Source organism: Platalea leucorodia, assembly GCF_965183815.1.
Source record: "Platalea leucorodia genome assembly, chromosome: 4".
NCBI classification, from domain to species: Eukaryota; Metazoa; Chordata; class Aves; order Pelecaniformes; family Threskiornithidae; genus Platalea; species Platalea leucorodia.
Window position 1 is genome coordinate 35,302,295 of NC_138826.1, and position 144,179 is coordinate 35,446,473.

The following is a 144,179-nucleotide window of genomic DNA, read 5'->3' on the forward strand; positions in this document are numbered from 1 at the left end:
TAGTTGGGAATGTATTTTGTAAGAAGGGCATATTTGATCACAGCTGGCCCTGGTCTGTCAAGCCTCTCAAAGAGTGGAGAAGGCTGTCTACACAAGTGGGTGTTGCATAAAGACAGAAAATAAAAAGGTAAAGAACAATTAACAGAAGATTTTTAGTGACATTAAGTTCACAAATAATTTAGAAATTGACAACATGATTTCAAAATAACCCATATGAGAAATATATTGCAGATACAGATATAAAACACATGTAGAGAACTATTTGTAAGGGTGTCCAGAGCCACAACAAGAAATGTGAGGGTGGAAAGCCAATCGGGACAGTTCTACAACAAAAACTGCAGATAGTAGGAGGGTGGTCCACTTACTAGAACAGAAGTGGAACAAGAAAGATGATAAATCTGGAGTCATAACCACATTAAAAAAAAAAAATACTGCATGTGCTTAAGTGTTACCTTGCTTCTTTCTGGTGTTTTATTTTATTAAGGGATTTGAAGGTAGCAATTCACTACCTCTGGGAGTAAAAGTAAAAACCCTGGAAAAAATGTAAACGTTAACAAATCTAAAAAAACCAAAAACAACAACAAAAAAGCAAAACAAAAAAAACCTTCCTTCTCCAGCCTGAGAAACCAGCACAGCTCACTGTTCCATTTCTGTTTCTAGAACAGAAGCTACCAACTTCTCAAAGTGTTTGGGATAGTATTATTTTTTCCCCTTACGCTTGAAGTTAAGCATGCTGGTAATATTTTTCCTCCCACCTTCCCATTCCCATCGAGTTTGGAACTCAGCAGGAGCCCGAAGCCCAACTTTCACAGACACAGGACACCAAAAGACACCAATGATTTACAGCATCTTGCCTTGGTGAGAGACAGTGGATACCTGCTCCTTGCTCTGAGCTCTGCCAGTCTGGAGTTCAGCAGAAGCCAGGCGGCAGCTTTCTGCCCTTGTGGCTGACTAACAGTGGGTGCACAGTCATTCTGAGGGAGGCTCAGTCCAAATCGGGGCCTGAGAGCTGTTTCCACTAAAAGATATGACCTGCTGCTCACAAGCCAATGTTTGCTGAAATGCTGAATTTGCCATATCAGAGCTTGCAGACTCCCTCCAGGAGGATCAAATTCGATGTTTGGCCCTCACGCTCAGGGACTGTTTGTCAAAATTTTAACATACCCACAGTGGAGAAGTGCAGTCATGCATCCAAGCACAAGAAAGGTTATATTCAGAGTACAGGAGATCATTATGGAAAAACACAAACAGGAAAAAATTAATGTTGGGAGTGGGTAAATGGTTTATGATCATGAACAGCACTGATCATGAGCTATACAGTTGACTATAGCAGGGCAGCATTCCTCTGAGTAATGCAATGTTAAATTAATGAAACTTTAGGGAACATCAGAAAGAAAAAAACAAAATTATTTTATCCAACATATGTTTTGTATTGCATCCATCTCTGATATCCACATTTTTAAAAACATGCTAAAAAAAAATAGGAGAACGCAGAAGAATGCTGAAAAGTTACTGAAAATAGGCAGGAAAATCTGTTTAGTGCCATATACTCAGATTACCAAAAGAGAGAGAAACATGACTAACTCACAAATATTACCAGGAAATACTTCACAGGAAGACACCAGATAGTAATAGGCTACTAAGACAAAGTCATGACTGGGGGTCCTTCCAAGTTGTTTGGGGTTTTTAGTGGGGTTTTTTTGTTTGTTTGGGTTTTGTTTTTGTTTTTTAATTTATCTTTATTCTCTGCCTAAAATCACAAGTAAGCTTTATTTCTTATCAGCAATAAAGTGTCTGCACAGTCAGTAGTCCCCCAAGTTACATATATACAGATACCTAAGTTTCATAGAAAACTAGTATGTGATTCTTTTCTTCTTTGCTGTTTGTAAAGGCAAGGCATGTTTACATGATCCAAACAAATCATCTGCTGAGAAGAGAGTGATAATGCTGTCTGAGCCACCAGGATCTGAGACTTTTTCGAAAAAGCACCTTTGCATGACAAAAACCTAATGCTACATCAGACAGCTTTTCATTAGCAGAATGCTAATAAATTGATATCCTCAAGTAATTAATTCCAAAGACTCTGGGCAGCAGGAAGTCTCACAGCAAACATGTACATTCAATTTTCATAAAGATGTTTTGCCCCAGTATGAGCTCCAGTTTGGGGAAGACAGTACCAGATGAACTGAGGAACCAAGTTTCTTTCTAATAGGCTGCAAATCTGTTCCATTAGTTCTCAGCTGCACTAAGCACAGCTGACTTTGAAAAACAAGCCAAGCACTAGCAATGATCATTGATGCTTTGTTTCTCTCAAAAAGCTCTATACTTCAACAAAACGTTATTCACTTTAAAATTCAGCTACATTTCTTTCATACTGAAAGTCTGCCTCTGGACAGCACTGGAGGATTCCAAGATCTCATGGACTTTTCAATCTGTAAATCACAAGGCTTTTGCTCAAGTACTAAAAGCAAGACTCACAATAACTTCAGACAGAGACTTGGTAGCAGGCAGCAGAGCAGTGAGAGGGGAATCACAGGACTTGAAATTCACCCTGCTGTGCTTCTCAATAGGAAATACAATGCTATTTTAACAACAATGATTAATCACTAACAAAGGAAGATGGAAGATTCACTACTCAGAACCTTCAAATCAAGCCTAAATGCCTTTTCTGGAAAATATGCTTCCATTAAATGTATTTTGAAAACCCAGCAAGACAACCTACAATACAGCTTCATAGCCTCAATTATTCAAGAGATCATTATCACTAGATCATCTAAATGGATTACTTTTATTGCCAACAGTGCTGAATACTAATTACGGCTCAGGATTTCACTGTGCTATATACTGCACTGACAACTAAAGAGACATTTCTAACATAAGAAACCTAGATTTTCATTTCTATGATTAGTTTCATCAATAAACCAGAACAGAATATATCAGCAAATGCCAATTACAGGGGATCTGCAGCTGCCTTGCATCTGCAGTGCAGCAGTTCATTTGCCTAAGTAAACTCAAGAGTTTTGGTACTTAACTGGCAACAGATTTATTAGCCTAGAGTGCCACATTAGCAAAACCAACCCTGGAAGACAGGTCGGCAAAGACCAGCTAAGAAAACATTAGAAAGCAGTTGGACAGAGTGATCTGTGGACACAAATACGAGCAGCACCTGAGCATTCAAACCCACAAGTTACTGCAACCTACTGTTTGTCAAAATTCTCAGTCAATACATGACAACTGGTTAAATTGTGAGCAGAACTGATGGCGAATAAACAGATTACAACTTAGCACAAAAGATCATAAATCAGTTTGCGTTTTTGCTTTTGTTTTAGGGGGTTCTCTTTTGCACAAAAATACTAGGCTGGCTCCCGTCCCAGTGCTTAGCGGCTACATTAGCACCAGACAATGAATTGCCAGCACATCTAATGCCACCACAGTAAACACATTCTGCAACACAGACATCAAAATCCTGGGATCTTGCACCTGCACTTTCCAGAATGTAACATTCCTCATCCAATGCACTACGTGCCTAATGGAAGCTAAGCAGCCGCTCTAATAGTGGAGCTCATTAAAGAGACATTTACAAAGGACAGAAATACCCAGCTGCTAGAGTGGGACATCACTCGGAAAATAATCATCTCTGCGCTCTCTGCCCTGATCCATAAGGGAAACCTACAAAACGTATTCCAGAAAATAAGCCTGGGAATAAACTTCACTGAATACCAAAACCATTAACTCAGTAGATAGAAAGTGACGTAAACCCAGTAATTTTACTCCCCTCCATTCACTTCTTCAATGTTCCAAACATCAAACTACATTATTTTTCTTTCCCTGGAAGATAAACTTATTTTAGCACTTCTTTCACTCTCTCTTCCCATCCCCTCATCCCCATTACTTCCATTTCAAAGACAAAGACTTGGATGCCGAAAAGCTTGTCTAGTTGTTCCCCCCACCACCTACACCAAAACATTTAATAATAGTTTCTCTGCCTTTGAAACTTGGTTTGCCTACGCTCTAATACAGTCATGCAATAATGTCCATCTTGCAAGGGCTCCTATTTTTTCTTCACGTTTGCCACATCTAGATGATCTCCCTTCTCAGTTGCCCTTTTAATTGACAGCCTACTATATATATACACACCATAAACAGAGGATACAAAAGCTGCCATCAAGCCAGTTCATAAAGACTTTTCCTTACAAAGGAGGATTCCCTCCCACCATAACAGGATAAGGCAGAAAAACTTCACCAATTCTCTGGGCAGTGAATTCAAGAAAAGTAGAATTTGGCTTTAGTTACAGAACTAGCTTTTGCTCCCACTCATGGTTCAGCACATCCACCTTCAGGGACCCAGATGCTGCAACAGAACCTGTCCATACATCCAATTCCTCTGATCATGCTCTTTGACAAAACCCTGTGATAACTGTCCTTAGTATCCTTCATCACCTCCTTTACCGACTTTGATACTTTAGATGATCTTTTTAGGAACCTGTGACTAAACTGATTTCCTATTTTTATTTAAGCACAGAGAAGACAAAGTTTGAGAAATAAGTCTAGAGAATGTCTATTTTAACATCTTGTGATGATACTTGAGGCTATCTTGATTTTTTCAGGCACACCCATTTTTCAGGACTCCTACATCTCAGTCTGAATCCTTGAATTATTACAACCCACTCTTATGAGTGGGAGTTGAAAACATGAAAAAAAACAACTTCTACATATCCAGCTTTGGTCCTTCTGAACACCACCAGTCCTGTAGGCTTAATTAAAAACAAAGAAGAAAAAAAAGCAAAGAAAAAAACACAAGGGATGACAGAGTCACTGGCTTAGCAGCACTCAAATTCTCTGTCAAGACACAGAATTCTTTCTGTTCTGCCTATTTTCCCCAGACACCTCCACCTCCTCTTCCCCATTAAACTAAACCAATATGTTCACACAGTTAAGCATTCCAATAACTTGGTCAATATAAAATATTCATAGTAACTCCAAATCTATCAAATTAGGATAACTATTCCCTTCCAGTTCAAGAGGCATAAAACCTCAGAGGACTGCAAGCACATTGACGCTTTTGCCTCCCCTGGCAACTCTGTAAGATTGTCCTCCTGTGGAAGAATTAAGAACTAAATCATGAGGGCATTTAATGATAGCGCAGTCCAGATTTCATCATGTTTTACCACTTTCACAGGTTGGAGATGTTAAAACAAGAAGGTGTCACAAACCCTACTTAACACCTAAAATTTTGTTAGGCAAAACTGAATGAATACAAATCAGAACATATGGAGCATTTCTTCTGTCTTTCTTGATGCAACCCACAGAAGTGATTAGCTTGGCTTCTGACCAATTTGACATCTTGACAAATTAGTCAGTTCCTCACAGAAAAAGGATCTCAACTATTACATGTTTAGGCAATCCAGGTTAATTTGATTATTACTCAACTCTTCTGCCACTCCCAATTATTCAAATCTCTACAGTAAAGTGAAAACCAAGAGGTCTTTGCCACATCTATAACATAACACACAACTCACATCACATGTAATATATGAAAAAGCCCGCTGGCAACTCAAGTTGCCACCAATCCTTGTATCTTCAAGATGTCAATGACTGTGGGCCTACTAAATCATCATTTTGGACAGGCTGGATCGATGGCATTGGAACAGGCTGCCCAGGGAAGTGGTTGAGTCTCCATCCCTGGAGGTATTTAAAAGACGGGTAGATGTGGTGCTTAAGGACGTGGTTTAGTGGTGGACTTGGCAGTGACAGGTTAACAGTCGGACTCGATGATCTTAAGGGTCTTTTCCAACCTTAACGATTCTATGATTCTCTCAGAAAAACATTCAAATAAAGTGATCTCAAAGCCTTTAGGACTAAAAATCTATTGTTAGCATTCAAACTTTCCGAGATCAGTATTCACGTAAACTTTCACTAGAAATACTATAGAGGCACCCTGGTTCCACTTACTGCTTAGTTTCCTAGACCACAAATGGTCTGCACACAGTTGAAAAAAAAAAAAATCACTAGTGCAATCCATTTCAAAAATTATTTCCCAAGTTCATACCACAGAAACAGAACATGTGTGATGGAAATGAAAAATACATTCTCTGTGCTAGGGCAAAAAAAAAAAATCCAGAACGTACTTAAAATAGGAGCTGAATCAGACTACTTAGAACAACCCTATGTTTAGGGTCACAAATGCCATTTAAACTCACTCACTAACACTGACTTGCATAGTTTGCACCCTCAAGCACAACATGGCTAAGACTGAGCTTTCAGTGTTCATCCCAATGCTGCTTCTATCAACTCCTCCAACGTCCCTACCCTCAGACCTGTATTTAAGTCTTACCTAGGTTCTCACCTCACTTATTACATAATTTTTTTTCCTTTGGACATCACAGAACTCTGCTCCACACACATCCTCTCACAACACTGCTACACAATAATCATTCTACTACGTCACAATGACAGCATCTGTCTTTTCTACATCATTCTGCCTCCTTTCTCCATCAACATAACTTACTGCAGTTTGGTTTCAAAGTCTTCAGACTCAGCTACAAATGCCAAGTCCCGTTTCTGATCCATACTTAACCAAAACCTCTGTCATAGGCTGCTTTAAAAAAAAAAAGAAAGAAGAAAAAAAAAAAAAACCAGTTTCAGCCTGCCACCTCCGAGTTTCATCCCTGGCTATCCTTCATGTTTGACACACATAACGAAGAAACACCAGTAGAGCTACTTGGTTACACACCTCAAAAACCTCTCCTACCTCTTCTCTGTCACAAGATTTCCCAAAGGTTAGGCTGCTGTACACAAACAACACATCATTATAAACCTCATTTCAGCTCCCTGTCCTTCCGGATTTCATAAACTCTGAGGCACAGACAATTTTAGCTCTGTGTTTGCACAGCACCTACCACAGCGAGGTCTTGGTCAAAGAGTGTCCTACAAAGTAAACAGAGTTGCATGGACACAGAAACGGTAATCTCAGCAATTCCAGCACTGAGACTTGGCAGAAGTTTATCATGCAATTCCCAGTCTATTTACCCTAGAACATCTCAGTCTTACCTTCAGACAAACAAAAATCACATACACACAAATCCATTTTTGAAGTTAACCCTCCCAAATCTGTCAGATCACCTTCAGCAAAAACACACCGCTACTAAATCTTTGCACCATTTATTACCTGTAGAACCAAACAGCCAACAGACCTGTGTAACCATCTACTGCTAACAGAAGCAACCTTGATGTCTTTAAGACGAGCGACCAACAGTTTCAGGAGGCTTGAGCTTCACATTAAAAATTGAAGTTATTAGTTAGCTAACAATGTCTTATTGCCTGAGAAAAGGGAGGTTTACTGGAAGTTCTGTCCTCACAGTTGGAAGACAAGATGTTTATGAGAAGCCTGAAGTACTCTGACCATAGAAAGATGCAATAAAGAGTTGTCATCTAAGGAGAAATTAAAATACAGCTCATCAGTGGGGTAGGTAGGGAAAAGGAAATGCTAAACAGGGCTAGGACAACATCAGATGGAGCGTTTTATACGGCATAAGATAAGATTAAAATCAGTGGCAATAATTTTGCCTCACGCATCCAGAAAGAACACAGTCTAATCTTCTCCTACTTATATTTACATGACAGTAAGACATCATCTCCCTGCATAACACTTACCATTGCCGATCTTCTCATGCTGGCTACCTTGATATTGGTTTGATATTTCTAACATTAGAAGGTAAAAAAAAACCCACAGAACACAGCAAGGTGCATGGGGATGTTATAGCACTCATTTCAAAGCACCTCCACAATGCCTTTTAGTTGGAATGGCAATTATATTAACTGCTCTGTGAAAATGTTTAAAGATTTCTTTAATTTATTTTTATACATTACAACCTGTAGAAAAAATGTTGTTGTATCTTTTTCCCCAGGTGTGCGCTTCCCATAATGCACACAAAGTTACAAACCACTGCAAGTTTCACCCAATGTCACAGGCTAACCACCCTTCAAACTGTTAACCCATTTGGCATGACTCTGCTTACAGGACTATTTTCTTCCAGATTGTTAGTAAAATCTTTCATTAGAGTATTTGAGCAAGTATTTTCCATTTTAAGTAACATTAATAAAGTGTTGGGCAACAGTTAAAAGGACTATACAGAAGCAACCAATAGAGAAACAGAAAAATACTTCAAAGCACAACTCAACAGCATATACCGCCCCTAGTCCGTCATTACCGCTCACCGTAACAGCCTTCACCACTACTGCAAGTGCTGTACACCACAGAACCCACAACCCTAGCTCTCTTCCCCCAACCAACAATACCAACAAAACATAGCAGAGGTAAGGTCCTGCATACTTCACAGTACAAGTACTACAGCAGCAATTTTCAAGTTCTGTAGCAAAGTGGATATATTCTTTTTTTTTATGAAATACCCTTAGTTTTTATCACTATAAATACCAATACTAATAGACAATATCTCCCTACCTCACAATTTTTTTTATTACTTTCTACTACTGTTTCTATGCTTTTTTTCAAGCATGTTTTCCCATCAAGACTTCCCTATTAACTCTAAGCTATTGTGAAATTTCAGAAGATCTGGAAGTTTCTGTCCACACATGAATTTCTTACAAGAGGTTTGCAAAACAAGCGACTTGCAAATCCGTACACTTTACTGATGGTGAGCTGGCTGCTTGCCTAATTGGCACGCCTGCAGTTCCAAACCTTGTGCTGCCACTGCCCAGCTGACAGGCCCAATAAAGAAAGGTATTGGATGCGGGCAAAGGCAACAGTGATGCAGTGAAGAAAGCACCTGATATTAATTAGAAGTAGCTTTCAGTGATACGCTCCCATATTTAAGTTAGACACCACTGTCTTCTAAGCTCCGAAGGAAAAAAAAACAAACCAACAACTCCACACTGAAGGAAAAGGTTAATTCTGTAGCTCCATCGGTTCAGACAATAAGCTCACACTGTAGAGAGAGTTTGAATAGCCTGAGGGTGGATAAAGCTGCAGTCAGAGTTTGCACTTTACTAGACATCTGATAAACTAATCCCCATCAAGGCTACCTGCCTGTTTGAGCCCTCATAACTAAGAGAATTCAACAGCAGCCTTAGTTACAAATCAGCTGAAAGGGCAGCCAACCAAGCAGCCCAAATTCAGGGACAACTTGACTGCATTAGCGAAGACACGCTCAGAAACACTTTTCTGTGATCCACAGGTAGTCCAAACCTACCATGGTATCAGGCAACATCTCCCTCCACCACAATATGTTTTTGGGAAGCAGTCTCTAAGACCCGACTTTTCAACTCCCAGAATTATGCTGCTGTGTATCCTCCACAGTATTGAGATTGCCAGCCTACAGTTATCTATCCCAGCTGCCTTGCTATAAAGTAAGGTTTGAGTTCAGGCTCTCTGTCCTGTAAATGCAGTCCCACGTAAGAGCAGTGCATGCCTGCTACGTTACAAATGAGTCTCCCTTACAGCGAAAATCTGACAAGTAACAAGCAGATGCAGATAAGTCCTCGGAAGAGAAGGAAACAAAGCAATCAAGAAAAGCTGCAAAAAAGCTCAGTTCTACAACTGCCCTGAGGAATGCCAAACTGACAGCCTTAGGAAAAAGAACTGCACATGGCCCAAGCTATGATTAATGAAATGGAAATACCAGCTTCATCTCTGCTCTCTGACTTTAAGTAATCAATGCTTTTTGAGATTTTGTTTTTCCGAGTTTAAGGAACCATTAGCTTTGAGTACAACTGTGAATGCAGGTACTGAACTTCAACATTTAGATTTTTTTTCTTTACAAATTTCTTAGTATTTCCTGGTGTTAGAGAATGGACCCACTGTTTCAGGAGCCAGAGGCCTCACAGGAAGGGATGCTGGCTTTTGTGACAAAAGGAAGGCTCCTTCTGTCTGCAATTTACATCAAACTGTGTATGAGTTTCTACATCTAAACCGTTATGGTCCTCTTCTTTCCTTGCCTCCTCTGCTGATTGACCCATACACTCTAGCTCCTGGTTGTGCCTGCCCAGTCTTTCCATAAGAAGCACTGATCAAAGAAAGCTCAAGAGCTGATCAAAAGGTTTTCAGCAAATAAAAAAAAGAAAAATTAAAATGTGTTCTTTTCTATTCTTTCCCTGCTCCAAATACCTCCAACTCAGTCCTAAGATCCCCAAGAGCCATTCTGCATGTCCTTACATTGTCCTCTTCTCAGCTGAGGACATACTTCTTGAAGTGTAGGCATGCTAAACTCCAGACCAAAACCAGACTTCTATAAGAAAGGAAGGAAAGACACAGACATAGAACTAATTCCTCATTTCCACTGAAGCTCTAAACTCTTTCAAATACACCAGTAAACACACCTCAACTCACAAGTTCCAAGTACCCAGAAATGGGTAGACTACCATAACATAAAAGATATCTTAGAAAAAAACATAAAATGGTATTGAATGCTATCCTTTTTCCTCAGCCAACAAACCTAAGAACCTCTGGAGATACAGACTTCATCCATTTCAAAGGTACCAACTGAAGAGCCCTATTAAGTTCTGCCACTACTTAGCTCTTCATTGCTCATTATTTTAGTAGAAAAGTAACATATGGGCAAACTTAAGACTTAACTTGTATTCTGTTTATCACATTTGAAACTAGTCAGTGAGCAGCAATCAACTTTGTCATGTTATTGAAATGTGAGCCACACTCAAATGTATCTGAAAGGTAGAATATTTTTTTAAAAATAATCAAAATTAGATAACAGAAAATCCATTCAATGTCAAAAAAATTTTGACAGAGGAAAAAAATCGCCAAAGTGTACACACACATCTCACTTTACCTGGACAAGACACTACTACAGAACTCAAAAAATTAAGTTGTGTGAGCAAGCCATTTTTCCGAGTGTCAACAGAAAGCCAAGTCCTTCCATTTTAAAATATAACATCTTTACAATGCTTTATGAATGTACTACATTCAGTTTCAAACGAAACCATCTGATGGAATTAGAAAGTAAATTAGTCAATGAATAATTTATCAAATGAGATTTTTCATTTCATATTTTATGTAGTCTTAGGCCTAAGTCGAAATTTTGTAAAAAGCTATTGGTAACAAAAGGAACAGATTAATCTAGACTACAAATTTCTAAAGGAAAAATATGATACAAAGTATCAAAGCATTTGAAACATTTTCTATTTATACAAAGACATTGAAATTTCTTTCAATGAGTCAAAATTGATTCTCTCTTTTAGAAGATCACGCATAAGGAGGTGAGTATCCCATTATACAGAAAAGCTACCCATCAAATTAAGAAGTGGTCATGACATTGTCTAAAAATATTCACGTCACATTCTGACCTATATACAAACGTTAAAATACGACAGTATACAGAGGGATCAGGTATTTTTAGGACAGCCCACCTGGATTAATAGTTAGCAAGCCAGAAGTATTTCATTACCACCCCCCTGCCTTTTTTTTTTTAAAAACAAACAAACAAAAAAAAACCTTTACTCACTGCTTTACTGGTATTAAATACATCACCACCAAGGTTTGACCAACACCTGGGTATACTAAATTTAAATGGACCTGCAGTAGACAATTTGGTTACTATAACTGAAAAGAAAAAAAATCATCAATATACTCCAGTGGAGAAATAAATTTTTTACAACTTAAAACTCATTTAAAATGTTAATTTATTTCCTGAAAAAAATTTAAACTCAACTTGACAGTATTAAATCTATTCAGAACAACCTGCAGAAAGGAAATAACGTGAAGATATGCATCTCGGTGTAGATAGCCATTTAAGATATGCAAACAAACTGCACACTCTTTGGAATAATCTGGTTCAAATAGACATTTATTTGGACAGGGTTGGTAGGGACTGACAGCAGAACAGATACCTCCGAGTCTCAGGTTAAGAAACAGTAAAGGAAAATTGCCACATTCATATGCTCTGAGAGAGGAGCATGAAGTAGTACAGCAGAGCTAATAAAATCATGAGCGTCACGCAAATGGCAAACAAAGGGTGACTGTTGACTTGTACCTCACAACGCAGGAGCCAAAGCACGGCTGAAACAACAGCAAGCAATCCTGAGTACAACGCGCAGTTAAAGCCTGACCCTTCTTTGTCACAGGATGTAGACAAGTTCACAGGAATTCAAAAAGGTTTCCTACAAATTCATTTAGGAAAAATTCAGCAAGGGCTACAAAACCCAAAGACCTCTTCTGAATGAAGTCCCTGAGTTCCAAATCACCATAAGGAAACACTGAGGAAGTACAGCTATGAGCTATCATACATCTAAAATTCTGGCAAAGTGTCACAACAGCAGCTCCTAAGACCGCAGTGACATTCAGTCTTTAACTACATCAGTTTCTGTATTTTTGACTGAAATGTTGGCACTAGACCACTGTTAGCTGCTAATTCTTTAAATATCACTGTGGGTCTATAGCCCAAAAGTCATTAACCTCTCCCCTAAAAACTGCTCACACCATGCCTTGCTTGCATGTATTCACTCCTGCCTTTGATGATGACCAAGGCTGTGAAACTGAAGTCTTCAAGTTTGCTTTAGGAAGAATTAGGATGCAAGAAAAACTACAGATTAATGACAAACTCCAGTCTAAGAATTCACTACTAATTTCCTGTCACTCTTTCTCCAAGATTTTCTATACTAACCGAACAGTTTAAATCACGTGTTTCCTATGATTACCCCAACACATTTCTTTGTTTGATATCAGCTTTTGGGTTGTTTTGTTTTTGAAAGGTAGTAAATTTACATTCTGTGTTTCAGGAAAGAAGAGAAGCCAAGAAGAGCAAAAAATAAGGAAATAAGCTGGAGGACTGCTTCAAAACAAACCATCTTTGCCAACGCTCCTCCAAAATACAGCTTTCTACTCCCTCCTCGCCAGACATGCAGGACTAAAGAGATTTGACTTGGGCCACCTGGTAATGACTCAGCAAGTGCTCTCCCTTTCACAGAGCAATCACACTCCAGATTTTAAACCATCATTTCATTAAAGAGCCCTGCTCCCTTAGCAAAAAAAGTAAAACCCTGGTGAGTCAACCTAACTACTACGTCAGCAGTGTCAACTTGAGTAGTCATACATAGCAGTCAGTTACTTGCAGTGAAGCCTAACTGCAATCATTTCAACATCAGTGCTGATCAGAACATTTAAAAAGATCATCATATTTATGCAGAAATATTATATGCAATATTTTACTGAGGCATCAGAGGTGTATGCATTTTAACATATAGATGCTTAAGTTTCCCTCAAAGCATTTGATTTCACATCTGTTCTTCCAAAACTTGCTTTTGCAAGTAAGTATAGCATCAACAGACATCAAATGATCATGTTATGGGTTATTTTTAGCATATACTTCCTTATTCAAGTGAAAGAACAGATTATTCATGCTGAGTGAATAAATATCATTAATTCAACTGCAGTACAAAATCCCTGCGTTACAGCTGAGCAGGTTAGGACACATTTACTAGTTATAGTGACTGCAACTCTCACAAAGGTATTTAAGCTAGTTTTCAACCACTTCATTCAGGCCATGGTCCAGAGACTTTTCTCCTGGAAATGATGCCAGCTTAAGCTGCTCCTAACCTCAGCCATTTGCCTCTGATCGATCCCATACCACCTCCTCAGCCGCAGTACAACTGCTTGAAGTGCCATATGGTGAATGGATCAGGAAACCGCTCAGGGTTAAAAAAATTAAGCCAGCACTGCCACCAAGAGAAATGTCTGTGGAACCACAGTCTCCAAAACTTCTAAAAATGTTGCCATGGGAGGGTCAAGCTAAAAGCCTTAATGCTTACCCCGCATCTTTTGTGCCCATGGAGCTCTGAACAAAGCACATGAATTAGCTCAAACGCAGTTTCTGTATGTACATGGAGGCAACTTCCCCATGAGCAGATTAAGTTGCTCCATTCCACTTAACTCTGGAAAGTGGTAACAGCTGTTTAAAGTAGAAATAAAATCATTTAAGAAATCAATGAAAATATTTTTAAGAAAACGACTAGAAAGCAAAACACAGCAAAATCCCCGAAGTTCTTCTGGTTCCCCTGCTCTCATTTCATCTTACAACATGAAAGTTAGTGGTACATGGGAATAACATCAACTAATGACAGTAACTTTCTGGATGAGTCAATATAATAAAGCAACATAGCATTAGTTCAGCTTAGAATTCTCCACCAGCTTCAAAGAAGCAGCTGATTACAAGCAGAGGACACCGCAGTCCCCACCTAGTAGGACTAGGAGGGAAACCATCCCTGCAGCAGCACTGAATGTCAGTGCTCAAAGCATGAAAGTGGGCAGTAACAGCACATCTTCTGAGACAACCATCTTGCTGCCAACTTCAGGTAAACTTCTCAGGTGATCAATATTTACTTTCTTCCAGCAAAAGCAGAAGCAGCTTACTGAGTCCTACTGAAAGGGAAGGTCAAGCCTGATCCCAGCAGAAATTCAAGATCACTGACGGAACTAAGCATCTCTACAATACACTGATCGTAGGATCAGAAGAAGGTTGAGCTCATTTTTGGCCAAATTTTAAAATGTACCACTTTTAAAATTCACTCAATTTAACATTAAAGAACAGTTCTGCTGTTCTCAAGCAGGTGTTCAGGTCTTGGCATGTGCACAGAAAGAATGGCTTCCTATAAAATGACTACTCATTCTTCAAAACTCTTTAAGATGGCTATGCCCTGTTTTTTTGAGACACCTCCAAGGATTCACACAAAGTTCTGGAACAAGAAAAATTCGATGTAATGCAAATGTGGAATAATACATTATTTGTATGCATGGCATATAAAAGGCAAAAGTGAATGCTTTCTTGATTAAGAAAACACCTGATACATCTTTCTTAAAGCCTCCTGAAAGATTTTGATATAGGATCAAACCTCCCTTTTTCCATATTTCATTCACTGCTGCATACTTTACAACTATGCAGCAAATTAATAAACTGATTAATCCCTAGCTTGGGACACCTAAATTCTGTTTGCAATCTTGACATTCAAATAAACCTTCCTCAAAATCCATCAGTATATTTACTTGCTGATCTACAACATACTCAGGTTTCTACTTGTACAAAAGCAACAAGGAGGGAAGGGCAGAGTATAAAGCGTTGAATCCTTGCAGTCAGTTTCACAGGAAGACTCCTGTGTTTGATCTTTTTGTCAAATTACTATGAAAGATACACTCATTCCTGAACACTAACTGAACTAACTCTGGAAGACAGATGAGGTGACATTCACAGGCACAGGATGACAAGCTCAATCTTATTAGAAACACAGAAAGGAAATAGGAAGTTTTCTTTACTGCTGAGCCAAGAAAAGATTGCCTAGCTGATACGCATCAAAACTTACAAGACTTGTTGGCTTCAATACGGATACAGAACAGTAGAAACAACTGAAAATGGTCTAAATCCCTGTTGCACTTTGAGCTTCTCCCACTCCTTTCAAACCAGCTTCAAAAGACACACAAAATGCATCCTACAACAACACTCCTTGTCTGGATCCAGCGGTAACAGTGACATGATAAACTCTGGCATGTTTTTAGCATCATCTCCAATAGCTGGAGTAAATAACGTGACAGGCTCCTCACCAACTTCTTCTTCATCTTTAACCCAGATGCTGGTACAGAAATACATAGTATTTTTACATTCCATTAACCACCAACAAGCTATGCAGAACTAGTTTAAAGCATATTTCTGTATCTTCCAGTTTATTTCAGGGTTAACAAGTAAAAGCTGCAGAGCACGTACTTCTAAAATAAGGAATGAAAAAATCTATTTAATTTTTAAACAGATTAGCTCAAATGCATACAAAAAATTAATACATTCAGCTTCTCTTTAAATACTAACTCAGTGAAAGAAAAACAGAGGACAACACAAAACACTGCACTGAAAATCAATACGGAAGTGCGATTCTGTGCCTGTATGACAAAGCCATAGTGCATTCAGAAAGTTTGGGAATGCAGAAGCAGGAAGATTAAAACAATTACGGGTCGTAAAAAGACTGGGTAAGAGCAGCTCCACACACAGCAAAGGCCAATTTAACTTCATCTTTTAGCGAGAAACTCTCAGTATATGGAGTACTTCTCTAAAATATCTTCTTTTATTTTCAAATTATCAGCAATTATTTCAAATTATTTTCATGTTATCTGTAATACAGTACTGATAAGTCTCCATTACATTCTGTGAACTTCCATTTTTCTGTTAAGTGAGGACAAATTCAGTTAAAACAGACACACACAGTCTGCCACTGTTCTCTTCAAATGGTTTTACCAGACATAGTGAATTTTTAACAATTCCTTGTTTGCAAATTACCAAAGATGAGATACTAAAAAAACACAATTTACCAAAACTATTTATGTATTATTTCCCACACTATATCTTACTAATTTTACTGTAAATAAAAATCAAACAACTGCTTCAAACTATCACAAATATTTCAGTTTTTATGAAGGATATCTACCATGGTGATTTATTGCCACAATATATTGCCCTACACACAATCACGAAATGTTACATTTGCCTATCGTAAAACATTAAAGACTACCAAAGTACTCTATTCTTGATTTTGTATTCCAGTCCATGGACATCATGGCAGCAAAACTCACACATCAATAAATACACAATTACAAATCACTGCAACTTACAACTATACTTTTTATTAAGGGTTGCACATTAAGTGTTTAAAAGCTTATTTCCATTTTCTCTTTCATGTGGAGAAAATATACGGCTGAATATATGACTATATGCAATATACAACTGCAGGACCATGAAAATTCACAGAACTCTGAAGCACTTCCAGCAAGCGAAATAGTTTTTAATAATTTGATTTTTATTTTTTAAAATGTACTCCTCTAAATAATCACTTTTTAAGCACAATATAGGGAAACACCTCTGCCATCACCATGTTAAATCTTGGCAGTAGTGATTAAATAGACATTTTGCAACCTGTGGTCCAGAAAGCAATTCTTATGGGACAGCAAAGACCAAGGAGATCATATGGCTTGACTCCACCTCTTTCCTCCTAGCCATTTCTTTATTTGCCCAGAGTTATCACTGCAATCAGAGCAGCACACAGGCTTTACCAGGCAGTTAGCAGCAAGGAAAAATAGAGTTCCCAGCTTCCTCTAATAACACCCGCTGTTACTTTGCCGGAAAAATAGTTATGAATTCTCTCAATGACTAGCGAAACACACACACACACATATATATATATATGTGTGTGTGTATGAAACTTTTTTTTTGCTTGTATTTTTAAATAAATGCTTTTCATTCTTGAACATTCCTGTTGTGACTCAGACCAGGAAAACCATCAAGAAAACTCCTGGATTAAATTGTATACATTGTACACATTGTATCTGTATAGCAGGTGGTTTTAAACATCTGTAAACATTACAGGATGACTAAGAAAGAGGCATGGGTTCCAAATCTTGGCAAGAAGGATCTGCATGTAATGGCAAGAGCATTCATATTCCAGAAGACCAACAGTACTCGCAACCACTGCCAGTTGTTCTCACCATATTCCTCACTTAAAAAAAAAAAGAAAATTTAACTAAATCCATTTTAAGAAACAACAGAGACTACATATAAGCTATGTTGCAATCATCAAAAGTATAAGGAAAGAGTCATTTAACATACTTTCCTGGAGTAGGAGACCTATCAGGAAGAAGATACTGCATAACTGAGTTCTTTTCTTCATTTCCTTACCAGGACAATAATTTCAATTATGAAAATATTTATTAATTTAGTTATGAAAATAAAATCATGAAACAAACGTAGCAGCATATGAAAACTGGAGTGTTCATTTGCCTGCTCACCAGCGGAGAGCAGCTAGTCCCGCCTTCAGGTCTGGAGTTCCTGATTTAATGAGTAGTTCTGTTTACAGCAGAACTAATGAAGCTTGGTTTCCTGCGGATTTGCTCCTACAAGCCCTGTGGCCACTTAACATTAATTACGTCAGTTGCCTCTAAGCTTGCCCATGTCTCCCTAAGATCCTTCACCTCATAAAACTCTCCATTTGTCCCTATATTCCCATATTAAATACTCACGCATGCTCTTGTTAATGCTCAGCTCTTTCTCATGCCCTTACACCCACCTTCACATATGATCAGCTCCATCCCCCATCACCTACCTATCTCTGTACGGTGCTAAGTAAGAGGCAGCATATGCTGTAGCTGGTCTGAAGCTCAGTGCATGCTGGTTGGCCAGCTGGAGACCACCTCTTGGCTTCCAGGAGGAGCACACAAAACGCTGTGACCTCCTTGCCTTTATGGTTTTTTGGGAGGAGGGCTCTCACAGCCCCTCAGATGTCAGCTTTCACAGACCGGGGGAAGGTCGTCTTTCTCAGACCTCTCCCCGCTCTTAAATTGGTTGAAACTGACTGGGGCATTCACATTTATTAAGAAAGAAAAGACACAAAGGCAATGTAAATGATACTTCCTTCCAAAGCCAGGATTAAAAGGTAACGCAGTTCTGGTCATCTGCAAAGCATCTTGAAAATGCCCACTGCCATCCTCCTCCCATCCTGCAGCTGAGGGCACTTTCTGTATTTTTGCAATATTCATCCCACTCAGAGGGACCAGGAATATACAGGATTGACAAAAAGTCCATTTCAACATTTTTATGCTGTACCCTGTGGGCAAGCAATGAAACTGTCAACAAGAATTCCTATTTCACTCCACTGACGAGTAGCAGAAGGGTCTGGAGCTATTCACAGGGATGGCCACCTCAAAACAAAAGCCACGGAAGGATAAGAACAGCACTCACTCCATCTAGGATAGCATACGTGGAACCAGGGCTAACAGAAAAATGCCTTTGTCCTTCACTGGGGGCAGGGGAAGAGGATACTCATGTTAGCAAATATCAACTAATGAGAGGTTAATGTTAATTACAGATGCAAAAGGAGAGCCTAACTCACAGAAAGTACCTGTTACTAACAGAAACCTTATTGCTTCTTCTTCTACCCACTCCCTTCGCAATTTATACTTGTTTTTGCCTTGGGGACAGAGAACAAGTAACATGAAAACCAAATATTGCACTTAGAGGGGGCAGCGATGCTCCAGTAGTTAAGTACTAGTCTGGGCCTCATTAGACCTAGACAGTATTTCCAAAACCTCCCCAGGCTTCCAGCACTCCTAGGCGACTATGAGTATATCTACATAGCATAATGCAGTGCTACGCAGTTAGCTAGAACACCAGAAGGAATATGGCCACGTTAGCACTGCACTGCACCCAGGCTGAAGTGCAGGCTGGAGCATCCATCCTGCTTCTCAGGTAGTTTGGATCAATCCAAATGGCACTCCACTATGACACGTACGCATACCCTTAGTCATCCTGCCTCAGAAACCAGCCGTAACATGACAGTTCTTCCTTAAATTACCAAGAACTGCAATGAAAGAGTATCTGAAGAGAACAACACTCGGATACCAAAGTTAGGAAGAGAAGCAAGTACTTACAAGAGGCTGCATACATTACCTATTTAACGTAACAGATACAACCCCCAAAACGCCTGTTTTAGCACCCTTTCTCTCTTTGTCAGCTCTGCCCCTAGAGTTTACAAATTATGGCTCTGACTTGTAAATGTTAGTAAATATCTCCTTAAACGTTACTCAGTGTTTCCATAATTGTATATAGATCCTAGAGAATACTACCCTGCAAGAATAACATCCAAAATAGGTTCTAAAACTAAAGCATTCTAGACGATTCTCACATATAACCAAAGGTTGAAAACACAGGCCATTTCATAAAGAAGGGCATGAACAGCATGCTACTTGAATTATAGCTGGAGAGCAGAAAAAAAAAACAACCCACAATACAGTAAAAAAAGTAGCATTTCAAGTATCACATAGGTTCTGTTTCTAAAACAAAGCTTAAAGCCTGGGACATAGGAAAGCAAAAATTCTTAATTTTGTGAATCGCACTTCTCACATATCAAGTAATCAATAATCTCTAAAACCAGGCAATTGTTTGCTTGATGAGTTTGTAAAAAAGGCAACATTCCACCCCGAATCGTGTTCGGCTCTGAATGCCTCCCCCCTACCAGCAGCAATATGGATTGCCCAGCGCAGTTTGGTGATTCCTTTTTTCAGCCTACGTAATGCCCATTTACATAGTCGTGATATTTTTAAATGTGCTTGCAGAAGCACCAAATAACATAAAAACATGGAAGGAGACAACCACAACAGTAACATAACACTCGTTAGACCACAGAATTCACAAATAAAATAACGACCAAGTCCACGGCGCACAATAAAACTCCATTTTACGCAATTATGCATTCAGAACACTAACCCAAGGAAATCCTGGTCGTGTCCCGTCCCCCCCCCCCCCCCCCCCCCCGCAGTGAGAGTGTGTCTGAGCACAACAGAACATACCCCAGCTCCTTCGCTAACCTCCACGCACATTCCTACACCCCTTAGGAAAACAGTGACAGCGGACATAAAAGGAAGGGAAACAATGACATTCTTTTAATAATAGCGTTCGCTACCGCGTCCAGTACGTTAGACCCAGTCGGTCCGTGCTACATGACGACAGTTTCTGCATTCCCCTGGAACAGGCGCATTCACCCCCCAGCCCGAGCTCTGCTGCTCCAGGCGCAGACCGGCTTGTCCCTCGGTGGCCAGGCCAGGTATTCGCCCTCTCCTCCCGCCCCTACGGCCGGGAGCCGCATCCGCGCCAGGGGCACGAAGGGGGCCGCCGCCGCCGCCGTCCCCCCACCCCGCGGCCGCACACGCTGAGGGGAAGCGCGCCTCGCCCCGGCCCCGGCCCCGACCCCCGGCGGCGGCGGTGCGGGCTCCACGTCAGCCGTCCCCGCCGCCAGGGCGCTGACACGCACCGTCGCCCCGCACCCGCCGCCCCCCAGGCGGAGGGCTGTGTCACGCCGGGCCCGCCCGGGGCGCCCCGCTGCCCCCCGCCGCCGCAGGCCCCGCGCCGCCGCCTCGGCCCCGCCGCAGCCCCCCCTGCCCTGCCCGGCCCGGGACGCGGCTCTTACCGCCAGGTCGGGGCTGTGGGAGTCCCGCTGCGAGACGGCGCGGATGACCCCGGCCCGCCAGCGCCCGCTCTCCGGCGGCTCCTCGCCGCCACCGCCGACGCACAAGAACCGCTTCCCCACCAGCTCCGGCCGCGTCTCCACCGCCACCGCCATGGCCGCCGCCGCCGCCGCCGCCGCGCAGGCACCGCACCAGCCGCCGAACCCGCTCCTCTACGGGCCGCCCATGGCGGGAGCGGCGCGGAGCGGGGGCAGGCGCGGGGCTCTCCGCCTCAGCGGCGGGCTGGGTCGGCGCCCCTCGGCCGGGCCGGCGCCGCGGGGCCGCTCCGCCGCCGCCAGCAGCCTGACACAAACACCGAGGGGCGGGGGAGGGCCGGGGGCGCGCGCTCCCTCGCTCGCTCCCTCCCTCCCTCGCGCGCTCGCTCACCGCCGCGCTGCGGCCCCGACCACTCCGCCCACGCAGCCCACTGCCATGGAGACCGGCACCACGCGCCGTCTCCCTCCGCCAGGCAGCGCGCGGGGAGGGGGGCGAGCGGCCGCCGTCGCCGCGCGGCAAAGAGTCCGGCCGCGACGGCACCGGCAGCCGGGCTGGGGCGGCACCGGGACCCCCGCGGCGGGGGGAGCACGGCCCTCACCTGCCGGCCGGGGCGGCTCTGAGGGGGCCCGGGCACCCGCCGGGGAGCAGCTGGGCGGCGCGGTGGCACCGACAACCTTCCCCCCCCCCCCAGCTGCGGTCCTGCGGCGGGATTTCAGACCCAGCCTCTGCCGGGCTCCCCCCGCGCCGGGAAGCGGCTGCCCCCTGCCCGGCACGCCCCCCTCCCACGGAAGGTGCGGGGCTCCCAGGGCCGGTGGGACCGCTGCAGGCGCCCAGGGTGCTGCCGAGCCCAGCCCTCGCGGGGCGGGGGAGCTGGGACCGGATCTGCCCTCTGCAGCGCCTTCTCCCCCCAGGTTAGCTTCTTATTAGCTAAACGAGGACAACCACCCCTCTCCCCTCCCTGCAAACAAGACCCCAGAGCCCTATGGGAATGCACCGCTTGCTCAGCCTATCCTAAGCTTTTACAGGTGTAACGCTTCAGACCTGGCAGACTTTCTCTGATGCCTCTGAATGCCAGTGGACGGAGGACATCAGAGCAGTCGCCTCAGAGACTCACGTCTGCTTCAACCAAGAGCTTGGGTTGTAACACATAACGAAGCCATGTTCTGTAGCAGTTGCTATCAGGTTATGTTTTTTTTCCATGAAGCCTGTAGTCATGTTGTAGCAATGCCGTGTTTGCCTTTTAAGAGGTTTTTTCTCTTCATGTTATCTAGAGGTGTAGCTTTTGCGAACTTCTGCCTTTCTTTACTGCCTCAAGAGAGCGGGTTAATGATCTGTCATCTAGCACTAGAAAGCAAATTTGAATAGTGCGCTTTTGAAAAATAGATCATGAGGCAAAAGCAATAAATCAAGAGCACCAACTTAGCGCATTCCCATATATTTCAGTAGAACAAATAACTTCTGGTACAAGAGAAGTTAATTAACAGAAAGCAAAAAAAAAAAAAAAATCAATTCATCATTCACCATGACAAGTTTGTTCCCAGTATTAGAAAAACTTAGAAGACATAACATTTACACAAGAACGTATAACTGCCTGGCATCCCATTGGCAGCAGACTAGGGATGCATGGAGGCATGCTCCTTAGAAGCTGTAGAAGAAACCACAGTGCATTTGAGCTAAATGAGTTCTTCATCCACATTTCAAGGTAATGCTACAACTGACAAAAAAGTCCTGCAGTCTTGCAGAATGAGCAAAAATTATCTAAGCACAGAGCAGTTATTCATAAAGGGTATAAAAAGAAGTTACAAAGACAACTAAAATATTAATCATATCAAAACTCTTTATAGTTTTATTAGATTCCCTCTTGTTTAGCCAAAGAGTAATTTGAGATTATTACTGAATTATACACTTAAGTAGATTACATTAATGTGCAACAAACCATAAAATATGCCAAAAAAAGCTGACTTCCATGATTCTAATAGAGTGAACTTGTGAATTTATCACAGAATACCAAAATATTAAGAATCAAGTATTTTTAATTTGTTCCAAAAATTCATATCACAAAGTGCTGACACCAGAATTATGTTGTAGTATAGATTAGAATTCACTAAAGCCTATTGCTCAATGCTGTATCATTTTATAGTTGTTATCACCGAAAATATCAGTAAAATCAAGTAACATCAACGTTTAGGTGTAACTTCCCGTGGTCAGCTGTCAGTTCCCAGGTGCCAAGCGAGAAGGGCAGGACCTTTGCCCAGCTCCCCACCACACCACCTAGCACAGCGCTGCTCAAACAGCTTTTCACGTAGACCAGGAGAAGAGAGCTTAAGGGAGAGCCTTGGCATGTCATCAGGGCAGCTTCGCTCCCCGGTCACCCTGCATCTCAGCTCTTCTCTCATTCAGTTATTCAGCTTTGAACAGCTTTTGTTACCCATATGTGCTTTAAGAGGGTCAAAATGACTTTTTTTGATGACCAGGTGGATCAGCATACAAGAGACCCACAGGTTGCTGAACATGTTTTCCACCTTCAGCAACTTATTTTCTTGGCCTCTCTTCGCTGACCCATTTCTTCTTTGCTTCCTCCTTCTCTCCTTGTTTCTCTGCAAAGTGCTGGAAACTGGGAGAGCACTGCATGCTCAGGATGTGGATAAGTCAACTCAGAGCCTCTGGCTGCAATAGAACATAAAGTAATGGTGCTGCGGCCCAAGGCCTGAAGATTGCCTAAAGACTAACTTTTAGACAATCTGTGTGCTCTATCACACTTCAGTAGGACTTCTTCCTTTCTCCGAAGCCTTTGCAGGTGTCAAACCAATACATTAATTCCCCTTTCAAAGCAACACCTCCTCTATTTCCTTGATAAATATTATGCAATGCTTGAACTGAAAATTCAAAGCACCAAAATTCACAGGATTGAAAGGATTAGGCATGGTATGAATTGATGCATCTTCTGAAGAAAGTGGCGTAAAGAAGCCTCTTCTCATAGATTACTCTGAGAGGGCCAGAGGAATCATCCTCTTGGAGGTCAGGAGGACCTGGTGCTGGGTGCCCATGGGCAACAGCAAAAGTGAACTGGCAATTTCAGGCTGGAGTATTCCAGAAAAAAACAAAGCAAAATGCCTCTAGGCTGAGCCCCAGCGAAGGAGGGCTCTTCTTGGGAAACAGACTGCGGGCAAACTCTCCCATTGCACTCCTACATGGCCCCAGTGCAGCTTTGGCAGTAAAAATACTATGACCGATCAATTCAGTCACCAAGATTTACAGGCAAAGTAAAAAAATTCAGCCATCCCAACAAAGGAAAAACAATGCTGACACTAGATATGACCTGCTGTGTCCATCCTTTCTCACCCAAATTGCACATCGAACTGCCGTTAACCACTTGAGCCCACCTGAAAGAGGCAACCAGGTCCTGCCACAAAGGCACAGGAATGGGAAGATGGGGGAAACAAGACTCAGTTTTCTATCCCTTCAAGCATCAAGAAAAGCTATTTCCATGGTTTCAAAAACCACTGCATCTTCCCTCTTTTGCTATAACTGAAAAAAAATATTGATGGTGCTGCTTATATCTTCAACAAATGGATTCTATGGCTATATACCCCACTTCAGCTGAGCATTTAAACACCCGAAAAGGCTGTCATGCATATAGTGTATTAACAGTATCCTTTAAATCGCTCAGATTGCTAAATAAAGGGGGTTTTTTTCCCCAAATATTTTCAGTCCCACTTCCCTGAAAGTATACACACTGGTCAGTTGCACAATTAAGATCTTTACTGAGAGCTATTTCTAACTTTCAGGATGCAATGCAGCACAGCCTGTGTTGGCCGTAATTGCACCTTCTCCATACAGACAAATACTGCATTTAGAAATGGTTATTTCCACGTTGCAAGAAAGAAAGTTGAGACAGGCAGGCAAAATGACTTGTCAATGTCACAGCTCTTAAGAAGAAGGAATATTGAACCAGCTCTTAAGAAGAAGGAATATTGAACCAGCTCTTCCTAAAATCCTACTTTTAGATCTATTTTACCTTTCCTTGGGTGATAGCAAACATCAGTTTCCTCTGAATTCATAATTCCTCAGAAATTTGGAAAGTCACATTTAATGTTTTCCAGGGTTCAGCATCAGAAAATTAAGAATCTATATTGAATAGAAACTTCCATCATTTGGTTTAAAAGTCTCCTAACTTGAAAATTCATAGCCAAGAGAAAACCAGTTTTTCCTCAAACGTCAGTTATTTCTACTACAAAGCTAACCTCTGATTTCTGTCTTATCTTCTACATAGAGTCCAAGGGCTTTTCTTAATGCATCCTACCAAAACAATCTCCCTTGAAAGCATAATTATTTGAGTGGTGAGGCAGTCCTTGAGCACTGAATGGGACACAGGGTCAGTGGGAAAATACAATTATTGAAAGACAGCTATTTAGCACAGGTGCGAAGGCTGCATTAAACACCCAGAGGTGCAAAGATGCATGAGAGTAAGAGTTGTGGTTCATGGGATTTCCTCCCCAGCTCTACCACTGACATCCCATGTGGTGATTTACTGTTACTTGCATCACTGACTCTCTACAGCCACAACTCCATCTGGGGCTGTCGACTGACCACTCCTCGTCTTTTCCTGTGTCTTGGCTTTCTCACTTGCAAAAAGGCTGCAAATTTACTGCCATATTTACACTGCAGGTGAATACAGCACCCCACCATGCCCATGTATTGCCTTCAGGACTTCCTCGATACCATCCTGGCTGTTTCTACAGCACACAAAGGAGGAAGATTTAAGTTTATTACATTCGCGAATCACTCCAGCCATATCTGCGCTAGAAAACACTGTAGTTCACAGGGTGCCACTCCATCAATGCTGACAACAGTAAGGAGCACTACTGAGCCTCCATGTGATGTTTCACAGTCAATTTGTAGGCTAGAACAGATGAATACTCACAGCACACTCCTCTCCGACATTTCTTTCTGTTCCAGTTAATGAGGTATCACCAAAAGATGGCTGAACAAATTAAATAAATATGGCCTTCAATACATCCCCTTCCTCAGAAGTTTGCTGACATCTTAAGATATTAAAGCACCCATATTCCCCCCTTCCTTCTTGTCACCCTCAAACACTTAGCATTGCCTTACACTTCAGCCAGCAAAGCAGAGCTCATGAGCATGCCACATCTGTTTTAAATACACAGTCAGCCAGCTCAGCCCAATGAAGCTGCAGGGGCGGGTTCTGCTGAGCCCTGGAGCTGCTGGACTCACCCCTTGTCCTCTCCCCTGTGGCTGGCCACCTCCCTCCAGCTGGGGATGGCACCACCTGTAACAACTGCCACTGCTTTCTGCAGTAAGTATTTAACTGCAGCCTGAGGGCAGAGCATCATTAGACCAGCACTACACCTTGGTAAGAAACAGCTCCTCTCGCTCCTGATGAGTTTACACCCTACAGAGGTAAAAAGCAGAGGGTGGAGGAATAGAGGTAACAAGGCTGTCAGTTAGTCTCCACCTTTCCCTGAATACCTACAGGCTTAATTCCTCAGGTGAAACTTCAGGGCCCTGCTTTGGCCTTATCAGATAATGTCCCCATCTAAAACAACCTCTTTGAATTTGCTTGGGGGAAAATGTTCTCAGTTTCTTCAAGCTGGAGATGGAAGATGCCATTTCCTTGGCTAATGGTCACTCAGAGCAGTGCAAGCATTGAGAGCAAGGACAATGCACAGGCTGCAATGCACAGGATGGCTATTTTGTGACCATCCTAGTAATGTTAGATCTCCATTCAAGTTTCTTCCCTACCTTTCAGTGAGCTGCGGATGCCAGCTTGAGGCTTTGGTACTTCCCAGGAATCAGACTGAGCTTTAGGCGCAGTGCAAAAGGGATTCGCATCTGTCAGCCCCTAACAGAGCTCTCCTGGACAGCCCATGCTGTAACACCTGGAAGAAAGCACCAGAACTGAGAACAAATTATTATTTAGCTGAGGGGAACTGCCTACAGAGCAAAACTCCAGAAGGGATGGGGCATATTCAGAGCCTGAGCAGCCTCAGCAGTACTAATGCTCCTGAAAAGGCCTGCCTTTTGCCAGGCTGCTCCCAGCAACAATGCTCCCTTCTCCTGTCAATTGCTCCTACATAAAACCTGAAACCAATCATCCTTAAAAATGAATTAATTACCTTCCCAGGAACCTTCGCCTCCAGTAGTGCTTCCTCCAACTCGCACCTAAGCTGTATAAAGGCCAGTAAGTCCTTTGCTACTGCTGGTAGAGCAGTAGGTAGCAGTATAGCTAGGTGTATAGAAATGCCTGCTTCTCTCACGTAAGTTCCTGGAGCACCAACTTTGCGGGTTATCCAGTGTGTGAGGTTTTCTTTTTGTTTTTACTTAATGCTAAATGCTTGGCTATTTCTGTGTTTTTGCAATTAGTAGGTTTCTAAGATTAGCAGATGGACAACAATAAAAAAAAAACAAAACAAAAAAAAAACACCAAAACCATGCCTGAAAACATAAACAACCCTGTGAAGGCAGTTATTACTTCTAGGGTAGACTTTTATGTTGGTTTTAAGATGTACTAAAGTCTCTGAGTCTTGTAGAAGAACTTCTTTCTGTGTTGGATGAAAGGTGTTTAAGTAGATAGCTTTATGAGTAGATGCTGTTACTGATGAAAAGAATAAGATATATGTAGCACTGAAATAAATATATAGATCTTCTTTGAATTAACTGGGAGCTGGATCAGGACTCTTATCCTTACTGGAGATCACTGGTATATTGTGTCGTAAGGATAAAAAAGGGAAAATGGGCAACTATAGCTAGCTGGAACCTTCTATTTCAAGTGCTTCAATCCACCATACGTGGGGTGCCGTGAGAACCTTTAACAACTCTAACTTAGGAGGTAGAAGTTTTATAATCTGATTAGTACTCTCTACAGAACTTTCTCAATACTTACCTCCAAGCTTCTTTTACATCTTTAAAAAAACCCACACTGTTAAGAGCTGTATTGGTGCTGTCATCCAGGTAACATCCTGTTACTGAACCTCCAGTTTCAGTATGAATTGTGTTGGGGTTGTGACCTCTTCAGGAGCAGGGGCTCTTGCCGACAGCAGCTTTAGACTGAAATCACTTGGGTGTTGGTATTACTTATCCTGACATAACTAAAATGGGTTATGGTAAGGAAATGGCTTAGCATGCTGCTACACGATACACACAATAAAAAGCTAATGGGATGCTTTGGGGTCTGGAAAAGCTCTAAAGCTGAGGTGAGAAATAGCTAAGTTTAGCTGTCATTGAACTATGCACTAGGTAGGGAATGTGACTTGACAATGTTACTTATGGCTACTTCCTTGCCTGGAAAAAAAACCCAGAAAGATAGCTGGGTCTTTCCGAAACTGAGGTAGAAAGAAAAGCTCACAGACAATCACTTAAAAAAAAAAAAAAAAAAAAAAGTTCTTTTAGCTAACTTTTCTTTTTGTAAGGTTCTGTAATATCCTTTCCCCTCAATTTCTTCTGTCTTACCCTCACTCCTACTACTCCACTATCCAAATTCCTTTGCATTTTCTTAATGTAACTGTAGTATTTTCCCTATATCTATATCTCATCAAGCACAATTGCTTGATATCAGCTTTGTCTAAACCAGTAACTATTGCATGTGGTAACTACCCTTTAACAGACTTTTCTAGATTGCTATTTTTGTGTGATGCTAGTTCTCCTTTCCTCCTGCCAGCAACCTGGCTCTAAACTGGATTAAAACCAATACACGGGTTTCTTTCTTGTGTTCCAGCCGCCTGTCTTGTTGAGCTTCTGTGTCAGGAAAGGCTAACAAATTAGTGTTAATTGTGTCCTGCAATTCAGTAATAGCTATTATTTAGCAATATTTACCTCTTTGGTAAGGATTGCCTTAATATTTCATAGTCTTGTATGGCACAGGATGTAAACAAATGATGTTACTGATTCCATGCTGATCAAGTAACAGGACTTTCTTATTTTTCCTGGCACTGTTATCCCAATTAAAACTGTCACAAGTTTTCTACTGAGCCAGTAACTTCTTTGATTAATTTACTGTTCTCATTAGGAGTGTTCCAGGGTCTGTCTGTCACATTTGTTCAGGCTATACTCAAAATTGGTCCTGGAAAGGGAATTGATTTAAGTCTGTCCTTACTGCAAGAACTGTAATGAAACATTACATCTTATAATGACAATCTGAAAAGGCGCAGACCTACATAAGCAGAGAGACGAGAAGGGACTTGCTCATCTTCTTGGAGTTAAGAGCAGATGATTGTGTTTGGTTGTTGCTGTGTCATTTAATCGAATAAAGAGATTGTCTTAAGAGTCACGGACTAGTTGAGGTTGGAAGAGACCTCTGGAGATTGTCTAGCCTGATCCCCCTGCTTAGAGCAGGCTGCTCAGGGCCATGTTCAGCCAAGTTTTGAATATCTCCAAGGCTAGAAACTTCATAGTGTCTCTGGGCAACCTGTTCCAGTGTTCAATATCACAGCAGAAAAAGTCTTACGTTTCAGTGGGATTTCCTGTATTTCAGTTTGTGCTGGTTGCCTCTTGCCGTTTCACTGGGCACTACTGAGAAGAGGCTGGCTCCTTCTTTACTGCATCTGCAAAAAAGATTCCAGCAACCACTCTTATTTGTATTAATAACACCCTGATCATTACCGAGTTTATATTATACATTCATTATTGATTTTGTGGTGCCAAAGCATCCACTTCTCTGTCCAGATCCACCTCCCCGAGTCATCTTCCTTGGGTTCCCATCCCAGCAGTGCTACCTGCTCACTACTTCTGCATCCTCACTGCTACTCAGGTTGCCTCTTGGGCTCCCATAGTGCTTGTAACCCTAGACTGGAAAAGGCAGAAGCAGAAATTGGCTCTCACAGTCTAGTTTGCTGAAGTTCAGCCAGCAGACAGGTCTCTTGCCTTCAGCAAATCAGCTCTGTGGATGCAAGCACAGACCAGCTGCTCTAGTGTACAAACTAGGGAGTTATCTCTCTCCCTGAGGTAAGTCCTAAATACAGGTAAAGGTCTAAAACTTAGAAAAGCACATGCTCTGTAGCCGAAGCATCGACTGATAGTAAACATGACTGAATTGGGAAAAACATTCTTGGAAAGAAGGATTAGTGGAGAAAGATGCGCTCAGTCCTCGGTAGTTGCAGATACCTGCATTGCTGTTTTTATTCCCAGTGTGACTGGCACTCAATCACACTTCTCTGTGTGATTATTTTCCTGTTCCATATGACTTCTGGACCTGAAGTTTCTATTAATTCTAAGAAATCAGTCTCTTCAAACTTTTATCTATACAGGGACTTATCTGGTCCTGTCCCATACTATTTTGTAGGACGATATGCTATTTTATAGCCATACTATTTTTGTAGGACAATATAAGGAATCGTAAGGAACAATCTGCTTTAGATTGTGCAGATTTGTAACATTCAAAAAACGCTCTTAATATAACACCTGCTGAAGAAAATTTAGTAAGGTGTGTGCAGGTGGTTGCATGCAGGACACAGAGTGCACAGGTCTGCAGAAGACCTACCTCCTTTCAGTCAGTGGTCCAAAGGTGGGCTTGCTCTCACTATCAAGTCTTAACTCCCAGAACCTACTGAGTGCCAGAGGGAGTACTGTGCCACCCTTTCTATATTTAGATACTGATCATGCTTTAAGAGTAATAGGCCAAAATACTTGTTAGGTCTAATATTAGAAGTAGCTGAAGGGAGGCAAAAGGAAGAATAGTAAGTGAGGACAAATCTTTGTGTCTCAGTCCTCTGTTGTTCCCCTCCCTGTCATCTTTTTCCTTTTAATCAAAATGCTGTTTCCAGAAAACTTCGCTCTGGTATTACTGAGTTGCAGCAGTAACTGTATGGGAATAGTCATTATTTGACCACACCTAAGGAAAGATGACCCCAAATTATAAAACATCGAGTTGCAATCATAACTGCAGTGAGAGAATACAGCGTGCAGAAACTTCCCCAGTGCAAGCTGGTCTGCATTTAAAAGCACTATGTGTGACCTGGACTTCAGAAAAGGCCAGCAAGTAATTTCTGCTGGCTTTGTAATCCCAGTGATGTTATTTACCTGAAGCAGACTTCAGATGACTGCACAGAGCTCTATTTGAGATGATTCAGAAAGGTCAAGGTCCAAGGCGGGTGGTGAGCCAGGCTGTGTGGCTGCACTGATGTCCTGGATGGAGGGTGACGTTCCCTTTGCAGGAAGAGGCCTCAAATGGCTCTTACTAAACCCATAATTTGGGACTCTCATGTGCCTGAATGTAATGCAAATCCGCTGTCTTTCTCATCTGAAGTTACCGACAACAGAAGGCAAAATGGAAGTTCAAGGAAGTGGTTATAATAAATACCACCTCAGAGCCTCATGCTGACTCCGGTTTTCTTATGTCTTAGCCTGCTTTGAACCCTCTGACTAAGCCATGTCCCATCAATTTAACAGTTGTGTTTCCTGTTAAGTGAACTTTTTTATACAAAAATGAGGCTGAAAGCACACATTTTGTGTTAACTGCTAATCCAATTGAAGACTGAAGTCATTCCTACAAGAGATTTAGTGGAGGTTATAGTTGTGATGCAACTCATCCACAGGGAAATAAAGTAAGGGAATATATTAATATCTTCCTTCTAGTGTTTGCATTATCTACAAGGCTTGTTCTATGCCAAGACTGATAGAACTTGGGTACTTGATGTAGATCTGAGAACCAAGTGGGTCAACCACGTAAACTTTACAGCCACTCAAAACCATAAAGATGACTTCATGTTTCTTAATTCAGCTGATCAATGCACTTAGTTGGTTGAACATCCATCACTTGTGAAGTCAGTGGTCCCAAGTACTTCAGAGATCAGCTGCTGAGGTTCCCGAGTTTTGGGTTGCATTTTGGTGTTGTTTTTTTCCTCTGTGTGTTATTTCTGGTTTCATGTATCTTGGTGAATTGTTTTTCAAACTTGGGAGAGAGGATGAAAAAAGAGCATGTGGAACAACTGTGTCCACACAGGAATATGGTGTGAAAGGGGGCTGTAACAAACCAGCTCCTCATTCCTGTCTTTGACTTGTTGGATGGTGACTTTCAGGGCTGATTTTTGATGGCTAACAGTTCTTTCTAGCAACTTCTGGGAGACCAGGGGTATGCAAAAAAGTGTAAAACCTCTGCAGGAAGAAGTTTTCATTTGTCTAGACAGAGCTTCCTTGACATAATGTAGATAACTTTTCCCTAGCCTCCTGCAGACTACCAGCTCAGAGCAGCTAAGGCAGCAGTGTATTTATGCCTGTTAAACCAGAAGTTCTGCCTATTGTTTTTCCTGCCTTCATCACTTTCCACTGCTATAGTTCAGCTATGTTACACCAGGACATTAAACATTCAGCATCCAGAATGTCTAGACAGGCTGAAAGACTGTCTGTGCTCCATTTTTTCAGAGTCAACTTTCCTAAGAACTAAAAGGCTATTTGGAAAGAGAAGGTGGCAGAGTTCCTAGTATGAGACGCATCTTCAGGCTGCCTTCTGAAGCGAGTACAGAGTAATGTGGTCTGGTAGGTATTTCTAGCAGTGCACAAAATTCCTGTGCAAGCCTCCCTCTGCTCCCCAGAGAGTCTTCAAGCCTTTGACAATCATTGCTAATGTCTTAAACAGCTTACACTTGTATTCTAAGGATACAAGACTACATAGAAAAGTACCCTGTTAGCTGGCAATGTCCTGTTAAAATAACAGAGGAAAGGAGTAAAGGGTAACTTCCTTGCCACAGAATATGGTAAAGATCTTTCTGAGGCAGAAACAAATGGTTTCCATTTAAAGTATGGGACCTGTGCATCAACAGATATATTTTGCTGTGCATATCTGCTGGTTTTAGCAATGCTAAACAAGCAAGCAAACAAAAAAGCCAAACTTTTTTCCATATAACCTTTGTCATTTTTTTTCAGTGCTGACCTTAGTCACTCTCCATATATGAAGAAGCAAGTACTTGCTTCCTGCAGGGTGGAAATGAACGTTGTTTCTAGAAGCTTTGTAAACTGTGAAAGTTGGGTACAATATAAGGGCTGATGATCCTGTTGCTGTTAATCTACCTGCACACTGTGTACGATTGTGCTATATATCATAGAAACCTGAAGCTTTGATTTCAGACCCCAGAATAAGCCTGAGAGGTTTTATCAGAGGTGCGGAGGAAGGGAGGCAGTCAGCCCATACAGTGTGGGTGTCTGAAGATTCCCGGGGAGCCTCATGCTAACCCTCTTAACTTCCAGCGAGGGAGAACAGCATCCTTGTGTAAGTCCTTAATAACCTGGGCTCTTCAAATCAAAAGTAGATTTTGCTGTATTAAATATATACATCAACGAAGCCTGGTAGCCAGGGTATTGAGAAGCAGCAGGCAGGAAAAGATGCCTGGATCAAAGAGGACAAAAAACTGAATGTGAGCACCCAATATGATGGAGTGGTTAAATGTATAACATTTTGTTACCTCTATTAATGAGAATAAAAGGTAGGTGGCAAATTTATTATCCCATGCCATTCGAAGTCATATAGAGTTAACAGAAAACCAGTTACAATGTCAGTATATGAAAATGCTGGAAAAATTTGGGGATAGAGCTAGACATCTACCATAAAGCATTTAGGGACTAGGAAAAAAAAAGTCATTTAAAGAAGCTTACAGTTTAATTTGTCAAGAGATTGAAAGGTGACTTAAGCATGCATAAATCCTTGTGGAGAGATAATGAGTGTGAAAGAGCTCTTTAATCTATCACTTAGAGCATAGCAAGAACCAATGACTGGAAACTAAAGGCAAATGTAAAGTTTAAAATCCCAGTTTCATATAGTGAAAAACAATTTACTGATGAAAATCTAAAAAAAAAAAAAATCAATGTTCTAATGCCTTCAAATCAATATCCTTTGTCAGCAGCACCCCTTCCAAGGGTTATCTGACACAACACATGAATGAATGATTTCTGTCTTGGGTTTAAGTCAGCTGAAATGATTTGATACACTCTTCCAGTTTTAAGATCTATAAAAAGAGATCTCTTCCCCAATTTAGGTGAGAATGCAGAGAGAGGACAATTCTTGGGAGAGAAGGACAGAAAGCATTGCTCCAAGAAAAAAAAAAATTAGGATATTATATAATAAAACAGCTTCCTTAAATGCATTTGGTGGTCAATACTTTTGACCAGACCTGTCTTAGGATAAACAGGGAAGGCATAATGAAGTCAGCTTGCTGAAGACTAACTTTTGGTTGCACACAGGAATCGTTATCCTGGCTCACAGCAGTGGTCCAGCTGAGTTGCTCTCCCAGCTAATAATGCTGGAAGGGTGGGAGAGAAGGAAAGGGAAACCTGATAGCTCCCTGTCCTTTGCTGGCAGCCTTTGGACTTGCTGGATAATGTATGATGTAGCCCTTCAGTTCTCAGTACTGATTAGGCTCTTCTGGAGCTGTGGCGGGGGGTTCGGGCTCTGCATTTCAATCAAGAGTAGGATGTACTAAAGGGAATCTAAAGGTCTAGAAAATGTGCCATAAAATGGTTGAATAATTGGGATTGCTTCTGCAAGGGAAGATGTAATAGCTTAAGTACTAGTTTTGGTTTTTGAAGTTGCTGCAAAAGGAAATTAACAATTTTCCTTCTGTGCTTGGGGGAGATGGGATAAAAAGTCCCGAATACCCCTTGACTCCGCTTAACTTTGGTACTAGGAGAAGCTTCCTAGCAGGATAATGAAGGACTAGTAAATAAACAGCCTAGAAAAAGTGTGCAATCTCTGTTACTGAAAGGCTTCAGGAACAGGTAGGACAAAACATCTGCCCAAATGACATGGGCTGATCCTGGTTTTGTTATGCAGCAGATAAACTTGCAGTCTTTTCTGGTTCTAAGATACATTTTTTTTTTCCTTCCTTTCTTGGGCTGATGGCCATGGGCTGGTGCACTGTTTAGCTGGAGGCTATGGCTTTCTGCAAATAGATATTGTACTGAACAAGGTTCTAAGTGTTGCCAAAGAATGTATATCTCCTCTTCATTTTAAGTGAAATCTATCAGCCAGTTCAAAAGGCAAACATTGTTCCCTGCTAAAATGCAGCTGGTGTGCATATGAGCTTAGTCAGCAGACTATAAAATAGCATAAGCTTTCCATAGCGATCAGAAACATCAAAAGCAGAAAGTGTATTTAAAAAAAAAAAAATCTCCTACAGATTGCTATAATTATTAAATGTGATGCATCACAAGTAGTGATGGAATATAGCTGAGATAATATTACCCAGACAGGAAGGAATAATACGGTTTTGGTCTGTGCCTCTGTACACAGATTTCAAAACACACAGAGAGGGTGGATCATCAGATACCAGAGTATGCGTAGCCCATCATTTAAAATGGGTTTGCTCTCATGAGAGAGGCATATATTTACTGTAACATTCAGCTGCAGCTTTTGAACAAGTTAACAGCTTTAATGCCACTCTACTTGGGAACAGGGGAAAAATAAACTATACAAATCTGTCCAGTGGACTGCCCTACTGAGAGGCACTGGTGTATAACCCTGCTGTGTGGTTACACTTATCTACAGAGTGATGTTTGCAGGTCCATGTGCAATACATGTCAAAAACCTTTCTATCTGTAGCTCATTAATACAGAAGTAGGGGAGCGATAGGTATGGCAGCTGCTTTGTGAGAGTCTCTCAGGTACTCTTGATGATCTGGAAATCAGCTCCTCTGTTGCTTGCCCTTGCGGGGCTGCATCTCATATGCTTTCCACTCCAAATGGAAGCAATAAGGTAGGATGGACATACAACTGCTGCCAGGAGAACAAGTCTTAGATGGAGCTGTTCTGAACTTTCCCCTTCCTCTTTGGATCACATTTCCCTTAAGAAAAAAATCCCAAGGGGTGCTCTTATGTTTCTGCTAAGAAACAAGGAACCAGAGCCATTTAACCCATTGCAATCAGCCTTTAAAAACCGATAAAACCAATCAACAGTTGCGTGATAAGCCTTTTCACAGCCTTTTCAGCCAAGTAAGCAGAGTATCTTTTTAATATTCATACTTTATATCAGATTAATCAGATTCTGCCCAAATTGCCTGGTTATATTCTATTATGCTGCACTCAAAACAGGCTAGTGCTGGAGTGATGAAAATGCTTTGGCTTTATATTGACAGGAGGGCTGTTCTGGGGTTCTTTCAGTGCTCTGCCTTGGCCTTATCTGCTTTCCCTAACCGATAGCTCACTGAATTTAGAGTGCTAGATGTCATTCTTTCGTACTCTTGAAAAAAAACCTCTGGGCCCGTTATTGCATTTGCAAACTTCTCTACTTGCAAAGATTTCCTTCTACTATGCAGTTCAGTCATCATACAACCCCAGTTAGATGCCTTTTTTAACTCCAAATTCTGTATTGCTTTAAATTCATACTAATTGAAACTGTTAGGGCTCCAAAAGTCAGGGAACTAACTTAAAGAAACGCCCCCCAAACCATGAATTTAACATTGTCTTGCTGTTTGATTACCTTTGTAGGTATATCTGCTAACAAGAGGGGAAGAAATTAGTCAAAACCTAAGAATTTTATTCATTAATATAGAAGCAAGAGCTTTAAAAGGAATGTCAGACTGTATGTAATAAAACTCTGAGAACAACAGTGGTTAAACCTACCAGATTAAAAAAAAATGCAGAAATATTGATTTTAAACTCTTTTTTTCATTAATTTGGGTGCCTCACGTTCCTAATTTGGAATGGTAATAAATTTCATATAAACCTATTTTTGAAAAAATAAACTTCTGGCCTCTTGGTATACTGTCTGTCTCTGTATTGTAAAAATCACTTGAGACACAGCCGTGTTAGACACCAACTGGTTTTGCCGTGTTCCCCAGCGAGATGCTGCACTGGGAGGTTGGAACACACATGTGAGCAAGAAGTGGCACATCCAGAATTTTGTGCAAAAGCTTCAGCTGCTTTGATTTCATAAATTGTCCACAGTATTGCCCAACGATTGCTCTCAGATGAAATATCATTAAGGCAGTAGGACTACTGGGCTGTTTGTCTGGTGATCAGAGCCTACCTTTGCTGTCACTTTATGCATATGAAAGATACATGAAGAGTTAAATATTTGAAGGTAATATAAACCATAAATTTCAACCGCGTTCATTAATAATCAGTTATGGGAATCACACCAGCTTAGAGTATGCTAAGAAATAATCATCTTCACCCATTCTGTTGTTTCAACAAATAAACTAGTGTCTCATCTGTTCCATATTCTGGCTCCAAAGTGACAAACATCTCTGGTGTGATTCAGTAACTGAAAGAATTCTGTAATTTTTTTTAAATTGTTCTGTATTTGAGACTCATTTAGAATATATCAATATAAAACAACAGCAAAGTTAAGAAAAACCCAGCACCATGATTAACATACATGCATCTCTGGGAGCTGCATGGAAGTCGTGCTGTCTTTGGGGAGCTCATCCTCCTAGTGCAGGGGACCGAATCCCACAGTTCCCACAGTCAGCATCAAAAGTTCTCTCAGAAACTAGCTAGCATCTTCTTAGATGTTGCTCAATTGCTGTTTTCACAGCTGCAAAGTAAGAAAAATGTTTGTTTACCTGTAAAGGAGGTGAAAGTTAAACATTAATGTTTGTATATGTACATTGTATTATACCAAAGAAGTTCAAAGAAAATTGAAGGCAGGTGACCTTTACAAGTGATTTTTCCAAACACTGTTAAAACTATTTAAAGCAACTTTTAACTATATTAAGTGGCTTTTGTGGGGGGCTTAAAAATATCCTATAATGAGATAGCCGTAAGTCTCTTCCTTACATAAAAATAGACAGACATATAAGTAAGACATCCCAGGTTTGAATAAGTACACAGCGTGGATTTAATTGCCACGCTGCTCCCTGTGTTTCTGCCGTGCGGGAGTGTGGATTATCGTTCTGTGTGAACTGGAATATGAGAAAGTCCATGTGGCATTCTCGTGCCTGTCTGCTGGCCCAGCAAACACCACCCACCTTGTTGCACTGAATTAAGTCTCAAAACATTCTATGAAATAAAGCGTAATCTTCTTAGTGAGCTAAATTACTCTTAGGAGCCATCTGCCTTTACCTTTTAAAAAAATGCCTCTTCAAATATAAATTTAGCTTTCCACCAGAGACAGTATTGCCATGGCAACAAACGCAAGAAAAAATAAATGTCTTTATACAAAATAAAGAGTGGTTTTTCTCTTAAACATACTCCATATGAAATAAAATATGCAGCTATGGAATTAATGTATACGCTATCTTGGGCAGTAAAAAAGAGTATCAGTCTTTTCCTGGAATGGTTCTCTGAGATAGTATCAAACACACAATTGCTTGCAGTAAAGGAATCTATTGTATACTTACTTAATATTCTATAAACTAGAGCTCTCGTCTTGTGGTTTGCTCTAGATGGACTGGAATGCTACAAACTTCAGCGGAGTGTTACGCAGGCAGCAGGATCTGCCTCGGCGCAAGAGTTTACAGAACTGGAGTCTAAAATGTAATCTCTCCCATGTAATTTATATTTCAAATGCTTTGCTGTGCAAGTTTGCTTTGTACAGTCTACCACTGGAGAGGTTTGTTACTCAAGGGGCATATAAATAATGGTTCAGATTTCTCCTTTCATTGACTGCAATGAAGAATGCATTCAGGTTACGCCTGTTTCAAAAAGAAGATTGATGAGTGGTGTACTCTAAATTACCCACAAATTCCTCTCTACCTCTTTCTGCATCAGTTACCCCCTACAGAGGTCAAGATAAGGAGAGTCCCAAGATGGCTAATATCATTATTTTCAAGACCCAAATCCCTGCATGGTAAAAATAAAAAATATTTTTATATTATTGTATACTTCCCATTTCAAGCTTCAAATTTCACAGTATACAACTATAGCAACACTTTTCAAACACTGCCATTGTTGAAATGTTCTGTGCTTGTTTATTTACCCTCTTTCTTTCCCAAGTCACTCTTAGCCCTTTGACTGCACTTTTGTTTGAAGGCTGCAGAGGAGTAAAGATGCCTGTGACTGGGTTTTACTGGTTCGAGTAGAGGAGGAATTCTGGCACTTGCCTGTGGAACAGAAACCATCCTGAGCTCACCTAGCACCTCTCATCTGAATAAGACAATATCTTATGAAGCTTAAGCCATTTCTTCTCATTGAATGGTAGGAAAGCTATGTATTATCCCCACTTAAAGACATGCTGAAGAACTAATTACTGCTACAGATTGTGATGCTGACCTTGGCATGTCATTCACCACAAGAGTCAGCAGGAATGATGCTGAAAGCAATAACCTCCTCTTTCTCTACCTTAACTGCTGAGTGGTATGTACAGTAGCATCAGCATCTATCACTTCAGGAATCACTCTGTTACGTTTGTTGATATCAGAAGAGTAAAGCTGAATGTTTCCAGTGACGGCATGGGCAGAACTTTCTACAGCCTCCTCTTCTGAGAAAAGATGAAGCAATCTGTTTCAGCAAAATATTGTCCTTTTATGTGTACAAGCAGTTCTGCATGAAGTGTAAAGCTGGTATGCAGAGATGGATTGCAATGGATTAGCTAAGGTATTGGGGAGTATTCAGCTTCTCTTGCATGTCTCGACCCGCCAGACCATGAGCTTGTCAAGAGTATCTGGACTGGATCACGCTGCGGACTGTCTTGCTCAGTGTCCTGCCTTGGGCAGTGGCTGATAACAAGGTGTCTAGGGACAGAACAAAGGTAACAGGGCACACAGGCACTAATCCTTCCCACGCGTATCCTCCCACCCTCCCAGTCACCTGAAGTTTCGGATCAACTGCACGTAGTAGTCTGCGCGGCCCACGTAAGGACGTGTCCTTACTCAGCCTTTGGGACTGAGCGCTTGTAAACAAGCACCGAGGAGAAAGCTGTAGGAGCTGGCACCTTCCCGTGGCGGTTCAGACGGGTGCTGGAGCCCTGGGGAGCCAGCTGGCTCCACAGCTCTGCTCTGAAGGGAGGGCTGCGGCCCGTGCCAGCCGGGTAAAGCGCTGTGCCCGTATCCAACCCCTCCGGCACGCGCGAGTGGCTTGGCACGCTCTGTCCCACAGCAAGCGAGCAACCTCCGGGTCAGCAAGGCCAACGTTAGGTGACTTGGATACGTGAAACAAATGTTTTGACGGGTCCTACGGCAAGTGGGCGGTAGGCAAACGGGGAACGCAAGGAAAAATCGCAGGCAAGGGGTGAGCATCCCAACCCACCTTTCTCGCTAGAGTTGGTCGCTGAGCTTCGAAGGGAAGAGAGGAGAAGGGGAGAAAGAGTGCCTTATGGCATGCGTAACGAATTGTACCCGCTCCCGTCTCCTTCGTGCACCGGCCCGTCGGGCTGCCTTAACGTGTCAGTCTGAAAACAGGCGGCGCCGCCGCAGGAACCCCACCGCGCAGGCAGGGCAGCCCGCTGCAGCGCGGGGCTGAGGGCAGAGGCGGCAGCCCCGGCCCCGGGAGCGGAGGGAGGGAGGGAGCGGCGGCGGGGCCCGCCCGGCCCCCGCCGGGGGCACGGCCCGCCCCCGGCCCCGCGCTCGCCGCCGCGCGGGGACCCGCCCCGCGCCCCCCCGCCCCTCCCGCCGCGCCCGGGCTCTGCGCCGCCGCCAGGGCGCATGCGCGCAGCCGCCGAGCCAATGGGGCGTGCGGGGGCGGGGCCGCGGCCATTCGGGCCCGGCTGGGTGAGGGGACGCGCCGCCGCCGCCGCGATGGTTTCCTGGATGATTTCGCGGGCCGTCGTGTGAGTGCCGGGCCGGGGGGCGCGGAGCGGGCAGCGCCGGCGGGCGGCACGTTGCCAGTGGCGGGGGCGGCCCCGGGGCTTCCCCCGGTGGGGCTGAGGAGGGAGGCGGCCCCCTTTGCCTCCTTCCCCCCCCCCCCCCCGCCTCCCCCTCAGCTGGGTGCCCCGTGCGCCCGTTGGGCGGCAGGGCGGCCGGCCTCGCCGCTCCGGCACGGCACGGTCCGGCCTCGCCGCTCCCGGCGCAGGTGGGGCGGGGGGGTGGCTTCCTCCGGTGCGGCGGGGCTGCCGGGGCGGTGAGGGAGGCGGGTGTCTGGGCCGAGGTGCCGCCGCCCTGCATCAACCGACGGCTTCGAAGCGCTGCGTTAAACCCCTCCGCTTTTAGGAATTTAATCGCTTCAGAGCGCTTTCCCCCGCCTCGAAAGGAGTGAGGTAGCGGGAGCTGCGGTTCTGCCCAAGAGTGACGCTGGCCAGGCAGCGGCTGAGCGCTCCGGTGCCTCAGAGGGTCGTGGTCTTCCCAGAAGCGACCGCAAAACCAGCGCCAGGCTCCGGGCCAGCGCAGGTTGTCTCTCCCGCTCGCACCGCGCGTCGCCCGCTGTACGCGCGTGTTTCTTTGGGCTGGAGAGCCAAGAAGGTCAGGCCGCTGGTGGCTGTCAGACGTAATTTGTGAGCATTGCCTGTAAATTGATCCAAATTAACCCATAAAATCTGTTTGGTAACTGGTTTTAACTTGTGGCAGAGGTGAAAGGGCTAGGAGAATGCTTGGGAGTGTGAAATGGGGGTCTGTGGTGAGTATAGGTCATCAGCTGACGAAGAGATAGAGCGGCAGTGTTGTTGTGTACTTGGTCTTTGTAAAGTCGAGTTTTTGTCAACCGACGGGGCAACCTTTTTTAGGTGAAAAGTATCATCTTACGTGTTGTCCAAGTTCTATTTGAGAAAGCGTAAACTCCAGTGCAACGTCTGGTCTTTTTCTTAGGCACTGTACTATTCTTTCATGAAATTGATGGGTTATTTTGCTCATTTGAATAATATTCCCTAATAAATGTTGAGTAATATTTGAGCGGCTGAGTCTTTCTCATGCTCCTTGCTGAGTAGCTCTGTGACTGTGGGGGCCCTGGTGCTTATTGGGTCGCTCCAGCTGAGATTTGCTGTGTGTGACTTTTTGCCAGGCAAATGAAGTGAATCTACTGACAAAGCAGTCCAACAACCATCTGAATTAGTGCAAAGTATGTGGCAGGAGTGTATGACCCAAAGAAGGGCGTAATAGGATTTCCCTGTTTTGTTGGTGACAAACATCCCCCTTAAGCTGTCTGGAAACTTTATTTGTTGTCAGGAAGCCGCCTCATACCGCCAAGTACATTTTCCTGCTGCGATCTAGTCACCTAGATACGTAGCAGTCCTTCTCCTTCTCCCTGCCCTCCCTGAGACTTGTCAGATAATTGGAGCTTGCGAAGTAGAGCGTTGTGTTCTAGGATTGGCAAAGGACGACATTGGTTTGGAAGAGACAGGCTGTAGGAAGAATTGCTGTTCGTGTACTCTGTCAATGTGGTCTTCCCATGGGCAATACACAGCACTAGAGGCAAGAGGCATATGCTTACGTTCTGTACGTCAAATGTAGCTGCTGAACCTGTTTCTACTTTGTTACGTAAAAGCACCAACCAGGAAATTTTTTATTTTAACAACAACTTAGACCGCGTTGGTTGTAAGGGTAATATCAGCGATGCTGAGCACCTCAATTTCTAATGACCACGTTCTTGTGGAGTTAGTTGTTTTTTCCCTGAAATGAATTGCTAAAGGTTGTATTTGCATTTTGAGGATTAAGTCCTCTGGGCCTAACCAATAGCACAGGGAATGAAAAGAATAGCTACTGCTGTCCACAGATTCATTGCAAGAGGCAGTAAAGGACAATGTGTTGTGCAGTTCCGTGTAGATTGATTTTTTTTGGTTGCCATTGGTCACTCATTTGTGTGTCCTAATTATTTTTGCTAAAAAGAGAGTCCTTAATATTATTTATAAATCCTCTTCACCTTCTTGTGTCCTTGTTTCCTAGCTGTGGGACTTGTGGGAGCTGTGGGTTTGCCAGTGTTCAGCTTCCCAGAAAGTGTTCAGTGAGAACTTGGACAGCTTCAAGGCTATTGTCTAACTTTGCTTAATAAAGCAAGGTTCATGTGGAAAAGGAAGGTGGGAAGTAGCACAGAAGTAGATGTGGTGTGACAGAAGAGGTCTTAATTTCAGTGGTCTTGAGACTGTCCTCCTTGTTCTCATTCCTCAGTGTCCATGATGCTATCTTCCTGTATTTGATCTGTTTTCCTTCCTGGTCTCTTTCCAGACATACCTGTTCCAGTGGCTTTGTTTCTCTGACTTGTGTGTCATGAGTTGGGAAGGCGTATACTACCTTTTCCTTAAATGCCATAAGAAAGATGGAAATATTTTTAACCACTACATAGCTGCTAAGACCTGAGGTTCTCTCTTACTTATGTAGTGTTTTAATTTTGGTGTGGTGACTTTCTGTTGTATATGAGAGCTATGGATATCCTGTGCTGTCTGTAGCAGGTCCAAGAAGCCCTGTTGTCATGTGTGGGCAGCCGTCAGGAATACCTGTTGTCTTGACTGGTGATGGGAAGGAGCAGCAGGTGTTTGGCTGCAGCAGAATTCTCCTCTACTGACTGACCTACTATTTTTCAGGGCCAAAAGAGCAGCAAAATATTAATTTGCAGGTGTGTCATAGTGCCCTCTGCTGACTTTTGACGTGGAGGACTTGTTCTACAAGGCATGTCCCAAGCAAACAGACTTCTGATTCAGTTTGAGAGTTTGCAATTTGGGGTTAATCAACTCCACTAAAAATAGTTTGGTTAAAGCTTTAAGGAACTAGGGAACGGAGCTCGTAGAGAATTAGAATTCCTAATTGCATGTGAATTGTCTTGAAGAGTCATGCACAGGAAACGGGGAGTGGTTCAAATTCACTGCTCCACATAGTAATCTTTGGCAAAACTTTGTTTTAATGAAATCTTTTCCCTTTGCTCTGTAAATACTACTATACTTATGCATCTCAACATGTGAAATACCTTGTACTAATTGCATGTCTTCTCCTTTCTGTCAAGAAGCAGAAGACTTGAAGCACATAATTAAAACATCTTCTCATTTTTAAGTTTTGTGTGTATGGGGTGCTGCTGTAGTAAGTATAGGTCGTTATTAATTCTAAAACACACTGGCTATTGCAAAATTTTTCAGAATGATTACTGCAGGGTTTTTCCTTTTTTCACTTCCAAAACCAACAAGAAAATAGTAATTTCTTTCGGAGTCTCAGAAAACTTCTCAAAGTAGTACAGCTTGTCAAGTTCTTAGTCTTTAATGGTGGGAGTAGCTCTTTAAATTTGTGGCTGCCCATCTTGTTGACTTCTAATAGAGCCTGTGCCTGACTTTTAGTCTGCTTTGATTGCTCATTCTTCTCATTTGTAAGGTCTGAGCAATTGTGTACACATCAGTTGCTGAGACAGTATTTAATAGTAAACATGCTGAGTACTTGTCAGTCACAGCCTGGTATGGATGAGATCAGACTATGCTCTTGTGCCAAGCAAAGATGTGAAGCATCCTAAATACAAAGTAGATGGCCATTTTGTTCTTGCAATCTGTTAAAGCAGACTGTCTGCTGTAATCTGTTAACTTTTTTCCCCTCCTCACTTAAAAATGAAAGTTCCCCCATCTGTGTTGCTTTGCAACACACTCGCTACCCTCATGTTTAAGTGCATGTTTTGTTTTCAGTGAAGTTGGTCAGCAGTCATGACTGTTGGAAGGGAGAGTTGTAGTGGTCCACAGGAGGATGTATTTGTTTTGGGTACTAGTAGTTACTTTTCTGTCTGCTTGTACTTATGATTCCTGCCTTCCTCACCCCCATTTTAGAGCCTTGCAAGGAGCGAAAGATGTATAAGTAAAAGATTCAGCAAGCATTCCTTGGTTCTGATATTAGATTATAACTGTAACTACATTAAGCTGGACAAAGACTGTTTGGGGCACACAGAAGGTGACCTGAAGGTAGGTAGTAGTATCAGTCTCTTTCAAGCTTTTGCTACTTTACAGATTGGAGCTGTTTCTTTCGTGGTAGTTTCCAAGACATTCTCTTACTCTACTTTTAATACTGTTGTTGTTGTTGTTTGACATTTCCAGACATCCAGCTGCCCCTAGAATTACTAGACATCTGAGAATGGGTGGTTGAAGCCATAGCTTCTGTATTGATTGGATTGTCATTGGGAAAATCTAGCTTAGCATGGTGGTGCTGTTTTCTGTAACTGTGTATGCCTTCTTTGTAAACCTGGATTGTGTCTTGCTCTTGGAATACAAATTTTTTTAATTAAAAGTAATAAGTACAAAAATATTTACCCTCTTGTTTGCTAATCAACATGCTGTCAAACATGTTGTCTTGAAACAACCATCATTCATCAGATGGAATGAAGTAACGATACCATCACATGCTGTGTGGAAGGAATAGCTATATACAGCCTAATCTTCAAGTCAGAAGGGCTGTTTGTGGGAGAGTTTCTTTGACTGTTTGTAGCCTGCTCTTCTCCTGGCAGGATGGTTCCAGCTGAAGTATGAAGGATGCTGAGTGCTGTTGGATGTTGAATGCCTTCTGGTACCCTTCCAGTTAAAGGCCTATAAATTGATGCTGCACCTGTGGGGAAAAAGGAGTTGCTGTCATAGTGTGAGCGACTGAGACGGAGAGATGTGCTGAAATGTCTGTCTCGCCACAGAATTGCAAAGATTCAGTCACCATCTATCAGTTAGCCTTGGCACTTCATGCTGTGCCGAAACAGATCTCACTGGCTTGTTGCTGGGAGGGGCCATCCTGCCCATCACCCGCTCCTCGTTCTCCACTTTCCACAGGTTTCAAAAATCGTGTGGCCACAGGGTGAGTCTGGTTGTTTTGTCAACCCAAATTAAACTTAGCATGCTTGAAAGAGGTTAATATTTTGTTAGTTGCAGTGAACTGCACCACCTCATGCTGCTGTCGTGTAGTTGCTAGGGAAGTGCTGTGTTGGGAATGAAAAGTTGCAGGACAAAATGCTGTTTTTGTCATCAGCCTATTGCCAAACTGGTTAAAGTGTACTCTGAAACTACATTCTTCGCTTGCACATCGCTGCTTCTTCTTTCTTGTAGTGAAACTAGTTCCAGTAATAATGGTGCAGCTGTTCTCATCAAACAAGGTGTCAGGTTTTTTTAAAGGGGCTTGAATTTTATAGGTTGAAATCTGTAAGCATATGTAAGTCTAGGGATTAAGTGTATTGTCTTGTCTGTGTGAAAGTTTAAAATAATTTACATAATTGAGCAATGAAATCATCAGAGCACTTCTTTCCAATAGTTCAGCTTCTCAGGCAATCCTAATATGTACAGCAAAAAGTGTCTGCTTGCTAAACTTTACTTGTAATACCTATTCTGTAAGTTAGTGCAATGCGAAATGACTAGCTCTGACCATTTGTTATAAATAAGCGTCTCACTGCCTGCCTGGCATACCTTTCTTTAAATCAATGTTTGCTATGCAGTCTAGCTGCTCTTTTCTCTCCTGTGTTTACAGGATTGTGTAGATGTAGAGCATGCGTGGTCAGTGTTCACAGCCACGGCTGGACTAAAGCTTGCTCAAAACAGATGGAGCACAACTAGAGGCGTACTGTGGAGTCTGATGTTCTTACTTAATGATCTTGGCATGTACTCTTACAAAACGTGCTGAAATCCACAGCTGTGTCCTATGCATTGTAGATAAAGAAATACCAAGAACTGCACGGTCTGGCACAAAAGGACGTTTCTGATTAAAACACACAACCTCCACTCTTGCATGTTCCACAAACCAATGTCTGCTTCGGCCAAGTGTATTTTAGGCTCTTGAGCATTTCTGCAACCTAGATGGAATGGCTTTTCTTTCCTGGTAATTTTGTATGTAGAGCCAACTCCTGATATGCTCATATAAGGCTGAGGAAGATCCCAAGCCAAATTCTGATATTAAAAAAAAAAGTTGCTTTTGTTTGTTTTAATCCTTGCTAAGAAATGATTAAAAAAATATATGTAAAAACATTTCTGGCAAAACCCCGTGTTCTGGTGCCTTTTTATTCTGCTTTTGAAATTTTGGAATTTCAAAACCTGTACTATTATGTGAAAGTACTAGGTTTTTAGAGAAGAAAATATGACAGCTGAAAACAATACGATCTCTCTCTTGTGAATCTTTCGAATTTTAAAGACTTGCCAAACTAGATTGTTACGATTTACTACTGGACAAATGAGATGAGGTGTATAGAGTCTAGGTAGGAAAGGTTCTTGCAGGTTTTTTTGCTGTCCAGTCTGACGTTAAACATGACTGGCTTCGGTGGCACTGAATAACCAATCTGATGAGATGCTTTTGGACGTAGGGGGAAATAAAACACCCTATAGTGGCTAACTCTGTATTGAGCATTTTGTCAGCCATCACTGTTACTTTCCAGTTCAGTTTATCACTGACAAAATAATAGGGCGTTACTTCTGTTTCTGTTGTCTTTTATAGCTAGTCTGCAAGCATCGACATGGAAGTGGTTTTAACTAGATGAATGTTTTCCCTGTGTTTTATCATCGTTGAAATATTGCTCACATATCCTGAAGACAGTTGGAACTTGCATTTGATGTTGAAAACTAAGCGCAATTTCTTTCAAAAGCCTTTAATCCAGCCTTTAAATGCAAGAATTCGCAAAGCAGAATTTTTCCTGAAGTGAGAAGTCTGACATAATGCTTTACTTTCTTCTGCTAATAAAGCTGTTGGAACTTGCAGTGCTTGAAGGGGAAAATCAGAAAACAGTTTGTGCTTGTGCCTTCCTACCGCTGTCTAGTTTTGTTATTTCCTACCCTCACCCTGTTTTGTAACTCATTGATCAAAACCGTGGAAAGGAGAGTGAGGAAAATGGTCCCTAGCTTAGAGATATCTTGATTTGTTTTGATAGTATAGTAACATTACCTTAAACTGTAATGTTAAAAAGTTAATTCTTTGGCTTTGTGCTCGTATTATTCATTTTTTGTCTGCTAATCTTTTTCCCCAGACTAGGACTTTGTTCTAGAACACGTGGTTTCCCTTATGTCTAAAAGCATGTCTAGTGTTACTCAGTTGAAGTGTATTTACTATTAGACTGTTTTAGAAGCCAGAGAAGAGGCTGACCTATTCACATTTTTCAGCAGTGAACAGCTTAAAGTTTACTTGGAAGACAATATATCCACTGAAACATAAAATCCATGTTTTAAATGACTGCTTTGGCAGTCATTAGTTTGCCATAGATGCAATATATGCAGTGTTGGTTTTACTATTCTACATACAGAACTCTGAGTGGTAGTTTTTTCTTAAATAAAAGTTAACCTTGAATGCTTGAGACAAAATGGAATTAACATTTGTTAATAAATGGGTTCAGAAAAGAGGGGGAAAAAAAGGTATCTTTTAGCATGGTATTTTTGACATTAAGGTTAGGTTACTAATACAACTCCATGAATAAGTTTGGTAGAGCTTATGCCTGTTGTTGGTTCTTGGCTTGGTGTCTAACAGTGTATTCACAGAGTTCTCTAAGTACTGGTTATAATTGAGGAAACACGTATACTTTGGAATGACAAGTCCAGATGTTATCTTAACAGTATCTGCCAAATACAAATTTCATAGAGGAAGCCTTTTCCTGTGTACAATGGGGAAGTTTGGTTTTTGAATGCTCTAAGAGGCTTCAGAAATACTTTTCTGGGTCATAAGATTAACAGAATTGTTTGGAAATTGGGGACCTTAAGGCAAAAATTGAGATGTAAATAACTTCTGATGATCAAAAGCAAAAAAACCCAGCTGTCTGGGGAAGAGATAAGACAGGCTAATTTTTACTTTAAGAGTCAGTGTTCTCTGGTTGCACTTTTTTCTTTGCTCAAATTCTTGTCTTTGTAGCATTTTCCTGGGAGAGGCAGGACCTTGAGGATGGTCTGTGACAATACACTTAGGTTCTAGGATGTGTAATGATTAAGTAGGAGCTTTCTGGGCCTTTGGGTTATGAACTTCACTTTTCTCTCTAAAACCAGCCAGTCAGATTAATATTCCACATAGTGTGGCCTGTAGCAGTGTTGGACACTTCTTTCATTTAAAAAAAAAAAAATACAACCCATATGATGAATGTATGGTTACATGCAGCGTGGTTTGTCTTCCACTTACAAATGGCTCAAAAATAAAATGTGGTTTTCCTTGGAACAAGCAGAAGCAATTCTTAGTTGGGACCACTCCTATTTTAAATGTTAGTTTCCTATAGCCAGTTATTTTGATGTTGATGGTGCTCCAAAAATGTTGAGAGAAGATACTGTCTTAGACCAGCAAGCAATGGCATGATTGTGGATTTTTAGTTTGTGAGGTTCTCCAAAGTCTCTAGCAGACCAATGTAAGGTAAAAAAGCAAAGTTGACAAGGTAAGAATCCAAGTGGAAATCCATTTTTTGTTAACGATATGGCATTCTGAGGTATTAGAGGGAATGACTCTGGATTGTAAGTGATGGCCGAGGCCAGGATGGGGAGATTCTAGTGCAGTGGCTAGTTCTAAAGCCACTTTCCAAAGCTGAAGAAAACTTTAGATTCCAAAAATGGTTGAGAATGAGCATGACTTTTATAGTCTTAACTTGAGAGAATATAAAGCGGTTTTCCTCTAATATTGAAAATAGTAAGTACTAGATTACTGAACTTGCATAGTTTGTGTGTTGTCAGGTCACTTTTTCCTTATGCAGCTGCTGAGACAATAGAGAAAATATGCTTCAGCACCTTAATACAAAGAATTTCTCCTCATCTCATGCAGTTGAGACTTGGATGTCTTATATTGTGCAATTATGCATGGGCTTTCCATCATGACTTCCATAGCTTAATTGAAGATAATATAACTTGGGGTAAATATACCCAAGTTAGTGCTAACAAAGAAAAAGCTGGCCTTGGATCCTTGGAACCAAAAATTTCTTTTTCCCATCAGTGAAAGAGATTACTGCCACTTAAAATACTGAGTTATCGTACTTTGGGCCTTAGATATGTTAATGAGTGAGGCTACTTTAAACATTAAGTACAGTTGCTGTAATAAGAATGTATTTTGTTGGGGTTTTTTTGAGTTTTATTCTGGAGATGTGGTGTTCATGTATTTTTGACAGCATTTGTTTTAGTTTGTTTCTATCAACTGCAAAACTTTTGTCATTTAATTAGTATTGCCGCTCTTACTGCTTCTGTTTCAGTTTTGTACTGGATAAAAGATGATCTTCATATACAAATCTGATTCTTACCTGGTCATTTCACCAGGACTGGGATCTTTGAGATCTCCAAGAGCTGAAGCTTTAAGACTGTTAAACATGTTTAAAAATGTGTAGGAGTTGGCAGTACTGAGATGATAGTATTTGCTTTATTCTTTTATGCTAGCTTTGGCTCTCCAAACATCCATCTATCTTTGCTTGTTTCAGAATTTACTGTGGCACGGAGCAGAGAAACCTTTGAAAAGAAGTGGCCACTGACTTTACATGAGTTAGTTGAAGTTATTGTAATGAACAATTTTTCAGTGTACCAGTTAGATTAAAATGGAAGGTGTTTGCCAGGTCTCTCCTGGATTCTTTTGGAGTATCCTTGATCTGAAGGACTTCATATTCTTACACAGAAATTAAGACCTAATTAACAACTTGTAGGAGCTTCCAAAATTATTTTGAAGACACTAGACACAAAGCTAAGAACAGTAAGTAAGTAAATAAGAGAGCTCGTAATTTTTTACTTCAATTTATCAAAGCCAAGAAACTAAGTATTAAATGCCTATGTAACTTTAAACGTCATGGCAAAATTGAACACCTCATTTAATTTGTAATGTTCATGCTGATCTTGTTCAGCACTTCATCTGCATGAAATTAGTGCTGTCTTTTTAGGAGCTCATAGGAAGTATCCTAAATTGAGAGGATCATGTTTCTCATGAAAACTGTATGTGTAGGTTGTAGTACCTTTGAGAGTAGTAAGTGTAAAGAACTTTTTCAAAAACAAGGAAGCTCATAAGTGTGCTTCTCTGTCAATCACCTTTATTATGTAAACTCTTTTAAAGCATAATCACCTAAAATAGAGTTTATGCTATGTGACGGTTTCTTTGAACATCCATGTAGGTATCAGCTTTCATCTTTAAACTTATAAAATAATTGTGGTCTTAATTGTGTTCTTGCTCACCTGCTCCATGGAGTAAGCTTATTCATGCATGTACTAAACAAAAATAGAAAATATCTGCTGAAAACTAGAGTTGGTTGGACCTTTTTTTAAAAAGATGAAAAATAACGAATTAGTCAATTGGTCTCTTTTAACTGACATCTTTAATCCAGCTGTCAGTCCTCGCTGATCATTAAAAGAAAAACACTGTTCAGTACAAGGACACATCTTTGAACAAAGTCATGCCAGGTTCTCTTAAGAGCTGTGTGAGTAGATGCAATCATTCCTAATTGTTGGCTAGTTCTCAGGGTTCAGTTGTGCTCCTGCCTGATGCTACAGGTGGCTGCTGTGAGGCCACAAATAATTTGCTTCCAGTGGTAAACAGTCATAGCAACAGGTGAAATCAGGGACTATTTAAGGTAGATGTGAAGGAAATAACTTACGTGAGCAGCTTTGGAAATTAATACTTTTCCAGCAGGGATGAAATTCTTCTATTGAGCTTGAGGTAAGAGCTAGGTGAAAGATTTAAGTTCTCTAGTAAGGGTTACTCTTTATTGAAGGTCTTCAGTGTTTGCTCTTTATCCTGTGGAAGCGTTGTAAGATGTGCCTTGTTCCAGTTCCTCGGTGTGGGCACTTGGAAGTCAGGAGCTCACCTGCTGACTGTTCTGCGCACGTGGCTGCGCTTAGTCAGGCTGTAAACAGGAAATAGTGCGGGGATGGTCACGGTGCTATTACAGCAGTGGTCAGGCACCTATGTTAAAATAAAGCGATGAATAGGTAGGCATGTAGAGAAGTGACTTAAGAGTTTTATAACAACTTCTGTTCCTATTGCGTTTTCAATTTTGCTTTCCAGTACTAGCTTTTCGGAATTTTCTGTACTACTGGGTTTGTTGGGCCTTTTGACTGTATGTTTTGAACATGGTTTGAGAGCTGGTTCGTTGTGGTTTTGTGTTTGTGGTGGTTTCTTTTTTTTTAATGACATGGTGATGGTATCTCCAGCCTTATATCCTTCTGTTAAAATATGCCTAGGCTATCCAGCAGCACAAGAGAAGGCGGTCAGTCTTGGACACAAGTTTTGGACACCGTCTCCAGACATAGGCATAGATTTGTCTAGTGAGATTGATGTGCAGTAGCTTCTCCCCAAGTACCTCTGTGCTGTATGCGATCTGTATGTGAGCAAGAAGTGAGTTGTTTCACAGGGTTTGTGTACCTGTCAGGTCTGAGAAGCGAGTGACTGGGAGAGCTGTGGTGTTAGAGCACTTAATACAGCTTGTCCATGTGAAAGATGGTCTCCAGGTTGACTTGTTAGAGGGTAGCCTGGATTTTGCTTTGGGAGTTGTTTTTTAGCAGTACCTTGTTCCAGACTGCCATAGGCCTCTGAGAGGGGGCTGTTACAATGCACATATGGTAGGTTTGTTGCTGGGAGAGTGGGACTCAAGGGACTTGTGTTTGGAGTATATTGCTGGCTGACTGAACTGGCCTAATAGGCTGTAAGCTGTATGTAGGCTGTGAGTTGGAAATTCAAGGTTAATTCTCGCTGAAGGAGGTAGCACATCTAATGTCTGTTCAGGTATCAAGTTAATTGTTAATTAAGACCGCTCTCTGATCTTTATTGTGTTATGTAGAGTTTTGTAGTAACAAGTAGAATGACTAAGAGGCAACCTAGAAAATGCTATGAAAGTTTCCAGTGCTTTCAACTCTTCTTGAGCATATAGAGAAAACAAAGGGGAATACTCAGGAGGATGCATTTATAGGTGAATTTTGCTTTAGGTAGCGGCAGGAAAGGAAAATCCGCATTTTGGACTCAAATTTCTCTGCAGAGAAAATGGGTTAAAAGTTTGAATGTTCTTTTGGTATCTGAATCTTGTTTTCTGTGGGAGAAACCTGGTGAGCCAAGCGATCAATCTTGCTGATGTATCTTGCCCGTAAGTACGTCAGTACTTCTGCAGATTCCAGTACAGGACATCCCTTGCAGAAGATATTTTTTTCTAAATGTTGGTGTGCTCTTTTTAGACTTCTTTCAAGGTTCAGGCAGGGCTGTTTTCCATGTTGAGAGAACTTGAAGGGTATCTGGCAACAGGTTCCCTATTTGGGGCTAAGTCAATAAAATAGTATTCCATAAACACGGGTGGATAGGATACAGGTAATGGAGCCTGGAGCTGTGTGTTGGAAGAAAGGCTTAATCGTCTTCTATCAGAGTGCTTGCAATTATTATACTTAAGACTCATTAAATAAATGTTCCTGACATAAGGAAGTCCTGCTTTCTAGTGGAATTGGGAGGGAGGTCACTTTTCCCCTTAAAACTTCAGGGTGATTTTTCAACTGCTTGAGTAATTGGATTACTTCTGGTTATGTTGTGCTTTGGAAGAATCTGGCAGTTGCTTTGGAGAATTCCAGCTTCCTAAGCTGGAAGGTTAATAGCCTCCTTGCTCTGCTCAGGAATGTGCTTTATTCAGATCTGTCAGTGCTTCTGAGTATATTCTTTAACTGTTAAGACTTTTTTTCTATGGCTTTTGGGGATATTCTCTATATAAGAATGCTGTGAAGATTTTAACAGATCTGTTTCTGATTGCATTCCTGCCTTTTGGTAACTGTAATCTGCTAAAGGAGTTGCTGAGTTAAGGTTTGCTACTGTTAGTAGACACGTTCTTTTAATAGGGTTTGTGTGATTTCCCCAGCTCCTTGCCTGAGGCGGGGGGGTGGTGGTGGAAGAAAAAGTAAGATACAATTTGGTGTGAGGTTCAGGAGCTTATCCTCGTGCTCCCTTGTCCCTGTAACAGACTAGCATTTTGGTCCAAGTGTATTCTTTGTAATTACTTGAATACATAGTCTTTTAATGTAGACTGTTATGGTAAGTGGTGTGTATCTGAATGCTGTCCGGTAGCAAAATGGAACTAAATTCTGTCAGGTGCTGGAGAGAAAGACTTTGTTTCATGTAGTGCCTTTCAAAAACATTCAGGACAAAAATGCCAGGGTGAGCTTTTGTTTGTCTGGACATGTAAAATCCTAGGAGATAGCTGGCTTAGCCTAGAACATACCAGTTACCCAGCTGTAACCCTTAGGGGGTGTTGGCATGCATGACTGAGGGTCTTGCTTTTTCCGTTTAATTGTGGTGGTTTTTATTTTTTCTGAATAGAATTCTTACAGATACTCCAGATGCCTTATTTTGAGCATGAGGGTATCACACAGAGATGTGTAGCATTATAACTTAGTGCATAACTGATTAGCCTTACTGCTTTATAGCAAAAAAAAAAAAAAAAAAGAAAATCCAAACTGCTTATCTTTTATGGGAGTGGCTTAAAGTATGAGTAGCATACAGTCTAAGCAAAAATGTTTAAGTATTGTTCTTCAGACTAGATTTCTTTCTGCTATTTAGTTTCCATTAGCAAACTTCCCTTTCAAAAGAAATCTTGCTTAAGCTAAACTTGCTAACCATAACATGGAATAGTAATTATAGTTCACCTAGAAGCAAAGTAATGCTAACATCATCAGACCTAGTTTCTGCATAGATACTGCAGTACAGTTAAGGCTTTCATATCACACGCGGAGCTGGGAGTCCTCTACGTTGCTTCTGGTATTTCCACGGTGTCTGACCAGCTCTTGGAAAAGCTCATGTGTGTATATGATGGGAATGGAAGATGCTCCTATCATAGCTTGCAGGTAAAGACTAGTATTGGGAAGGGGAACTGGGCATGCTCAGCGAAGTAAGGAAGTATATCAGGTGTTTATATTCGCTTCCAGGGTTTTGTGGAGATGGGGAGGATTCTTTTATTCTCCAACCTGCCAAATGCTGTCAAGTGATCCGTCAGGATGTAGGGGCATACTTCCACTGTAGATGCACATATTAACGAATGTCTGGCTCTGTATCAGTCTGTGCCAAGATAGTCTGTCAGTGGGTGGACAAATGGGTGTCATCTCTGTTATCAAACCCTTTAAGGAAAGGGAGCTTAGCAAATGGCATTGTCCCCGAAGTACCTCATACTGAACGAGTTTCCTGAACGGCTGTTACTATTAGGGAACACCTGTGGCCCTTGTCTTTCTGCATTTCAGAGGAACAAAAGAATCAAGGGCCAAACACTATTCCTTGCTTCGGGCAATTCTTTGGCCGTGTGAACAGACTGAAGTCCTAAATGCACTGTTGGTTTAATGGCTTAGTGTTTTGGGAGTCTGGATGCAAGCAGGGGTTGTTTTGTTTTTTTTTTTTTTTTTTTTTTGAGCGACTTGGTGGCTTTCATTTGTGGGCTTTAAAATTTTTTTTTAAACATTACCCTTAGAGTTGTTAATATCCAGGTTAAATACGCTCAGTCCCAGAGCAATGTGCGTGCAGGTGACTGTTTTTTTCAGTTATCAGTCAAATGCAAACTCAGTTGCTTCGCTTCAGAAATGAGTTTTTCAAATAGTTGTGCTCTTTAAAGCTATTCAACCTATAAGACTGTAGATTATGTGATAATACAGGCAGTAGGGTATGTTTGTTTTAATACAGCTATATGGATACACACATACATTGTTTTATTCAGATTTGAAGGCTTTTTGATACTTTTTTTGCTTTGCCTTTTGATTTTAATCTCCCAGTATATTTGAGAAACATTTGTCTTTAAATGAGCAAAATGTCTGTAGAGGAAGCGGCTGTACCAAAAAAGGAAGGCTACATTAGTTGCTGAGTACAGCTGAAAAACTGAAATAGCTAGGCATACAACTGGCAGTAAAATTACATTGGTAAGCAGGCTTATCCATATATCTACTAGTAAAATAAAGTAAATGACATCACACTCGGCTAAAATCTGTTTCCATCTGTGGAAACTGGCTTTGTTTTTGTCCGCTACATTAGTGCAGTGTGCTGACACCCAGTGTGAAATACAAACTGCACTTTTAAAAATAATACTTAAGGTTTTAAATTTGAAAAGCCTTGGAATAATTGGGCACATCCTTGAAGTTTGTTGTATATTTACTGTAGAAATACCAGAGGAGGGATGGGCTTATAGTGTGTAGCAGTAGGTGTTGCTAACAACTTTGAGTTTTTTGGGGGGGTATTGATGCAAACAGAAAAACTATTAGAAAATGCTTGGCTGTTGTAGCTCTCTGTGTCAATGACACTGATTGTGCCCAGGCTCCCCGCTGCTGCTGTTCCATGTCCTTCTGCTTCAGTCAGCTGCAGCGATCTCTCTTGTGCCTCTATACTAGTCTGTGATGTACAGATTGAGGGCAAAAGTGAATTTTGCTGACCTTCAACTGCACTCACTGGTGAAAAGTTGGCTTTTCTGCTGTTAAATTGCCTGGTAGCTTTAACTAAGATTAGATGACTTTGCCAGTGTGAAGGAGGTAGTGATGCCAGCGTTGGCAGCAGCATCACGCCACACTTAAAATGTCAGCTCTGGCTGAAAGGAGGTAATAGGAACCAGTACTGTGAAGTTTTTATTACTGGCTAAATGTGCTGGTGTTTTCCATTCTTAGTCCTATCTACTCACTTTCTGGGGACAAGTGGCAGTTTTTCTAACGCTTCCATGTTACAGCCGTATTGAACACTCATAAGTAATGGTGTATTGTGGTGTTAAGTTTCTTGTTCTTTGGTTTTAAACGTGATTTCTGGAAGAATTCTTTAAAAGGAAAAAGTGACGACTAAAATGGGGATTTTTCTGACTCTTGATTTGACCAATGTTAAGTAGCATAAAGATTCGCTAGATGGGGAAAACTAGTTACCTTTATTGTGTTTGTCTCGTGGTAGTGTTCTTGTTTAACTTGAGGTCTTCTTTAGCTTAGCTTTATGATCTTCTTACTGTTACTGTAATAAGCTTTCTGCTTGAAGATTAATGGTTTCCAAAGCAGTGCTCTCAAAAAAACCTTCATTCTGTCCCAATTCTTGTTTCTGCCAGATTTTAGAGGATGACACATTCACAGGATAAATTTTAAATTTAAAAACATTACTTTTTTTTTTTTTAAATAGAAGCGGTGCTACTTGACAGTAAAGTGAGTGGAAAAGTATAGACCAAAAATCTGTTAAATGAAACATTCAAACTGTTTTGTCTTTTATATGCTTCATAGCAAGAAACTTACATGTGCTATTTAAATAACTTTGGACTATTTTTTGAGAATCTGGGAGGGGTGCATAGATGACCAGTAACTGCTGGTGTATAATTATGCAGCCGTCTGACAGTTGGTAGTGGTTATGATGTTCAGGAACTTCTTTTGTGTCTTTTCTTTGAACAAAGAAATTTCTGCCCTTATAAAGTCTGTGTTAGGTTATTAGGATTAATGAAGCTTTCCTTATCTCTGGTACTTAATGGTTATAATTTCAGCCAGAACAAGGAACGGTGAGAGCCATCAGAGCTGACGGGTTACTGAACAGGGTATTTCACAGGGGCAAAAATGAGAGGAAGAGCTGTTGTCTACAGAATTTCATCAAAATGAAGAGTGTTTGGTCTCATATTCCTTCTGTTTCCAGATCTCCTGTTGTTTGGGTAAAGTGAGGTTTTTGCCTTGTGTTGTCAGGCTTTTCTCCTGGTTGGGAATAAAACCATTTAGGGTTTTTTGACTGTTGCTTTTCTCGGCCTTAGGATGAAAGGTCTTTGGATAGTAGTTGAGCTGTATTTGGATAGACTTCTACAGATTAGTATGCTGAACTGGAATTCACGTAGTCTGGACTCTTTTGAAAGGCATTTCAACATCTGAAACATGTAGGTAAGCTCAGCTGCAGTGGAGTAGTGGCTTGTCCATGCATTTTAAGAAGCTTCAGGTTCCATCTTCTGTTAACTCCAGTTTAGCATGAATTGTGAAATTCTCAGCATCCAGATCCAGGTTTTAAACTGCTGCTATGGTACACCAGTTATGCTTTTTCATATCAATATTGTTTTAAGTGATCTGCAGTGCACCATCCCTCTCCACTGCAGAGGGATCTGATCTTGTGGAGACCTGCTTGAAGTGCCCTTTAGCTCCTCTGCTGCTATCAGCCATTAACAACTCTGTTGTATGGGCAAAGGCCCAATGTATGGAAAGATTGCAAACGTGCCCCAGAAGATTTGTTCAGATCTAGTCTTGTGTTGTGGAAGTGAATGCATCCTAGAAAAGAGCTATACGTGATTAACTAGCTTTGACTCTTACAATCAGGTAGTAATTGTTTTTATTATCCCAAATTCAATTAAAACCAATTATTTTTCTTAGAGCCTTCTTTTCTTTAAAGGTAAGAAAATGTATGGTTCAGTGTTTGAATATTTTTCTTAAGTTGAGTTTTATAATTTTTAAATTAAATGATGAGGAAAATATGAGGAAAATATGAGGAAAATGTATAATTACATATTCAGGAGAGGATGGGGATGTAGATGTGAGATTTATACATCTGACTGTGTCTGGCTTTGGGCTTCTTAGTGCGAGAAAGATGTTAGTTTATTTAAGAAAGTTCAGTGGAGGCCACCAAGATGGTCACAGCACATGACTTGTGAGGAGAGTCTGAATGAACTGGGCTTGTTCAGCCAGAAAAGAGAAGGCTTTGGGTGGGACTTCTGAGCAATCTTATGTAACTTTTTGGAGGTTACAAGAGCCAGACCCATTCTCTTTTGTGCTACTCAGTCAAGAGAGACAATGGACATAAACTTCTGGTTCTGACTGGATATAACTAGGAGGCTCATTAAGCATTGGAACAGGCTGCCCAGAGAGTATGTGAAATCTCTCTTTGGAAGTCTCCAAGACCTGGCTGGCTGAAACCTTAAGTAGCCTGGTCCAAATCTGATGTCAACCTTGGTTTGAGCAGGAGATCGGACTAGATGACTTCACAAGGCCCTTCCAAACATGAAGGGTTCTGCAGTTATGCTTCCATAATTTTATCCTCACTCCTCACCTGTGGCATTTATAGCTTAACATTAGTACCTCTGCCACTATCCCCCTGCAACAGCCTTCCTTCCACTAGTAACCGTGTGTTTGTCTTGCACTAGAGGTGGAGAAACCCTCTCTGATATCTGTGATGTTGAAGAAAGTATCTCACCTTTGCTGTTAACAATTCCGTATTTTTTTCACTTCTGTACTATACATTAACTGTTGGAGATTACTTTAGTACTCTAGATTGGCTTCCTACCGAGCAGAAGACTCTGCCTACCTATCAGAGTGGTGCTTGGAAAATGGTGTATATCAAACTGATTGAATTCAAACTTACGTTGATATCTTGTATACTAGGAAAGTTCTGAGGTAGTCTTCGCAAATAACATCTTGTAGAAGACGAAGGCTCTAGGAGTAGTTGCTTAGAAAAAAAAAAAAGTAAGTTGGGCTACAAGTTCTTAGAATCCTTTCCTGGGTCTAACAGTAAAGTAAAGCTTGATAGCGTCATGCAGTCCTCTGCAGTGGCTCTGTAGGTAGAACCACTTATTTAAAGCTACCTGACACAACTATAAAACCTTGAATTTTAGTTGATTATTTACTTTGGTAAACTTCAACCATTTGAGTTGAAATCTTACATGCCAGATCTGTCCCAGGTGGACTCGTATTAAAAAAAGCACGTGATGCATCTTCCTTTGCCTAACTGTGAGAAGTTAAATTACTTAAGAGTAATATTCTTAGCTGATCTCTGGATATCCCTACAAGTGTAAATTTCTCCCACGTAACTGTCCTGAGCAAGTTGTAAGTGATGCTGCAGAGATGTAGCCAGACTTTTCTGTAATTGCTGCTTTAGGCCAGCTGGAACTAAGGGCAGGCAATTGCTTGACTTTACAAAGTGTAACAAGCAGGTGAAATAGAAGTACGGAGCCCTTACATTTGTCAAGGAGATGGCAACTACAGCTGTTCAGTTTCTCATAAAGAACTGTTCCACTAGTCTGTGGCCAAGACTCTTACTAGAAAATGCTGTATTGCAACAAACTGGTGTTAGAGTAGATCTTTTTTCTGATCCTGCTCTCAGCATGGATTGCTTGGCACCCTCTCACCCCGCTCTGCACCTTGCTTTTGATGAATTTTAGCAGAAATTGGCTGTCCGAGCAAAACTGGATTAATTCCCACTTGCCTCCATTTCCACGTGTTGCTGTTGCAGAGTTGTAGCAAAAGGAGATGAAATTATGTAACTCAATTTTGTGGTCTTAAAATTACTTTTGAAGAATCTTCTGGTAATCTGATAGAAGTAGATGATTCTGATTACCTACTGATAGTTGTCAGAGGCTCTTTTTAAGTGTGATAACACTGCTAATGTGGAAACAGTCTTGGTATGGAGAGACTGCAGGACTGGTTTTGCTTGTAGCTGAACCAGAAGAGCTACTAGTTTTACATTATCTATTAGAGGCAGTCTTACGAAACTGTTGTCTTCAGGGCATACAGCCTTTTCTGGTCATGTTGCTCTATTTTTGTGTGTTGCTGAACTTCTTCCAAGCAGCCTATAACATTGTGATTCCCCCCCCCCCCCCCCCAAGCTAAAGAATGGGATTTTTTTAATTAAGTTGGCTGCGTTGCTCTCATGATGTATTGTCACCGTTTTGTTGTATACAGTATAACAGATTCTGAAAACTCTTTTTATTTTCCAATAGGCTGGTGTTTGGGATGCTGTATCCTGCATATTACTCATACAAAGCTGTGAAGACAAAAAATGTGAAGGAATATGTAAGTCGCATTGATTTAATTGCTTAATTGGATGCCTCTGCTGACACACAACTGTGAAATTTTCATTATGCAGTGCAATAAATCATATGAAACCTTGATTTGACTATCTTAGTATGAGATACAACACCTGTGTGAATGTAGTGGTAATCCTGTGATTTTGTTTGGAGAGCTAAAGCTGAAGTTTCTCAGACTTCTAATAGACTTTACTGAAATGTGCCCAATATGTTATGCTGTATACTGATATTTTTAGGAGGATTTTTAAACATAAACCTTGAAGTGTTGGCTGCATTTTGGTGTAGTGCCCAAAATAATGCCCTTTTGGGCAGGGGGTAGAAAAAAAGGTTTCCTAATTCTAGCAACACCTGTAGTAAAAGCAATGACATTGATTCTCAGTGACCGCTTGTACAGTAGCAGCAGTTTAATTGTCATTGTATGGAGCTCAACAGGCGATTCAAAATCTCCCTGAGAAAAGGGTAGCTCTGGTTAATCTATCGTTCCTCAAAGATGAGAAAAAAATGTAACCGGGGAAGGAAAAGATTTGGTTAAAGTGATGTGGAAGAAAGAAGCAGAACAGACAGAAGAGTAAGACAGAGGAAAAACACTGTAGTTACTGCAGTTTAGAATTAATCTGTTAAGTTATTTACTCTTCAGTGTGAGCAATGGTGATTACCACAAGAATGTTACCCGGTTGCAGTCACAAGGAGCTTTGGTGACCGAGTTAGTTCCCTGTTTTAAGAGGCAGCCTAACTTGATTTCGGCAACTAACCTATACTGGATGGAGTCAGTGCCATCAGTTATTTTAGCTCGGCAGCCGTAGCTGTGACCTAATGCTGCTGCCTGGATGTGTGATGTCTCTGCTTTGTACTTGCTTGTAGTAGTAGAATGCAGTAGCTGTTGTTCCTCCCCTTGTATGTCTCGCATTTAGCCTGATCACTCCATGAAGACTCCAAAGTGGATGTCATATTCATACTTCTACTGTTTTCTGTGTACAAGCTGATTAGAGCTTACTTGCGCACATAGAGCTAGTGCTTGCCAGAGCTAAGCTTCAGGGAGGAAAAATAATCAAAAATAAGAGAATTTCCTCTGTCTCGTGCTTACTTTACCCTGTCAGGAAAGCATATAATGCAAAGAATTTATAATCTGCTTTTCTTCCCTGCTCCCTCAGAAGGGATCTACAGGCTAAGTAGAGGATAGCAGTTTTGAACTCTAACACAAGAAATCACTTTAAGAGGTTACCATTGCCTCTTGCAATATGTTTGTTTTCTAGAAAAAGAAAAGTAATGTTTGTAGAATGCTGAGATTTTGACTTATCTCATTTGTCCAGTTAGCTATGACTTAGCTGTCTTTCTTGGGCGACCTTTTTTTAAGAGATGCCTGTCACTTACACAACACCTTTAATGGGGCCTGGAACCGTATTTTTCCAACTGTGTATTTTCATTTAGTTTGAAATCACTGTTTTTCAGTCACCTGTGGTCTTTGACCAGTCCCTGAATTTGCAATTGCATACAAAATGTTCATGGGGCTGGGATGAATGAGACCCATCACAGTGACTTTTTCATGGGTGGGGAATGACATTGATTAATCAGTGAATTACCACTCCATTGCTGGTTGGGTTGAGTGTCCAGATAGATCTTAGGGATGATCCATGGCTTTCGTCTTCCTAGCTGGGTCATTTTCTTTCATGGAGAGGGTGTAGGTTTAACTGCAGCCTTCCAAATGGCACATCTCTGCTGCCAGTCATTTTATGGCCCAAGCACAACGTCCTTTCCAGGGTTATGTGTGGCTCAGGAACCATCGGTTTTTGTTTGCTGCAAGAGTTTTATAACAGTGAAATTTTTGACTTAGCCACTGCTTCCACCAGTTAAAAACAAACAAAAAGTACAGACATTTTGACTTGCTGTGTAAGTCATAGTGCAGCAAATTGTTCAAAGATTATTTCTGGGGGGAAAAAAAGTGTTGCTGCTGGTTTTTGTGGTTTTAAAAGACTTACAGACTTCAGTTCTAGAAATTAGGATCTATGCCTTTGAGGAGATTTATTTGTTCTTGTAATTACCCTAGTTTAATGGAGTTGACTAAGATCTTTGAGGAGTTTTTTCACTGTATTAGACCAAAGTGCTTGTAATAAGCATCTGAAACGTAGTTTAGAAGTCCAAACCACCAGTCTTCTCAAATCCTGGCTTCAAAATCCTGACTTGAAAGGATGTGCTTCAGCCAAAGCCAACAAAGATGAGCTTAACACTTGGATGGTAGAAAAAAAGCTCAACAAAACAAATCTGTAATCACCCTTTTAACATAAAAAGCAAAACTCAATCAAAGCTTCTGTAACTTCATTTTTAAGAGTTAAGTAGATAATGGTCTTTTGGGCAGTGTTAAATATGACCTTCTGTTTTTCCTGGGTGGTTTGGGTTTTTTGTTGGGTTTTGTTTTTTTGTGTTTGGTTTTTTTTTTTTTTCTTTTTCTCCTTGATATGAAAACCCTGTAAGTCACTCGGGTTCATTTATCAAGGATACTTTTGGTACCTAATGCATTAGTTGTACTAGAATGTAATTTGACTTGCGTTCTTGAGAATCTTTGCCCAGGCCTCAGGAGGACTCCTGGCAGATCTCATGCGCCCTTCTGCAGAGCATTTCTTACTGTTCCTAGTAGCCCAGGAGAAATTTCACTTCTGCTGTTGTTCCTAATTGGATAAATAGGTGTTGATTAAAGAATGAATAGCCTGGGTAAAAGTATTGGAGAAAAAAATTCAGTATTGCATGGCATCTCAAAAATTGCATTGCATCATGCTTAGGTTGATGGGGCAAGGGTGGGTGCTAATTTTATTTTTATTCAGGTGTTGAGACTGGTTCATGGAAGGGTCACCAGTCTAAATGTCACATGGCCTGTCAGAGATGACTTCAGCTGTTGTGTACGTTTGTCTTAGTTTATTCAAGCCTGAAATATCTAAATCCTCTGAGAGCTTGAAGTGAAGAATGTCATCACATGACTGAGTTTCTTTTCAAATTGAAATGCAGAAAAGCATTTAAGATAAATGGGTTTCAAGTTGTGACAAAGGAAGTGGTTTTAAAGCATAATGCACAGTATGAAATAGGCAGCAGTGTAGCATTTAGGTTTTGAGTACTTATTTAAGTCCACTTCAAAAAAAGATTGCTTTAAAAGTGAAGATTAAATCTGAGCCGTGTCCTCTGTAGGAAAGTATAGATATTCCTCCTTTTGATAGAGGGTACTACGAATTCACGGCTTGAACTAGTGTGTAACAAATGTGGTATTTAATGTTTTGTGCATATACCAAAGAGTCAGTAGTCTGTATATCACAAATGAAACAAGGTTACTGTGTCCGGTTGCAGGTGATGCTTTTCTTGTCTTTTCTTTCTTTTTTTCAACTGTTTTGGGGTTTGTTTTGTTTTGTTGTTTTGTTTTGTTTTTTTTCTTAGCATAGATAGTGTTGAAATTTAAAGAACACGTGGGCGTTCAGTTAGTGTGAATAACCAGTGGTGGTTTGCACTGACCTATTTTGGAAATATCAGTGGCTGAATGCAGTGTATTTTAGAGAAGATAAATGCATGGAACTACTTCTATAATATTTATTCTGAAAGATGTAATCAGTTTAGACAACCAAATCTGACCAAATGTTCAAGATAAATGAGAGATTTAGTTAACTATTAGAAAACAGAATTAAAACTTGTATTTTAAGAGCATTGTCCGATTTTAAAACAAAGATGTATAGTGTAAATCTTAAAAGTATATATATCTATATACTGAAGCATTAAGATGCTTACATGTGAGCTCTTTTATTAACAAGAATTTTGTAGTTCTTCGTATACAAATAGAATTAAATTTCCATGAAAATGTTTTTTTTCCTGTCTTGCCCCGCCCCGGTGTTAATACCATAATGCTAAGCACACATACAGAACTTAACTGCAGAGTATAGCTGAATAAGGTATATTGTAAAATGCAAGCAAGGGCTACCTGACTTACTAATGCTGACTGTTGTGTTTGTGGTATAAACATATGGATGGGTGTGGAAGAGAGTGAAATATCCTTTAGGGCTATAGCGGGAATTGCATTTCATACTTAGAATAATCTACTGACTCTTTGCAGTGTTTTTTTCTTATCACTGAAGCTTTCTAGAGGCAGAAGGAAATCTGTGAAGCCAGCCTAGGTGAGGTTGTGACCCTGGTGACCCAGCCATTTCACTCAGCTTGTTGCAGCTGCCACCAGTTCTACTTATGAACAGAAAACCCTTAGGACCTTCATATAACTTAACTTGAAACTCGGCTGACGCAGACTGAGATACCGTTGAATGTCTTGCTTTAACAGCTCTGAACTGACTGTACAGTCTATAGTGTATTCTGTGAAAGGTGAAATCAAGATTCTTACTGAAGATGGTGTTTTAATTTTCAGGTTCGCTGGATGATGTATTGGATTGTGTTTGCTCTTTATACAGTTACTGAAACAATAACTGACCTAACAGTCTCTTGGTAAGAGCCTGCTTTTTATGAAATCTGTATGAAACTATATTTGTTTCTGATGTTCTTTGATTTGTAATGATTTAATTTTTATAAAGAAGTTGTGTTTGTTGATAGCCCTTTTTTTCAGGAAAAGGTCTCAGAGTGTATGTCAAGAATAACATCTGTTTTCAAGCTTGCTGTACACTGTCACTTGAAGTAGGGGCTATAAGACTTCCACCTTTGCTGTAGAAACTGAATAGGGGAATGGAACTCTTAAAAGGATGGACTATAATTTCTCTGTGCAGGAATGTATAACGCAAAGCAAGTATATTAACTGTTTCCATTTCTTAAATGACAGTATGGTCAATTAAAAAATTAAATCCATAGGTCTATAACTCGTTCAATTTTTGTCTAATATAACTTCTTGTATGTGAAGAATCCTATATGCTAATATGTAATTGTTTTTTTAAGAGATCTCTTCATGATGATTAATTACTGTGCATTCTCTTCCTGCAGTTGTTGATTTCATGCAACCTTTAACTTGTTTGTAGGTTTCCACTGTACTACGAACTGAAGATAGCTTTTGTTATTTGGCTCCTTTCCCCATATACTAGAGGGGCAAGCTTAATCTACAGAAAATTTCTTCACCCACTTCTTTCTTCCAAAGAAAGGGTAAGAAATAACTTCTCATATTTTTAATGCCCGATATGGAAATACCATGTGCTGAAATACTAACTGTTGCTAGATACACGATAAAAGCAGATCAGTGTGTTACTGGTTTGCCAGGCAGCAGAACCTTGGACTAGAAGAGGTGAGTGCTGAGCAGACAATGTGCTACTTTCTATTGACATGAGATGGCCTGGTGTTCTCTGGTCTACTTGGTGCACTTTGGGGAGCCCAGTTGAGTGGAAGTGATGCAGTTTGACTTTCTACTGGAAGAACATGTGCATTACACTCTGTGCAGAAGCATGAATGCAGTTTTAGCAACAGCTCTTCACGTTACCGGCTTTTCTAGCATAACCTAGTAATAAAACTTATCAGGACGAATGACATTGACTTTTTCTAGTGTGCGAACTGAAAGGATAAGAGGAGAGACTTTCCACTGAGGTTTAAGGGAGGATGAGTCTGCAACAAAAAATACCCAAACAGAACATAGCTAAAGTATATTTAGCTTTAGCCAAAGTATGACGGGGCCACAGATCTGCTTAGCTCTTTTTCAGTATTCTGTTTGGATGTGTGGAAAGAGTGATTAGCAAAGGTGTGAAGACTACCACTGAAAAATCTCACAGTACAGAAAATAGCATTCATAAAGGTCAGTGCTGGGCTTGGCCTTTATTAGGCAAAACAGGTAGCTGACATGATTGCCACTGATATGAACAGTAAGGTCATTTTGACCACCTGAAGGTTGAACTATAAGCAGTTTGCAACTTCATAAGCTAAAGGGTTTTTTTTCCCTGTAGTCTGCTAGCTGTTGTGAACTACCTTGAGGCCTTTATCTCCAGCTCCAGGCATTTACCACAGCTGGGGATAAATGTCATGACTGTATTGTCCTTGGTACTTAACTATGTCAAAGCTCTGGCTTCAGAAGTTTTGTGAGCTAACTCTACCTTTCTAAGGAGCTCTTAAGATTTCATCTTAAGCATGTTATATCTTGAACAGCTTTTGTCTGACAAGCTAAGCTTACTCTCTGTAAGGAAACCTGCTATGTAGCTGCAATGTTTCTGAGCTGAACAGAAGTGATCTATTTTATCTTCTTGTTTGACCAGACATCATCCTTTTTTAAATGAGGGAGTATAAGTGAATGAAATATCAGTATACAAAGGCAAGGGTAATTGTCCCATTAAATATTTTCTTAAAGATTTCTTCCGTCTTCCTTTATTGATGGAAAAATAATACTGTGGGATAATGTGAGTCTCTTATGCACAGCCCTCTAAAATATGTTTTTTTCTTTTAGGAGATTGACGAGTACATCGTACAGGCCAAAGAAAGAGGCTATGAGACCATGGTGAATTTTGGAAGGCAAGGGTTGAATTTGGCAGCAACTGCTGCAGTGACAGCAGCTGTAAAGGTAACTTTGTGCTTGCATTAATTGCTTTTGTTCTTGATATACTTATAGAACAGTGTAATTGTACTGAGGATTTGCCATTCCTAAATAAATACTTTAATTCTGCAAATGTATTGAAAACCTGGAACACAAGGCTTGCAGCACTCTAGTCCTCCTCATACTATGTTTGTTTGTTTAAGATGGCTTGTAGTTATTTCTTGGATGATGGGGTTGAATTTACTGTAATTCAAAAGATACCATGCAGTTTTCTATGCAGGTTTTTGGTAAAGATGACCATTGTTTCTTTTCTGTCTCTGTGCTTTCTTGTTGTAAACAAACTATTTAAAGGATTTCTGGCTTTTCTGCTGTTTTTCTCCAACCAACCTGAGGTAACTCCACATATGAAGTAAGGCATGAAAGATTACTACCACAGATAAAATTTATCTTGACACAATTAACTTGTTTGCAACTTGTCGATTGAATTATTAAATTAATATACTAAGCATAAGCCTGCATATCGCTGTTTAGCATACTCTTGCTTTGTCATGTAATTTCCATTAAATTGTGAAGTAACGTGTGGTTGTTCCCAATTTATGGTCCTACAAAACTCATGACCTTCAGTTGAATTTCAGAGGGTTCTAGGTCTAGGAAAACAAAATACAAGCTTATAAGTAAGATTCTAAGTAACTTGTGGCCCACCAAAAGGAGTGTAACATTAGGCAATGTGTATCTTAACTAATGGTCATTTAAACCAAAACACAAAGTGTGGAAAGATGTGTGTGTCCTAGTTAAATGATAGTTTTAATGCGATCAGGATTAATTTCTTCCTGGGAATAAATGAAACTGCTGTGCTCATAGTAACAGGACTGAAAACCTGAACACTGTTAGTAGATAACAGAAAGCAATGTAGAGATCCCTGGCTGTCAAGGTTAAGTAGGTACAGCTAGCATTTAACTTAAATTTCTGTGCTTGTATGTGAACTTCTTGTTTTATAAATCAAAGACGTTTATAAAACCTGCATTTTCAAATGCTATCTCAGAAAGGTTTGGAAAAATAGTCATGTGTTTCTTGTTTGTTCATTTTCTCTCTTTAAAAAGACATATGTGGGTGGTAGTGTAAAAAATATCATTTTTGTTTTAAAATGCAGACATAATGAGCCTAAAATACTGAGAATGTGATTCAGTTTGATCACTGGTTCTTTTTTGTTATTCAAATTCTTAGTATTGTCTTGAGGCATGAAATAATTTAGAATGAAATAGAGTACACCTCTAAAGGCATAAAAGTATCCAGAGTGAAAATAGGTTATTGAAAAAAAAACCCAAATAACAAACAAACCCAACAAACAACCTCAAAGTACCCTACTGGGAAAAAGTTTAAGAACTGTGCTAAATGCTAAAGTGCAAATTCTTTGCCAAACAGCACATCATCATTTTTTACACTGCACACCTGTAATGATACTTATGCTCTGTGTGTTTTCCTTAAGTCTGGCTCAGGTTGGATATTTCCTTGTTAAATCCTTATGGTGTTACAGAAATGTTGTAAAATAAATAACACCAATATCTCCTCCTGCTTTCTTCTGAAATAATGAATAACTTTGTCCTAAATGTCTGTGTTTAGATTTCATTGCTATTCAGCTGTGACTGGCAAGATGCCTGCTCTATTTGTTAAAACTTGTTAAACATGCTCATGAATATTTGTACAGAATTAGTTCAGTGCAGATGAGATGCTTGGGCAAAACAACCATCACTATACCAAAGACCTAAAATAGACAGGCTTTTTAAACAGTATGAAAGAAGAGACTCTGAAAATCTTTATTTTGGCATGTTAAACCTCTCTTCAGTTTGTCATTCCAAAAAGCTGAGCATGACTGCTCCATGCAAGCAAATGGAGACAATGCATGTGTTCTTGATTTTGTTCCCTGTTTTTCAAGAGTTGACTGCTGCCTCCAGCAGGTGAAAAGATTATCCCTTTCAGCATGAGCTGGTGGAGCATGCTATAGGATTTCAGGAATGGAATCTTATTAGTGGGATCAGTTTTGATGGGAAGGAGACACACTTTCATCACTTTTTTTTTTTTTTTTTTGGAAGGAGCAGGCATGCTTATTCTGACATATCAGATCTCAAATTAGGAGTAGAGAATGTGGGAGGTTAAACACAAGAGGAGGTCCAAAGAAAGCTTCTGTTCACTTAAGTGTCCAAACAAGAGATGCTACGATGTTTGCTTATGCTGACTTTAGGAAGGTGGTAAAATTGCTTGGAAACTCTCTGGAATATTTTCAAGATCAAGTGTGGGAAAGAGCGGTTTTCTCCAAGGGCTGTTGAAGGAATATGGGATTAGTATTAAAAGACTAGTTGGCTGTGTAGGGGAGGCTGGAGCAGCCAGCCAGCCAGGTCGGTCTACTGAAATTTGACATAGACTTAAACCTGCTCCACTGTAGTTAAGTTAAAATGTAATTGGCAGGAGTCATGGCTTATAGTTTACATTCCTATACTGATATTTTTAGCTGGTACTTGTTAGCCACTGTTCATATAAAATTTAGTGTTTCAAACTTGCTAAATAGCATCCATCAGAAAAATAAATTGTGTTGCTGTCATGTTAATTTAAGAAAACAAATCTTTGTAAAATCCTGATTTCAGGAGACTTAGAGATGAAATATGGTCTAGGCTGACTTTTACAGGTGACTAATAAAAATTTTCTTTGGAGTATAAAAGAATCATCAACAAGATGCCTTTAATGATAGGAAAGTTGGAGCTCTTTCAGCTCAACAGTATATGGATTTGTGGAAACTATGTCCACAAGACTGAGTTCCACCTATTATATTTTGTATTTTGATACCTCTGCTTTCCAGATATTCCGAGATGCCCGTTACCTGTGCGTTGCAATTTTTGCCAACACATATATTGACTTGTCAAGCTACTAGTGGAAACTGGTTTCTATATTACCACGTGTGGGATGGCTGCTAATTAAGCTGTGAAATGCACTGTCCTCCTTTATGAGGTCACACAAGTATTGTTCATTTGTAAAGTATTATTTGGTTAAAAAAAACAAAACAAAACAAAAAAAACCCACACAAAACCAACAACCAAGACCATTTTGAGGGCTGTGTTTCTACATGTCTTTTAGTTATCCTGAATCTGCTGCCTCTTTGCTGGTTGGATATTATTCTAATGGCCCTGCTCAGACTTCCCCTTCTTCTCGCTCAGGGCATGGCAGAGGAAGGAGGTATCTTGCAGCCAGCTGTGGCGTACGGCCAATATCACTGTGAGCAGCTCAGCTCACCAGCAATATTGCTTTCATCCCTCCTCCCTGCTGGGACTGCCTGGCATGCTGCAGAGGTCATTCACAGGACAGCAGTCCCTTTCCAGGTTGAGAGGGAACAGAAGTCATTCCCCCTTCAGCCCGGATCGGATCAGGGAGAGAACAGCTGGGAATGTGGGTGCTGCACACTGCAGCTCTGCGGCCACAAAGCTCCAAGCAGCTCTGTGGACACGCAGTCCATTGAGAACTTGTCCAATGAAGGAAAGCAGCTTTGTTCAGTGATCCTGACCACCGAGGGGATGCAAGTCCAATTTAAACAACATAAAAAAGGGTCCCTGAGACAGACATAGTGTGTGGTGTCTGTTTACAGCAATTTCCCTGGGTTAAGTATATAGACTACAAAAATAGAGAAGGGCATTTCATATATGAGGGTCAGCTGATGAGACAGCATACTAATAGCTTACTAGAGTCTGAGTAGTCTCAAAAGGAGTCCCTTAAGTAGGCTATATTTATCAAAAACTAGACTTAGAAACCCATTACAACTTAAAATTAGTGCTTCAGATTGGTCACTGGTAATGAATGGGGTCTCTGAAAGGTGTTTAATATGCTTTAGGAAATGCTCTTGAATAAATAAGCAGACTCATTCTTCAAGACTTGCATTTTGTTTAAGACAACAGAAGCTTTACAGTTCATCTGTCTTCAGTGTTCATGTACATAGAAATTTGAGCACCGAAGTTGTTCTCTGCTTTTTTGTCTGCATTGCAACTGGAAGTGTGTGTGTCTCAATCTTTTGTGGGGCAGTTTAGCTGTCGGACTCTGGGCTGGATGCAGCCCGCTGTATTTCTTCTTTACTGATAGGAACTGCTGAAATAATGGGACACCACTGCAGGTGTGGCAACTGCTCTGCCATCTCCTCGTGAGCAGCATTTTGGGGCTGCATGTATGGCTGGGGAGAGGTGATGGCTGCTGCCATACCCATGGCATGAGTGTGGAAGCAGGAGATCCCCCTTCAGCTCCACCTGCAATTGGATTGCTCTGCCTTCTGTTTTGCAGGCAAACATCTTGCTTTCAAGCTGTGGCTAGTAACTCTGAACTTTGAAGCAAGATATCAAAGCTCTTAATGCATTAGTATTCTAAATGTGAGTTACTCTCACATTTCCTGCAGTAGAGGGTATTTAATATTTTTTCAGTCAGACTTTCATTCTGAGCTGATGGTAATCCAGATCCTCATAGAATGCTTTGTTTTAGCAGAAAGCAATTATCTGCTGCTTTTGGGCATGGGAGGGGTGTGGAAGAATCTTCCTAAATCTTAAGTGCTATATGAGCACAGCGATGTGGGGCTTTTTTTTTAATAATAACTAAAAAACCCCACACCTATACAAAACACCTTGACATTTGTCCTCCAATTAGTCTGTGCAGTGGTGTGAAGTAGAAATCGATCTTGATTTGGCTAGACTGGATCTTCCTAGGGGTGGGATGGAGACTGCATTCAGGCAGGAGGAGACTGGGGGGATTGTAGCGAGTACCTGCATAGGATTAATATAATGCGTGACTGCAACTGTGCAGTATAGCAGTGGTTGTGCAGCCCCCATTCCCATTGTGACTCTCAGGCATGTGTGCTGCAGCTCTTATTTGTATATGTGTCCTTTCAAACTTAATCTTTGCTGTGTGTAACTTGAGTGAAACTTTCCATCTTGGCAAGTACTTTTGGAATGAAGGGCCCATTGTATGAATCCGTTACGTCCTCGCTGAATGAGGCGGTACTCCACAGGAGTTCTAGCCTCATCGAGCGTGCAGTTTGGTTAAGGGCACAATGTTATTTTATGGCACATAGTTTGACTTTTTTCCCCCTTTGAAAAACAAAATTCTGTATCCAAAAGCTGCACTGAAAAATAAGGCTGAACGTTCCCAGCTTGGATCTAGTCCTATATATCTGCAGTGGAATAGGAAATGCACACTTGCAATGTGAATTCTTCTTAGCATTTTAGTTATTACAATCTTTAATTACGTTATCTTGTACAATTTCCAAATGTCTTTTTGTAGTACATCCCATGATGAATGAACTTGCTGTGCAACTGTTACGCAGGTGTGTCTTTCTAGGCTTTTGTTTCTGGCCAAATCCAGCTTCTGTCACTAGAGTAGATTCTGTCCACACCTAGTGAGTGGAGTTGTGCTGAATTTATACGGATTCTGCTGAGAACCAACTGGGTCTGTTTTAGGCATTCATCAGTGTTCAGTGATTGAGACCTGAGTCCGGTTGCATCTCTTCACGCAGTAGATGCAGACTGATCAACAGTCTTATGTGTTAAAGCAGATACTGGAAGCTGTTACTTGTTGTCCTGTCTCTCCAGTTCTCTTCTCTTCTCTAGTGTCCTAGCAGCTGACTGTCTGTTCTCAGGCACAGCTGGTTCCTGATTTGGTTTGCTGTGCAAGTGCTTTTCAAAGTGAGTAGTGGAAGGGCAGGATTCCTGCCTCAAGGCAGGACAGACCTGCCTTAAATAAGCCATTTTAGGGAATAAAATTAACTTCAGAATTCCTACAATAGTTTATACACAGACTGTTCGGTGTCACTAGTGCATTTTAACTCAAAGTCAAGCTGTAGTCGTGTTCTTGAGAACTATCAGTCATCCTACATGTATGTAGGAAGAACTGTGAAAGTAAAGGTTTCTACTTCTCTCACAGGGAACCCGTTCTTTGTTATTGTTTAGTGGCAATGTATGAATGGTGTTGTAAGAATTAAAATAGGTGGTTCTTGCCTGTGTAGCACACTGTCTTAGCTTTATATACTGTACTAGTAACTAGTCATTAGAAAATTAATATTAGGTTTCAGCCCCCCCCCCCCCCCCCCCCCCCCCCGCCTTTGGTGGTCATGCAAGCTTAAGGAGTATCACTCTACTGTCTCTTCGCTTTACATGGCTATTTTTAACATGGAATAATTTAGTGTGTTGGTCTACCATCTGCAAACAGCTGTTGCCATGAGAGTGGGAACAAATGGCTGTGGCCAGTGGTGCGAGAACTGCCTTACGCTGGTGCTGTTGCAGAGAAGGGTGTGTGGAATTGTACCCAGATTTCTGCTACTGCTAGCTAACATAACGCTCAAATGAGGAGTTTTACTTAAAAGCTTAATTTGTAAGAATGAAACAAAATCTTGAAGCCTTGCTCGAAGTGGGATTCATGCACAGGCTTGTCAGCCTTCCTCTGAAACGCTTATTTTTTGCCTCATATGCCAGAGAGGAAAGAGTTAAATGTTATTTTAACGTGACATTGAGTAATGTGCTTGTCCTTTTAGTTGCTTATACAATAAATTAAGCTTCAATGCTTTAATAATAACATCATCTTGTGTAAGATGGAAGAGCTGCCTGATGCCCCTTCTTTCCAAAGGGAACTTTCTATATGTCCCACGTAGAAAAGATGTAAAGACAATCAGAGCAGGAATACTGATGTTCAAATGTGATCAGCTATCCTTATATGTAGCATTAGATTTTTGGGTTGGTATTATTGGTCAGTAAAGCTATGTTAGTAAGAGAACCTGCTAGCCTGTAGTCCAGGCAGGACCTCTTTGGTTTGTGGTTTCAAGTTTCTTGTCAACTAGAGCTTTTGTAGTGCTGCCAGTTTCTCCGTTACTTGAGTTCGTGTTACAGAGTGTATTTTTAATACTTTTTTCCTCTCTCATGCATATTCAAATTTGTAGAGGGTAAAAAATAAAATAGCAGAAATCATTATTTATCTTCAACCACACTTTTTAAAACAGAAGTGTTAAACCCACTGTCACGCTACCTAGCACTGCTAGAGAAATACCATGTTTGAAGTCAATTGAGCATTTCTGATTTTTTTTTTGTTTAAACACTTCGCCTAACCCAAAAAGCCTTTATTTGCTCAGATTAAAGGACTGAAATGAGACATTTGTAATGAAACTGCTAGCTTATCTGTAACTTTTTTGTCTAGGAGCAATATAAAGTTAAGCTTGGGTAAAAGCAATACTTAAAGCAAATGTAAATTTACTGCATGCCTATGTTCAATTAATTTTGTAGTGCAACAAGGAAGCATGGGCTTAGACATCTTAACCCAGCTTGAACAGCAAAGTTAAACCTCTGCTTTGTTTTCAAAGATACTGTTGTTGTATTTTAGAGTCAAGGTGCGATAACTGAGAAACTGAGAAGTTTCAGTATGCATGATTTGACTACTATACAAGGAGATGAGCCAGTAGGACAGAGACCTTATCAGACATTACCGGAAGCAAAGAAGAAAACCAGAGCCTCTGCAAGTGAATCTTCAGGTAAGTATCTATCTATTTTTTTTCTAGCTAAAAGCACAATTCACTGAAGACAAAAGTGGGAAAGCAGAAATACTCTTGCCCCATTTAGAAATGGAAAAGGCCTCAAAGAATTCCAGTGCACTTGAACACAGTTGACTTGAGCAAGATATATTATGACAGTTGAGAAATGCTCCCTGAATTATTTTCTTCTTGCAGCCACTAACAGTGTAGTCATACTGTACTCACTACTCCTACCTTTGCCAATTAGCAACAAGAATTCCTTGCCAAAGTAAAGCTTAACTGGAAGTAAAAAAAATACGTGATTAAGTGGTGTTTCTGTGACAAATGTACAAAAAGTTAAACATGAAAATTTATGGAAGCTCAATAAATAGGAAGAGAAAATTGATGGAAACTAATTCAGTAGATCTGTAATGACAGTTCAAAACGTAAAATTGCTTGTGGTGATAGGAATAATGAAGGCATTAAGTTGTCATAATGAACTGATGCACATCAACGCTCAAAAGATGATGTGCAGTGACCAATGTATGTTTTTGCAGAGAGATTATTTTATTGTAAGTCTTACTATTTTATTATTATATATAATATTAATTATTATTATCCTTACTTTGCTCTTGATCCTGTGATGCTTGAAGAAAGGTTTCAGTGGAAGGCTTTCAATTGCAGCTTTTTAAATGGCTAGGCTACAATGTAAAGTAGTTGGTATGTCACAGAAAAGACATAGCTCTGGTCTGTTTCTTTCCTTTCACCAATGCCGCCTTCTCATCCCTCCATTTCAGGGAGGGGTGGTGCTTGTGGAGCACAAGGAATTCCAGGAATTGCCTGGTAGCCCACGGTGTTTCTGAGGAATAAGTGGTCACCTGAATGGCCCTAAGCTGAATTGCTAATTGAGCCCAGAAGGTATCCCGTGCAGGTCAGCGTAGACAGGGGGGACTGGCCAGAGAGAAAGCCTATGAATTCATCAAGAGTTGCATTAGGGATGATGTCACTGCAGCTGTTGTGCGGAGGCTATTCCTTCATAAGAGAGCATTAATTTTCTATCTGAAATAGCTTGAAAATGCTCAAAATTCCATTTAAAAAAAAGTTACTCAGGTACAGTTTATACTGTGCACATAACCACTGATTTTGAGATTGAATCTCGCATGTCAAAATGTTTTCTTAGAGCTAGTTTAACTTAATTATTTCTACTCCTGGACCCAACTCTAGTGTACACATCTTCTGTTTTCTTTGACGTTTCTTTGGCATTAGAGATTTAAAGAAAGAACAAACCCTGGGTAGAGTTAGGAATGCTATGTAGCAATGTTTTGTTGCACTTAGCAGAATGTCATTTTTTGTGATCTGAGCGGGGAGTTGCTGTGCAAATCAGTTGAAAAGACCTAGTTGTAGAAGGACATTGATCATAGGATGACTGAGCTGCCAGTATGCTTGCTCTGAAAAAGGCAAATGTGATTTTGATGTGTCAGAAGAGGTGTTACAAATAGAGATAAGGAAGTATTGGTGTCACTGTAAACATCCCTAGTCAGAAACTATATGAGTAACAGATGCGATTCAAATTTTCCATATTGAAAAAGATGAATTGAAACTGTATTGGAGGCAGAGACGTGTTACCTCTAGAAAGGCAGAAGAGGCAACTCTGCGTTAAGTAGCTGTGGAGTAGGTGAGTGTGATTCTAATTTCAGGAAAAAAATGAAATTACCAAAGGAAAAGAATCTGATTAAGCCGAAATAAAATACTGGCTTAAGATGGAATGTACATTGATCGTGAATAAAGTTGGGTTTGGAGTCTAAAAGGTGTCTGAGTGTTACAGCTTGTAGGTTCTGGAATGGCCTTATAAAAGGAGAGCTTGGCCGGGGGCAAGAACCAGACTACATTCAGGGGCTTTATGATAAATCTATGATGGGGATTCAGGGCTTTTTGGACCCTAAGGATCTCTTCAGCACGTGTTTTAAAGCAGTTTGCGCCCTCTAGCGAGAATCTTTGGTAACAATCTTGGTCCTGTTTTTGTAGGATTTAAACAACCCTTAATAGTACTTTGACACTGTATCGATCTGAAAGGAACTTTCGTATTAAATATGGAGAGAGGTATGCAAGTATGAAGAAAGATCCTATGAATCGCGGAATCATAGAATGGTTTGGGTTGGAAGGGACCTTTAAAGGTCATCTAGTCTAACCCCCTTCCCATGGGCATTGTGGCCAAAAACCTTACATACTTCTCAAGATGACCACTGAGGTTTTTGCAGTTCAGTGTAAAGCAGAAGATTGGTAGCAGACCGATGGTTTAATTTTTGAGAATTGAGGAACCACTACATTACATACCTATGGAATGAAGTGGCTTGTTACTTAGAAATGGCAGAATTATAAGTAACAAGCTCCTGGCAGACTAGATGTTCCGCTGTTTTGAAACAGCTGGCAGACTGACCATATCATTTAAAAGAATGAATGATACATGTTAAAGGTGAAACTCATGGCTGGCTTAGAAACCTAAAAGTTACAGCTACTTCTTATTAAACATTTTTGTAAAACTGTTTTTTAAAGGTTACAAAACTCCACTGGAAAAAAATCCTGGAGATGATAAAACAGATGAAGAGATGGAGGGGACATATTCAGAGGATGAAACGTTTGCTCAGAGAGGCCTTCGAAGAACTCAGAGCATGAAATCTGTGAAAACTATTAAAGGCCGTAAAGAGGCAAGTATAATCTTAGTTAAGTATCTTGGTTTTTAACAATGTGCCTCTGCATTTTTAATAATGCAGAAATTAATTTTTTTTTTCTTAATCTTAGAGGGGTTAGCAATGATAACTGGGTTGTAGAATGTTAAATGGAGAAGGAAGGATGTGATAACAATATCTAAGCTTGGAGCTTTTGTACCTTGGGGTATTAAGGGAAATACATGAATGAAATGAACTAAATGAAGAAAAAGGGAGGAGAAGATGAAATAGACTCTGTGCTTGTAATGCTAATTCTGGCACCACCAAGCCCAAATCCCAGGAACTGCTCACCCTGAAAGGGGTGTAGGTAGCGGCATCATCATCTGCATTTGTGTCTCTTGGTTGTGCACGCTTAAACATCTGCTGTTTAATGGATTAAAGAAGATGGAGAATTTTTTAGTTCCCATAGATATATGGCCCACTTCGTCTTGTCACTCACAAAGAGAACGTTCTATGTAGGATTCAAAGTGCTTTATGTTTGCATGTGTCACAAAATTTAAAGATATTTCAGAATATATGTCTATGGAATCTCATAAAAGTTTTTAGGTAATTCTGGGAAAACAGTTGAGAGTTGTACTTCTTGCCCAATTCTGTTGAAACTGTATCTCGTTCAGTCATAGGTAGATTCTCTTACTGAATCTGTGGAGTGTCCAAAGCACATTTAGAGATGCTTACTAGATTGGATTAGTGGAAAGGTAAATAGTATTTCTGCCTGAAGTGATATCAACTCTTTCTTAAGTTATGATTATTTTTTTTTTCCCCTCAGATACGGTATGGATCACTGAAATACAGAGTAAAGAAGAGACCCGCTGTATACTTCTAAGCGTGTTGCACAACGCCTGCATGACAAACTGCTGTATTATAATAACTTGAATTCAGTGTGTCAAGTGTTAGAGCTGTGTATGATTCATATAATGAGTATGTATGAATAGCTATGGTAGGACTTGGTTTTATGAACCTAAATGGTTGGATAAAGTGTTACTCTGCTTTTCGGTAATTGCTTATTGTTTAGACTTAAATCTGGACAAGTTATAGTATGAATTTCAGCACTCCTTAAACGGGAGTTAAATGAGGAACAGGAAACATGCTTTTTCCAGAGGCGCTGAACAGACCGAGATAATTACAACTCCAATTGAATTAGCGGAAGTTGTAAATATTTGGAACTTGTGAAAATTGAACGCATAGTGTCCCCAAGTTTACATGGAAAAATAGGTATACTTGAAATATTTTTCTCAACTACAATTCCTGAAAAGGCCTTTGTGTAATTTAAAAATGTACAGTTTAAAGAACAGTGGATGATGATGGTGGGGAAGGAAAAGGAAAGACGATGTAGATATGGTACATCCTTAAGATCATCTTCTTGCATCATATTGCCAAGCTTAACAAACTTACGTAATACTAATAGGTGCAAACTGGGGGTACATTTAGCACTTTATGCAAAACTGTATAGTTTTGCACACTTACTGATTTACAGCTGCACATGTCATTTTAGTGACTACTTAGGTAGGTTAGACTTATCTTTTGAATGCCAGCAATTCTTGTATTTCATGATCTTTTTTTCAATTTATTTTGATTGCTTAAGTACACTTGGGATGCTGTAGATAATTGCTATTAACACTTAATATTATCAGGTGCCTTTCTATGTATTACAAGGCTGTGCGGTTTTTTGTCTCTCTATTTTTTTTTTCCCCTGTTTTGTTGTTGTTTTGTTTGTGTCTTTCTTCCTCTTTCACCTAGAGAGATGTAACATGATTTAGGTCAGTTTTTGGTTAAAAATGTGGTAAGTAAAACTTGTAGCAATTCCAGTGATAGACCTCAGGGATCTGATCAGCCCATCAGCTGTGTACTAGAAGTTATGCTGATGTGAAGACAGGTATGATAGATTATTCAGGCCCTGGTTTGGTTTTGCTCTGCATTGCTTTAAGAATGAAAATATATATATTAGAACATGTATGTGTGTATATTTCATATCATATGTGGATTCTAAAATTGACTGTGTAGTACTTTTTAATTGCTAAAGTTATTACTAAAATATTTACATAAAAATAGCTTTTTCTAAAAGTCTAGCTGATTTAGTCAGCCATTTTATAACCTAAAGTCCCATGGCGTAACTGTTTACACAGAGATTAATTTTGGAATGTCCTTCAAGGCAGGGACTTGTCAAAAGGACTTTTTGAGGTCCCCTTTGGTTCTATTTTCTGCAATTCTGAGAATCAGGCTGATGCTAGTTTTCTGTGTGACTTTATTTCTACTGTGGATTCAGGGAGAAAACACCCTTTTTTTGTAGATAGTGTTTTATTACTTGGCATGGGGAGAGATGGTGTTACTTTTCTTGAAGAGAAAATGGTGTGTGATCCCTCTTATCCTTGGATCTCAGACTCCAATCCTTAGACCTTTCCCCAGGTATGAGAGTCATCTGCAAGTCTACTGCAGCACTTTTAAACATATTCTTAAGGCTTGGGCCTGCTGCAGTTCTTTTTCTTTACATTACAGCTATAGCGGGTTCACTGCTGGTAGGCACTTAATGGCCTGTTAATATATACTGGCATTTGAAGTAGTCTTCTGTAGACTTTGGGCTAGGTTTTGAATTGTATGGATAAAAATGCAGCTGGTCTGTATTGGCATCACGTTCCTCACTTGCTGTTGTAGGCATTCGCAAGACAAGTGCAAAGCCTTGGTCAAATACAACAAGGCTGATGGCGCAGTGCTTTTAGCATCTCTGAGGAAGTTAAATGCTTTAGTAAGAAGTTGCAACAGTCCATATGTGATTAAAAGGCCAAAGCTTGTATTACTTTACTCAGATGCAGTTTTGTACCAGAAGACAGGAAGGCTGCTCTCTCCCAAATGAGTACAGTGCAAAAACCCCATCCTCTAACCAAAACTGCAACTTGTGATCCAGCTTTCATAAGTGGCTGTTGTCTGTGGGGGAGGCAGCGATCAGGCAGCGTCCCCGGGGCGTAGTTCATCACTTGTGCCCCAGGAACGTTTGTGCTTCTCATCTGTTTCCCTGAAGGTAGGGAAAGGCTGGCTGTGTGTTAAGGTAAAACCTTACAGGAAACTGAGGCTTTTGTATTTGCATCTTACCCCTCTTTGAAAATTAGATTAACCTGGGCCTTGGGTGGAATGTCTAACTCTTCACTTGAGCGTCCTCCTTGAGCACTTGCTGCCACATCTTGCTTTAACTCACCACGTTTGTTTTATTGGCAAGCATGGCAATAAAACCGTCGTCTTTCTACAAACCAGAATCCTGCACGAAGGAGCAGGGTAAGGCCTTCTTTCAGAATTACAGTTCCTGTTACAGGTTCATGTAGATCCTCTCTTGGGGGTTGTGTTATTTTCGCATTTCCAGGGCTAGAGACCATTTGAGTAGTTTAGGCTCTACCAGGCTCGTGGTCAGTAAGTTGCTCTCCATGTCGTTATGTACTTGAGGCTGTAATAGACTTCTGGCAGACTTAGCTTGCTAATTAAATAGTGACAGAGGCTAAATAAACTCCTTTTTCTGAACTATGCATGGAACTAGGAAAGCTGGCAGTAGTATTCATATTCATTACTTTTCGTGTATAAATGTACTTGTGTTCTCTCAGATACTGTCTTAAGTGATAAAACTTCCAGTATTTTCCTAGCTGGTTTTTTCAGTCTAATATCCTACTGTAAAATTCTTTTCTTGACAGCTTGATTTTGCTCTTTGAATTCATCCTGAAACTGGTTCACTACATGATCTTTTTTTTTTTTTTCCTTGCTGTTCCTTGTCAGCTGATGCTTGGCAGGGCACAGTGGCACAATTAGCCTTCATCCCAATGATTTGTATTGCTCTCTACCTGTTGAATTTAGTTTAGCTTGGTTTTGAAATATTACACAATCTTTTAAACTTTGTGTACAGAGAATTTTCAATTTTTTGCCTTAGCAACTGCAAAAGTGATTTGTCTAGCTCTTGCCAGTAAACTTCTTGGAAAAATGTTAAACAAAAATCAAAATGTAACTTCACGTTCTTTTTGGGTTTGGAACATAAAATGTCGTTCATGTCAAATTATATAATCTTATGAACCAAGAGTTTCCTGAGAATTGACTGACTGCCACCAACAGGACTGCTAATATAGTTAAAGAAAAACCTACACAGAGGTTAAAGGTACTTTAAAAGAGAATGTGTTTCTTGTTAAATCATATAAAGGTTTCAAGCCTTTCCAAAATATATCTGAACTGACTCAGATTTCTTATCAAGAGCCTACTGTATATGTTAAAATACACAGTTTGAGATGAGGATTAAATTGATGGCCTCAGTTGCAAATAAACTTAGGCCAGACTTTGATTACAAGGTAATTGCCAATATTAGCTACTTAATGCTAATTGCTTTGCTATGTGAAAGTAACTGAATATTATCCAAGATACTTTGTGCAAACTATAATGAATTTTAAAATGAACAGAAGATAATTTGGGTAAACGGAATGGTGGGTAAATGCTAGATGCATTTAACATGCTGTTCATGACAAAAGATGCGTTTTATTTTTGGTGTTGCTTTTATTAATGGGAAGTTGGTATTTTTAAGTATTTTTCTACAAAAATGTCTATATGCAAAGGCAATACTGTAACATTTTTTTTCAAGGACTCATATTTTTAAATGTTACGGACCGGAGACTGTCTACATTGAGACTGAAGTTTGTAGCTTTAAAAAAATGCAATGTATGCTTTAATTTTTATATTGTAATAATAACTTGCTGTCAACTTGTTTACATATTTGTAGGAGGGAAAGCTTCATTATACATTGACTTACCTTGATACTGTCTTTAATAAATGCTGCTTTGAGCAGGATGCAGTGGATACTTTATTACCTGAATTATGATTAACAAACCAGTCACTATGTAATCTGTATTCTGTTATTTATTATAATGATTCCAGTACTGAAACAGCCTATCTGAATTCTGAAGGGACTTTTAAAACTGTTCAAAGTATGACTAAACTGTCACTGAGGTCTTGCCGTGGAGCCTGGTGCTGATTTAGACTTAAATGAAACCTACCCTGCTAAAGGCAACTTGAAAATGCTGTAGCGTTACCTATTTTGATCAGATGTTCAGTTTGGAGTAAACACAAAATAAGATACTTAGTCTCCTAAAAAGAGTATGGCTTCCTGGGGAACGGTTGGATTTTTTTTTTTTTTATTAAACCACTCTAATGCTAGTCTCTTTTTCCTTTTTTTTTTTTTTTTTTTTAATTGATGCAGCTTTACTGTTATTTGTGCCAACAAACAGATTTTGTTTTGTATTTCATAGTCAAACAGAGTTCTGGTCACCCAGACAAGGAGATGCGTAGGTAAACTTGGGCCTTTACTTTTTCAAACCTCACTTCTAGTAAGCTGTTAACACCCCTAGCAAAACCAAAGTAAAAAACCTCAGTAACTACGTTTTCTGGACCTTTTCTGCAAGGCTTCCTGACTTACTGTCCCAAAGGAAAGAATTTCTTGATATGGTTAGTTGAGGAGAAAGACTTAAAAATTACTATTTATTGCTACTGTCTCCTAAGCATTATGAAAATACATCCCAGCAGCACAGACTGACTGTAAGGGACCTTGCAATGATGCAGTTCCTAATGTCAGAACAGGTCATACAGTACAAAACTCCTACCTACTGAAGAAATCGTGGATGTCGGAAAACAATGCTGATTTTTTGTTATTTGTTCTAGTAATATTTAGCGGGTAGCAGGAACATTTGTGGGCTAAAAGCTGTCTTCCTGCTGTTTTACGTGATGCTGGTGAGACCTGCTCAGGGAATGATTATCTGGTGATTCTAAAATAGCACTGGTACGTATGTCCTAGGCTAAAATGTTCAAGGCGAAGCAGATGCAGCAATGGTCACCATTTTTGGGGGCTTGCCTTTTTTTTTTGAGAGAGAGAGACACCTTAAATGTTGTTTATTTTCCATACTAATGTGGGAAAACAGATGATTGCACATGAGGGGGAACCTAATAGGTCTTGTAAAATCAGTAGACTTTCAAAATTATTTTCATCCTTTCTGTAGATCTGTTCAGGAACAAAAGAGGAGCCTGTCTGGTTTACGTCTGCCTGCCTTTGCCAAGGTTCAGCAACAGATTGCTCTGTTTGAACTAGGGTAGGAATCATGAAAGCAGCTGGAGCAGAGACACTAAGGACTTCAGCTAAAACCTAGGATTTCACTACTGCTAGTGTATGGTGACTACGTGGATGAGGAAGCTCAGAAACGACTTTAAAAGTCCCTTTTATCCACACTGTCACAGTTCCAAGGTAAGCAGCACTTTGACCCTCAGGTGGCTTTTCCCGGGCAACATACCCGCTCTGTCGCGTGGCGCTCGCTGCTTTCTCAGTGAGCTGCACTGTCCCATCCAATCTTTCCACTAATTTTAGTTCTCTTGGACTAAGAATACTAAGGGGAGGTAATCCTAACTTATTGCCTTGAAGGAAAGAATTTCTTGATATGGCTCACTGGGGAGAAAGACTTAAAAAAAAAAAAACCCCAAAGCAAAACAAAACCCCTGTATAAAGCTAGTGTAATAGTAAAGCTGCACCTTCAAACAGAGTGCTAGGAAAAATGCAAGCATAACCATGTGTATTATAGTCTTGAAGGAATTACACCAAAGGCCACTCACCTATTTTAAGACAGACCCGGGGAAAAGGTGTTTGACAAAAAGCACGGTAATGTCTCTATTCTTAATACTAGAATTGCCAACTTAACTGGAGTTTCTCCTGTTGTCCATAGGATGTGGAGCTTTTAGGTGGCACTCTGCAAGCTGGATGAAAGCCACAGGGTGAACGGAGCATTTCTGGTAGTTCAATTTGTGCCACTGAAGCAGCAAGCAGAACTGACTTGTTCTGTAGGTGCCCAATTACCAGATCTGGCCAGAGACAGCAGCCTGGGGAGAAGGCTACAGAGCAAAATTAACCTTTGGTAGCAGCCTGCGATTATCTAGGCTAGATTAAATCCTGATGAAAAATCCTGCTTCTCTTAAAATCGAGGTCATGGAAGAGGGAGAGCAGCTCCCATTTTATAAACGGCTCTGGAGCGACTGCTGAGCTGTTGTGCTGTTCTCCGGGGCACCTCCTGTGGCTCCGCGTTGAGCTCAGCCTTTTTGCTGGAGAGGAGATTTGGCCATAGCCCCCTGTGTCCTACCTTGAGCAACCTGCTAGCTGGGTAGCCTTTTCTTCCTGGAGGAGCGGTGGGGCTCTTCCCCACCACCACCTGCTGATGCTCTCCACTCTGCTCGGTTCCTACAGTCATTCTTCTCCATCACTGTTTGGGTGGTTTTTGTTTGTTTGTTTTTTTTTTAATTAAATTAATGAATAATTCGCCCTGCTCTAGAAATGACGGTCTCTCTTGACCAGCCCTCGGCTCAGGGCCGGGGGCAGATCGGTGAGCGGTTTGCCCCCGCGGCGGGACCGGGGAGCGGCGGGGCGGGCGGGGCGGGGCGGCGGCGGCGGCGGCGGCGGGCGGGCCATGGCGCTGGGGCTGGAGGAGGCCTTCGGGGCGGCGGGGGAGTTCGGCGGCGGGCAGCGGCGCCTCGCCGCCCTGCTGGTGCTGCTGCAGGTGAGGCGGGGCGGCGGCGGGCCGGGGCCGGGGCGGGGGCAGCGAGGCCGCCCGGGGCGGGCCGCTCCCCTGCGAGCCGCTGCGGGCGGCGGTCTCGCTCTTCCGTCGTGCTGGATGGGGGGGGGGGGGGTGGTGGTGCGTTTGGGGCTGGTTCGGGTGCTTTTTCCCTCCCGCGGGGCAGCATGGCGGGCGGAGAGCCGGGGCCGCGCACCCCGGCCCGCCCGGGCGGGACCCGCTGCCCTCCCGCCCCGCCGGCGGGCTGCAGGTGGCTGGGGCGCCCTGCTAGGCCGGGGGGCGAGGGCCGGGCCCGGGCCCTGGGGCGGGGGTCCTGCCCCCAGCGCCTCTGCGCGCCCTCCCGCCCCGTCCCGGTGCTCCTCCTCGGCGGTGGCCGGCGGAGGATGGCAGGGCCGCCCCCCCTCGCCTTTCTGTGGCGATCAGCCCCGCGGGCCCAGCGCCTTGCGTGGGCCTTTCGAAGGGGATTCGGTGGGTTTTCTTCCTCTCGCAAGTTGCTTTTCAAACCTCTTCCTCACCTCCGTGCTCTCTTCCGTGCTTAACTTTTCCAACTTTACGATCCGCTTTCCTTATTTCTATGCACATCTTCCGCTTTTTGAAAAGCGTCTTTTAAGCTTCTTTAAGCTGAGTGGATGGAAATGGAGTCTAACCACAGCAACTGCTTTTTTTTTTTGGTGTGTTGTGTTTTTTTTTTTTTTTTTTAAAACCTCTTGTGCAAAGCGGTATGCAGGGTACCGTCTTTAAATAGCGTCCACACCCCCGCATGCAAACATTTATCTGTTTCGCTGGCTTAGTTTCTTCATAACAGGCTTCCTCCTGTTCGTGCGGTTCCGCATCTTGAGTTAAAACGCTGCGGTGAGGGAGGGGGATGGTGCTGATGGCAGGTTTTTGTTTATAACTTGTTCCTGCAAGGGCGTTCGAGGTAAGCACAGGATAAAATGGCACATTAAAGGGAGGTCCCACCAAATCCACCACCCAGAGGCTTGTGGCCCAGTGAAGGGAGCCGTTCTAGATTCAAAACTTTTCCATCAATGGTAACGTGCTGAAAATCACTAATACTTGGATATGCTTAAGGATAATGTTATTTTAAGTTAGGAAAAAAAAAAGTAAATCACATGCAAAACCCAGAAGTACAGAACATTTTTAAGCCTGTATCAATGGATAAATATTTTCATAAGGGTTTCTTTATGAAAATCTTTTTTATTCCTGCACATTCTAGTTTTCATAACCATCAGGTTAAGGTTTCAGTGTCTGCAATGGAAAGAACTAGCAGAGACTTTTAAAAATGTAATCTTAGATTTTTGTTGTTGTTGTTGACTTGTCACTACAGGTTGTATTCTTTCAGTATAGTAATTTTTTTTTTTTTTAATATAATAACGGTCTTGGTCTAAGGGTTAGATGTCAGCCATGAAACTATGATGAAGTTCCTAATATCTTCCTTTCCCGTGCCTGGCTACAAAACAGCAGGAACAAAGTGAACAACTTTGCAACAGGAAGGAGAGCGGCAGGATGAAGCTTTCACTGAAAGTGCACCGCGATCTCTGGAGTGGTACCCCCTGCCCCCAGCTGCCTTGATGATCACATCTGGGGATTTAAAGACAGTAGACTGACTGCATTTTGTTTGTGATGCTGGGTAAAGGGAAATTGTTAATTGTTAGTTTAATGAAAAGCTTACAGTATTCCATCAGGTCTCCTTGGGATTGTTTAGGGTAAACGGTTGTGTCTTATTTTAAGGTATACGTGGCTTGTCAGTCGATGCTCATTGTGCTTGTGGGAGCTGTGCCTGAGTATCATATAGACCAAGAAGGAATTCCAGCGAGCAGAGCTGAGCTTGCCAAGCACATCCATTTTGCAGACAACTTCACATCTATAGTAACTGAGGCAAGTACTTCTGTTGCACCGAACCGTTTCTTCTCTTCTTGGGATTTACGCCGCTAGTGCAGGATGTGGCGCTTGTAAAAGCTGAGCAGGGCTTTGTGTAATGTTTTGCTTATGCTATGAAAAATTATTGGAACCCACCCATCTGGCTTTTTATTTTATTATTATTTTTAAATCTGGAAGTATGTGATTAAATTATTAGTTTAGCTTTCTAGTGTAAACCTAATATTTATTAGTTTAGGCTAAACTTTTTCTGTTTATTTTCTTTTCAGTTTTTTTTTTTTTTCCCTTCAGTTGTTTTAGAAAGTCATTACTAATGAAGAATGATCATTTACAGTTTATAACTCTGGAATTTAGGATGTGCTCCTCATAATGTCTGTTTTCTACCAAGAAAAGGTTCAGTTTGTCATGTCTGCACAATGTGCTGTGTATGCAAGCTTTACCATGAGTTTCTCACAGAAGATACGTCTTAAAGATTAACACAAGTATGAAAATGAAACTCACGCACCACATGTGTGGGTATTTTAATGTGTCGTGAGAGTGGGAGATGGAACAGATTGAAGCTTGCTGAGTGGGACAGAAGCTTGACCCTTCATCCTCACGCCTTGTGAATTCCGTGCGAGAGGCTGCGTTTGCTTTTTGCTAGTCCCTGGGCTATAATCACTCAGGCAAGCGCGAGTGACTTAAGCATCGCTGCCAGTGCCAGAAAAAAAAGACTGCGTGGGTGGCTTGGCTTGTAGCATGACCTGTCAGAGTTCTGCTGATTGAATTCTTGGAGCAGTTGTCAGTAAACTCGTATAAGACAGGTTAGCGCTTGGTGTAGCCGGTGCCAAATTTTTGCTTCCTACCCATTATCCCAAATGTGACTGCGTAATGTTTCTTTTGAAAAATGTAGTGACTAGACAGAAGAAGGAATGATGCAATATTGGATCATATCCTCTGTCAGAAACAGATTTTTTTGATTAGCCTGTTTTCCAAGATCACCCTTCAGTTTCAGACTCTCAGCAGGATGCGTGATATGGGGTAGTGCTTAATTTATAATCAGAAATCAGCAAATTTTAACTAATGTGGTGTTTTTAAATGTAGAAGTCAGTGTCCCTATTTCCAAAATATGTAGTAATTCTCAAGACTCATCAAAACAAATTTATGTTCCCATTCATTTCAGCAACTTTATTGTAAGATTTTTTTTTTTCTTTAATTACGTTGTTAACTGTCTTTTCATGGAATCTTTAAATGCTGGCCAACATTTTGCTGTATGCTAGTGGTCTAGTAACTAAATCAAACTGCCATGTGGATTTAAAGAGCTGAGAGGACGTCTGTTTTGTCGATAAGAAAATTGGCAACGTTTTTGTTGGCAAGCTACAGTTAATTTTGGCAAATATTTAACAAGTTCCTTTTGTGCAAATAAAGTAGATAGACTCATTCTTTTAAAAGTTATATTCTTCACAGATTATTATATCAGACTTGTTAAAATGTGAGCATCTTCCAGTGATACGCTGAGCAGCGTAAGTAACAGTTTGCAAAAGCAATCTTTTCTTTTGCTGTATCCTGAGAGAGGAAGCTGCTTTTGTAAAGTTCATTTCCTTTATTTTGATGATGGAGCTTAAACTGTAAATATTTTCTGTTCTGTTCTGGTTTGGCAGGGGCACTGTTCTGCTCTGGCGCTCAGCAAACCTTCAGAGCAGCTCTTCACTTCTGCTTCAAGAACTAATCATTGTAATTGATTTTGGCATAACTAAGACTTCGTAAATAATAGCTCAGGCATGGTTCATGGAAAATACAGTTGTTAGAATTGCTTCTTGGTCTGGCATCAGCTCAGTCCCCTGCTTTATTTAACAAGTGATGATGCGTAGGAAGGTGAGCTCAGGAATGTCTTACATTTGGTGTAGAAATGGTCCTTTACCTTGGAGAAGTTGATTTTTACAACCATATCTGGGAGCATAAAGTTGTTTTGTCTCTTGTATCAGCCTGAAACACTCTGCAGATGAGAACTGGGAGTTTGAAATTTGTATGCTACGGAATGCTAGCACGGAGAAGAAGGACTTATGCCAGCAGTGCTCTGTGCCTTGGAGAGCACATGCTGTGATATTTTTGTACTTGAAGTTTCCTGAGGATTCGTGCCCAGGAATATTTCATTGTTAAATCTCTTCAGAAAGTTAAGAAACAATAAGTTTCGGGGCTACGTCTTTATCCAATGTAATAGGGTAGAACCTACTACTTAGCGGGGTATAGTAGAAACCAGCTGTAAATGCTGCTGCACAGGAGTTTTACCTTCCCGGAGTATCCAAAAGTCCCACAAAACTCTGAAGCGCTGGAACACTGGGTACATTGGACTAAAGAAGGCATCCTGTGAACGCGTTAAATCTTGCCCTGCTCCCGCAGCCTGCGTCTTGCAGGCTGCTGGATGGGTAGAGCACAGGTAACTGCTGGGTCACTGGGTGGATGGAGCCATGTCTTCTCTGTACTTTGCCGCTATGCGAGTGCAGATTGAGTAAAAGCACGTGTTTCTTGAGATTGCTATAATTAAAAGTTTCAGTAAATTCCTAATATTCTTTGGCTATCTGTATTAAATTCAAGACAGACACTTTAGGGCTGAGGTCCTAGTATGCTGTATTGGATTTTGGATTTTGGTCATGGGCTTCTTCCCTTAGGCTTTTTTTTTTTTTTTTTTTAAAAAAAAAAAAAACAAACAACACCTTCTACTTCTTAAAAAAGGCAAATGGGATTAGGATCCTCCTTCCTTTCCCTAGAGGACATACTGCACATGTCATTTAAAAAGTCAGCATGACACTCATCCACTTTTTTGAAAGTGAATTTTCCAGTAAATACACTGGGAGTTACTTGAAATATGCAAATAGTTATTAAGTGTTTCTTTAGCTAAAGCCTTGCCTTGAATTACTTAAATTATTTTCCTGGAAAATCACTTAGGATTTTGTGATTGCCATTCTTTCCCAAGTTCCTGATGTCAGCAGTGTTTGTGATCTCAACAGTGTGTTTCTGAGTGTTGATTCTCCTTTCTCAGCAGAGGGGCTGCACAAACTGCCTGTGTGCCTTGCCCCATCAGGAAATAGTATAAGTTTCATTCCAGTTTCAACCCACTGTCAGTTCATTTTCTTCTCTTCTGACAATTTTTGATTATGCTTTAGCTTTTGGATCAGTTTAGCTTTTGGAGGAGGTAGAAAATACGCTTTATAAAGAAACCCATCATTTGGTTCTAACTGTTTGATTATAAATGCATGTGCACGGTAAGATACTAAACTATCAATGAGTGGTCAATAAGTAGGTCTTAGAGTTTTTATAAAACAAGGACATCTTTCCATAATCCCTTCCTGCTTCCCTTCAACAATTCAACATGTGTACGAGTAGGAAGGGCACCGGGATTACTCATGGTTCAGGAAGCACAGCTGCACAGCGTTAACACTCTGTGTACTGCAGTAGTGAACATGCTTTATTCTTGTTAATGAACAATTTTTAATACCTGTTCATTGAAATAGCTAAGCTTGTTCAATGTTGAAATGGCTAAGCTGTTAACCATTCAGATTTTCCTTGTCTTAATAACTTAAGGTAAGTTGTCTTGTCAAAGCTTGGGAATTGGAGTGCAACTAATAATACTTAGCAAGTTGCAAACTTATAATATACTATAACGAAATTTCTTGGGGGAGAGAATGTAGAGATGTGAGTCTGTTAGGAAAAAAATATGACTACTGTTGGCTTACCTATCAAACTTTGAACAAAACTTTAATTGGATATAAAAAGTGGGAAATGGCAAGAGAAGAATTTTGACAGATTTCTGTTATTTTTAAGGAAGGTAGCAACTTGGTGTTAATACTTTTAACAATAAGGAGATTCTTTTTTTGACAGTGGTACCTAATTGAACGAGAAGCCTACAAAGTGAGCCTTGCATCATCCCTATTTTTTGCTGGATTGCTTATTGGAAATATCACATTTGGCCCTTTGTCAGATAAACTGGGCAGGAAACCAGTGTATATCTCAGGTAAGATTGTTAAAAGGTTTTTCTTAAGCATTCTACATGGATACCAACATCTCTTTCTGCCTGTGGGCCACCCTGCCCAGAGGCTGCCCTCGGGCCACCCTGCTGCATCAATGTTACGGAGTCAATGATCTGTATAAGCATTTCACTCAGGGTAGAGCAGCACTAAAATTCGTTAGTATGAGTGTGCTGGGCAGCATAGTGGTCACTGGAGTATCAATAGGAGATGAAAAGTAACCTGGTTTTGCTATGACTATCACTATTTGAGCACAGTGTTCCACACATTACCTGGCCATATTGTCTCCAATAAAAATAATTTGCTTTTTGGGGAGGGAGGAGATGGGGGAGAATGATTTACCTAAACATCTGTAGAGTGGGTAGCTCATGTCCTGGTGTTTGGTTTTCCAGCTGCGTTTGGAGCCACAGGGTCTTTTTGTTTAATGATAACATTGTTTCAAGGAAACATCATCTTTGGCATTGCAGACCTCAAGTGTGTGACTTGAAGATGATTGTAATTTTCATGTGGTGTGACTTCAGAAAGGCAAACAGGAGAGATTAGAGACAAGAGTACTATAGACTGCTCATTACAGTCAGTAACTAACTGTGCTCCCTGCCTTTCTTCTGAGTTCAAGCTGCATAGAATAAGTACTAATTAAATTTTATTCTCTCTCTACAGGTCTATTTTTTGATGTCGTTTTTGGGTATGTCACAGCATTAGCTCCAAATTATGACGTATTTGCAGTTTCACGGTTTTTTGTTGGAATTGTGAATGGTGGAATGGCTCTTGTGTCTTTTGTCCTAACCCAGGAATATGTAGGAAAATCATTTTGGTCATTTACAGGTGGGATTTGGGAATATTTAATCATTATTACTGTGCCATGTATTGTTCCGACTATCGATACCTTACATTTTAAATTCTTACATGTGTACCAAGTAAAGTCAGTTTGTAGCATAAGTCAAGTAAGTGTGATGTGATTCATCCAAGTTCTGATTTCTGTGGGAAAAGTGACTGAATGAGGAAGATGGGATTGAGTTTGTTTGATAAATAGCAAAACTGAGGTTTTAAAATTGGTACACTGATTCCTAAAATTTCCCAATTTGTCCAGTGCATTACAACAAAAAATAAAAAATTATGTGTTTCTGGCAGATCCTGCCAACTTCTGAGCAATGCTGTATGGTGTCTTGGGAAGGTATTCTTGAAAGCGTTCTTTGAAGTTTCCCTGCGCCACAAAATGAGTTGGTGCCTGGATAGTGTTTTTTCCACTGCTGAATATGTTGACTGTCCAGTATTTTTAAATGTCCTTTTTCGTATGTCACTGCCAAGACTCAAAATAAATTTAACACTTGCACGTCAATCTGCTGGCGTAGCTCAGACTGTAACGCCTTTTTGGCTAGCGCAGCATGGGGAAAAACTTGGTCCAAATGCTGACTTGCTGTGGCTGTGAGCATATTTCTCTTTCTCTCTCATTTCTTTAGTTACCTCATTTTACTCTTTTACTTATTTCTTCTCTGGACTCCTGGGGATGTGTGTGACAGTTGTGGTTTAGTTATAGCTTTCCACTTAGTTTTTTTTTTTTAAGTACTGAATTTTCTTCTTTTCCTGGGTTCACTTTTTTGACTCACGCTCTCTCTCTCCCCCACCCCTCCTTCCCCCTTGCCCTGTTGTCTGTCTCTGCTCTTCCCAGCCTTTCTCCCTGCAGGGCCAGCCTCCTGATGGACCGAAGAGACAGTCCGTTTCCTGCCGCTTGTTGCTCTAGGTGCTTTATTCTAGTTCTGCTCAGCTGTTGAGAAAGAGGTGCTGAACAACTGATCAGGGGCTGAAGGAGAGGGAACTGCTGGATGCAGCTCCGCAGTGTTAAAGAGGCTCTCCTAGGTGTTGGCTGTGAGCTAGGCTTTGTGGGCGATAGCTGAGAGTTTCTGGGTTAGTCCAAGATCTCCTATGTTAGTCTGCAGAGGGTTTGTTGTTAGGCTTTTGGAGTTCAAGTTGACCCCGTATTTTTAACCTTTTTATTTATGCTTGTTCATCAGAAGTCCATTGTAATAAACCTCTGGCTTGCAGCTGGTTTTGTACTGAACTCACTTCCAATTTCTGTTCCAGCCTGCCACCTCTATTCAAGATTACCTTAATAGACCTAAATAAATCACTCTCAACACTTCCCCTTCCTGTCCTCAGGTTTTCTCTTTAGCCTGTAGGCTCCTGTTCATTTCTTACTCTCCTATGTACCACCCTTTGTTTTTGAAAGGGGGGGGGGGGAGCCCCAAAGCCCCCCATACATTATATAAAGCTATTCTTCATTGGGATTGCATAGTATACTGAAGCCAGCTGGTTCACAAGTGCCGTAAAGATACCTCATAAAATTGCTATTTTATTTAGGTTTATCATGGGCTAGGAATTTCAGGCTTCTGCTTGAGAATTTTTTTTTTTTCTTTTGCCAGTGGTTTCTGTAGTCACCATTTTGGTCTTGTATTTTCAGGTTCGTTAACTAATTTGACATTTGCAGTTGGCATTGCTGTTTATGCTTTACTGGGTTACTGTATAAGAGAATGGCGCTACCTTGCCTTGGTATCGAATACTCTAGGAGTCATCTTCCTTCTTCTTTCTTTGTAAGTGGTTCGCGTGCGTTATAATGATAAGAAAAAATATGCAGCAATTTAACAGTTACTTTTCCTTGTCATCATTCAAGACAGTGGTATAAACAAGGATGACATTTTTCTGTATGGTTTTGTGAACCAAGCAAGAGAAAAATCATATTGTGAAGGAAGAAACGTTTTTAAATGAAGCAGAAGGTCAGGGTTACCCAGAAGACAAGCTGTGTTTCTGCATGCTGTTACAGTTGTGGTGGCCAGCATTGTAAAGAGCAGCTGTGTGCCAGCTGTCCAATAAAACTCTATGACAAATCTGCTTGGGGAAGAGAAGGCCTGCCAGAGGCTGCGAGCTGGAGCGTCAGCCAGGAACACTGCCTTCTGCCAAGGAAGGGCTTCAGCGCTTGAGAACTTTTGGAAGTGATCCTAGAGGGATTTTAGAGTTTCTTTTCGTGAGACACATGCATGCAAAGGGAAATAAGTGAGAACACTTGGAATTGCCTTTTTAGCATGATACGCTATCTATCTGCTTGCTTTTGAGGTCCCTTGTGTCTGTTCCTAGCACTATTGTGCTTGGGTGCTCCTATTTAGAGTTCCTACATGGACATTATCATAAAAATGATTATGAAATGCATCAGTGTTTAAGGAATTAAAAGGGCTAGCTTTGTCTGGCCTGTGTGGTTGCAAAATATTTTTTTAACATATCAAGTAATACACCTTGTATACTTCTGATCACTAAAGCTGTAGAAGAAATAAAAGAATTAGTGTACCAGGCTGTCTACACATTAATACAGGGAATGTCTAGCATACAGTGTAGATAAAAATCAGAAGAGGTTCGTTTTTTTTTCTATTTCAATTATTTTTTAAAAATGTCAATTATTTTTTAGATAGATCTGCTCTTGAAATAAGTTCTGTTAAAGAATACACCAAAAAAACCCCCCTCTTCCTGTAGTCAAGGAAAACAAAGCCTCTGGGCTGAGGAAAGAAGTTCTGCATAATGTGTTTTCCTCTATGGTGTTCTGTTTCTGATGGAAATAATAGAATTACTTCCCCCAAATACTAAAAATACTGGGATCCTCTGAAGTAATGAAAGTTTAGTTTGGTTGTAGGATGTATATCTCTGTTAGGAGTACCAGAGAAAATAAAGGTTCAGTTATAAATATTCCATTCTTTATTTTACGGCTTGTATAAAAGCAGCAGCACACTCTACAACCTGAAAAAAACAGGAATCATGAACTGAAGTTGTGGTAAGCAAGGATATTCTGATTATACTTGGGAATAAGAGATTTAAAACTTAGGTGGGCAGCGATGAGCTGGTACGGGAGCCTGACAAGTAATTCCCCAGTAAGGTTTCTTTCCTCTCCTCTCCACTCTAACTCAGAGATCTTCCCATAGTGGAGAAGCTTGAAATAAACTTTGTGAAAACAAAGTTTTGTCTGGGCTGTTCAGATAATTGAGATTTGAGATGCTTTCTGGATAATGCTAGTGTAGCGTTTCCGAAGAAGTCGGTTCAGCAGAAGTCGAGATTTAGACTTAAACTCTTCTAACGTGACTGAGTGCTTGGTCAAGCATCTCCAGCAATCCTTCTGTAAGGTTAACTCTGTTATTATTGGAGTACGTGGAATTTAATATGCAGAACGCTGCAAATAGAATGTTTTTCTCTGACTTTTGTATTGGTACTTTTTTTTAAGTATTGATTTGCAAAATGGAAAGATTGACTTTAGTGCTGTGCTCATAGGAATGAACTTGTCATCCTTGATTTTCTGTTCTTTGCTGTTAGTATGCTCCCAGAATCACCACGATGGCTATATTCCCAAGGGAAAACAGCAGAAGCTGAAGATGTGTTGCAATATATTGCCCTTGGTAATGGAAAAGAGAGATTAAATCTAAAATTAAAACCAAGTGCAGGAACTTTCAGAAAGGATGAATCGGCACCTGGTATCCTAAACTTAGTAAAACATCCTGTCCTTCGGTGGCGAACCATCATACTGATGTACATCTGGTATGTAATAACAAGACACTGAGATGCTGTGAATGAGTCAGACATGAGGAAACGATTAAGATTTTCATCCTTTTCTTTTAAAAATTCTATCCTCAAAAACTAAATCATAAATTTGTCAGTTGATGGCAGACAATAATAACCTAAAATGATGTGTTGTAAAGTTGATGTTTCATTATTATTGCTGTTGCGTTTTATTTTCAGTGTGTTACTTAGAAGCTGCTTCAAAACCTACTAAGAAATAATCTGGTGAAAACATAATATTTATACTGAGCGAAATGAGAAGCTGAAGCAGAAATTACTGAGAAGATGTGTATTTGAACCAGTCTTAGGAAGAAAAGGACTACACGGGTTAGACAACAGTAGAGATCTGGAGTAAGCATAAGTGTTAAGAGCCCAAAAGCACATTACATGGGTTCAGTGGAGGAAAACCAGGGGCAAGATAAAATACAGATTGCATAGATTTATATTAGATGCTGTCTTGAAAAGTGGTACAACTTGGGAAGCGCAGGAGGATGTAGTGGAATATATCAGCAAGAAATGGCAGGGCAGAGGGAACCCCTGGGGTGCAGAGGGTGTTGGGTTGGTTCTTACAGCAGCAGCTGTTGCAAATTGGCTTGAGCTAAAATCTGTTGGGAGGAACAGCTCTTTTCCAAAATGCCAAGAACAAGTTTTCCCTTCAAAGTTCAGCGTCATTTGAGCTGATTGTCAGGGTGTAGATGAGAAAAATCAGTAGTTTGATGTGTGGGGTAAGCAGAGATGTGCAGGATGTGGGAGAAGCGGCAGGAACATCTTTGCTAAGTAGGACCTTCCCAGGAGCATCATAGACTCTTAAGTTGTTGGTAGGCAAATATGAGTAATTACAATGATGAGAAATCACACAAAGGCTTTCTTACCTTCTGGAAGAAGAGGTCGCAGCAGTGCTTTTCTGTCTCGAACCCTGTTAAGATGCAGTGCATGGAGGTGTTGGCGTGGTGTCACAGCGGTTGTCACCCAGCTCCGTGTGCTGTTGCTCAGGAGCCTTTAGCACCACCCTCAGCTGTGACCGACGGAGGACGTACTTCTCCCTGTATCAGGCAAAACTTTCCTTTTCTACATCAGTTGGTGCAGATTCCCCAGTAAGGGAGCGACTAAAGAACAGGCAAAATGTCTTTGTAATATCTTTCCAACCTTTCCAACGCAACGTTGTTTTTTGCAGGACGGGGATGTGGGGACAATTCCAAGGAAAGTGATAATAAAGATAAAAGGAAAGTGATAATAGGTTTGTTGGGGAAGCCTTCCCTAGGTTTGGGGAACACCCTCTGCGTTAAGCAATGGATGTGCATATAATTGTCTTTTCATAGGATTGATTTGCAACAGTTAAGCATCAGCTGCTTACAGTTAAGCTTATTAGATTTGCTAAATAACTGAGGATAAAAACCAAGCTAACAGAAAATTCTGAAAGTTCTGCTTGCATATATATGAGCACTTCTTTCAAGAAGTTACTTTGTTTAATTAAATAGGAACTATTCTCTGCCTTGTTTCCCTTTTGGGGGGAAATAAGAGTTGCCTTCCTAGCATGTAACTCAATATAGCTAATCCATAACTCAACATAATTTACCTTTTAAATACTTTCTTAGCCCTGAAGTCTAGTAATGTTAATAATATCACTTTTATGGTTATTTTTAGGTATGTCTGCAGCTTTGTGTACTATGGACTAACTTTAAATGCTGGTGAATTAAGAGGAAATCTGTATTTAAATGTGGCTCTTTCTGGTCTTGTAGAAGTTCCAGCATTTCCTCTCTGCATGTTTTTTATTGAGAAATCCTGGTAAGAAAAACTTATTTCCTAGTTTTCTGCATATATTTGTAGATAGCCTAGAAAAATATTAACATTTTTCTCAGTAAGATACCTCACTGTTTTTCTAAACAGTGTTGATTCTTTGGGGATTTACTCCGCTGCAGGGGTTTCTGTAGTTGATACAGAAATGGGACTCCAATTTTCTGCTGCTTCTTTTTTTAGTTTTGTTCATCTTTTGAATTACTCGAGATGAGCTTTTCAATGATTAATGTTATTAAAAAAAGTTTGGTCTCTATGGAAAAAATGTGAGTAGCCTAGTTATTTAAGTATCTATAGCTTATCTCTCTCTCTCTCTTACATATTTTATTCAGAATGACTTGTTTTTGTACTGCTTACCAGCTGCAGTTGAAAGCGGTTTTCAGCATTGTTCATTTTTACTTAAACTTTCCAAACAGAACTTGGAAGTGAGAGTAGTTCAGTTTTTGTTAAGGCACGAACGATCGATGTCCATGTATTTTCATACTTTTCAGTGTATTTGGAGGCCATCCTTTATGTGGGTCCATATTTCCAAAGGCCGAGCAGTCTGGCAACCCAGAGCTACTCAGGGTTTCATGTAACCTTCAGTTTGAGTATCTTTGTAATGATACTTTGGTCTCACTGAGGCCAGTGGCAAAAATCCCATTTTCTTCAGTCAGGTGAGGATGTCAGCTTTTGGGGTTTTTGGGCAGTAAAAAGCTGTCAGCTTGGTCAAGCTAAAAAGCAAAACAACCAGCCAGCCTTCACCTCAAGCCCAAGAAGCCTGAGTCAAGGACATGCATTTAAACCACAAACTGCACAAGTGCTTTTCTGCATTTTTTTTTTCCCCCCATTGTAATTTGTCAAACTAATTGTAAATGTCAAGCTTTTGGTTTTCTTGAAGTAAGGGTATGTGTAGTTTTAGGTGCTTAATGCAAAACAGAATGTTACAAGCCAGCTGCTCTGTTGCCAGTTTTTGTGAGCAGTATCCTTGAAGTATAGCTTTTTTGTTGCAAAAATATTTAGAAGATTTTAAAAACAAGTATTGTATGTTTGTTACAGACAAAGTGTAGTTCTATTAGTATGGGGTAGTAGTTAGAAATAGCTGTGATATTTCATGAGGTAAGAAGCACGTATAGTATTTCGACATGCCTGCAAACTGTTACCAAGAATATCTTTATTTGTGGTCCTTTGCAAATAATTATGAAATATTTAAGAATGGTAGATGTGGAGATGGGCTAGTGATTTTCTGTCCTATCATCTTCTCTTTTCTTTTAAAACACTGGGCAGTAGAAATAGCCTTTGCTTATTTCTACGTGTATACTATTAGACAGAAAAGCATACAAAATAGTTTTACTGTGTGTCATAACTGCATATATTTATGCAAAGTTGTAAAAGAGAAATACAGATTAGGAAGCATTAGAATTACATTTTCTTGACCAATATTAATTTGATCTTTGTGTGTATGCACTGTAATACCCTTTTGGTGACAGGGCCCATTGCCTTGCTCAGTACAGAGAAGAAAAAAGTCTGTGAGTTCTTGTTGCTGAAGTAGATGGGTTCTTCTCAAGGCTACAAATTCAACAGCTTAAAAATCAAAACTTGGCTCGAAATAGGAAAGCTTTTGCGGGAGGACTTCAGTACACAGAACTAGGAAAATAATGCAAGATTTGAAGCGCTTACCCATGTACAATAGATTTATAACTGTTATTAGTGCTGCTGTGTACTTTAGTTGGTATTTTGCAGACAAATTCAAAAAACGCTGAAGAACTCTGTTTCCATCTTTATCTGGATGCTCTTTTCCTTGTAGGTCTGGAAGATGTAAAACTATGACATGTTTTCTGATATTTGCAGGATTTGCCTGTATATTTACTATGTTCTTACCAACAAATGCTGGTAAGTATGTACTGCTGCTAACGTAGATGTTTGTTAATTCAGATAAAAGCTGACAAAACAACGTAATGAGTATTTTGTGACCAAGTATATCAGGGCCCAAAGCCCTATCCATTTATACCTCTCTCTTTCTCTGTTGCTTCTTTCGGGGGGCTGGTCAGGGAGCCACGGTCTTGCCTATATTGCTTTTAACTTCTTGCTGGCATAATTTGACCCTGTTAATTGACTAAGATTGACTGCAAGCCCTTGGCTCTTTGAAGGTCAGACCAAACTATCGTGTTCTGTCTCAAATACTGACACTGCATTAATTTATCACTTAAGCAGTTTACCTTAAAATACTGGATTTAATAGCCAGACTGCAGCGTAGTGTAATGTTAGTTTGACTGGATCTTGACAGTGTGAGATGCCAAGCTTAATTTTACATTTGTTTTGGTGGCATGTAATATTTATAGAAACAGGAACTGAGATTTTCCTGAAGTAGAAGCTTAATTCATCATTAAAAAAACCCCAAACCACTAAAGCTTTAAAAAAATACATTTTATACTTGAAAATTAGAAATGGAAGTCAGAATTGCAATATGGAAGCCATAGGGATGAAGCTTGCTGCCTTTCTCAGTCTCATGCTGTGTATTGCTGTGTATTGCTGCACTGTGCGGTTGTGAGGACAGTTCATGGTAGCAGTGGAATATCATCAAGTATATTTCTCATCTCAAAAGATGTGTTTTTTCTAATATTGTCAGTGACAGTCACATATGTTTGGTTTTGTATTTTCACTTTTCTTTCCGTTTCAAGTACAGGTTTTCTGTATTAATATTTATTATGGCTACTGAAAACTTATGTCTATATGACACTAACAAATAGAAGTGGCCACTTTCTGCTTGTATTTTTCTTAATATTGCTTCAGTAGAAATGTTGTAGCTTTAACAGTGTTTTGACCCAGGAGCACCAGTGATGTGATTACAAGTTAGCCTTCTATGGGTTGTGTTTATCCTTAACAGTTATAAATGCTGTCTGGCATCCATTTCAAATTGATCTCAGAAAAGTCTCAGGAAGAAAAACAGAGAGAGAGAAAATATCCCATAATCCTATTTGCCATGCTTGTGTTAATTCAAGTCCTCAGACGTTTTGTTGCTCCTTTTATTAACTGTTTCTTCCTTTGTTCCAACAACTTTCCTCTTTCTGCTTCTTTTTATATATATTAAAATAAAATGAAAGAAAGGCAATAGTGACTTATCAGGATAGGGTAAATAATACCTGAAGAGTTGCTAAATTTCAGGAAATCTTCTGCATTTTCCAGTTGAGTTGACTTTAATCCCATTAAAACATTTTACTTCCCACGGTGGTTAAGAGTAAAGCTGGTTCTTGGCCCAGAGTGATCTGTGTCAGTTAAGTAGAAAGAAGTTCAGCTTCAAGCATGATGAAGATGAGTCACTTCACTGGATGAATGAGGGTTGTTGGATCTCTAATCTGACCCTCCTGTTACTAAGGAGAACACTTCTTACATTTGTCTAAGTCTGCATTCTTCGGAGTGATTGACAAGAGCCTTGATTTGATTACAAGATATTGAAGATTTTAATGAGATATTGGGCACTTGCCTCTCATGTCTGTAACCTTCACTCGATTTCTAAATAACTCTGTTAACTTGTGAATGAGAATTGGATCCAAGCCATCTTCCCTGTGGAATAAGCCAAGAACATTTCAGTTATTAAAGATGTGTACTGCATTTGAGACTAAAAATCTCTCAATGGTTAATTAAAAACTGGTATATCACTCAGCTCCCTCATTCTTTATCACTTAGAACTCATCAGTTAATTGGTGCGAGTATCAGATTGGAAGTTGGTGAGGGAGAGTGGCAGCAGAGGGGGAACGGAGCTGTAATGTTCTTTTCTTTCAAAAGCTGCTGTAAAGCACAAAAGTGTCTTCTGCATTTTGTATCTGCTTTATACTATAGCAAACAAAGGAGACTTCTAATCTAGGGGTAACTAGATTTTAACTTGCATTTAGATTTATCTGCTTGTGCTGAACACATAATAACTTTTTGTGACTTTCATTGCTGTGTTTTCCACTGAAGAAGGAAAGAAAAATAGCAGTTCTCTAAATCAATTGTCTCAGCTTTTGTTCATGTTGGGTATTTAATTTTCTTGATAACTAACCTTTCTTGGTGGATACTTTTTCTGAAGGTAAACTTAAAGACTCCTTTAGTTTCAGAAGTACTGTTTACGTGAACTTTTACTTATGAAGATGACAGCCAGAAGGTGAATCTACATAACGGCACTGCAAATGAGACTCAATGGCAGTGATGGCATCAAAACTCCTGTTCTAGAAGCTCTTAAACATCAGCACTGTTTGTTACTATTTTCCCCCATTTTACTTCCCTAAATTCAAAAGATCAATTAATGGAAGATTATTCCTTATCAATGAAACTCAAATGCATGAATTTAGTAAGAACTTACAACTTTGCCTTTTACCAAAATTCGAAACAGTTGCCCTGACTGTACTGTTTCAGGCAGAATTGTGTGCAGACCGCTGCTGCTGGATGTTCACATGACAGGGTGGTAGACAAAATATAACAGAAGTGTTAAAGATGCTGCATGGACATGCTTGGCTGGACCTAGCGAATAACCTATAAATGGTCACAGAATCCTCATAGGAGAAAGTGCATTCCTGCTTAATGGTGTTATATTTTACATCTGTAAAGAGAATAATGGACTGTTTGCAAGAATTGCTAAAAATATGTTCCAAGACTCCGAGGAAAATATAATGACTATGTCTGGACTGACTTACAGAAGGAAGCTGATGTGCAGTGAATTTCCAGTGTGCTTCTAATCCCACAGTAATTCCTCATGTGGCCAGCATTCAGCCTCCCCTGAGGGAGGAAACCTGGAGAAGACAGTGCTCTCTAAATTCACTCCTGAGCTTCTGAGTGCTAATTTTTCTGTCTAGACAGACTCGTTCTTCAGTTTTGATAGTAAGACCAAAACTTCCCAAGTGCACCAATGCTGGATTTCTAGTATATGGATATGCAGTGTTCAATTTTAGTCTCCCTGGGAGAAAACCGGCAAGTTTTAAAACACGTTGGAGAATTACAAATCTCTTCTTCATCGCTTCGTGTTTGGTTGATGGAAGAAAAGGGATGTCCCAGCTTTCTGACGGGACCCCGCAGGGCTCGGAGGACCAGGTTCACACCTCTGCATCTGGCAACTGTATGCAATATTCCAGTTCTTACTGAGCAAAAGGAGAACTTGGATGAAAATGTTGCATATGTTTTGCATGAATTACAGAAATAACTGCAAAAATGCATCATGCTTAAAGAAATTAAATCAAGTTTCAGGATGCCAGTTTACATACAAATGAATTTCTGCTTCAGCTGAAATAGAATCTGACTTGATCAGATGAGTAGAACTGAAAATATTCGAGGGCAAAATTAAAAGAAGAGCAATAGAGAGGCAATCAGACTTTCCCATTACTTAATCAACATCATTTGATCCAAACTGAAACATGCTGAACTCAGTGCTGAGGAAGAGAGCCTGAAATACAGCTAATCAGAGCATTCGTTCTTTTTTTCATGCTTAAAAACCATATATTAATGTCTCTTTTTATTAAAATGGATGGTGCAAACATAACCATATCCAAAACCAGGATAACGAAAGCCAGGTTTCTTTTGAACTTTAAAAGAACCACACTTCAGTCTAGCCAACTGAAGACTGTCTGTTAGTAAAATGGGCTGCATTAGCATTTGTTCTTTCCAGTTACCGAGCTGCTGCATTTTAAGTCCCAACAGGATGTCTTTGGAGAGCAAATAAGCTGTTGAGGTGAATCAGGTTTTATGGCTTTAATCTAATAAATTAGTCAAGGAGGTTGTATTGTCTGTTTGTGCTTGTCAAAAGATGTAGTTACCTGGTAAGGTATTCTGACTGCCGAGTTGGAAGCGTTATCCCTTCCTTCTAGAGCTGTGATAGTTTTACACTTTCCCCCCAAAATGGGGCAGATTTTCTTGGTCCTAAATATAATTTTATGTATCTATTCTTAGGCTACCTCTTAAAACGGTTGGGAAGAACTGAGATAATTGCTTTTGTGCTTGTAGTTGAAAAACATATAGATGAAACGTCTCTGCCTGACAGTCTCTTAAGGAGGACTGGATGTTTTCAACATTGTGTAAAAAGAGTAAGAAAACAGACTATTTATGTTTACAGTTTATTTTCTCTTTCCTGAAAGGTCTGCTCCTCAGTCCCACTTTGTTGGCTTTGTGTGGAAAAATGATGGTCAGCGCCGCTTTCAACATTGTGTATATTTATACATCTGAACTATACCCAACGGTACTGAGGTAATTTAACGGAGCTTCTGGGTAAATGAAAATACTTTTCAGGCACAGCGGTACTGATTGCTGGTGTGCTTTAATATTTATCTGTGATTACTTTTACCTGAAATATCAATATGAGTTCTTTCTGGAATTAAAGCAGCTTGCCAGGGCTTGAAAGGGCCTCTCCTATTAGTCACGCGTTTTGCACCAATGCACTTTCCTGGGCTGTTTGTGGCAACTTCCACTTCATCTGAATGCAGGATAAAAACATGAAAGCAAACTTCTTACGCTGCAATGCTAGGTGCCATATTTCTCGTTTCTGCTACTGATTTTTGGGAGTAAAATTACAGGCTGCAAAACCAAACATAATGATGTGATGGAAGTGTATGCTAACTTAATTGTAAATATAGACTATGCAGTAAGAAGTATACAAAAGGACTGTAAATAGTCCTGTCTCTCATATGATTATGTTTGTTTGCCTCCTGAAAAACAAGTGCTTTTCTAGACCTTTGTCATGTAATTAAATATTCATAATGCAACTAATTTTAATAGTTTCTGTATGACAATAATTTGCTTTACACCATTTAATTCATGAACAAATGGGCTAAAACTGTAGTTTATTTTTCCTAGTTCTCACCAACACTTTGTGAGGTTACTCTCTCTCCTGTTGTCCCAAGATAAACCTGAGATAGGAAAATATAATACCACACAGTCCTCTTCTCACCCCCTGTTTTGGTTTCACGTGGTTTTCTGAATGGTGCTCAAAGTATATATTCAGAATTTGAGCCATATTGCACTAGTTGCTCCAGAATAGCAACTACAAAACTACTGCAAAATTGAGCCCTCTTTTGAGAGAGCAGGAAAGTGGAAAGCTGACATGGAGTAGGAAGGCACCCTGGCTGGTAGATGTGTCCTGTACCACCATAGAGGTAATTAGGATGGTGACATAAATCACCTGATTCCAGGACACTGAGGGCTTTGGGGAAAAAAAATAAAAATTTATGGGTGACTCCTTGGATTGGCTTTTTTTTTCTTTTGAGGTTCACAATTTCCCATATGTTATGGAGGCATAAAAGCTAGACTGTGAACACAGTTTTTGCAGTAAAACTTGTGAGGATGGAGGTGGATTGACTGTTTCTAGATACTGAGCTTGTGATTCTTGGCAGAGGTTTAGGTTTAATATGCAAATCCCAAGCACGCTGACTGAAATTGGATGTGGGGGTTTGTTTACATTCTCCCTGTCCAAACTTTTGTGTTCTTTAAGGTCTCTTTTTCTAGTGGGTGGTTTTTGTTTTTTGTTTTCCTGTGCGCTCTGCTTTTCTGGAGTTGAAGATCAAGAGAATTAAATCTGAAAATGTTTTAATTTCTCAGCTTTTCCTTGTTTCACTGTGTTCTCATGTTTCATGTTACCCTGTCTTCTGAAGTCCCATTGATGTTTGGTGCCAAGTATGTGAGAGCTCATACCTAGCAGGAATTACTGTAGTGTCTCAGTGCATTTGAAACTGTTTGTGATTAGGAAGATTAAAAAAAAAAAAAAATTAATCAAGTAAAGTGATACTTCATTTGAGAATCTGCACTAATATTCTGGCACAAAAATAACTGTATGTGTCAGATACAGACCGCTACTGGAGAAAAATGTAAGCGTAAAGACAGTTTAGAAACTGCGCAACTTTATTAGACAACTCGTGACTAACAATATGGCAAACTATTACGTTAAGCCATATGAAAATTCCTCATGTGACAATTTATGCATTTAATTTGTTTGATATCTCTCTGGCACGTTAATTGCAAATATTATAGTTTATGCAAGAGAAGCAGTGATGGGCAAGTGTTTAATTTAAAGCAAAGCGTCAGCACCATCTGGTGGTCTTTGCAAAGCTTCGTAGTGATCCTGGCATTGCTTAGGCGTGCCATGTGATGAGACAGGTACCGTCCACAGGCAGTGGAAAGGAGGTGCAATAAACTCTTTTTTTCTTTTCTTTTTTTTTTTTCCAATGGGATGTTTTGCAGAAAAATTACATGTCTTCAGTATTATCGCTCCTTATTTAAACCTACTTATTACTTCAAGCACGAGGACTGTTAGGCATATTTTTTTAAGTTAATTGGTAGATGGAGGAATGACAAATACACCTCATGCTAGAAATGGGGAGGTGCTGCGAGCTGGGGAGTGTGTACATGCTTTGGGCTTTTTTCCTTTTTGATGTGTCTTTAAAATACCTGCTGGGGAACAAAAAAGTTAAAAATAGAAAACATCACTACTGTTGCATTTTGGACAAAAAGAAAGGTTGTCTTTGGAAACAAAATGTAATCATAGCTCTAGTAATAGAGATGTAAAAACAAACTCAGGTTTTTTCATGGGAAAATGGGTGGAAAATGATGGCAGCCTTGTATGGGATGAGTGATATCAGAGTGGGGCCATTGGACTGGCTAGGATAGCACTGGAAAGCTTATTTGCTTATTTTCACATTGAGGAAACTATGGTATTTTCACTTATGTCAGTGGTGGTAGGTAAGTTTGTACTTCTTTAAAATACTTGCCCTTTTGATCTCTGGCTTTCTTTGTAGGGAACTCTCCATAATTCTTTCTGTTGAACAACAATCCTTGGTGAGCATTAGTGAAATTGGAGAGGTGCCGGTGCCAGCAGCAGAGAAGCTTTTGCATTTGTGCAGGGCTGTACCCCACTCACTGGGCAGTGCCGGGCAAGGAGCAGCTAGAGGAGTGCCACATGGCATGTGTAATTTGCCAGGCAGCTGCAGAGGGACTACGTGGCTTGAGCAAAGCCCCGGGCTGATGTGCTTACCCTGGTTGTAGAGCTGTTTTGGCTGGGATTAGCTCAGCGCTGTGCTCCGTGGGATGGTAGGAGCACGTGCAGTAGGTCTTCTAGTGAGCATGATAAAACTGGGGCAGTAAGGTAAGACAGGCGGTGGGTGGTCAGCTCTCAGCAGCGCAGCACCTCAGGAATACTTACTGATAGTTCTTGGGCGATAATGCGTTTTTCCTCTTGGATACCATGACGTTGTTCTGCATAACCCAAACTCTGTTGAATTCTGAATTAAAGATATCCTAAAGTCTTCTAACAACTGCTTTCATTTTGCGTTGGAATTGAAATGACGCAATTTGCATTTAGGATCACCTATTGCCCTACTCCATCTCAGCAGAAAAAAAAAGAAGCCAGCAAACCTCTGGATATGGACAGGCTTAGGGTCTGTGGGAAGGATGCTAAATGAATGGTTCACACACAGACTGGTGTCTCATCTGTTCATGGATTTTGTTGATAGAGGAGGTGCTCGGCCTTGTCTTGCGGGGTTTGGGTCGATGTTGCCTCAATGTGAGGAAGCGTGGGTTCCTATTTTCCTTTTCCCAAGAGGGCATGATAAGAGAAAAGGTTGCTTTGTCTGTTTATTTTTACACCAAAGTCCCTGGCTTCTCATCAGCTCCTTCCATCATCTGTTTCCCTTAACCTGTGCAAAGGGCCATTAGGAAGGGACGTGCAGGTGGGTGGTTTTGGTATACTAGCGACCCAGGTCACCTCTCTGCTTGTCATCTTTAATCCTGTCACTGTCTTCCTGTCTTTGGAGGAGGAAAAGGAAGCAGGGTGAGCAGGAGCGGCTCAGTGGTGTGACTGAGGATGGTGATGAATGAGAGGAAGCAACCGAGAGACGTAGGGAAAAGAACGAGCCGGTTCTTGCTGTCTCACTGATGACTGGTGCCAATGTCAGTCTCTGAAGGGGTTGTTAAATACCATATTTAGGAGTGATACAGAGATGGAAGATTTTTGCATTTCATCAGGAAATGAAAGACTTGGGGGATTTTTGTGACTTTCTTTGAAGAGGATCTTTGAAGAGGATCCTGCTGTTCTAACCCATGCTTTGATTATCACAGTCTAGATGAGATTGTTTTAAACTTGTCTGAAAATTGAAGGGAGCACAGAATTCAGCAACCCTTCCAGTGACACATCTGGCTAGATGTTTGCAAGCTTCACGCTGGCAAATAGTTATTTTCTATTTGGAGGTAAGCACTGTCTTTTCATCCGTGCAAGCTGAGGTGGCAGAAGAGAGGCTGCTGCCGACGGCCTGAGCTGGAGATAGCATTCAGGATCTTCTGTCTGAAGATCCTGCCAAATTTCAAAATCATTCCCCATCCAGCACAGGGATGTCCAATTAAATTGCCCTATGTGGCAGGCTGGAAAACCTCTCTCTTTGTTCAGACTTTTGTGAAGGATTGCACAACAGGGTGGTTTTGGTAGGGTTTAAAAGGGTGTGATTTACCTTGCTAGCAGCTAGTTGTAGAAAATCTTCAGAGTAACTGCTGGAGGTCTTTAAAAACTTCTTTTTTTTTTTTTTTTTTTTTTTTTGTTTTAAATAAAGACTATTGATAACTTGAAAAAGTGTAAGTTGGTTCTGACAGTGCCACCACATGTTCATGCATGATTCAGTTGTCTCTTCTGAAACTACAAATCTTTCATCCTTTGTTTGAAACAGAAATGCTGGCTTGGGTGTCTGTTCCATGTCTTGCAGATTTGGGGGCGTTTTGGCTCCATTTGTGCCATCTATGGTAAGATTATTTTCTGCTTTTTTTTATGTAACTGAGATTTAATAAATCTTATCTCAAAAGCACTTTGATTTTGGTACCACATATGCCTATATTCCTTGAGAAAAAAAGTCGGGTTTATGAAAAATTAAATAACATTTACTCAATTTCAAGAATTCACGAACAAGATGTTTAAAAATACCTAGTATTTTATCCTTTTGGGAAATAATTAATGTTCTGTGTTCTGTTAATATTTCATCTGTTAGTGAAATGATTGTCATTCGGTACTGCTAAGGCTCACTCAGTATCTGAGTTTTTAGACATGTAAACAAAGTTTTCATATGAAGCTGTTTCTGTGAAATGACATTTATTGGATTTCTTTGTTCTACCAGTATATGGATAGTTGCACAAATTGCTGGAGTGAAAAGTTGTAGTCTTTTGGTTTTGACTGCAGTTCATATGGGTCATATATTTTAAGAGCAGGAAATAATGCTGGGTTTTTACTGTGCATTTTTAATTTTAGAAATCTCTTAGTCCTTCTGTACCATTCGTGGTGTTTGGAATCAGCGGACTGTCAGCGGGATTCCTGACTCTCCTTCTGCCAGAAACACTAAATAAGCCAATTGCTGAGAGCATTGAAGATCTCCAGAGTCCCAAATACCAAGTGCTTAAAAATGAAGAGGCAGGGTAATTTTTTTTTTTACTGTAGCTTTGCATTATTTTCCCCTCTATCTTATGCAAGCCATGATTTAGTGCATATTGCTTAGATTGTGCATGAATGAATGTGTGCATGAAGTTTTAAAGCTATCTTTCTCTTGCATTCAGTGGAGATCAATTTATTCTTCGTTTGGGTCTTAAAGATGAAAAGGCTAACAGCTTTCACCTGTATGTATTAAATTATATGTAAACAAATACTATTTTGTTTCCTTAAAGGAAAACAAATTTTAGACAGGCAGTCTAAAATAATCAGGGACAGTACATTCAGCAACATTCCTGTGCTTTTACAGTAAAACAACTAGGCACATTTTTCATATATTGGATTGTGCCTTTTTGTCATGTTTTGTAGTGGAACATAATCCAAAATTAATATATATCTGAGGAAGTGTTTTATCCTCCATTAGTCTCCTGGGTTAGAGCCATTTAAAGTGTTTTCCTGTTGTTGATATGCACTAAATAAAACTTCTGAAGTGGGAAATGAAAGTTTTGTTGTTTCAACAGGTAATAAAATAGAAAATGGGAAGTATATCCCGTTAGTGTTGGGAATGGCTTCCTGGAAGAATTAGTTGGGGGGGGGGGCAGAAATTCCCATAAAAAAGGAAATGTTCGCTTAGAACTAAGCAGGCTTAGTGTAGATATAAAAGAAGATATGTTTTTCTTATGTTTTTCTTGATATGCTAGCTTGTTAATTATCTGGTAATTATTGTACTTAATCAGTTTAATCATACTACACACACTATTATGCTTTCTTTTTATGCCTAATACATAGTAATACTGCACTCAGTTGAAATGGAAAAAAAAGAATTGAGCTTTTTGAATATCATTTCACTTCTAATTTTTAAAAAAATCAATGAATTCTGGTTTTCACACTTAATATTAGCCTATAAAATAGGACAAGAAAAGTAAGACATGTAAACTGTTTTTCAGTAATTATTTTTCTTCTGTCTGACAGGCAAACCAGTTAGAAGAAAACACTTAAGTTTCAGAAGGCCTGTCTGTGGTGGAAAATGAAGCCTCCATTGAGAAGGTGCTATAAGACTTGAAGGGCAGAGTCTTGCTCTATGGATCTGGCAGGAAATGTTGGAGGACTCATGTATAATGCTGTTTGTACCATGTCGAACAGTTTTATGTGTAGGCAAGTGGAGAAGATGGAAGAAGTCGATCAAAGCTTGCAAGAAAAGAAGTGACAAATCTGTGCATTAATTTAATGACTTAACAAAAGCATACGTTGGATGTTTGGACTTCTCTACGGCATCTTAAAACGAAGTATTAATTTATTTTACAAAATGTAATTGCTAGCTTCAGATTACGCTATAATGTTGTAATTGAAGTGATGTGTATAATTCAAAATTTAGATGGCCTTATATATTCAGGCAAGCTGTAATTGTGAAAAGTAACAGCATCCTGTATATGCTAATTTTCTCTACAGGGTTTTTTGCCTCTAAATTATGGTGCACCTCACAGTGTGAAGAGACCAAAGATTTTTATGGGTTGTTAACCTTAGTATTTCTAGCATAAGAAACCTGAACAGGAGATCTGAATGGAGAATAAATGGATTTTATTGTGGGAGTAAGTAATTTTTTAATACAGTTGTACATGGAAAGATGCCTATGGTTAAAAATAGTACTATATTGGAGAAACTATATCGGGCCTTGAAGAGGCGATTTAAAGGAGAGGACGAGTAACCTTTTAGACAAAGGTTATTAAGTTCTAGCTGTACATGTGGAACTAGACATTATGAACGTGAGTCATATATTGTATAATACGTGAAATGTATTGGATTACATATTATTACATATATGAATTGGAAATTCTTCCTGCGAGTGGTGTGTGTGTGCGTTTGGTTAACAGTTAATATATTTACGTTGGAATAGATGCATCGCAAGTGTTACAGTTTTTTGATGGCCAACACAATTTTGTTATTAAAAAGATTATTTAACATCTGTATTATGAGTGCTGCTTTTTCCAGAATGTTTACCTAGGCTTTTTGAAGAATACTTGTATCATTATGATTTTGGACCTTTATCTAATGCATCTGATAGGAAAAGGTTACCGAAAGGCCTCTGTATTTTGCAGAAGTTCCATAGTTAAATAATAGTTCTGCAAATGAACACGCGCCCTGTGCAAGTGTGTGTGCACTTATACACATGCCCATGCACACATAAGCACACGCAGGTTGCTCTGCCTGGATGCCTCACTGACATCTGTGCTGTGTCCATGCGTGCTTCACAGATCGCCTCATCAGGTCCCCAGGAGGTGAAAATCAATTGGCAATCAGAACAATATCTAGATAATGTTGACGTACGGGTGGATTGCACTTGTGTTTACTTAACTTCTGGGGCTGAAGCTTGACGACAAGCAGCTTATAGAATATGCTGCAAACCTTCATCTTGTGATCATTTATTTATTCATCATTTTTGTAATGTTTCAATTTTGTGAGGATTAGAATTGAGTTTGTGGTTTCTTTTTTCTCAATAATATTAATGCCTTCCATTGCATTAACATTTATAACCGTAGTGACTGATTATACCTCTTCAAAGGATAATTGGGTCAGCAGGGATATGGTAAAGACCAAGTTTTGTTACTGTTGATTTCAATTTTTTTTTATTACAAGAAATAAAACTTAATAAGAAATAGAATGATATAAAGTTGTATTCCCAAAGCAGAGACAAGACGCTGGAGCAGGGGGATCGTAAAGGTACAATTATGTGGTAGGAGTCTATTTCTCCCTCCTGCCACATGCATCGGGCTGTATCAGTGCATTTTTCCTCTGCCTTTTATTCCACATTATGTGAAAAACAGGAAACAAAGATCATTTACATTTTGAACGTGCTTATTTCTGCTTTATTTGACCTGGAGTTAATGAATTCTTTGCCTGGGGGTGACTTCTGTGAATTTGGTGGATTGATGATCAGAAAGCTGTGTGTCCCGAGAAGAAGTTAATGATTTTTTCAGCAGCCCTGGCATGACTCATGGTACCTGCAGCTCTTTTTAGAGCGGAGGCCAGTGTGGAAGCTGTTTTGGTAGTTCATCTCCGAGATCCAAAAGAGAACATGGGTGGAAACATCGACTTCCATTTTTGCTTCTTATCTTTTCAATTCAATTTAACACCTTGTTTGCCTTTCTAAGTTTATATATCCTTGCTGCATTTTGCTATTGCCAGATAAAAAGATGCTATTTGGAAAAAAGAAGTGTTTTTCCAGTTACATGTTTAGAAATAAGGAAATTAATTGCAGCTTTATTAGAAATATTTTCAATTGGACTAATGTGATCAGTGCATTATATCTTACAAGGTCCTAAAGTTAAGTAACCAACTGTGTCATTCATTGCTGTGTATGTTACAGCAAATCAAAAAAGGCAGCATTTTTAGTCAAATAACTGCCTTTTTTAGAGTAGATATCTTCCCTTAAAGCGTTTGGATTTGTAGAATTAAAAATTCTTCACTTAAAATAACTCTTTTTCCCATTATTTTTAATGAAAACAAAGTAGTTTTGGGGAGGAATACCCTAATAAATTCTTTACTCAGTGTGGGACTATTATCTATTGCTTTCCATTTCTCTGTAAAAAGAACGAAGGGAGCCGAGTTAATTTAAGTGGCTTAATTATACACATTAGGTCGCAATCCCCATCCTTAAGTATCACTTTTAGCTCTTCCCCTGTGCTTTATTTGTGTGTAGAAATTTGATTATAATGTTGCATCTGCACTGTTCATCTGTTTCTGTGTTAGAGCAATGTCTTTAGTGCTTTAGCACTTGTGGAATTGCCTCTATTTCTTTATCTGTTTTTAAACTGATTTGAAGTCTTTTTACTTCAGCATTTGAGAAAATCCTGCTGCTTTCTGGATTTTATCATGTTTCAGGTACAAATCTCAAGGCTTAAAAAAAAAAAGGGGAGGGGGGCGGGGGGGAAATAAGAGTTGGCCTCTGCGCACTGTCCTTAAGTATATCTGTGATACTGATAGTTTGTCCAGAATGGAAGTCTGAACTGATGTCAGTTTTTTTGCTCCTTTCTGTGTTTCACCTTTAATCTTACTGTATTTTTCCCTAAGGAGTGCTGGGGTTTTTTTCTGTCTTAGGTGCTAAGAGTGCTGAGCAGAGGCGAAGCTTGAACATTCATTTATGCCGCCTACGTTTTAATGCCATTTCCCTGTCATTAGGCAGTATTCATCCTTTAATTCTTGGTTAGGTTTGCTTAAGCCCCAGTTTTCCCCCTGTCAGAGGAAGAATATAAGTGTAAATATTCAAAAATATTTTTCCATTGCTCCCTCCAGTTCATGCCATCTTTGGTATTTTGTTTCACATTTTGTTGTTCCACAGCCCTCCTGGTGACCGAGTCAGCATAGAGAAGCAAGGAGGATTCATCTGAATCTACGTTTCCCTGGCTGGCAGATATCCTCTGCTTCATTCTGTCATCCGCCGGTGATGACACACCCGCACACCCACGCACCATGTTAAAAATCAGGTCGGGTGTAAAGGCAGAGCTTGCGTTCCTTTTTCGGGAAAGTAAACTTTGCCCGATATTCATGTCAAGCTCATCTCAGTGATCTTTTTCATTATCCCATTTGATGTTTCATCAAAGCTGCTTCCTCCTTTGTTGGAGCACTGTATGTTATTGCTTGAAGTGAAGGCTATAGATTCGTTTTTAGAATTTATCCTTTTTAATCTGAGCAGAGTGAAGTACAAATAATCCTTTGCTTTGTTGACTAATGCTCTTGCAGCTAAGCAGCAGGGAAAGGAGGAGGTGAACTTTTCACACTACCATCTGTAACCAGCTGGTTCTGCCATTCAATTTTTAGTTTGCTTGAGGCAAATAACCGTATCGTGTATTACAGCATGCAGGAGATCTAATTTTTTCCATGCAGTGAGTTATCAGTAGTTCATTGGAAAGGTCATCTTTCTTTGTATCACTTGCTACAGGAGATGTAAAATTTCCTAGAGATGATTTTTGATAGATGCAATCCTTCCATTAGAGTTAAATTTGTGAAAATAGTGGACAGATGTACAGCCGCAGGCAAACTATATGTAAATCTGGGATGATCTTTTCTTGTAGGAGCGGAATTTCTTTTTACCAAGATTTCCAAGTATGTAAAGAAATGTGTGGGCTGTAATGCGCGGTGGGAGTACTGCTTGTGCCCACCTGAGGAGGGTGGTAGACCGCAGTAGCTGGAGATGTTTGTGAGGGAAAGGCAATATATGTGCCTGAAAAGTAGATGAGGTTTGGGAATCAAATTGTTTCCAACTCCTGCACACTTGTGGCGTGATCCTGTATTGCACCAGGATCTTCCTAACTTGGTATTAGTTACAATACTTTCTATACTAGATGAGCTCCTGTTCTTCTGGGTAGTCTCCTGGTTTCGGAAACAAGCTGGTGTTGGGATGAATAAACCGCAAAACAAACATTGCGTCAATTTTGATAGCTTATGAAAGCACAGTACGGCTCTGACTGGACTGGTTTGACAGTGTGGGTTCCTACAGTGGTCCAAAGAGACTTGAAGCTGTGCAGGCTGATGGCTTTTCTTGGCTAAGAAAGGTGTGAAACGCTGTTGAAGTGACATATTCCCATGTAATAGCAACCTAGTCATGCTAATGACAGGTAAGGCAGAATAGACTGGCTGACTCTAAGTAACTTTTTCAACTTCAGTCACTTGGGCTGAAAATTTCTATCCTGGGCTTTTGTCTGCCAGGTAGCAGTACTGCCAACATTCAGCTGACTGTATTTAAGTTTCCTTGTCGTGAAAGGTTCCAGGAAAAACTGGTGATTTTATGTGGGTTTTTTAACTCTTTTTTTCAAAGAGATTCTGCATCTGCAACACCTCATTTCCAGTTTGTCACAGCCTCACTCACATAATTTTCTACCTTCCTCTGCACTTTTTTCCCTACTGTCCCATCCACAGTAATGCAGGGCCTGATTGAATTCTCATCTCTCTGTACCAATGTGCAAAGGAAAAGAAAGAGACTGCAGCATATTGCTGGCACAGCTAAGGAAACTAGAATCTGCGTACACAAAATGGAGTTACTCCAGATGTGTCCAGGTTGAAAGAAATTGCTGTTTCTTTTCACCATCCCCTCTCTCATGGTTGGTCAGGTTTATAAATGTTGGTGTCAATAATCAGTGACAGCTGGCTCTGGACGTTGCTGCAAGAAACCCGGCAGCAGCGGTGTTACACCCAGCTCCCTCCACCAGGTTTCTGCTGCAGCTCTGGAAGTATTTCACTGTTTCAAACCATTATTTAATCCTTCTGATAGTGTATGCTATTGTTCATACAAATGTCCAATGCTTTTTTAAGGCCTCCTGATCTCTTGATTTCAAGGCTATGATATGACGGTCAGCAGTCTGTCATGACATGATGTTTGTTTCCTTTTGTTGTTTTATATTTGCTGTCTCTTGGTTCCACTGGAGATACCAATGATGGGGAATTAACGGCAGTGAATAGGAATGCTTGATGTAAAGGTACACCTTGTAGTTTAATGCTATATATTCTGTACTGCCTGGTTTCTCTTCTTCTTGGAAATGTTCCAGTTATTTCTGTGAATGGATGCTTTTCCAGGGCCTCTCGTTTTTATACGTCTGTGTGCCTTGAAATAGGTAAGCAAACAGCTCAAAGTGCTTATGTAAAGAAACTCCCTCAGCATGTCCCCAGCTTTACTTGTGCTAAGAGCTGCCGATAAACCAGCAGCCATAGCCTCTGTGAGGGGTCAGAGTGACCACTCTGACTTGCGGGAGCGTGTCCCTGGCTATGTTTGAGAAAATTATGACCAAACCTTCCCTTTAACTAGAGGTGGGCTCTTCAGTGTCGAATTCCTCAGCTGCTTTGATGGGATTTGAGGGGCGTTTTCAATGCTGAGATTTTCCTGATTCCCCCATGGGTGTGGTGACCTGGTCAGGGTTAGGGCTGGAAACCAGTTCCACCTCCTGCTACCCTTGCAACGGTCCCACTCCCTGGCATGGGAGCTGCAGTGGGCTGGGGTCAGCTGCCGGCCAGGCCGGCCTGACCAGGCATCGTTGTTGGTTTGCTCTGCTCTGCCAAATTCCTGAGCTTTCCTGGGGATTGTGCTTTGCAATTTCTTGGTATTTAGCTCCAGAGAAAGTTACTTCTGCAGTTTGCAGAGTTTGTCCCAGCTGTTTTAGCATCCTTTGAGTGTAGAAATGGAAATATTCTTGCTGGAGTGATGTGTGTGTGTGTGTGTGTGTGTGTCCTGTACTGTGCTGCCTCGGGGCCATCAGGGTACAAGTGTGTGCAGGGCCAGCTCAAAAAAATTATGCAATGAGCAACTTCTCTGTCTCAGAAATAGTTGGCTGCTTGAGGGAGTGATCATTTCTCCCTGCTCTTCACCTGGAGGTAACTTTTTACATTTGACCTTGTAGTTCTTAAAAAAAAAAAAAAGACACTGATTAAAAAAACCCCACCCAACACAGGTAAAAAATAGTTTTGGAAATGAAAAAGCAAGGAAAAACAATGACTTATGCAGCAGTTGGTCTTCTGTTGAAGAATAAAAGTAAAATTGGCAGCAGGAGGGCTCCTGCAGTCATGGTCTTAACAAATTGCTATGGATCTGAATTGGCTATTTATTATCTCTATTTATTATCTCTAATCCTAGTGGTCTACCAGGAAGGAAGGAAAATAATTACTAATGACAGATTTTAGTTAAAGTTAATTTATTGGTGGTGGAACTAATTGCATGTTCCAGGTGTTCATCAGTTAGCAAGACAACATTTAACTATCAAATGTTCCAATTACAATGTGGTTAATTAAACGTGATTAAACTGCTGGGTTTACAAACATGCAACTAATTATATATAATTACACTTGCAGTGGGTTTATGGTATGCATCATGCAAGATATATGTGATTTTTAAAAATTGCTTCTTGTAAGAGACTACCTTATGCTTGTAGATTAATATATAGGTATTGACAGCTTGCTGTGTTTTTAAGCCAGGAATCTACTGTGGAAAAGTTGTAGTGAGATATTGAATTAACAGACGAGTTAAGAAACATAAAAAAGGCAGGGGGGAGAGTGGAACCTGCTCAGAATTTGCAACCGAAGGGTGTAAGTCTTGTGTGAATTGGTAAAAGCTGGTAGTTCTTTGCTATTTAAACTCTTCATCTATTAAAGCAGAAGCAGAATTTTTTGATGCCGTGAGATCAGTGTTCATCAGGCGCTCCAGGCTGCTGGGTCGTCCTCGCTTCAGAGGAGACCTCTGGTGAGAGGATGGGGTGCGCCCGGGCGGATTGAGAGGCTCTGGGAAGGGTTCCCGGGGCTCCCCTGGGACTCCTGGCTCCTGTGGCGGATTTGCTGGGGATGGGAGACGGGTAGGTCTGGTGGGCATGAAGCGGGCAGTGGTGGTTATCAGCCGGGAAGCCACCGCCACCGGCTCCTGGGGCCAGCAGCCCTCCTCAGGCGGGAGGGGGCCGTGGCCCGGCGGCCGCGGCCCATGGCCGCCTGCCCACAAGATGGCGGTCGGGGCACGGCTGGCGGCAGCCTGCCGGGAGGGTAAGGGCGCGTTAATTAAATCTCGTGGGCCTGGCACCCGTCACGGCCTCCCAACGCTTTCCCTTGCTGAAGTGTTCTGTTGTTGGCTATCCCAGGGTAGTAGAAACACTTGTTGTCTTCATAACTTAAAAAAAATCTGGCATGGATTAAGTCTTTGGTGCTTGGGTTTTGCTTTTGCTGCTAGGTATTGCCCTTTTGATTAGTGCCTGGTAGCGTTGTCATGTATGAAGTCTCTGCGATAGTTCTTTCCGGTTTAATCCCCGTCCTGATGGACGCATGTGTCATTTAATTAAGGATAATACTTTTGTAGGAAAGCTGTGCACCACGCTGTGCCTGTAATAAGGGCTATTGTAATCTCTGATTTGTGTTAAGACTCAATTTAATTTGAGCCATCGAGAAAGGCACCAAGGAAGGCGGGTGTTAGTGTGGGAGGGGGTTGCGATGGCGTAATGCGGGGAGCGTTGTGAAGCGGCCGCCTCCCCGGGTGCCCCGGGGATCGGGCAGGCCTGGCGGGAGGCCACCCTCTCCCTGGGGCCGGGGGGCCCGCGCAGGCCGGCGTCGGCGTGCCCGGGCTGCGAATGGGCACCTCGTCCCCACGCACCAACCCTCGCCCTTGCCTACGACCTGCCTACAACAGGTGACTTAAATTTTGCAGGACTTCCCATAACATTACATGTTTAATAAATAAAATGGTCTTATTTTCTGTGCTCTAGAATAGAAAATGTTCAAGCAAATGCTGACTGTAGATGAGTATTACAGAGATAACTACATCAAGGCTGCCTTCTAATTTGGCGTGACCAGGTGGTTATCATATTAGAGAAAGGAGATCTTTCCTGCTTAAACATCTGTATCTGCAGTGATAATGTGCACACGATGATCATCAGTTCTGTCCTAATGAATTTGTTCATCACTGTCTGTGTGAGATTTGCAGAGCACAGGTTTTTTGGTAAACTTTTTTGAGTTCATTCTTGCGTGTCTGAGTGTTCATGGGAATATAATGCTTGCTTACCAGAGGATATGTTTTGCATGTGTCATTGGTACCCGTACGGATATACTGGAGCATGTTCGGTCCTCTGTGCCTTTGCATACAATTTCACAGCCATACAATCGGAAATCTACAACAGTATCAGGCAACAATTGGAAATCCACAGTAATATCAGGCAACTCAGGTAAGAAATCATGCCCTTTCCTTCCTAGTCATCAGTGAGCATTAGCCTAAGCATTAGTAATGAAATCAAATGAATGTCAGTAAATACTTCTAAATAACTTTAAATGGTGCTTTTCTTAATTTCAAGTCTATTTTATCCTGACACAGGTGTTTTCTCTTGTTCTCTCTTTCTGTGTGCAAGTATATACCAGAACGGGAGAGCAGTTCCTACTCTAATTGAAATTTATCTTTGTGTAGACATCTAGTGCCAGTAGGATATTCTGGAAATACTAAAACTGCAATGGATTTATAACTGTCCTGGGTTTTCCTAAACCAGGAGAGCACTGTGTGCGGTGAGCTTGCCTTAATTTTCCTGTCCTGCATTGAAATTGAATTTTGCATTGAATTTTCTTACCCTGCTCAAGACAATCGCCTGGGCTGTCAAACACAGCATTGGGGAGCAGTGTCGCTGTGCTGGGTGAGTGTCCAGCCTGGCAAGGCCTCTCATTTGGGGAGAAAAGACCTTTCTTCCCATGTTGTGGATAATCCAGAGCTGGCCCTTGGATGGAGCAGGCTTTACTCTTGCCCCCTGGCCTTGCTGGGCTGATGTCTGTTTCCCTATGGGTTGCTACAGTAATAGTTTCTGTTTAAATAGCTTATTCCAGGGACAGTTAGTTGCTCAAAGAAACTAATGATGCCTGTAATGGCTGGGAGATCAAAGTGTCAGCATGGATACTGTGCCAGCCCTGAATCGGGAGGAAATGGGAAAATGGGAAGAGGATGGTTAGTGCTCCCTGACATCTTTGTATTACAGTTAGCAAAAAAAAAAAACCTAAACAAACCCAAAACCAGCCCTGGGCACAACCACATACTCAGATTTCCCTCCAGCCTCTTCCCAAATGTCTGTCTGTCTTCAGGCTGGTAAGTGACTCGGAGATGAGCTCTGGTTAGTGCCAGCAGGCTGTGTCAGCATGGGCGCAGGATGAATTTTTATTTGTGTTTGTGGGTGGCTGCCTGTGACACTGTCTGCAGCCGTGCCCACGGGAGTGTGCTGTGCACAAAGCACAGGGACTTCTCTTGGCACCTGCTGATGTGCTCCTGAACAAATACATTGCCCATCAGGGCTCCTGGCAGCCCCATGTTTGTTGCTGTACTAGCCATGGAGGTCTGGAAATAGCATTAGAAAGTTTAATCTTTTTTTCTTTGTCTCTTCATGGGCAACAAATTACAATGAAATAAAAGAGGATGAAAATAAAATTTTATACTGTGCCTTTTAGGCAGTTTTATACTTCTCTCTGACAAGAAGGCTAAAAGAGCAAAATAATATTGACTAAGTGTCTGGTCTTTACTTAAGTGCTCTTGAAAGTTAATCAATCCACTTGTGCCCTAAACAATGTTAGCTTTTCAGTTCAGAGGGGCTGGGGAAAGATTCACCTGGCTTTTCTGGCAGGGCTGGAAGCAAACTATGATGAGCTTGTTTGCCTATGCCTTGATGGGATTAAGATGGGGTGCTGTACTGTCACTCAGATGATGTTTTCTGTATATTTACTTGGCCACGGCAGCTCTCGAACAGCCCATTAGGTAATGTATTTATGCTTCACAAGGCTAATGCTGAGCGGTGATAGTCTCTTCCTCTCACATTTGTTACAGAAAAACTTAAGGTAATTTGAATGAGTTTGGGGAAAGAACAGCAAAAATGCAGAAAGGTGGGTTTTCTCTTTGTGCTTATTAATACGGATCTGTAATTTGGAGGCTTTGTTGAAGAGCATTAAAATGCATAGACTTTTAATGGAACTACAAGGGAAAACAAAATGAATCCCTATGACTTAGGTATTCTATCACTGAAACTTTGTTCTTGAAAAATGACAAGGGATGTAAAAGTCCTTCTGACCTTCAGACCACCCCTGGTGCTGTAGCCCACCTCTGACCACATCAAAGCAGGACTAGGCAGAGAGAAGAAGGGTGGCCTCTGGCTTTGGGACAGCTGTGAGGAAATTTGGCTGGCTTTGAAAAAAGAGGCTGGAGATTTCTGCTTCTCTGGCAGTAATATGGATGAGGGCTCCATCTCTGGTGGGCCTCAGCCTGAGTGCGAACTGTGACCCTTTATATTACCATACTGAGATGTAAGGATGGTTGTTTTCATTGAGGTAGTTTATTAGCTGTAGATGTTAGCAATATTAAGGTTCTCTATTTATGTTAGTACACATATATTGGTGTATGTATGGTAGCAGGTTTAGATGGTTTTCATTTGGAGGGTTTTTCAGTGCTAAAAACCCCACAGACAGACACACTCTCCCATACAGCCACATTTTCCTGCATGAATTTTTAAAAATCCATGCAGGGAGACTGTTCATCCTGTCTGGAATAAATCGCCTGCTCCGGGTAGAGGGGACCTTCCTGTCTGGCCTCTGCAATCTCCCGAGCTGCTGGTCCTGTCCCGTTGGGGTGGCTGTGCTGGCAGTGGTGCCTCGCCTTTGCTCTGGAGGGGACACGGCTGCTGCTTTCACAGGTGGGCTGCAGATATTTGGGGTTATAATTAATAAATCTCCCTGGCGATTTTGGTCTCTTCTTTCCACTGTAGCATAATTGCATTATACGCAATGAAACTGTGAAACTAACTGTGTGATGGGATGGGTTAAAAAAAAAAAAAAAGGAAGGTCTCAAAATGTGGCTTTTGAAGAGACTCCTGTTGACACAGGCTTGATTTTTAAGCTTCGTTTTACTGCTTTCAAAATGAAATCCCTGCTCTTGCCTCACTCTGGTTTCTTCCCTGTTCCCGGCTTGTGGCTTTGCCTGATGGCTGATGTACAGTGACGATAACTTGCAGATGCCTTTGTGTGTGACAGCTGGATTAGTGTTTTTAATCTTGCTCATTTACAGTGTGCAATCCCCTTTCCTTCCCCCCTCCCGGGAAAGCTGCTTCCTCATTTCGGTGAGCTTTGGTGGTGAGGTGCGGATGCTGGTGCTCACTGATGTCTTCTGGGCGAGAGCTTTGCCTTCAGGTTTCTGGAACCAGCTTAGCGGTGGAGCAAGCACAAGGTTATGCTTGCCCAAAGCCTGCTAAAACAGTGGAGGGCAGGGGGAAGTACAATAAAATGCATGAAAACCTTGAAGAAACTTCAGTGAAGCCGCTTAATGACTGAGGAAAGGGCTAAGTAAAAGGTGAAAGAAAATTACTTGAGAACACAAAGGAAATTGCCATAAAACGGGTGTTTATGCATGAGCAGGTTTGTGAAGCTTTGCTTCCCGCTTTGAGTACGTGGTTAATGAACAAAACCTTGAGACGGTTTTTGTTCAGTTGTGATTATTGCCGGATTTGTCCGTGCAGAGAGAGGAGACATGAAAAAAAAAACATATGGGCAGCTGACTGTAGCAGGCGGTGAAGGTGAGCACGCGTGGGTGCGCGGCGGTTTGGCCTCGTCCTCTTCTGCACCAAGCCAGAGGGCCGTTTTGCCCTCGATGTCTCAAAGGGCATCGTGCCGCCCATGCACACAAGCAACACTGCTTCATAGTTACTCCTAAAATAACGAGGCGTGTGATCATGCGCCCAAGAGAGCATCTGAAGGCTGTACATGTGTGCTTTACTCCCCGGTTTTGCCTTTGGGAATGTGTGGGTTGCCTGCGCCCAGGGGCGGCAGCGGGGCTGTGGGGTCTCTGTGAGGAGAGGCCGGGGCTACACTGGGCCAGGCACGGCTGGTTCTGGTGGCCCCATGACTGGGCCCCACTGAGCCCCTCAGCCCCACGGGTGGCACCTCAGGGGGACGCAGGTAAGAGGGAGGGAAAACACCGCCAGAAGCGGGGAGAGGCAGAGGAGTTGGGAGAGAAGGAAGGAGGGTGAGGTGGGGAAAAGGGGGCAACGGAGAGTAATTTATCTTTGTTTCTCACCATCCAAACCTAGTTTAATTGGTAAGAAATTAAATTGATTTTCCCCAAGGTGAATCTGTTTCATCTGTGATGGTAATCTGTAAGGGATCTCCCTGTCTATATCTTGACCCACGAGCTTTTTCATCATGTTTTCTCCCCTGCCTTGCTGAGGATGGGGAATGAGAGGGCAGTCGGGCAGGCATCTGGCAGCCAGCCATGGTCAACCCACCACACAGAAATACTTAATTGACCTCTAAAACATAACTGTGGTAGGGTTTTAGAAGACATTCTGGTACTGACCGCTGCTGGGACCTCTCGTGCTCTCCAGCACCTGTGGTTATGGGAAGCTGCCTGCTGAGGCACTGTTCTCCAAGTGTGTCAGGAATCAAAATGCAAACTGTACCATACAGGAGCCCATATACACAGTTATTAAATTGTCTCCCCTGAAGCATTGACTGGATCACTTACATATATATTAGCAATTTTTAAAAAGTATTTTTGGTTCTTTTTAATTTTATTTATTTATTTGCAACAGGTGGTTTTGGGCCAGTATTGTGTTGGCTCTGGCAGGGGAGATCCAGAAGGAACACAGTGCAGCTCCCTGGGGTGCAGCAGAAGCGACAACGGCCCTGCCAAAATTCATGCCAGACTGGTAAGGCCAGAGAAAGAAATGGAGAAGCGCACAGATGCTGTTTGGCATCAGGCTTTGCATATTTGAATATGTGCAATTCACTTACACAGGGGACTGCAAACACTGTAAGGCCAGAGCTTTAACCTGGCAGGTCTCTAGGCTGCATCCCCACTGAGTATGGTGGCATTTTCATAGGTTTGGGGGATGTGTGTGTGAGTGAGAGCAGGATGTAGCTTGCTCTCATACAACAAGCACAAAAGCAGTTAAATATTAATTGTGGAAAGGGCGATCCTCACTGTTGCCTGGTTTGAGATGACACCCCAGTTTTGTACCCAGGGGTGTGCAGCAGCTTCTGCTTCAAAATGGAAACGCTTAATCAGAGAGTAAATTTTATAGGAACTGCAGGTGGCAGTAGGGGCTAAGTTTTACAGAAAAAAATGTATTAAATTTCCTTTCTCCACAGTAGCTTGGCATATAGCAAAAATTTGAATCTCTGCAAGAAGCCTTGTCTTAAAGCTGACACTCCATATTTTTAAGGATATGTCAGTTCCTTTTAGGTGTAATGTTTTCAATAGCCGTAATGACACTTCCCGCTCCCTTTGGGATGCCCTGCACTGCTTTCCCCTGGGGTGGGTTTCTGCTGGTTGTTTTGCAGCATTGGCACTGTTCTACAAATGCTCATTGAACTCTGCTTTTATTTACTATATTCCAACTGGGTAAGTAACTTAAGAGGTATATTACTTACATTTACCAAAATCAAAATTACATCCATTTGAATTTACGAAATGGATGCATTGCTGTATGTTAACTGTAAGAGTTCAAAGTCCTGTGTGTTACACAGAAAAATCTTGAACAGATCTGAATGAACTTAAAAACAGGAGGTTTTATCAATCTTGGTTTAGTTTCTAGTCACTGAAAAAATTCAAGATTTAGCAAAGAAATAATGAACAGACCGTTGTCCCTCATGCTCTATGTATTTTGTCTTAGGAGTTATCTGTCATCTAGTGCTTTCTCATTCGGGATGCACACATTTATTTGCTTGGTTCAGACAGAACAAAGAATGCACTTATGTATATTGCATGCCATGGGGCACTTGAGAGAGACAATGCGCTGAAATAAAGGTGGACTTGCGTGGATCAGACAGCTCATTCTATAAACAGATGCCCGCCCACGTGCTGTATATATGCTGGGATCAGCTGGTGCTGTGTGTGGTTTTTTGTTTTTTTTAAGTTACGCTGCACTGGATGACGATTAAGCTGGTAAAACTTTCTGAAACACCTAACGGTGCTGTTTCTGAGCTCTGAGGTGAGGCTGAGCACAGAAGAATCAGTTTCTAAAAAGTACTAGTTGTTGTTACTGATAAAGTTGTACCATAGTAAGTGAAAATCCTAGAGGGACTCATTCTGGTACTGGCAGGGTCAGTTCAAAATCTGCAGTAAATGTTCTCAGTAGCATGTTTTCCAATTAAAAAGCAATAATGAAGTACTTAAATGTATTGCTGGGAATTAAATACTTCTCTAGAGCTAATTGCTTTTGTTGGTAGTTTTTCAGATGTACACTAGAAATACGACAGATAGTTTGGACTGTGAAGGACTCATCCGTGTTTTAAAAGCCTCCCCAGCATGAAGCACTCCGATGATGTTTTCCCCCTTGTACTTCTTCCTTGGCGCTAAGTGCTGATTACAAGCCATATATCTGCGCACTTGCTCCTGGTCAGAGCAGGAGCGTCAGTGAATCTCCGTACAGGAGCCAACGCTGTTAGAGAGCACATCCCAGCCTCCCGATGGGAAATACTAACATACAGTATGATGTAGAACTCTATTACCTATTAAAAAGTAATTATTTAGGTCATGTTAGAGACTCTCTTTCGAAAAGAGAGCATATTATAAATTAAACAAAGAACAAGATGCATTTTAATAATGGTTCCTGGGTAATGGGAAATCTCGGACTGCACAAATAGGGTTTTACTGTTAGTATGCTCCTGTTGGGGGATGTCCTGGTTTGGGCTGGGATAGAGTTAATTTTCTTCCTAGTAGCTGGCATAGTGCTGTGTTTTGGATTTAGGATGAGAATCATGTTGATAACACACTGATGTTTTAGTTGTTGCTGAGCAGTGCTTACACTAGTCAAGGACTTTCCAGCTTCTCATCCCCTGCCAGTGAGAAGCTGGGAGGGGGCACAGCCTGGACAGCTGACCCAGACTGGCCAAGGGGCTATTCCATACCATATGATGTCATGCCCAGTATATAAACTGCGGGGAGTTGGCCAGGGGCAGTGATCACTGCTCAGGAACTGGCTTGGGCATCAGTCAGCAGATGGTGAGCAATTGCATTGTGCCTCACTTATTTTGTATATTCTTCTTCTTATTATTATTATTTTTATTATTTTCCCTTCCTTTTCTGTCCTATTAAACTGTCTTTATCTCAACCCATGAATTTTATTTTTTTCCCCCTATTCTCTCCCCCATCCCACGGCAGGGTGGGTGCGTGAACGAACGGCTGTGTGGTGTTTAGCTGCCTGCCGTGTTAAACAGGGAGGATCCTGGGGAGGGGACTCAGGAGGGAGAGAGGTGTTCTGTGCATGTATTCAATCACCGTTTAAAGAGAATTAGCTCAAGCTGCACTCATGGACCCTTCCTATTCCCTTATCGCAAACATTTGTCTGAATTTATTTGGCTGAACGTCTGATGAAAGCAAATGTCAAGGTTGTGTTGCTGCCCTGAGTGCCAAATTTGGCTTGCGTGCAGGAGTGCGCCCGTACTTGTCCAATCCAGGGAAAGCTGGAGCGCCCTGTGATTTACCTTAACAATTATAATCAAAGCCACACAGCTCAAATTATGAATGTTTGATCTTCAGAGCTTATAATCAACCCAGAGAAGAAACACCCCAGAAGCTATTTTATTGAATAAATTTAAATAATGCATTAATTTTAGAAAATAATCGCATATGAGCAAATGGCTAAGTTAATCAAAGTATTAATTTGTTCAGCTCTCAGGGATATGTAAAAACTTAAATAATGTGTAAATATCACATTTGGTATGTGCATACTTACCACTAAATATGAGTTAGATGTAGTACACACATAGCTGAATAGAAACTATGTAAATGTGTTTTAATGATGCTTAATGGGGGACTGATATACATCAGGTTTGGAAATGGTATAGGAAATTGCGCAATTCCAGTTTTGGTGCACAGGTTAATGTGTATTTCCCTTGTGACCAAGCTCTTGGTGGAGAATCACAGTCAACGTCATGCATGGAGACATGCTGGTAACGCACAACCTTTTGGCAAAACTTCTTGCATATAGTAAATTAAATGCAAAGTGTGTCTGTATTTATGAAGTATCCCAAACTGTGCAACTCAGCTGGAAAAAGAGAGAAATGGGAGAGGTGCCATTGCCATGTGAAGTGCCACTGCAGCTGGTGCTGCAGGCAGTGAGAGGTGGGTGAGGCATGCAATGGCTCATGGTTTGCTCTTCTACTGCCTCCGGGCTCAGCAGCGGCGAGCAGGACCTGTGCAGCTCAAGCAGGTTGGGATGGAGCTTTCCAGAGGCTCCCTTGGGAGCCGCAGTCGTCGTCTTGCAAGCGATCTAGGAATTTTGAACCTAAATTATGGTGGCTCCATAGCATGTATAGGTCTGCTGGCAGACGTTGAGGTCTGGCGGCAAACTCTGGTAGCCTTCGCCGTATTATGGCCACCCCTTACAGCTCATCAGGGTTTGCAGCGTTTCTGCATCTGTACTGAGCAAACAGTGGCCGCGGCAGGGAGGATACTGACGCAAATGATAGCACAGAAAGCGGATATTTAAAGTTGAAGTTAATGCTCCTCTGGTCCTACTATGCCTGCTTTGTGTATGTGATATATTCATGGGGAAAAGTACTGTGTTCTTTCCTAGATTGACAGGAGATTTTAATTTCTTACAATGTACCAGTCTTGATCTGATTTAGCTATTTCTATCCTGGCATGTGGCAGTGGTGCGGCATATTAACAGTCTCACAGCAGTCTTCAGTGGGCTCAATAAAATTAATGTGAGTATTAGTCAAATACTGGCTGACAATTTTCTTAGGCTGGGCTCTGACAAGAGTTGTGGTTGGGAAATTATGATTTTTCTTTTGTTATTTCATTTCAGTTAATATTGATGTGTGGTGCGATATATATGGTGGTTATTTTTTTAAATAGGCTCTTTATCCTGACTCAGCCAGGGACTGGAGTCTGATATTTGTATTAAATATTGTATCAAGTGATTTGCAGTAGCTGTGGGGTTTAGTGGGATGAGAGCTATTTGTTTTTACACAGAAACCTGTGGTTCCTTTTGTTAGGGCTTTGGATTGCTTTTGTGCTCCATCCTCACAGGAGAAATGCAAATGCTACTGAAAAATTATATTTTGATTACAGACACAGATAGTGAAGAAGCATTACAGAAGAAGTTAGGTTTGTCTGCTTTTTGCCTGATTTTTTTTTTTAAGTATGGAAATTGTATTCCACTGTCCTCCTGCTGAGAAAATAGCGTGTGGAAGCTTAGATAAGAAACGCAACATTGCAGCTGCTGTCGGCCCAGGCTTCAGTGGTCCAGCCTTGTATAAAATTACAGGGGAAGGCACCCCAGGGACAGCAGGCCCTTACGGGGATTTCAGGGCTCGTGGGAAAACCAGACTGCAAATGGGCTGAACGTGGAGAAGCCAACGCGTGATTTTGAACCCAGACTAGCAGAGATGCTGCGGCAGCTCACTCAACAGGAGGGCCATGTCTGAGCAGGATGAGGAGGGAAGCGGCCGAGACGCTCGCTAGGGGCTGTTTTTCCCATAAGCAGAAGGCAGCAGGGGCTTTGCATGCCAGCAGCCTCCAAACTTGGAGCTCCCTGCAGCTTTCCCTTCGTTTTGGTGATGGTTCTCACTTCCTGCTGGGGAAAACTCCCTGCGGCCTCATCGTGCTCCCTGCACACATGCTCTTCTGTTTGTCCTTGGTTTATTTATCTTAACTCATTAAAGTAAATTTATGGATTTATTGCTGTTCCCCCCCTCTAGGAGGGGGTGACCCTGTCCTTGGGCAAGGCTGTGTTCTCTGGCGGCACGTGACACTGTCTGGGTGTGATGCTGGTTACTTTACCGGCTTGCCTGGCTTTCTTCATCCATGGAAGCTTCTGAAATATGCATCCTTTGGATTTTATTGTCACCAGGTAGTCTGATCGATATAACGGATGGCTGCCAAAATTCAAGTGGGCCCTTGAAGCTGATATGCAAGATATATTACATTATGAGCTGACCTGTTGCACCTTAGCTTATTTCCTTGCTCATCCAGAACAACTGTTTTATTATGTCCTTCTGCAGCTCCTGAAGAAGAGCAGGGAGGAGTAAGCAGAGCGTTTTGTGGAGGAAAAAGGGCCTTTCCAGCCAGTTGAAAGACACACAAACTCCATTTCATCTTGGCTTATAAATCAGCACTAGAAAGGTGCTATAGTTCTGCTTTTCTTGTTATCTAGTACATTAGAAACAGAAAGCAGGGCATTTAATGTTTTATACTTAAGTATGTTGGTATTTATCTATTCAGCCATGTTTATTAGACTAATTACAAGTCAGATTAGGTGTGATGCTTGCTGACCTTGGAGGAAGGGACCAAAACAAAAGCCACAACAAGTTTTACAAATGTTAGGCAGAACAAAACCCTCAATTACTTGCCACGATCTCGGTATATATTCGAATAAGGAAAGTAAAAGACTTGATGCTGGAAAAAGATATTCTGATAGGTCCCAGTAAAAATTTCAGATAAAGTGACTTTAAAAGAAAAAAAAAAAAAAATGCAATTTTCTTCTGTGATAGCTAGGGGGAAAAAGGTTACAATCCTCCAATTACAATTTTTGAAAATATAAAATAATCAGTGCTAGCAGCAAAAATAGGATTGTCCTGATATTTTTCAATTGTGTCTCAACTGTTAAACCCTAAGTAGCTTAAATACAAGTTAGTTATTTAAATGTGAAAGTACTTCATGGTAGCACAAGATAGAAATTGAAACTCAAAATATTAATGCTGGCTATTTATCTACTGGTTGCCTCCCATGCAAGCAATTAATTTGAGTACTCTGGTATTTTCATGCATTCTGTGGGATGCTTTTATGCAATTTACATAGAGAAATTGCTTATTTCCAAACTACATCTCATACACCGAAGAAATTTCCCCAAAATGGCATTGCTGGAGTTGGCTGTTGCAGTTGCCCATGCAGAGCCTGCGTTCCCATCCTGCCTGGCGGCTGCCCCGGCCCCTTCCTGGCATGGGCAGAAATCCTCTTCCCATCACATCATTTTGCAAAGCGTAAGGAAAGCAGCTGGGGGCCCCTTTGGTCCCACTTTGGGGCAGCTTGTGCTCCAAAGGCAATATGCTTTGCCTGTGGGTGAGTGTGAAACCTGGGAAATTCAGCAGCTGGAGAAACTGCTGCTGCTTTTCAGTAGGGCTGAGGCCAGGTGGGGTGGCAATGCCCCTCTGAGGATGGATATTTGCAAACTTTGGTGACTTCAGGATGACTCTTTCAGAATGGAAAAATTTGCCCAGATGCCAGCATTGCCACAAGCGATCCCCTGAGTTTTTCCTTGTCAGCTGATTTGGTTATGGAGATTTGCTTGGTTTTGTCTCCCTGAGCATCCATATGTATGAGAGAGAGAGATTTTATTAATTTCCCTCCATCAAATGCAGAGTCCTCTCAGCACAGATCCTGTGCATGTGTGTCCCCACTTGAATTGCTTTAATAACACAGTGACAAAAGCAAAAATTTTGACTGGGCAACAGAACTATCATATAGATTTTAACTTTAATATTACTTTTAGAATATTTTCTCCACACCACCTGTGGTGGGCTGTAATTGCTTTTTCCCTTTTACCAGGAGCACCTGGAACTGCTCTGTCACTAATTTCACTGGTGTCATTTCTCTCCCAAAGGAAAAACTGAGGCCGATTCTCCTTTAGGTGGGAGTCGACTCCTGTCACATCCCTGGCTATGCAAAGCTATATAGGCTCACCCTGGGATTTTGCAGACTCTCATCTGTGGCCAGTTGCATTTCCATGGCACTATCAGTTATCTTCCCAGACCACTGCCTGCTTTGCTTTTCTAGGGGACAAAACAACTGCTCACTCCCTGATGTTCCCATTGAGGCTTAGTCGAGGAAGGGCAGTGAGCTGTGGGACAGCATGCTGACCAGCAGTAGCCCAATATCTGTGCTCCAGGTCTTAGGGTCTCTTTTCCTTTTTGTCAAGCAGGTTCCTCTAGTTTCTCAAAAATACTTAATAATAAAAAATTACTTTGGATTGCTTGAGCATTACACTTTCTGAAATACCATTTGACAAAAAAGTGGGTTCAGTGGTGCCCACTGTTAGTAGCTTACAATACATTTTGAAAACCGCCTCTTTAATATACCTCTTGCGTGTATTTTTATTTTGTTGCTTATTCTGGGTATACTGATTTGTCTGAACAATCACAGCTGAAGATTATGGGCACTGCAGTAGCAAAGCCTAGCAATTATATATCCCCTTTTCTGTGCCAGCCTGGAGGCTAATCCCCATGTCCCTTTGTTTCTCTCCCTTTGTTCCCTGGTAGAAAGGAAAATGCCCCTGGGCTGTCACCTTGGCTTTACATTTTAAAAGTTTTGCATGTTTTTCTAAAGATGGACAGAATTTTCCACAGGGGACAGGCACCACATCATGTCTGTAGGACCTCTGTCCTGAGGCAGATGCTGAATTAATGCATTTCACATGAATAAGAGGCACATGCAGAGAGGGAGAGCAGATCAATGTTTAATTATGCAAATAGTCTTCTAGGCTTTAATATTAAACTGGAATAAACCTGTCATAACAGCTACGCTGGGGACAGGCAGTGAGTGAGCGGCTGTGCCCAGGTGCTGCATTAGCGGAGGGGACACGGCGGGTGCAGGTGCAGGGGGTCAGGGTCCGGCTGGTGGCTCCCAGCATCGCTGGAGAGCTGCACCCGGGGGCTGGGCTGCACCTGGCTCCCACTCACAAAGGGAGAGATGAAGTTTCTGTGTGAAATTTCAGTATAGCTGGGTCTGGCTATAGTACAGCTTTGTACAGTGTTGTTATTTAAAGCTCTCTCAGTATTAATTTAGCCCTGCTTGACTTACCTGATGTGGCTGTATGAAGAGACTTGTCTCTAGTGCTCTCCTGCCAGCTGTGGCTGCAGTGACTTGCATGGTGAGGACTGCGAAGTGAGAGGTACTGCACTCTGACAAGCCTGTGTTCGGTAGGGCTTTTGTAATGAGGAGGCCATTTAATTCTGCTGGACTTCATGGGCTTATGCAGGAATCCAAGTACGAAATTTCCTCATGGCGAGTGCTCCTCCAGGAGGATGGGAGTTAGCTCCCTTCGTTGCAGGGCTTCCCTGTGGTTTGTGAGCAGTGTCCGTGGAGCCATGAAGCCTTCTGGGGGATTCAGATACGGGTGCACAAGTGTTACGATGATGGAAGAAAACTGCACCCATTTGCAAAACTTGACGTGCTTTAAAACATTGTTTCTCTTAACTCTTTAATATAGCACCTCTTCAGTTTTAATTCAAACCTTCATAGTGACATTCACACTTCTGCTCATTTTATCCATCCGTTTCAGCATCCCTGAGTCTCACCAGGTTGCTGGTGAGCCTCAGGAGGAAGGAGACGCAGCATGCAGGCAGTGTGTGCCTCCTGGCAGGGATGAGGCTATTAGACCATTTGAGTGTGTTCAAATCCAGAGGAAAGGTAAAAGCTGTGCACTGCAAAGAAGTTTTAAGGGAACAGATTCCACCCCACCCCACCCCACCCCCCCCTTTAATCTCTCTTTTCCCTTTTTCCCAGCAGGGAGTCCTCCCACCCCTTGGTGCTTGCGTCCTGCACAGTGGCAAGGCATACAGTTAATATGGCTGGTGCGTTTCTCTTAATGCGGGTGGTGTTGAAGCCGTGTGGGTCTCCCTCTCCTGTGCCAATTTTTGGGATCTTTTCTGCTTTTGTCATTTTCCCTGTTTCTTTTTTATACCCTGCTGGATCCTTGCGTGGGTGAGCAGAAGTGCTCATCTGTGAGATGCTCTGGGGAACATGGTGGGAAGGGCACTTTTCTTCTGATACCCTGCTTCTCTGGTAGTTGTGTTCAGCATGACTCTTACCTTGCGCAGTTAGGATAATCGAGGAGGAAGAGGAATATTGCCTGCTGTTGTGTTAGATTAGGTAATGATTTTCTAGCTTTCACAAGCTATATCAGGTTTGTTTCAGTCCCCATGCAGTGCCTTGATTTGCTATCAAAAGAAAGTCTTGAATTATGCAGATTAAGGTATAAGCAGCAGAGCTACTGCTGAGCATGGTTTTACATTGCCTTTGTTGAATATTTGTGGTAATCAAAGATCACACAACTTTGTTTTCTAGAGTTAAAATACTTTTTGATGGCCTGGACAATTCCAACGCGCACAGTAGGTATTGATACAGTATCAAGTAGCTCTGTTACCTCCTCTAAAGGAACATTTTTTAAGCAGTGGACAGAGGGACTGGAAACACCAGTCATGATAATATTTTGGGTATATCTGACAAAACCAAGTACTTAAAAATGTTAATTTTTATTCCTTGCCAATTCTTAATTCAAAAGTCTTTGCTCTAATACAGTTCAAAGCCAGAAGATGCATTTGCATCCACAGTCTGGGATAATGGAGTTTAATTGCCATCTACCATGTTTCTGAGTTATGTATTATGAGAAGAGCTGTCAATGAGGTGCATGGTACAGCGGGGAGGCAGAAAATGAGACTATTTGTCACTGCAGCTTTGTAGAACTGTCTCGCTTTTTAACACTTGCTCGGGGAGGGGGAGGCTTGTTGCGTAACGAACGCACAGAAAATGTGTCCGATTGTGAAGGAGGATGGTTAGAAGTGAAATAGGGCCAGTACTTGCCTGTTTGCTTTTATGATATGCTAAGGGACCTGCTTTTCCCTTTGGGGTCTGCATATTTCATTAGTAGCGTTTTGCAGTAGGGAGAGAAGGTAATTGAATACATTTTGGGCTGCGACAACAAGCTCTTCCCTCTAACAGAATGATGTTTTGCAGTTTTCACTCTCAGCTTGCTGACAAGATGATAAAAGGTAGCGTGGTGTGTGTGCCTTGCTAAATAGGCGCTTTACTTCCAAAGGTAGGTAGATAATTTAAAAAATGCTCTGCTTGAGAAAGGCAATGAGGAGACAGAGCTATGCAACTTTAACATGCTGATACAGGGAGAGGGATTGATCTCTAATCAGGGAGTGGTTTAAGGGGTAAGCAGGATGTGAGAGCTGGGTTTCTGGGTGTCCCTGCCTGTTTGGCCTCGGGTGTGGGACAGTCTCGGAGGCTTTTGAGGCTTCCAGTGAAGTGTCCCTTGAAATCATTGCTCCTGACTCTGACTGGGGTGCCAACACTAGGGAGCAGCTGCAAATGATGGGGCTTGAAGGGGGCTCTAAACCCCGAGGACAGGAGGGAATTGCCTGTTAATTTAGGGAATTTTGATCTTCCCTGGTGGTTTTGCGCGAAGTAGTAGTGGCCCAATGAAGCTTAAAGACGGCAGCATTGGTGGACAGTTTCCTTGATGCTGTTGAGGGTGGGTGAGAGCTAAAGGAAGGATGAGGGATTACATTTCTTTCTGATGCTTGGTGGTAGCTGAAAGCTTAGACTGCAACTCCATTGCATCAGCAGGCGGGCATAATGTGAAGGTGAGGAAGAATATAGACGTTAGCGGTGCAAGAACATGGAGAAAGCAGAGAGGCCAGGAAGCGGGAAGGGATGAACAGCTGGGAGGCAGAAAAATAGTGAGCAAGGTGGAAGTGGAGGAAAAGCCTTTCTGCCAGACACATCTCCATTTCCATGCCTGGGAGAGGCTGTTCCCCAGCAAGGAGCTTGGGTACCTGCAGATGGCAGCTGCAACACAGGAGATGGAGTTTGCCAGGTCTCTGGCAGCAAAATAAAGACCAGTACGAATCAAAGGGGAGAAAACAGCCACATTTCTCAGTCTGCAGTCTGTGTCTGTCTGTGCTGCTGGCTCCCTGTTGCAAAAGGGCTTTCAGACAGCAGACCTGACGGGCAGACCAGGGGCTGTGTGGCTGTGGGGACTTTGCCCCTCTGTCAGGGTTTAATAGGGGCCAGGAAGGAACCCCCACTACATCCTCATAATCCACTTAGTTAAAACAGCTGAGAAAGCAGAGAGGGAGTATCAGGCACTGCTTCCCAGCTGGCTGATGGTTGTAGCATGGAGAATGAGACCTTGAGAATTACAAATGCTTAAAGGAAAGCCCCTGCAGGGTTTTGCTGTTCAAACCTAAATCCTGCCAGCCTGCCACTGGGTGCAGCATAGCCCTGCTATTGATGGCGCAACCTGGGCCCAGGCAATGAAACATCCATGGTTGCTTGAAAAAGACGAAGTGAAAAAAAGGTTAAAAACTTGAATAGGACAGTGGCAAGAGCTGTTAACTGAAAAATCAGCAAATGGTACGACGAGTGAAGGATGACCTGGCAAACCTTCTCTCATCCCACCAGTACCTCTCTCTCTCTGTTCCTCTTTACAGCTCTGCTTTTATGTTCCCTTTGGGATCATGCAGACAACAGGCAATCAGGCAAGGATTTGCAGGGAAGATTAGGAATAAGTGTTGTATTTTGGTTTTTTTATTTCTTGTAGCATAATAGAACAATGCCAACGCATTTTTTCAAAAGCATCTCAATCCTTGTTGCTCTTTCTGTGGATCACTGAGGATAAAAGTAAAGTGGTCTGATTACAATTTATATATGATGCATTCAAATACATTTAAACACGTTCTGATGTTGCAAACTCGTGATAAAAAGCTAGAAAATGCTAAAAGAAGGCTGTTTGGGGAAACGTTTTGGATTTTGCAGGTTGTTTGCAGGTAAAGCAAGGTGCCTGGTTAGCCATCCACAGTTGTCAGCAAGTCAGTATCGGACTCATCAAAACTGTGCACTAATGTAGGCTTGATAACATGGAGGGGAGGGTCACCTGCTCTGCTCTTCTCACATGCATGTCTATGTTGGACTCTACGCTCCGGCTTGTGGTGAAGTGGCTGTTGTGTTTCCTCAGTTTCTGTGATTGTCTCCTGTCCGTGCTTACGTCTAAGCAGCCCACACTGTGTGTGGCTACTCTCCCTCATGTGGTGGGTGATGTGCACGCTCAGCACTGGCATCACAGGAGGGTTTTGAGTAACACATGAGGTATCTGCACCAACCACAAACTCCCCTGTCCGTCCAGATCAAGTTTGAACTCAAGTGCATGTTTTAGGCCGTTTAAGGCCACTTCATGGCCTAGATTGAATATCAGTGAATTGAATCTCTAACAGATGAACAGATCCCTGTGTCATCTCTACATCATAGGGCTGAGTGCTCCTAAACTCAGCTTCTGTATTTGGTTGCTCACATAACTTTGTTTAAAGCACAGGTAAGGGCAAACACTGCTCTCCAGTCATCTCTTCCATTTCAAAGAGCAATAAGTCAGGCAACTGTTGCCTTTGCAACTTCTGATGATTAGAAACCCCACATGGATTTTTATATCATGAGGAAGTTAACAGTGAAAGTTGCTCTGGTGCTTCCTGGTTTTGTTATGGTACCTGAGCAAAGTGAGTTTGGGAAGACCTGCAGTAAGCTGCCTTACGTGTTCCTGTATGGCTCTTAGAGTGAATGTCAGAGAGGAGCAGAGCTCAGCTTTGCTACTTGAAACCTTTAAGTGTCTTACAATAACCTGAATTTATAGCTATTTGGAAAGGATGCAGCAGAGCAGAACAAGTTGGGGAACCCCTGCTGGAGACAGACATTTGACTTCTAGTAGTAGGCACAGCTCTTGCTGCGGTCGGTAGCAAGGAGCTCACAGCCTCTATTATTGGATGGCTAAAAGCATCTTACAGCTGTTTAAACTTACAGCAGTTTGAGAAGAATGCAACAGAGTGGAACAAATTGTTTGTACGGGTGGTATGTGAACCTGGGCTGTGTGTCTTGGATGAGCAGGTGTGCCCCTGTGGGGTTTGTCATCTCCGGGGCCACCCACCAGCAGCTGGGCTTGTCCCAGCAATACTGACTTGAAGGATTGGGATTTGGGCAGTGAACAATGTGATTGTGAAAACAACAGCTTTAAGCAGAGGACATTAGCATTTGGAGAATAAGGAAGCAGAAACCCAACCAAAAATGCTTTTCTCTGGAAATATCAGCCCTGAGGAGCTCTTATCTAGGGCTGAAGATGTAGCTGTCAAGTTAAATGAGCGTGGCTGGGTCTGAGACAGTCTCCTTGCTGCAGGTGTGTGCACAAGTCCCTTACAAGTCAGGACATGTCCATTGGGCACGACAGGTAACAGCCAACGGCTTACGTAAGTATGGAGCTTATGATGCCTAGGATGAGCTTAGCTAGGACATCTTGGAAGCAAAAGCATGCTGTAAGAACAGATCTTAACTGAGATTTTAATTCCCTGGACTGGCCATAGTGGAAGTGGCTTTAAAGGTAGGACGTAGGGATTGATTTTCTGTTGGGAACACAGTTCTCTGCCAGCACACCCAGCAAAATGCAGGGTCTTGGCTTTCCCTCCTGTTCTTTATACTGGTCTACTGCTTCAGAATGAAATTGAGGTGCTCTGTACAGTACTTTGGCCTTAAACCTTTGCAAACATACAGCAATGCTTTAAAAAAACCCCAACCAAACAAGAAAAAACCACACAGTAATACGCAGTTTTTCCAATATACTTTGAGACCCAGCAAGCACATATTTCCAGTGTTTTCAAGCTCTTTATGGATCAGAGGTTCCAGAGATGTATCTAGTTTCAAATGAGGTTGAGATTCTTTTACGCATGTGGCCTAAGAAACCTGAATTTAAAGCAAGTACAGCACTGCAGCACCACAGTGAATTTGTGAGACCTGAAAACACCTCCAGGGAGCATCGTTCTCCCACCACTCCCCTGTACAACACGGCTCCTATTATTAGGAGAGAAATGTGAAAGCTTCTGCAGTAACCCTGGTTCATTCCCTGTGTGAAAAGGGAGTTCAGGGTGCCAGGAAAAGGTAATTTAAGGCATCTCTGCTGCTTATCGGTTCTGCCGACTCTCGTGACTTTACTGGCATCGTGGCATTTGGTGCTAAGGCCACAGCTCCTGGGGCAATGTGAGTGTGTCATAGTATTGGCATCTCGTAGGCTTGTGGCCCTGTGGTAAAGGGGGAAAGCTCAAAATGAGACATAACTGCAAGTTAAAGAAGCAACAGTCGGGAGGGGGGAATAAAACATTTTCCCAAAACATTTTTGAGGTTTAGGGACTTGGTTTGAGAACTCTGTTTTGATGACACACTTCCTAGTAAGTTCAAAAAGAGATTTATCTTTGTTTTCATTGAGATTTTGACTGATCTGCTGTAACCCTAAATCAATCCTGTCATCTGGCCAATTATTCTGTTTTGTCTCTACTACTGAGCTCATTTTCTTTGCTCAAATGCGGTATAAGATTTGTATGTACTTCCTGAAAATTGGAAGATTTAATAGTGCTTTTTGGAGTGCTGTTCAGTCAATGTGTGCATGGCACATAGGAATTTAGGGGTAAAATTTCTTTTAGAGGTGCTGAGGGTTATGGTCCTGCTGAAAGATTAGTGAGAAATTCAGCTACATGTTTGTCAGAACCCATAAAACTTGCCAAGACTGCAAATATGTGATGTCTGGGCTTTGGTGTTGACTAAGCACAGTGCAAATACAAAAGCTGGAAACAAGAGGTTAGGTATAAAAAAAAAATAAAAAAAAAATACAAACCCAAGCCCCAAGATGATGGAAGAGAGAAAAATGTCCTGCCAAAAATACCCCTTTAATTGTTCACTGACAGTAAAGACAACTTCCAGAAGAGATTGTCTTGCCAGATGCAACTGTGAGAAGAAACCTAATTACTGAACCAAAATCGTACACATATTGTAGGCTGATAATAATGCATTAAGTATAAAACATACAAAAAGTCTGAAGAAGCCATGCTGTATTTCCTTCAGGTTGTGGATTGCCTCTCTTCCAAAGATACTGGATGTTTACCTGCCCAGTACTAAGAGCACTTAAATATATTTGCTGTTTGTAAATGAAATATTTGAATTGGAGGTAAAGGCTTGGGATTATGATGCTTTTCACTGCCAACAAAATGCCTAGGTGCTGAAGGAGCCGACTGCTTGCTGGTCCCAGGGTGCAGGTAAAGCTACTTTCTGATTATCAGAGATGATTCAGACTCTCAGACATTGCCTGACTCTTCGCTGTCTCGGCATCATGCTGAATATCAGTAGCAGGCAGGGAAGGGGGCTCTTGTGTCCCTGTCTGAGATGCAAAATTGTGATTTCTGCTCTCTGTACCACGTTTGTGCCTGTGCAGGTGGCTAGATGGGAGCTTTCCCTCTGCAGAGAGCAGCTCTCTGGGGTTTGCAGAGAATAATGTTTCTACAGCCTTGTTTTCAGCTTTAGGCAGGTCTGGCTTCATTTTTCGGGGGAGGCAAGAAGGCTTTCCTGCTGGGAGGGTGTTTCATTGCTGTCCTGTTTTGCTGGTGTCCTGAGGACGGTGAGTGTCCCCAGTTACGAGTAAAGGACCCTCAGTGGGACTGTGGGCTGGAGATGTGCTGCTTTTTGCCCCTTCTGCCCCTCCTCTGAAGATCTGATAGAAGAAATCCCTTTGAGAAAGGGTTTTCGACCTGCTTCAATGCAGTAATGGATTACTGAGAAGCAGCAGTACCAGGGAGTATGAATGCAATTTTCTCTTGCATGATTTGGCTGAAGATCAGAAATGTGCTTCAGTGAATAGGAACATTGTTGATTAAAATGGCATGACTCTTGATGCCATATTACAGCGGTATCTTGCAGTGTTGGTAGCTCAAATCTATCTTTTCTTGTTAACTTAAAGTTTAAACTCTGAGAAGACTGTAGGAATTTAAAAATCACCCCCTGCAACCTATGCAGACCTTGAGGTATGAGCCAGACTGAGAGATAAGCTAAGAAAATGCATGTTTGCTTTTCATTCACACATTTTTATCCAGCTGAAAGAACTCTATACAGCTTTAAATGCTGTTGCATCTCATTTTTACTTGAATATAAGGTGATGGTAACAGATTAGGTGTCAGATATCTTGTGAGGGCAACTACCTGGCAATGACATATTCCTAACAGTAGTTTAAAATAATTGCACTTGTTTCAGAACAAAAAGTGGAGTTCTATTTTTAACCTGAGTTTCTGAACTATCTGATTGGAACTTAGTACTGGGGAGGCCTTAAAATAAATAAAGTTTTTCTTCATGATGATCATTAGGGTATGATGGTTGTGCGTTATTTTTAGGTGGTGGTGTCAAATCAGAGGAGTTGAAAGCTCACCCCTCAGCTAATTGTTTGGGATGGTTTTGGTTTGATTTTCGTGTTTGTTTTGTTTCTTTTGGAAAAGCTGCAGGTGAAAATCTCTCTGTATATATCTATGCACCCCTTCTCTGTGGTTGATGTTATTTACATAAATGTTTAGGCTATTTTCTAGGCTGTCTCCTTCAGCAGGACTGGCTGGAATCACCTTAAAACACCCTTTTCTGACCGTCCTTGTTGACTGAGCAACTTTGTGTTCTCCTTTCAAGACAGGATTGGTTGCGAAGAAGTTCATTTGGTTTGGGCAGGAATTCTGAAATTTTAGCAACTCCTGTAAAGTTTGCTAATTAAATCTGGTAGATCACGTGTAATGCCTTCTCCCCTGCCAAAGGATGCCAACATGTCAGAGGAGGTGCTGTGCAAGTGGGTGTGGGAGCAGGACAACATGCCTGCAGCCTTTGCTTTCGTTGTGACTTACTGAGAAGGACCCTACTGTTGTTTTGGTTTATTTGCCTGGTGTCAGGTTTTACTGGTACTGCTATTAACTACTTAGGAAATGAAAGCTGAGTGAAATCCCAGAAAAATAATAGATTTTGAGATCACAAGTGCTATTGTTTAGTATCTGTGACCTTAATTCTGAGAATGAGGTAACACATGGAGCCGCAGGGAAGCTATGTCACTGCAGCAGGTCCTGCATAGCAAAGCAAAATGTAGGGAATAGCATTGGGTTTGCGTGGCAAGGTTTTGGTAGCGGGGGGCTACAGGGGTGGCTTTTGTGAGAAGCTGCTAGAAGTTTCCCCTATGTCCGATAGAGCCAATGCCAGATGGCTCCGAGACAGACCTGCTGCTGGCCAAGGCCGAGCCCATCAGCAACAGCGGTAGCGCCTGAGGAATAACATATTTAAGAAGGGGGAAAAAAAACCTGCGCAACTGCAGCCAGAGAGAGGAGTGAGAATATGTGAGAGAAACAACCCTGCAGACCCCCAAGGTCAGTGAAGGAGGAGGGGGAGGAGGTGCTCCAGGCACCAGAGCAGAGATTCCCCTGCAGCCCCTGGTGAAGCCCATGGTGAGGCAGGCTGTCCCCCTGCAGCCCATGGAGGTCCATGGTGGAGCAGATCTCCACCTGCAGCCCGTGGAGGACCCCACACCAGAGCAGGGGGATGCCCAAAGGAGGCTGTGACCCTGTGGGAAGCCCACACTGGAGCAGGCTTCTGGCAGGACCTGTGGCCTGGGGAGAGAGGAGCCCACATTGGAGCAAGTTTGCTGGCAGGACTTGTGACCGCGCAGGGGACCTGTGCTGGAGCAGTCTGTTCCTGAAGGATGGCACCCTATGGAAGGGACCCATGCTGGAGCAGTGCGTGAAGAACTGCAGCCTGTGGGAAGGACTCACGTTGGAGAAGTTCGTGGAGGACCCCACGCTGGAGCAAGGGAAGAATGTGAGGAGTCCTCCCCCTGAGGAGGAAGGAGCAGCAGAGGCAATGTGTGATGAACTGACCCCAACCCCCATTCCCTGTCCCCCTGTGCTGCTTGGGGGGGAGGAGGTAGAGAAAATCAGGAGTAAAGTTGAGCCCAGGAAGAAGGAAGGGCTGGGGAGAAGGTGTTTTAAGATTTGGTTTTATCTCTCATTACCCTACTCTGATTTGATTGGCAATAAATTAAACTGATTTCCCCCAGTTGAGTCTGTTTTGCCTGTGGCAGTAATTGGTGAGTGATCTCTCCCTGTCCTTATCTCGGCCCACGAGCCTTTCATTATATTTTCTCTCCCCTGTCCAGCTGAGGAGGGGGGGTGACAGAGTGGCTTTGGTGGGCACCTGGCATCCAGCCAGGGTCAACCCACCACAGGAATAAAAACTTGCAGAAGAAAAACCTAACCTGCAGCTAAGGGGGTGCGCAAGTGAAGTCAGAGCTACAAGACTACCTCGGAGAAGAGTGTCTCTGCCTTTTATGCAGTGCCTGAGAGGGAGCCCCGCAGCATTTGAGGACCTCAGTGGCCCCAGTGCCTGACGATGGCATGTACACACATGCACACCCACATATTTATTTGGGGTGTTCCCACAGGTCCAGGACAGGGCCACAGCCAGCATGTCCTGGGGATGGCAGGGGCTAGGATTTGTGAGCCCTGTTGCCTGATGGTTTCCTGGGACCACAGCACCCATGAAAGCAGGAGCAGGAGGATGGGGAGGAGAAGGAGGAGCATTGAGCAATATTTAGTAGTGGCTCTCACCAAACCAGACCTGATCCACTCCCTGGCTTCTCTGTTAACCTTGGGGGGGATTTGCTACCACAGATGTCTTTGCTGCATCAGGGGGACTGTCAGTGGGCTGCACTGGGAGCAAATTATGTGAAATAAGAACCCGTAACTGTCAGACTACAATGCTATGAGATTTTTACAGTAATGTTTGTGCTGCAAGAATCCAAAGGTCAGAGAGGAAAATTGCAGTACCAACTTCAATTAGTAACTGAGAAAGGGAATTACTGTCATTATGTGTCAGACTGTCCCTCCAAGCCCTACAAGAGGCTGCTGCCCTTCTCTGATGACAGGCAGCGGCGCAGCGGTGGCTGCTGCCGGGCCAGGAGCAGCAGGCGGATGCTGTGCAATAAAATGAGAGCAGAGAGCAGGCGGCCTTTGTCTGCGAAGGGTCTGCCATCCCATAATTCATTCCCTGCCTTTATTCACCAGAGCCTGCATGTGAAGATCTTTGTTCACTGGGTTTTTGGTGTGTGGTTTTTTTTTTTTTTTTTTTTTTCTCTTTCTTTTGTTTTGCTCTGGTTTGGTTTTTTTAGGGTAGTTTAAGAGAACTCACTAAGGGAGGCAGAGCAGATCTGGTGATTCAGAGGATCTTGTTTCAGTTGTTCATGCTGGAAAGTTCTTGTTGCTTTTTTGTTTTTGTTTTTTTTTTGTTTGTTTGCTTCCTGCCACCCCTACTCCACACCTCTGGGATCCATTACATTTTATAGAGATTATTGCTTTGGAAAATGGCAGGAGGTCCTGTGGCACTTTCTGTCAGCCAGCTCTGCAAGAGCTGGGGAGCTCGGCTGGGAGGAGGCCAGGAAGGGTGTAAACAGCTGCTGTAGCAATCCAGAGGAGCAGTTCAGGTACACAGGAGGGATCAGGGGTATGGTCTAAAGGACCCACAGAGGGATGTGCTTGACTGATGACTGTTCCCTCCCACCCCAGTGCTATGAAGGACATTTGTGCCCATGGCTTGTACCAAGGGACTGTCATCCCCTCGTGTATGGGCACCCCTTGTACGCGCACCCTTGCACAATTCGCACAGTCTTGACCCCCTTCCATGTCTTCAGGGGGACCCCAAGTAGTAAAACGTTTTTCGTTTGTTTTTCTTCCTTGCATGGTGGGGACGGACCGTGGCAGCATGATGTCCTTACAGTGTCGCTTGGCGGGGAGACTTGGACTTGCCCTCCACAGGCTGGACATTAACTGTGCTGCCAAATGACTTCCCGGAGCTGGCTGCAGCAAAGAAATGCGGTGCCACGCTACGGAGGAAATGACTGAGCTACAGCTGGATGTCTCCCTCTCAGAAGCTGTAGCAAAAGAAGAGAATTAGAAAAATGAGGGATAATTACAGACTGGTTTGCAGTTATGACAGGGAGTTTAAATTGCCTGGTATAAAAGGAGTGATTAGACAATGTTAATTGCTCCTGACAGTGGTATCTTTTACAATCAAAATAGAGATTTTTTTTTTTTTTTTTTTTTCCCATCAAAGTTTCTCAGGAAGTTTTTGGTGATGTTGGACTCTCCAGTGCAGAATGATCTGAACACTGCTGCAGTGTCCTGATGACAGCACTCAGCTTTAGAAATAGTCTGTGGAAAGATGTTCATGTCCCAGGCACCAGCATTAAAAAAAAAAAAAAAAGATTTGAGGGGAAAGTCCTTCCTCCCCGGAGCAATAATTCTTCATGGCACTTGGAATCATGCTTAAAAATATTGAATCGCTTTCCCTTAAGTTTGAAAGATGGAAGAAAGATTTGAAAATAAACATGGAAGAACACTTGGTTTGCAGGAAACTTTTTGTGGGGAAAAAGTTATCAAAAGCAGCTTGGTGATGCAGGTTGGGTTTTTTTTGCTATTGCCATTTAGGTTAGAGGACTCAACTTCTGTGATCCTCTTAAAAATGCTTTCATGTGTAAAATTTGGATTTTGTAAATCAAGACTCAAGCAGGACAATATTAAGGAGGGAAATGTTTTATTTACTGGCATACTGGGGGCAGACTTTTTAGTAGGGCCTGTTGCAATAGGACAAGGGGTAATGGTTTTAAACTAAAAGAGGGTAGATTTAGACTAGATATAAGGAAGACTTTTTTTTTTTTTTATGATGAGGGTGGTGAAACACTGGCACAGGTTGCCCAGAGAGGTGGTAGATGCCCCATCCCTGGAAACATTCAAGGTCAGGTTGGACGGGACTCTGAGCAGCCTGATCTGGTTGAAGATGTCCGTGCTCATTGCAGGGGGGTTGGACTAGATGATCTTTAAAGGTCCCTTCCAACCCAAACCATTCTATGATTCTATGCTAACAAGTTTGGAACAATGTCATCCGGTTCTGGGCTCAGCAGAGAGGAGTGAAACATCGCTGGAGTCAGGGTGCTACTTGTTTCCATTAAACATTTTCTTAGAATAATGTTCATTTGAATCTTTGTTTTCTTACTGTAGTTTTGTGCAGGCATTCATCTGTCTCTTCCAGTATTTAATACTTAAGTGCTGGAAGAGTAATTTAAATAGGTAGAAGATACAGAGTGTAACCATTAAATCTTGTCCATAATAATGCAAACTATTGGATGGCAACAATTGCAAATATATGCCTGGCTTTGCAGTATGCCAACTCATTGGCTTGGGACACAGAGCTCACCTTAACTGACAATAAACATTTTATATTTAGATGTTCATTGCTGAGCCAGGTGAACACAAAAAGCTGCAGCATTTCATTTTTTTTTTTTTCCTTTTTGTTTTATGTAGGGCCTTATGCGGACTGACGGCAGTCCTGGAGAGAGATCCAGCCTCACTCGAGTGGGATACACATGCAGCTTTTTATCAGAAATGACAGCTATAAAGCAGCGCTATGTGCAATACCTCTGAGACCCGTACCCTTGCTGGTGCTCACACTTGCATGGAGGAGGAGGTGAGCAGGATGCCTAGCAATAAGAGAATGATAACATTTTAAATTTCTGGAAGAAATGCAGGCATTTGTTTTTAAAAAGAGTTATTTCTGTCTATGTTTTTCTTCATTCCTGTCTTTTCTGCTCCTTCTAATAAGCAATGTGGCTATGTTGTCAGAAGGATAAGCTGTGAAGTGGGTTAAATGAGGTTTTCCTCTGAGGGAAAAAAACTGGAAGTGGCTTGGACCTATATTTTGTAGTTAAATGGATTATAG

At 41.4% G+C, this 144,179-nt stretch overlaps 2 protein-coding genes across 4 annotated transcripts; both read left to right on the top strand.

Annotated features, from left to right (window-relative positions):
• Positions 1-40,545: 40,545 nt before the first annotated feature.
• On the top strand, positions 40,546-81,914 carry REEP3 (receptor accessory protein 3). The gene is made up of 8 exons (XM_082311034.1): positions 40,546-40,646; positions 60,305-60,377; positions 64,779-64,855; positions 65,377-65,497; positions 66,780-66,893; positions 74,256-74,403; positions 76,936-77,087; positions 77,875-81,914. Exons 1-8 carry the CDS (start codon positions 40,615-40,617, stop codon positions 77,929-77,931), a joined length of 774 nt encoding a protein of 257 aa, XP_082167160.1. The 5' UTR covers positions 40,546-40,614; the 3' UTR covers positions 77,932-81,914.
• Positions 81,915-84,565: 2,651 nt separating this feature from the next.
• LOC309588989 (solute carrier family 22 member 15-like) lies at positions 84,566-110,185 on the top strand (the record flags this gene model as incomplete). 3 transcript variants are annotated; one of them, XM_082308822.1, is made up of 12 exons in its annotated part: positions 84,566-84,655; positions 86,402-86,548; positions 90,407-90,539; positions 91,213-91,377; positions 93,011-93,140; positions 94,900-95,121; positions 96,787-96,927; positions 98,723-98,808; positions 103,020-103,128; positions 107,586-107,658; positions 108,158-108,321; positions 109,304-110,185. In XM_082308822.1, 12 exons carry the CDS (start codon positions 84,566-84,568, stop codon positions 109,314-109,316), a joined length of 1,473 nt encoding a protein of 490 aa, XP_082164948.1. In that variant the 3' UTR covers positions 109,317-110,185. The 3 variants fall into 3 exon arrangements, with proteins under 3 accessions (XP_082164948.1, XP_082164949.1, XP_082164950.1); XM_082308823.1 differs by lacking the exon at positions 84,566-84,655 and adding an exon at positions 86,224-86,300; XM_082308824.1 differs by lacking the exons at positions 84,566-84,655; positions 86,402-86,548 and adding an exon at positions 88,927-88,964.
• Positions 110,186-144,179: the final 33,994 nt, after the last annotated feature.

Excerpts from the sequence above, each read along its gene's own strand:
- REEP3 (XM_082311034.1), top strand. The coding sequence starts at position 40,615 with ATGGTTTCCTGGATGATTTCGCGGGCCGTCGT. Across the intron at positions 65,498-66,779 it reads TTCTTTCTTCCAAAGAAAGG|GAGATTGACGAGTACATCGT; the intron begins GTAAGAAATAAC and ends TTTTTCTTTTAG. Across the intron at positions 66,894-74,255 it reads CAGTGACAGCAGCTGTAAAG|AGTCAAGGTGCGATAACTGA; the intron begins GTAACTTTGTGC and ends GTTGTATTTTAG.